The sequence below is a fragment of the Leptodactylus fuscus genome, chromosome 1, assembly GCF_031893055.1.
Source record: "Leptodactylus fuscus isolate aLepFus1 chromosome 1, aLepFus1.hap2, whole genome shotgun sequence".
NCBI lineage: Eukaryota > Metazoa > Chordata > Amphibia > Anura > Leptodactylidae > Leptodactylus > Leptodactylus fuscus.
Window position 1 is genome coordinate 113018958 of NC_134265.1, and position 125155 is coordinate 113144112.

Consider the following 125155-nt stretch of genomic DNA (forward strand, 5'->3'; position numbering starts at 1 on the left):
GTGGTGAACCTAGCCTCTCTGCTGCCTGAGGCGGACGATCAAAAGACGCCCCCCCCCCCCCCAAATATTGAGTAGGGGGGGGGGGGGCTTGTTCATCTTTTGATCGTCCGCCTCAGACAGCGGGAGGATTGGGGGTGCTAGCAGTACCATTACAATGAATTACAACATTACAATAAATACAATGCAATGTGACATTTTGTGCAGTAATACTCACAGGAGACGTCTTCCCACATTTCTCGTCTCTTCCCTTTGGACCGCCGTGACCACTTCTTCCAGCTGTGATTTGACTCTGTAAAGTCTGAAACACAGACATCTTTGACTCCTCACTTCTCCACACATCCAACCCCTATATATATATATATATATATATATATATATATATATATATATACTCACCGGCCACTTTATTAGGTACACCATGCTAGTAACGGGTTGGACCCCCTTTTGCCTTCAGAACTGCCTCAATTCTTCGTGGCATAGATTCAACAAGGTGCTGGAAGCATTCCTCAGAGATTTTGGTCCATATTGACATGATGGCATCACACAGTTGCCGCAGATTTGTCGGCTGCACATCCATGATGCGAATCTCCCGTTCCACCACATCCCAAAGATGCTCTATTGGATTGAGATCTGGTGACTGTGGAGGCCATTGGAGTACAGTGAACTCATTGTCATGTTCAAGAAACCAGTCTGAGATGATTCCAGCTTTGTGACATGGCGCATTATCCTGCTGAAAGTAGCCATCAGATGTTGGGTACATTGTGGTCATAAAGGGATGGACATGGTCAGCAACAATACTCAGGTAGGCTTTGGCGTTGCAACGTTGCTCAATTTGTACCAAGGGGCCCAAAGAGTGCCAAGAAAATATTCCCCACACCATGACACCACCACCACCAGCCTGAACCATTGATACAAGGCAGGATGGATCCATGCTTTCATGTTGTTGACGCCAAATTCTGACCCTACCATCCGAATGTCGCAGCAGAAATCGAGACTCATCAGACCAGGCAACGTTTTTCCAATCTTCAATTGTCCAATTTCGATGAGCTTGTGCAAATTGTAGCCTCAGTTTCCTGTTCTTAGCTGAAAGGAGTGGCACCCGGTGTGGTCTTCTGCTGCTGTAGCCCATCTGCCTCAAAGTTCGACGTACTGTGCGTTCAGAGATGCTCTTCTGGCTACCTTGGTTGTAACAGGTGGCTATTTGAGTCACTGTTGCCTTTCTATCAGCTCGAACCAGTCTGGCCATTCTCCTCTGACCTCTGGCATCAACAACGCATTTCCGCTCACAGAACTGCCACTCACTGGATGTTTTTTCTTTTTCGGACCATTCTCTGTAAATCCTAGAGATGGTTGTGCGTGAAAATCCCAGTAGATCAGCAGTTTCTGAACTACTCAGACCAGCCCTTCTGGCACCAACAACCATGCCACGTTCAAAGGCACTCAAATCACCTTTCTTCTCCATACTGATGCTCAGTTTGAACTGCAGGAGATTGTCTTGGCCATGTCTACATGCCTAAATGCACTGAGTTGCCGCCATGTGATTGGCTGATTAGAAATTAAGTGTTAACGAGCAGTTGGACAGGTGTACCTAATAAAGTGGCCGGTGAGTGTATATATATATATATATATATATATATATATATGTATATATCTCACAGCAGCCCCTGCAGCCTGTATTATGCCCCACAATAGACTGTGGGGCTTAATAGAGGTTGCAGGGGGGCCACTGTGGGGCATAATAGAGGTTACAGGGGCCACAGTGAACCCTTCAAGCTCTATTATGCGCCACAGTTGCACACCCATGAACTATTATTATACTCAGGGACCCTGAGTATAATAATCGTAGCTCCAGGGGAGGTGAGGGAACATAATAAACACTGTTACTCACCTCTCCGGGATCTGATGTTACTCCTAGCAGGCTTCGGGCCTATATGGTAATGTGTCAGACGTCACGTGGTCTGGGATATTACCATATAGGCCCAAAGCCTGTGCTAGCAGTAACATATAGGCCCAAAGCCTGTGGTAGAAGTAACAGTCTGTTACCATACAGGACCAAAGCCTGTGCTAGCAGTAACAGGCTATTACTACTAGCACAGGCTTCGGGCCTATATGGTAGTATCCCAGACCATGTGATGTCTGACACATTACCATATAGCCCCGAAGCCTGCTTGGATTAACACCGGATCCCGGAGAGGTGAGTAACAGTGTTTATTATGTTCTCTCACCTCCCCTGGAGCTCCGATTATTATACTCGGGGGTCTGAAAAGACCCCCGAATATAATAATAGCGGCAGTGGGATCGCGGCCTGGCCCGGGCCTATTCACTACCGCCCGCCGTGGCCTAAAGTACAAGGGGAAGCGGGGGCGGCAGTGAGCAGGTCCGGGTTGGTAAATAGGCCGCTGCCTGCTGGTAGATACTCCAGCAGGCAGCGGCCTATTATAAACCAAAAAAAGAGTTGTTATACTTACCGACCGACCGCGCGCTGCTGCTCCCGCTGCCACATCCTCTTCTCTCACAGGATGTCTGTGTATCAGCGTAGGTGGCGTGATGACGCCGCCTACGCTGATACGTAGATGTCTGAACCAGCTCAAGGAGAGCGGCAGCTCTCCTTGCGCTGGTTGTGAGGGGGGGGGGGGGGGGAAACGCCCGGGCTGCCGCCCCCCCTGGACCGCCGCTTCACATCGCCTCATTAGAGATGCGGCCCTGACCATCAGGCCACAGGATATCGTCCTCCTGAAAATGTTTCTACCCTTCCTATGACAAGAGCCAATACATGAAATGCTGTCACAAGTTTGATAAGTAAATGGTGAAATCTGAAACTTTTTTCATAGTGTTTTGTAGTGCCTGTTGGAGTTTTTCAAGGGGAGCATTTCCTGACCTACTGTATTTATCCCCATTTGAAAAATAAAAGTCCTTGTCCTTGAAAACAACAGCATTCTGCTTTTCAACTGTATTCTGCCTCTCATAGTGCTGGGTTCTGCATACACCTTCACACCACTGCTAATAGCTTTTGTTCATGCGTGTAGGTCAAGGCATCCTACACAGACATGTTGCAACTATGATCTTTGGTAAATGCATTTCTTTGCAGCAGAGGCTCCATTACTAAGGAACACTGCTTTTGGACTATATTTCCCAGAGGGCCCATCAGATGCTTAGCAGGAGCCAATGAATGCCCTCAACTCAATTTATTGGCTTTTGCTGGCAGGTCGTGTGTAAGATGTCAATATATTCTGGCTATGCAGCACTATGGTCCTGATATGGCTACTAACAATGGAGGCTTCTGTGACCTGACCTGTCCTTCAGCAGGCTATATGAAGATTGCAGCTCCGCAGTTTGGGAAATAGTGCTCTAAATAATTTCCAAAAACTCACAAAACTACAATTTCTTATACTTTGATTGTTACTGGTGAAAAAAAATAAATAAAACCTTTAAAGGAGAACTTGGATAACTTGTAAATATATGGTTATTTTTGTATAACTGTCTTATATGCACACACAAATTGTAGTGAATCACTGGCCTTAGTGGTGATCCTTAAAACAGAATAAATACTAAGCGCAAACATATACCAAAAATATAGATACATTTATTAATATTTCACAACAATACAAAAATTAATCAATGCAACAATAAACAAAATTACAACACTGAGGACAAGAGACAGATATAAAATGTATAGTCTCCACTACAATGAATGGAATGGAAAGATGGATAGAGGGGGTAACCACTATATAATTGGTTTCCCTTTGGAACATACAATCAAACCACATAAGGGAAAAATCAATCTAGGTAAGCATATAACATAGAGCAAGTATAAATTATACCATACTAGTGGGACAGCGCATAATAAATAAGCGACAATTTAATTAAAACTCTGCTGTCACACACTATATGTAAAGTGGCAATGCTATAATAACAGTATAAAGCAACTCAAGGTATGAGCTTACCCATAGTCATGATGAAAATAACATGGCTGACCCCCTCACATACATCACAATAAATACCCTGACGTGCGTTTCGTCTTATTAAGAGTTACTGATGAAGTAACCTCCCTGTTTACCCCCTTATATATTGCCCATTATTATTATTATTATTAGTAGTATAATGCCACAGGTGTTTCCTTATTAAAAGGTAAAAAAGGGTAAAATGAAAGGTGGGGTTTTAATACCTGGGATCCCCAGGATCAGCTGTTTGAATGAACAGTGGTACCTGTGTAAGCGCTGTGACCCCTTCTCTGTTTACACCTTGTCATTCATCTTATAGCGGCCATGTAATGTACACAAATTCCAAGTTCAGAACAGCACCAAAAAATAACCTGACTCGGCTGGTGGGTGAAAATCCTAATGATCCAGCATGTGATCCACGGTAAGTAATGCAAAAAATGGACAGCACTCCAAAACTGTTAATAAAATGGGTGAAGATTTATTCCATTGCATGGAGAAAGGAGATTTCTGCGAACCACCAATGGGAACAATAATCAGATGCCCGACACGCATTTTGCCAAAGACAGCTTCGTCAGGAAGCCTGGTCTCTTAGTTTTTTTCTTTTAGTATAGCATGTGATATAAACAGGTGCTCAGTGGGGTTCACTTATCTCTTATTGATGATCTATTGTATCGATGTGTAAAAAGACGCGCGTTATACGAACATGCCATTGAGCTCAATGGCTAACTACATTTTACACGTGTATTTTTACACGTGTAAAATGTACAGAATACACCGAATGAAGGGGTCCTAACTGACATGTTTTTTCCTGCGAGTCACTACATGGGCCTTACTCTTAATAAAGCTCAAGTGTCACCTTAATTAAATTAATTGCCCCTTATATTATGCCCCTGATATAAATAATTCCCCCCTAATAAATGGTCATCCCTTATGTTCAATATGATCCCTTATATAAATGATGCCCCCTAATGAACCCTTATATAAATGATGCCCCCTTATGTAAATAACCTCCTCCTTGTATCCATAATGTCCCTAATACCCCTCATATAAATGACCCCCACTATCATCATAATGCCCCCTAATGAATCCTCCCTTATAGTTATAATTCCCCCTATCAACCCCCTTATACTATTATACCTACATCTGCACTAAAAAAAACTAAACAAAAAAACCCAATTATACTTACTTGTGATCCTTTGGTGAATGGAGTCGCTGACTCCTCTCTGTCCACGCATAAGACATTTGTGTCTTAGCATACAAGTCGTGATACTATGATGTCATTGCACCACCTATGCTGAGATACAGATGTCTTCTGTCTGTGGTCTCGGTGTCTTGTAAACCGCAGGCCTGAAATGGTTTTCAGTTTACAAGACAGTTAAGTTGCAGGATGCGTTTAACTAGATTGGTGTCTGCAAATACTGATCTAGTTAAAAGTAAAGCATGTTTTAATGGCGAACCCGGGTTAGGCCCCACAGGCTCAGTGGGCCCGGGGCAGCTGTCTCCTCTGCTCCCTCGCTGCTCATGGCTCTCACTGTTCCCTCCCATGTGACACAACCTTGCATACAGTGTCCAATCTCTGTGTATGGGAAGACGACCAGTGGATGGGAAGACCACTGCACTTACTCTGAAAAAATAAATAATGTGCGTGTTTCCCAAACTTTTTCAGAGTAAGCAAAGTGTTCTTCCCCTCCTCTGGACATCCTCCTCTGCATTTCCACCCTGTGTGGTTGTTGGGAACCCCTGCCGCTCATAACATCTCCAGTGTACATCACTTCTTGTACTGTCATACACTCCTAAGGACTGTTGGAGTCGACAGAAGTTGGTTGCTCGGTGCATTTTCTGTTGGTCAATCTCTTTGTATGGATACTGGTGCGGCTGTGTGTAAGTAGGTGATAAGTACCTGATAGGAGGATATGGGTAATGTGCGGTCCCTCTAATGCAGCGGTGTGAGTGTGCGGCAGTGGCAGCTACAAGTCACAAAAAAATGGCCATGGGCATTTACAGTCGGCTCTGCCCGATGGCAGAGCCGACTGCGCATGCGTAGAAGTTTGACTCCCAGCGCCTGAAGAAGATGTGGAGAGAGGCGGTTCCAAACGAAGATGGAGGCGGCGCTGGAGATTTCTATTGCAGCATTGGGCACGCCCCCAGTGCTGTTTGAGCACTGAGGACCGCCCCCAGTGCTGTGAGAAAATTAATTTGAATACCAAAGAAAACCGGAATTTCTACTGAATGGCAGCGCAGAGAAGACATCTAAAGGCAGGAGAAGAATAGTCTTTCTTAAGGCTATTCCTACGTGTTAGTGAGAAACAATAGCATTTTAATGATAGAATCCCTTTAAACAAAAAGAGGAACTTACCGTAAATGCTTTTTAGTTTAAAAACAAAACACAGCAACAGGAAATAAAATAATTACTAAAGAATAAAATAGAGAGCCACGCTAGACTAATGTGAATCCACCCCGATGTGATCAGTTGGGTGTCATTTTGCCCACTAATGGAGCCTGAGGACAAGTCCACAATATTGCTTCCCCAGATTTTAAAAAACAGTGACAGTTGGTCTATATGCTAAACTACCACTAGAGGGCACCAAACACTGAAGTGAGGGGAGGGGCTGTGAGGCCGATAAGGCCATCTTGCTTAAGGGAAAACATGGCAGTGCTCCTGACCAGGAGGTATAAGCTGCAGCTGAAGACGTTCTGTGTCCAGGGAGAGGGAGAACTATTATAAGTAGGTGATATTAGAAGTGCACTAACTGGAAGGAAAGCTGTGCGGACAACGGGGAGCTGAAAGCCGGAGCAGGCAGGACCGCCCCGGACGTGACGTCATACGGCTCCTATTTTGTTTGAATTTAATGGCGGTAAGGTGCGGGCTCCGGTGAGTGATTAGTGCGAGTTATTGTGTGAATGACGGCGGCGGGATTTACTATATGTGTATAGGCTTTGTAACACTTAGACGAGGGGGGTACAGTGATGTGTCCGGGACACTGCCCCATGTGGAAGAGGGGGTTACTGCCTGTCAGCTGGAGACTTGTCAGCTGGCTCTTCCGGTCCCTTGTAATAATACCTGTGTGTCTGTCATCTGCTGCAGTACATGCTAGTGGTCTGTATAGTGAGGGATCGCTCTGGATACATGTAGACTGTCGGCTCCCACCTATCTATCTGTATTGTACTTTCTATTAGACAGTGATGGGGAATGCTACTGTATCCAGGCTAGGAGCTCCAGACGGATACATTGTTGCATCTGTACAGCAGTGCATAGCACTAGGGCTCTGTACACATCTGGATTACATTGTTCTGCTCCGTCATAATCGCAGAATGACACAATGATGAGTGTGCCACTTTCATCACATGATGTCACCAGCTTCTGCTGGACTCTACTATAGACAATAGAGTCCACCGGGTGTCTGGAGCCTACAATGCAGACAACGCCACTGATGTGGCATATACAGACCATATTGACTACGCCATTGTAAATGCCGCCTACACAAAGTATGTGTTGTCATACAGTGGTTTTTGCTTGCTGTGATCACATTTTATGCCACAGCATGTCCGATTGGCATATTGCACCAGGTCTTTCCAAATAGAAGGTCAAGATATGGGAAAATATGAATAAATAGAAAAAAACTGATCAAATACTGACATTCTAATGCATCTACATATACATATCAAAGTCTGTTTTCTGCATGTTTACTTAAATTCTCATTGAGGCTAAGGCCACATGTTGCGGAAACTCAGCTGTTTTGTTGTTGTTGTTGCTGCACATTTTTCTGTGTCTTTCTGAGCCAAAACCAGTAGTGGATTGAGCAGGAGGGAGAAGTATAAGAAGTTCCTGTATATTTCTCATTCCTTCTGTAATCATTTTTGGCTTTGGCTCAAAAAAACTGCTGTGAAATCTCCAACCAAAAAAAAGCTGCATTTCCGTCAGGGGACTTGGCTGCTTTTGAGCTGCAAAATCTACAGCAGAGGACAGGCCTGCAGTAACTTCTACTCCTATTCAGGTAATCGGGCACAGCTGCTTGCAGTGCTCAGAGGCAACTGTATCTGCTTATCAGTGTAAGGAGCCCACACTGATCATATATATATATATATATATATATATATATATATATATATATATATATATATATATATATATATATATATATATACACTCACCGGCCACTTTATTAGGTACACCATGCTAGTAACGGGTTGGACCCCCTTTTGCCTTCAGAACTGCCTCAATTCTTCGTGGCATAGATTCAACAAGGTGCTGGAAGCATTCCTCAGAGATTTTGGTCCATATTGACATGATGGCATCACACAGTTGCCGCAGATTTGTCGGCTGCACATCCATGATGCGAATCTCCCGTTCCACCACATCCCAAAGATGCTCTATTGGATTGAGATCTGGTGACTGTGGAGGCCATTGGAGTACAGTGAACTCATTGTCATGTTCAAGAAACCAGTCTGAGATGATTCCAGCTTTATGCCATGGCGCATTATCCTGCTGAAAGTAGCCATCAGATGTTGGGTACATTGTGGTCATAAAGGGATGGACATGGTCAGCAACAATACTCAGGTAGGCTTTGGCGTTGCAACGATGCTCAATTGGTACCAAGGGGCCCAAAGAGTGCCAAGAAAATATTCCCCACACCATGACACCACCACCACCAGCCTGAACCGTTGATACAAGGCAGGATGGATCCATACTTTCATGTTGTTGACGCCAAATTCTGACCCTACCATCCGAATGTCGCAGCAGAAATCGAGACTCATCAGACCAGGCAACGTTTTTCCAATCTTCAATTGTCCAATTTCGATGAGCTTGTGCAAATTGTAGCCTCAGTTTCCTGTTCTTAGCTGAAAGGAGTGGCACCCGGTGTGGTCTTCTGCTGCTGTAGCCCATCTGCCTCAAAGTTCGACGTACTGTGCGTTCAGAGATGCTCTTCTGGCTACCTTGGTTGTAACGGGTGGCTATTTGAGTCACTGTTGCCTTTCTATCAGCTCGAACCAGTCTGGCCATTCTCCTCTGACCTCTGGCATCAACAACGCATTTCCGCCCACAGAACTGCCGCTCACTGGATGTTTTTTCTTTTTCGGACCATTCTCTGTAAACCCTAGAGATGGTTGTGCGTGAAAATCCTAGTAGATCAGCAGTTTCTGAAATACTCAGACCAGCCCTTCTGGCACCAACAACCATGCCACGTTCAAAGGCACTCAAATCACCTTTCTTCCCCATACTGATGCTCGGTTTGAACTTGTAGGAGATTGTCTTGGCCATGTCTACATGCCTAAATGCACTGAGTTGCCGCCATGTGATTGTCTGATTAGAAATTAAGTGTTAACGAGCAGTTGGACAGGTGTACCTAATAAAGTGGCCAGTGAGTGTATATATATATATATATATATATATATATATATATATATATATATATATATGGATAACTCTGGTGTATGTGTGTGTATATATATATATATATATATATATATATATATATATATATATATATATATATATACACTCACCGGCCACTTTATTAGGTACACCTGTCCAACTGCTCGTTAACACTTAATTTCTAATCAGACAATCACATGGCGGCAACTCAGTGCATTTAGGCATGTAGACATGGTCAAGACAATCTCCTGCAGTTCAAACCGAGCATCAGTATGGGGAAGAAAGGTGATTTGAGTGCCTTTGAACGTGGCATGGTTGTTGGTGCCAGAAGGGCTGGTCTGAGTATTTCAGAAACTGCTGATCTACTGGGATTTTCACGCACAACCATCTCTAGGGTTTACAGAGAATGGTCCGAAAAAGAAAAAACATCCAGTGAGCGGCAGTTCTGTGGGCGGAAATGCGTTGTTGATGTCAGAGGTCAGAGGAGAATGGCCAGACTGGTTCGAGCTGATAGAAAGGCAACAGTGACTCAAATAGCCACCCGTTACAACCAAGGTAGCCAGAAGAGCATCTCTGAACGCACAGTACGTCGAACTTTGAGGCAGATGGGCTACAGCAGCAGAAGACCACACCGGGTGCCACTCCTTTCAGCTAAGAACAGGAAACTGAGGCTACAATTTGCACAAGCTCATCGAAATTGTACAATTGAAGATTGGAAAAACGTTGCCTGGTCTGATGAGTCTCGATTTCTGCTGCGACATTCGGATGGTAGGGTCAGAATTTGGCGTCAACAACATGAAAGCATGGATCCATCCTGCCTTGTATCAACGGTTCAGGCTGGTGGTGGTGGTGTCATGGTGTGGGGAATATTTTCTTGGCACTCTTTGGGCCCCTTGGTACCAATTGAGCATCGTTGCAACGCCAAAGCCTACCTGAGTATTGTTGCTGACTATGTCCATCCCTTTATGACCACAATGTACCCAACATCTGATGGCTACTTTCAGCAGGATAATGCGCCATGTCATAAAGCTGGAATCATCTCAGACTGGTTTCTTGAACATGACAATGAGTTCACTGTACTCCAATGGCCTCCACAGTCACCAGATCTCAATCCAATAGAGCATCTTTGGGATGTGGTGGAACGGGAGATTCGCATCATGGATGTGCAGCCGACAAATCTGCGGCAACTGTGTGATGCCATCATGTCAATATGGACCAAAATCTCTGAGGAATGCTTCCAGCACCTTGTTGAATCTATGCCACGAAGAATTGAGGCAGTTCTGAAGGCAAAAGGGGGTCCAACCCGTTACTAGCATGGTGTACCTAATAAAGTGGCCGGTGAGTGTGTATGTATATATATATATATATATATATATATATGGATAACTCTGGTGTATGTGTGTGTGTGTATGTATATATATATATATATATATATATATATATATATATATATGGATAACTCTGGTGTATGTATATATATATATATATATATATATATATATATACACACACACCCGATACATATTACATTTTTGTCTTTTGGCCAACAGTCTGCTATGTCAAATCAAATAGGCATTATTGGCACGTCCAAATAGATATTTGGCATTGCCAAAGCTAGTAAAGTGTGTGGTGGGGGAGTTGGAGTCGAGGGGGAGAGTATGGGGGGTGTGTGTGTGGCTGATTTGGGGTATAAGAGTCAGTGGAGTCTTATCTTCCTCTTGTTTGGTGACAGCTGGACACGTATTGGGCAGTGATCTCCATAGTGGCCTCTTCTTCTCCCAGTGGGATGTATGATGCTGTAAATGGTCATCATCCTCAATATTTTTGGCTTGCTGTTGGATGAAAATACAAGTTGTGCACACTGTGTGTCATCACCCTAAGTGGGGTGATGCACTAAGTACCAAAAACAGTTATAACTGCAGTCAGTCCTTGGGGCTGTTACTTATATGTAAACGAAACATTGATTATGGTAATTCCAGGCTATTTCTCATTACTGGCCTTGTTCGCAACAAACCTTCAGGGCTTATTACTGTCCCTGTCTTCTGGCCCCACAGTCATGCTGAAAAAACCCCCATCACTACCACACCTATGTTACTCGTTCTTTTAATATCACCTTCTTGAGCGATACAACAATAAGTGACACCTGTGTAAAAATTACTAGAACGGAGAGGGAAAACCATTTGAAAATTTTATTTAGTAACACTTTGTGCTGTGAAGAAAACCTAAACAAACATGCAAGATGTGAAAAACAGACACATTTTCCCTTCTTTTTTTGTTTACATGGAAAAATAAAAACTATATAAAAGAAAAGCCCTATGTATCACAAGCACCCCAAAAAACCTTAAAAATTATTAGTGACAACTCCTTTGGCCCAGAACTTTAGTGCAGCTATAATTGTATCCAGGTACATAATGTGTCTTTACCCTGTGAAAATTTGGTCTGCGTGTTGGCTGGATTTACTATTCTGAATAGTATGGATAAGGCTGGTCTTACACAACCGTATTGAATGTACAGTCTGCAACATAGACTCAGCAGACGTCCGTGTCCTGCCGCACTCGCCCATAAAGTTCTATGGGCGAGTCCGTGCAGTGCCGCAATTCATGGCCATTACGGACATATTCTATAAATTGCGGACCACGGTTGCAGCCCGGCCACACCACGGATAAAATATCAGGTGGTGTAAGAGGCCACATTAATATAATGTGTCCGCAATTGAAAACCCTAAATTGCAGACCATTTGCGGACTTACATTACGGCTGTGTAAGACCAGCCTAAGGCTGGTCTTACACGACCGTAGTTTTACACTGCAAATGGTCCGCAATTGCGGGTTTAAAATTGCGAACCATTTACGGTCCCATAGTTTTCTATGAGGCTTCTTACACCACTGTAGTTTTTGTCCGTGGTGTGGCGCGCCTCAACCGTGGTCTGGACAGTATACCGCATGTCCGTAATGGCCGTGTTTTTACGGCACGGAATGTCCCATACAAGTCTATTGGCACGTTCAGTTATGTGGATACACACTGAACATACATCAGTGTATATGCGCAATTGCGGATCCGCATAATACACACGGACCGTTGCAGATGCACTTTGCGGTTGGACACGGACGTCTGTGGAATGAGTTTTTAGAGTGAAATTTGTGTTGCGGATCCACAAATTGCAGACCACAAAAACCACTACGGTCGTGTAGGTCTTACACAACTGTAGTTTAAGACTGCAAATTTTCCGCAATTGCAGGTTTTAAATTGCGGACCATTTGCGGACCCATTGTTTTCTACGCATGTCTGTAATAGCCGTGTTTTTACAGCACGGACTGTCCCATACAAGTTTATGGGCGCGTGCAGTTATGCGGATAGACACGCTCATTATATGGTGTCTCAGTGAGCTGCAGGAACAATCACGAGCACAGCGCGAGGAACGAGTTCAGCGTCAGACCAGCTTGACAGCTGACGAGACGTCAGAGCATGCAGATCATTGACGCCAACAACACGCTCATTATATGGCGTCCCAGCGAGCTGCTGAGATGCTGGAACTAGAGATGAGCGAGTACTGTTCGGATCAGCCGATCTGAACAGCACGCTCGCATAGAAATGAATGGACGTAGCTGGCACGCGGGGGGTTAAGCGGCCGGCCGCCGTCAAAGCGGAAGTACCAGGTGCATCCATTCATTTCTATGGAACATGCTGTTCGGAACGGCTCGCTCATCTCTAGCTGGAACAAGTTCAGCAGCAGGACAGCTTGAGATCTGCCGAAACGCCGGAGCAGGCAAACCATCAATGGCAGCAATTTGAATATAGGCGGTCATTGACAACAACAACACGCAGACAAAGCCTCAGGCATAGGCTAGTTAACTATAAGTTAACTATTTTGCTAGGAGTCCTTGCCACCCTGCGACTTACTGTCCTGTACTGAGTGTGAGAGATAATATTTTCAGTGATTGCCCCAAATAAGCAATAAGAAGATGCTCACTAAGGATAGTGTAAACGCCACACAAAAACCGCTGCATTTTACAGTACTTGCAAAGTCCTATCTCTACATTGCAGAAAAATATCCGCAGCGGAGATGCTATGATTTAAAATCTCATTGTGTTTTTGTAAATCGCAGCGTGTCCATTATATCTACGGAAACACTAGCAAGTAAATCTCTGCCGACCTTTTGTGAAAAGTGCTGGTGGAAAAACCATGATGCGTATCAGCGGTGGTTTTTCCCACAGCACGTTTTGGCTGCAACTCGCTATGTGGCGCCTTAGCCTAAAGGAGTTCATTAAAGCAGAACACATTCAGCGAATTTGCAGTCAGTTAACCCTCTGCGATTTACAGTTGCAACATAGTAGATGTGATTTTAGCAGATCCCCTCCACATGCTGCAGATTTTAAATGTCAATAAAAAGAAATGATTGCCCAATTTTGCCTGTCTGGCCAAGTTGTTAAAAAAGGGGCAAAAAAGAGTCCGAAATCCTAAGTGTTACCTTTTTAATAGGATTTTTTGTTCCAGAAATGTTGAAATTCAAAGTTGGAATCCGCGGTGGAACAGATGGTCTGTCTTCAGAGTCTCTTACCAGCAGAGCTACACGGCTCCATAACTTTTTCCAGGTACTGTCTTCACCTGCAATGTTAGAAAGTAAGGCTACATATATGACTTTTTTTTTTTTTTTTTTTACAGACAGGGCAGCATTAATTTCATATGACCGTTATTTTTGCCGGGCCATTTTCGTGGATCCCTCTATACACTGAATTGTATAGGGGGTTCTGTTAAAATGGGTGCACCTAAGGTGCAAAATGGCCATGAAGATTTTATGTTTTTCATGACCATTTTGGACAACTTTTACGTGTGCATTTAGCCTTATTCTACACTACGATTTACTGTGGATGCTGCATGGCAATTTGACAATAAAAAGGAGTTTAACAAATCTTTTGATATTGTAATAAATGTATGAATACGTACATGTAGAAAATGAAGGGAGGTATTAGTACAAATCACAAGGATATAGGGTGAGAAATTACTGTCAGTACTTGTATTTTATTGAATGATATTCTTTTAGCTTCATTTCTACACATCGGGGCAGATAACCTAATACTAGTTTTGGTAAAATTTTTGGTGTGCAGTGTTTCAGGTTAAGCTCTGCCATTTTTTTTTGCAAACCCCACTCACTTATCAAGCAACACTTGTGGCATAAAGAATGCACACCAGCGTTGTGTTGGATTTTCTTTAGTTTACCTGTCTCATCATTCTTCAGAGGCATCACTCACCATTAGTAGCAGTGATGTGTACTTTTTATAATGTTATTATTATTATTATTATTATTGTTTGTTTATATAGCATCATTAATTCCATGGTGCATTACATTTGGGGTTTACACACAACACACAATATATACAGACAAATATTATACTAACAGTGACCGACTGGCACAGTGGGATAGAGGGCCCTGCCCACAAGGGCTTACATTTTATGAGGGAAGACGGATAGAGACAAAAAGTCATTTTTTTTTCCATACCCTCTTTCTATTTTTTTTTAAAATAATTTTTTGCATTTTTTTTGCCCAAATAGGGCAATTTTTCAATTGATGATATAATACTGTAAAACTGAAAGACAGCCTATCAATTGCTGCCTCTAGGAAAGTTTAATAAACATGTGAGTCTTCTATAGGCCTCTAGCTACCTTGGCATCTCATTGGCACATCACAACCAACCCTGTGGCGTTATAACGGGATCCCTCTGTCCAATCACTTAGATTCCATGCAACCTGCACTCTATTCATACAGTGAATACAGGACTCCTTTTCTCATATCTGGTGGGAGTCCAGCAGTCAAACTCCACGATACTACCAGTTATCCTTTAGCCATTGGATAGGTGATCACTTGTAGTTACAAGTATACTCCTTCAATGGAAACCCCTGAAAGCAGATTTAATCAGTCGTAAAAAGTTGCATTTGTGAACACAGTCTTATAGGATTTGCAGTGAACCTCTTCACAATAAACTTGGAAGCAAGACATGGAACAGAAGGCTAGGTTTGCATGTAGTATGTACATAACTCAGTTTATAATCCTACTGTAATATTGCTCAGTGATGCTGTGGTTCTTTATCAAGTTATATTTCTTTTTAGGGAAAGTCATCATATCTGTCCCCTTTGCAACAACAATTGTCTACTCTAACTAGGGAAGGTCTTCTGGATTCCTTGTTGGTCCTCTTTGAAGAATGCAACAGTCCAGCATTGATGAAGATTAAACATGTCTCTAACTTTGTCAAAAAATGTAAGTTTGGATCTGATTTCTTGGAATCTTCCTTCCTTATTCATCAAAACGAGAAAATCACAAAATTACTAGTTATACGACTATGATAAATAAAGCCTACTGTAAATGGCTTACTATATATATATATATATATATATATATATATATATATATATATATATATATGTAGATTCACACTGAAGGCATCAAAACTATGAAATAACACATGTGGAATTATATACTTAACAAAAAAGTGTGAAACAACTGAAAATATGTCTTATATTCTAGGTTCTTCAAAGTAGCCACCTTTTGCTTTGATTTCCTATAGTCAAAGGAAAGTTGTTTTTTTTTTCTTTTTCTTTTTAAAGTATATTTTCAGTATGCATTACCAAGTAAGCCTTTAAGTTAAAAGAAAATGGCCTCATGAAGTTCCTTCACAGCACTTCTCTGCAAAGTAATTCTTCTGACCAGGAAACTACAGAACCTCATTCATTGGTCTGAGGAATTTCAACTTGCCCATCTTCAATGAGTCCAGAGTTGCAGGGACCTTAGTTCTCAGGTTCCGGAGGTTCCCAAGGTTGAATGCCTCTCCGGTCATAATTCTCACATTGGCATATACCATTAGGGTACTGCAACACTTGGACGATTTACTGCAGATTTTACTTGCCGATTTGAGCAGCTAAAGTCTTTAGTGCAGATTCAATAAGTTTTACCCACATGCTGGAGACATAGTGGAGCATTTACTAATATTTCCTAAGCTTTATTTACACAGTGCAGACTTAGACTATATGATTTTCAAATGTGCCAGATTTATCACAGTGCCTTATTGTGGATGATAAATCTATTGCTTCTTGTAACTGTGTATGAGTTGGCTTACTTTGTACCACAATTTGCATTGGAATTCTATTGCAGTTTTTGTGCATATTGACTCATTATATAGGGCCATTTCCATATATGAATTTATGGATATATCCATATAGACCAAAAATGTCTGTTTAATAAGGGGATCAACCCGTGTTTGATGCTGCAGTGTAGTGATAGATGGCTGTAGATGCGCAGGGCTTTCTATTCACTTGTATGGTAGTAGGTGAATTCCATACTAAATGCACAATTCTTATTTTGCTGTAGATTCCAAGTGTGATCTTATCCTTAAAGTTAAGCTGGCCATGAGTGTTAAAAATTCATGGCTGGACAATGTCTATACAGAGTCGGGAATTCTGATATTTGTTTTAGATGCTTAGCTAAGCCATTACATTCAACAAGATTCTCTACTGTTTCCAATAGCGGCCAGCAGAATTGTGAATGCATTTTTTGATTATAACACCAGATGTAGCTTCGAGGGGTTTTCTGGAATTTAAATATCGACCTATCTTTAGGTTAGGTCAGCAATATCTGATTGGTGGGGTCCAACTCCAAGAACGTTCACAGATCAGCTGATTGAATCGGCAATGGCTTCCACATTACAGGTCAATGACGTTGTGTTTATTAATTACTGTATGTGGCCTATGTCTAGCTCAGTCTTTTTCAAGTGAATAGGTCTAAGCTGCAGCACTAGGCACACTGTACGGTGCTGTGATTGGTGAGCAGTGAAGAGCCCGAATTCAGCAGTTTCTTCAAACAGCTAATCCGTGGGGTGCCAGGTATCAGACCACCTTACCCCATATTGATTTGTCCTAGGGATAGGTTGTTGATATCTCAGTCCTAGAAAGAGAATTTATGACCAGTGCCGGATACCTAATGCTTTGTACTTCTAGAGAAGCCCCCCCTATTTTGTATGTAAATCAGATACAGTGAAACCTCTTTGGGCTGACCCACATTTGTACATAAAAATGGACTTTTATATGGTTGGTCCTCTTAAAGAAAAAAATTTGCAGAATGTACAGTCCTACCAAAACCCCAAATAAGAGTCAAATAATAACAATGTATTTTGTGCTTTGTACAACATCAGCGTATTACATATACAGTAAATGGATTTAGACTAGGACTAATAAAACTGTGGCAAACTCCAACCAGTAAATAGAGTCCCAGTCACATTTGGCCAGTGCAACTAACTAAAGCTAAGTAACTAATACCCTTGAACTACAAAAAGGAGACCCAGTCTTTTGGAGAGCTTTCACTGTAATTACCTAGAGTAAGTAATTGTGTTTATTTTGATACAATTACCAAGCACTGGAGTAAAGCAGAAAGACACAATGGGAAAAATGTACACCTTCATCCACACCATTTTTTAAATGTAAATGTAAATGTGGCACCTCTTTGGTGCATGGCCTTTTTTGTGTCAAAAGTGGTGCCTCCTTGTTAGATCCATGCCCTGCTTGCCACTTTTTTCCCTCAAAAGTGGATGGGGCATGGCGGAGACCAACATATGCACTAAAATTCAATCCAGAAAACCTCAAAATAACATCTCACTCCAGTGGAGAAATTGATAAAGGATGTATTCCCAGACTCCACCGATTTGTTACTTTTTGGGCTCATATGATAAGCTGTTTCCTTTTTACATTTCTTACAATTCCAATGTTAGCATCATAATACAATACATCCTTGTTTTTTTCCCCCAGATTCTGAAACCATTGCTGAATTGCGTGAGCTGCAACCCAGTGTTAAAGATTTTGAAGTTAAAAATGTTATTGGACGGGGGCATTTTGCAGATGTACATGTTGTCAAGGAGAAGCTTACTGGAGATATATTTGCTATGAAAGTAATGAAGAAGAGAGCACTTCTCGCACAAGAACAGGTTTTTCTTTTTATTTATTGGGAAGGCTGTGATTTGGGGGCTTAACTAGTGATGCATTATGGTCTTTGGTATAGTAAATATTACTCACCTCCTGCATGACTTCCATTCAATGACGTTTGCCTGGGATCAAACATCACTATAATTGGTGCACTACTTCCTTTGTACCCTTCCTCTGTTTCCTGCATACATAAGAACTTTAGTTGTTTGGCTGTCATAGAAGACAGTGTGGCCACTCTGAAAGCAGAAGTTGCCAAGCATGTGCAGCTGTCTTGAAATGGGGCTCCTGTGGATATGCCATACATGTCAGCAATGGAAGTACTTTAACTCCTTCCCGACATTTGACTTTTATGTACATCAATGTAATGTTGGGCGAAGGAAAAGTAGGTGGCTCAGGAAATGAGCTTTCTCCATACTGCATATAGTGTATGCTGGCTGTATTATAGAGCTAGTACCTGCTGTTAACAGCCACAAATGGTGCAAAAACATCTGTTAATCACTTAGATGGTGCAGTCAATTGTGACATTGGAGTCATTGAACCAATTCATTTTTATTCCAATTTCATCCTTCCCCAATTCTTCCTAATACATTGAATGGAGCACTAAATGGTGCCATCAGGAAGAACAATTTGTCCTGCTGAAATCAAGCCCTCGTACAGCTGTGTAAACTGAAAAAAAACCCCCAAAAACAAACCCCCCCCCCATATTTTTAAAGATAAGGAAATGAAAAATTGGAAAGGGTTAATAGAAGGGTCATAGGTCTCTAACCATGAGTATGGATTAAGGACAAACTATTAAAATGTGTTTTACTGATTTTTATCTCTCCATTTTGTTTAGGTTTCTTTTTTTGAAGAAGAACGAAATATACTAAGTAATCATAATAGTCCCTGGATACCTGCACTTCAATATGCCTTCCAGGACAGAGATCACCTTTACCTAGTAAGTGATAACTCAAATGATTGCAAAAATAAATGACTACAGATGTCAAATAGAAATAATTTTTAATTGTGCAAATCTGTCAGCTGTAAGGAAGCATATTAATACTTAATGTTAAAGCAATCTGATAACTGATCAGAACTAGGAGCCATACAAAAGGTCTGGGTTATAAAACTTGCTTAACCCTTTTTTCGATCATTACAGCGGGTGCAAGGAAGAACTCAGGAGTTGAGCCCATACAATATTACATGAGTGCTAGTTGTATTGCCCTCAACTATAGGTAACAGTTGTGAATGGTGACAGTACCCTGTAAACCCTTTAGATGCTGTTGTTTGTTGCAAATGTGGCACCTAAAGGGTTGTAAATCGGCCTTCTGGCTGTTCTCTTATTCATTAGCATGACATCTGTGGGCATATTGAAGGACTGTCATTGTATTGATCTATCACAGACTGCCTTAGGCAGCCAGTAATAGTATAATATTATGCCATACAGAAGTACTGCATTACATTGTATTATCCATCATACAACTGATCACTCCTAGGTTGACTAAAAATTAAAAGTAAAAAAAGAATGAACAGAAAAAATTTCAAATTACCCCACTCTTTGCCATTTTAAAGGATCCTATACTGGTAGCTTATGTAAATTGAACACTTTTCCTAAATCTATTGCTTTAGCAATGCTGCTTTGTTTCCTGCTATGTGAAATTATCCCTCCCATTGTTTGCACAGCGTTTCCATAGAGCCAGACCTGTGTGATAGAAAAGTGACACCACTCACTGTTATCTACAGCTCTGTCAGGACAACCAGTTTGCTGAGAAAGCCCTGATAGGGCATGATGCTTTTTTTCCTGCTAGCTGAGAAAAATCGCTAGTGGGAAAAAAAGCAAAGGACTCCCATTGAAATGAATGGGAGACGTTTTTGCAAGTGGATTTTGAGGCAGATTCCACGTCAAAATCTGCCTACAAAATACTCTGTGTAAACATACCCTAATTGGTATAGTTATTTCCAAATATGCCCAAACTAATAAGACCTAAAAGTAAATAACCTATGTAGAATATCACACTCCCTGTCTGTGTGCAAAAGAAGCTCAGTATGCACTATTTCTGTCTAGTTTGCGGACTTCTGCATGTATGAAAAATCATCTGTTTGTTATGGATGCAGCTTAGACAGTTTTTCATGGCTGATGTTAATCAGATATTACAATGTATGAGAAATTTGAGGTGTAAACTATTTTATATCATGCATATTCTTTGATAAAACTGTAAAACTATTAGTACTGTTGTGTGTATGTGATAGAAGAGCAGTACAATAGGCCTGAGGCCAAAGTCACATGAACAGATTGGCTTCATGTAAACAGGTCTTATTAATTTTGCCCTTGTGACCCTATGTTTCTCTTTCTTTAATTATGTTTTTTTAGTAATGCTAAGTTCACACTAGCATTTGGGTTTCCATTCTTTGTGTCCGCTTGGTGACCTGTAAAATGGAAACCCTATTCACTTGAAAAGTGGACCCCATAGACTATAATGGGGTTCATTGACTTTCTTCCCAGTTCCCGCAGATTCTATACTGAAATCGGTGGAGAGAAAAGTCTTCCTTGCAGGCCTTTTCTCTCTGCCTATTTTAAGTGTAATGGGTAACTAAGTCCCCAAACACTAGTATGAACCTAGCGTAAATCTAATTTTTTTTACACAATCCATAACATTAAATAATTTCAGTCTGCCAAATCAAGTCTATAACCTTGTGAAAATTTTGCAGGTCATGCAGTACCAGCCAGGAGGAGACTTGCTGTCTTTATTGAATCGCTATGATGAGCAGTTTGATGAAAGTATGGCTCAGTTTTATCTGGCAGAAATAGTTCTTGCAATTCGCAGTGTTCACCAGCTGGGATTTGTACACAGGTAAGCATATGGGTGTGGTTGGCGAGGAATTTTATCACCATTTTTAATTTATTAAAACCAGGTATAGAAATAAATGACTTTTTTCTAATCTGATTTTATTTATGATTGTAGATTTGTTAGTCTGTCTATTTTTCGTCCATGATTATGGAGCCTGCCATCTCGCCTGAGCTCTTTTTCTGCTTTAAAGGCATTTAGTTGTAGTGAATTTTATAGATGTTATTTATGCAATGAGGGGGAGTAGATAAGCCATGATATCCATCTGTTCTCAGAAGTGGATGCAATGATGGGTCAATTGATTTATCTATAGAGGTGGAGTTTTTTTTTAAATTGTAATTGTGTGTGTTATGTAAATGAGGTGATTGCTGCAAAGCAAATCCCTATATGTCAGTCTACTAGCAGGCTTAATGGTCAGAGTAAAACATTGCGTAATACAGTACTTTTCTAAAAATATAGCTAGTGACATAGAAAATTTATAAAAAAAAAAAAAAAAAAATTGTCAAAAATTCTTTAAAAATATGTTAATATAAAAAAATAGGTAATTCTCTACTAATTTAATGATTTAACGATTTAATGCAAAGATTAACATAGATTTACTAATACTTCCTTAAAGAGGACCGTTCATGTTTTGGGGCACAGGCAGTTCTATATACTGCTGAATTCAGCGCAGTATCGGCTTTCCTGATCTGTGCTCCGGGTAAAGAGCTTTCGTTGCCGGTACCGTAGCTCTTTACAGTCAGAAAGGCGTTCCTGACAGTTTGTCAGGCTTGAATGTTAACCATTAACTGCAATGGATAAGTAGAACCACAAAAAACAGAGACACCATGAAAAGGCACAACATTACAAGGACACAGAAGAAAAGAAAGTTTGGAAATCAGCGGAATAGTAAAAATGGTTCCAAAGGAGCCACATCTGTTGGTGCGCTCTATCATCCTGTGGAAGCTCCGCCACCAAGCTCTCCATAGTGCGCAAGCTAAGGTTCTCCTTCAACCAAGAAAGGAGTGTTGGGGGAGTCGAGGACTTCCAAAGTCTCGGGATGACTTACCTTGCTGCAACCAGCATATTTTAGCACTTTTTTAGGTGAACCATGTCTTAATTCACACCCCTTCATAACTAAGCCATATCCCCTTCTCTCTAACCACTCCCTTTTTTTGGACAAAGAGAGAGTGTCTAAAACAATTAATAAATACGGTACAATTAATTTTGTCATATTTTCACTTTACTATTGCTATATCCTACCCAAGAGAAAGTAGGCTGCTCTAGACATATTGGTCTTACCAGATTAAAGTGTTTTTGTAGGAGTTGTGGTTTTGCATTATATTCAGTGAGTAGGAGTGCAGCAACTCTCTGGAGGAAACCTAGAGGCTTTGCACTAGTAGTTCTCGAACTGGTACTTGTCTTGGTTTCTAGATAACTCAACCAGATTCCTCCAGCTCTCATTCTGGGCTGGTGCTGAGCTGAGGCAGCCTGCTGGCTACCTCATGGTGGCTGAAGTCTTTCCCCCCGGGTAACACGCTAAAGTCTTCATCCCTCCTGAGCTTGGTGGAGATAGTAGTGCCCATGATGGTGACATAAGGAGTCAGGAGACTTATGGTTTTAGTGAAACAGATCATACATAACGTTATTTTAAAAAGAGCAGTAGCGCAGAGCAAACGGAGGTTCACTTCTTTTTGTATTGGACCACTGTGAGTATGGGGTGAGTCGGTAGATAATAGTGCCACAACAGCCTGTACTTTTGTTTCTTCTTTTGTAAATAGGGCAGATGGTCTGTGGCCCTTGCTCATCTTATCTTCATACTCCAGGAAAAGCACTCTTTTTCTTACTTTAGACTTCCAAGTCTCTAGGTAGCCATACCTTCTCTAACTCTACTGTAAGCTGCAGTGTAGCCATAATCTGACTCTAGCTCTCCTCCAGTAATCCTTACAACATTTCTCTGATAGGTGAAGACTCTTGGTATCCTTTCATATTCTAATATTACCTGTGAGGAACGTATCAAGACTCAATCCACTTGCTCACAGATTATGACATAAGACACGGCATATATACATTATGAGCATAATAAAAATATTTTGCAGTGTCCCATGGGATGCTGCAGGCACACACAACAAAGTAGTTACACCGAGACGTCAATTTAATCATACAACTGTAGCACGCCGCACTCATGGGATGATGTGCACTCACAGAGTAGTCATAGCCACTAGGTGAACCGTACATTAGAGATACAGATAGTAGCCAAAGAGCACCCTCTAACTCTCCACAGGAAACTGGTGTCTTTATACAATTCAATACAGAAACATGATAATACGTTTACACAAAGTTTCATCCGAGTAGCATTTATTCTGGATGGCAGAAGTGTAAATGTTAGCGTGGCACAGAACAATATATAAAGTCTCTGAGCAGTAGGTTTTTTACGCTTCTTCACAGCCCCCTTCACATGTACCTCAGGAAAGGTGCCCCTGGTAAAGTTTGTTCTTTAACAAAGTGCATTAGCATTTACATGTGAACAGTTAGAACCAGTCAGGATCACTGGATCGCCAAACAGAGAGGTAGTTACTTGCTTATGTGACTGTGATTCATTGTCTCCACTTCGGAAGACCGCATAGAGTTTGTCAGAAATAACAGCATTGTACCCAAACTGAACTGAGGTAGTGGTGCTCAAGCACTATTACTTATATGGTATTGTCCACTGCCTTAGACCAAGTGTACAGCCATAACTATATGGGCTCATGCCATCTTCAAACTCCATCCATGATACATCTCACAGACATCACAGGGTTCAGCTTCTCCTAAATGTGCCAAATACAAATAACTGGGCAGAGTATGTAACATGACGTGGCAGGGTTAAAGAACTGCTGGTGGAAAAACAAAGTACAGAATCCTCTTAACTATTTCACTACCACATCAGTACCCCACACTGAGGATGTATTACCACACAAATACTCTTCTACAGCAAGATGCTACCACAGATTCCCTTACTCATGTATTCTGTGTAGCAGTCACCTGCTAAATATAATTCTAACAGGTCTCTATGCCCATCTACATAAGGCCAAAACATGAGGGTTGCTTCCACCAGTTTACACAACAGAGGAATAGCAAAATGCCATGCTTTAATAGATGATCCAAAATTGTTATATTATGGGGAATGTACTTGCTAACTAAAACAGACATGTCAGGGGTGTTGACAGTTCCTCTTTAACACTCATTACTTATCACTAAATTGATAGGTTTTTATCTTAATCTGTTTTCCATGGTTACCAATCGTGAATATTTTTTTGCTGTTGCTATCTTTATATTATGTGACTGCATATGTGTTAATAGTTCTTAATTAAATAGCATACGAAAGCGCAGTTATTTGTGCATTGTGCGCTTAGATATGTTGCACAGTCTGCTGAAGATACAAAGGCTTAGCATATGTACCAGTTTCCTTTTGTTTTTTTTAAATCGGATCTGTTAATTGGAAATTGGTCACATGGTTGATTTTCTATACATTAAACATGTTTAATATCTTAAGACCAGTGTTAAAAGGAGTCTAAGTACAGAATTGAGATATAAACTAATCACAGTAGCTTGTAAGGCTTGTCAGCACAGTTTACAATTATGTATTTCTTATTCAGGATCACTGCTTGTCACAAATCGTCCTTTTATTCATATGCAAATGAGTGTGCACCACTTCTGGCCCTTAGATTGGTCCTTGGGAGAGAACATTCACTATTTGTGTCTGCTCTTAGCTTTGGTTTTATGTACAGGACACCAGTTCCATGGTCCAGGTACATTGTAGACTCCTATTTTTAGCATAAAATATGAGGCTCATCCCTCACAGTGACTTCCATCTAAAGATATGTAGAGTATTTGTGGTCCCTCTGACATGGGTGGAAACAACTAACAGACTCCCGAGGTATTTCCAAGTCACACAACCCTTTATATTATCACTTACATTAGAAAGCTTAAAGGGATTCTATCATTTGAAAAATACCTTTTTAAGTAATGCCACGTTGGAATAGGCTTTATAAAGCCTGCCGTGTCTGTGAATAACTTTCATATGCAAATTATGCTCAGGGAGCACAGGGGATGTTCCCCTGTGCTCCGAGCACACCATCGTCATTGCCACTCACCTCCCCTTGTTGCCTGTTCACTCCCTTCTGCATCTTCTCCTTTGCGTAGCATCAGACGCTGTTCTGTTCGAGATTGAAATCCTGAACGTGCGCAGAGCCAACTGCACATGCTCAGTCGGTCATTTTGCAGTGATCATTTGTGTAGTTCTATGGCATACTGAGTTACTGTGACCACCACAAAATGGCCGACGGAGCATGCACAGTATTTCAATTTAAACGTTTTAGCTATGATGCTCGTGATGACAAGATCTTGCAATGTGACGTGAAATGCATCACATGAAGATTTGGTTAGCTATTGTTGCAGTAACTTGTTCACATATACATAAGGACACGTTCACGTTTTTGTTCAGTGTCTCTAGTCTTTTCTTTCAAAATAGGTCCCAAATATGGAGCTAACGTTATACATTGGAACTATTCTCACATCCATAATTTATACAGCTGTATTTCTATGTGTATTATGCATTTTCATTAATGCAGTCTGCCTCATTGTATGGCAGACTTATTGTCCCCATCAGAAGCCAATAAATCTGTAATTGTGAACTGAATTTTACATCCTTTCGAGGTCAGTATTACAGATCAGTATTTGTATCAATCAGTATTACTGACAAGATTGATGGAAATACAGATGAAAAACACTGAAATCATGAGAAAGATTTAAATACAAAATATTGAAGTAAGTACAGCGCTAAATAAAGACAGTTGTAAAAGAAAAAAGTGTCAATGCAACTGAAACCCCTATTTTCTATCTCATTTTTTCAGGGGGATGGGTGCAGGAAAAGAATAAAGTTAGCCATACAGGTAAAGGGGTTATCTGACTTAAACATTACTAGGATATGCCATCAATGTAAGATTGGAGGGGTCTGAGTGTTGTGATCTCCGCCAGTCAGTAGACTAAAGATGCTACAGAAAAAGGCTAGGACCATGTGCCTTTGGCTCCAGTTGACTCCGCTGGGTTTTTTGGGGAGACCACATGGTCACTACTTATTTTGCAACAGGTCGTACATGTTGTAAATATGTTCTAAATGACTGTTGTGTTTTATTCAATAGAGATATTAAACCAGAGAATATTCTCATTGATCGCACTGGGCACATTAAACTAGTAGATTTTGGATCCGCAGCAAGACTGACATCAAATAAAGTGGTAAGTGCATGTGTTAAGAGTTATATCTACCTAATCCACATGTTTTGATGCCTTGTAAAATATATCATGATTTGCATTTCAGATGAATGCACAGCTGCCTATTGGAACACCAGATTATATGGCTCCAGAAGTGCTCATGGTGATGAATGGGGATGGAAAATCTACCTATGGCCTTGAATGTGACTGGTGGTCTCTAGGCATCATTGCTTATGAAATGTTTTATGGAAAATCTCCGTTTACTGAGGGGACAGCCACTAAAACATTCAACAACATCATGAACTTTCAGGTTACTATAATTTTTTTTTTCAGACTTATATATTAGATTCTTTTATCTATTAATTGTGGTTCATTGTTCCTACAGCGTTTCCTGAAGTTTCCAGATGAACCAAAAATCAGCAAAAATTTTCTTGATCTTATCCAAAGTTTACTTTGTGGACAAAGGGAGAGATTGAACTATGAAGACTTGTGCTGTCATCCATTTTTCACTAGCACTGACTGGGACAATATTCGAAATGGTAAGTGGTCAAAGTATTGTTTAATTGAATGCATATTTCCAGGGATGTGGCTAAACAAATCTGTTTGCTTAGGGAGCGTTCACACTACCATCGGCGTCCGACATCTAGTGTTCGATGCTAATGTCCGTGCAAAATCTTGCACGGACATTAGCATCGGACACTAGCTGTGTCCGTTACATTTTGCATTGATTTAAATGGACTTTTACTGTCTGTGGGTGTCCTTAACTGTCCGTTCACAAAGATGTCTGATTTTTCAAGCGGACAGCAAGAATTTTTTTTTTCAATGTTGGGTTGTTCCATCTCAAGGATCCTATTTGAACTGGTAGTTTATGTAAATTGAATACTTGAATACTTCCTAAATATATTGCTTTAGAAATACTGCTTTGTTTTCCCGCTATGTGACCACGGACCTAGAGGATAAGTGATGTCACTTACTCATTGCTCTTGCCATCAGGACAATCCTTCAACTTATTGCAGTTTGCTGATAAAGCCTGGTCTGTTATCTCTCTATGTAAACACACAGATAACACTGAGACCATTCTGTACAAGCATCTGCATATTATCTGATCTGTTTAAGTGTTTTGAGACTTCTCCAGTCATTTAGCAAGAGGGAGGGGATGGGAGGAGAAATACAGGAAGGTAGATGAAAAGAATGCAGCCAGACTGATGAAACACCGAGATGGAAAAACGCCTTTAATGTGCATATAAAACTATATAAATGCAGTTCAATAGCAAAGAAAAAAAGGAATTTTTCACAGCTCACCTAAAATTACAAAATTGTTAAACTGAAATGAAAATGATGCACGGAAATTTGATAACTGGGACTCCAGGGAATATGGTCTAACTGTAGAACTTTGATGTAAAATTCTAGCATTCAAAATATTAAATAAAATTTAAAGGGGTATACCCATCTCAAACATCTTATCTATGCTGGTAGCTTATGTAAATTTAAGACATTTACTACATATATTGCTTAAGAAATGCTGCTTTGTTTTCCTGCTATGTGAACTTATTCCTCCCATTGTTTACACTGCATTTCCATACCCACGGACCTGTGAGATAGGGCAAGTGATGTCACTTACTCACTGCTCTGCCGGCAGGACAAACAGTTCAGCTAGTTACAGTTTGCTGCTAAAGCAGAGTCTGTTATCTCTCTATGTAAACACACAGATAACAGAGTCAGTTCTCTACAAGCACGTATGCATGCATACCCCCTTTAAATGTTGTTAGTAGTGCAAATGAGAATCTCGGGCAAGATGGCAGCCTCCATAATTGTGTACATAAAGTATTATAAAAAAAAACAAAAACAAAAAACTACAGAGAAAATAAAAACAAAGGTGATATATTTCACTATTTGGTTTTTGATAAATAGATTGGCGACACATTCCCTTTAAGCACACTGGTCATTAAGGAGTTACTGTATCAGAAATTTATTTGTTTAGCTTGCATGAGGTTTTATAGAAACCTGAGTCATTGTGCTAGCAATGTCACAAAATGTGCAGTTTCCTAGGTAGCGCTGCTTTGTAAAGATTAAGGAAGTCAAACATGGTTAACAGTAAATATCCTTGTCATTGATGTGGCAAAAGATGCAGACTCACTTTACTGGTGGTTATTAATAGAGTTGAGCAAGTAGTGAAATATTCGATATTCGTTTCGAGTAGCCCCTCAATATTAGACTATTCGACCGAATATCGAATCCCATTATAGTCTATGGGGAAAAATGCTTGTTTCAGGGGAAACCATAATTCGACTAACGAGAGTCACCAAGTCCACAATGACACCCCAAAAAATGATGCCAACACCTCTGGAATGCAGCTGGGACAGCAGGGGAAGCATGCCTGGGGGCATCTAACACGCCCAAGTATTACCCCACTATCACAGCCTATCAACTAGACACTTTCCAAACTCAATAGAACCTCTATGGAAGATGGAAAAATACTTGGAGAACTTCTTTCCTCTACATTAATATGGACAGAAACACAAATTTAAATCTAAAGAAACATTAGCATGTGCTCATCACAATCCCTGACTTGATAGCTGCGTTAAGCAGGGTGCAGGGTACAACGCAGACCAGGCCCGAGCTCCAGGAACAGGTGTTACAAGGGCTAGCAGATGATGCTACTAGCTGCTTCTCCACCAGCCAGTCAGCCACTACCTCCAGTCGTGTTCATACCCAAGAGTCTGCCCCTCCTTCCTACCAACATGCCCAATCTTCCCAGCAGAGTCATCCCACCCTTGCCCCCTCCCAGGAGCTGTTTTTGGGTCCTTTTCCACTCTTCGACTCTATTCTACCACTTCACAAATCCAAGGAGCTAACAGACGAATTTCTCTGTCCTGATGCCCAAACATTGGAGCATCCGCCATCTCCTGCTGATTTTGTGGTTGTGGACCAGCAACAAGCGTTTCTCGGCCTCAGTGAAGATGACGAGACACAGTTGCCATCAGGGCAGGCTGTGGTTATGTGCGGTTTGCAGTAAGAGGAGAGTGAGCAATTGGAAGAGGTGGTGGCGGACGACGAGGCCACCGACCCGACCTGGACAGGGGTGATGTATAGCTTGGAAAGCAGTGTAGATCTGGAGGCAAGCGCAGCACCGAAAAAGGTGACTAGAGGCAGAGGCATGTCCAGAGGCACAGGACAGATGCTTCACAGAAGCCAGGCCAGAGCCAGCAAGACCCAAGATGTTCCCTGTCCTAGCTACTCGAGAACCCCCCCCCCCATCAAGGTCACGTGCCTCGATGGTGTGGAGATTTTTCAACGTATGCGCGGAGGACAAGCTTAGTGCAATTTGCACACTGTGCAACTCAAAACCGTGAGTGCCCATGGATGGCAGACTTATCCTATCCCATCCTTTCCACTGGACACTTTCCAAACTCAATAGAACCTCTATGAAAGTCTAAATACTTTGAAACCTTGTTTCCTCAACATTAGTATGGACAGAAACAAAAATTTAAAGCAAAAGAAACATCAGCATGAACCCCATTTAATCACGTTGCCCATGACAACCACAGATGGCATAGGCAATAAGAAATACAACAGCCCCCACCCTTAACTGTCATTGTGTGTGTGTGTGTGTGTGTGTGTGTGTGTGTGTGTGTGTGTGTGTGTGTGTGAGAGTGTGAGAGAGATGTGGTAAGACCTTAAAAAATTCACTTTTGTGGCCCTTAACGTGAGCCTGTCAAAATTAAGTTAGAGTCCCTTAAGCTGAGCTACCAGCAGAGATTAAGGCCCTTGAGGTGACTTCAGCCTTTCACCAGCACAAAATTGGTATACAGTCCATCAGTTTGTGAAGTCACTCATTCCTGTATACTGTCATACAGAATATAGGACCTAATAGACACTCAATATATCTAGCCTCTGTGTATACCAAAAAAAACCAAAACATTTGTATATATCACAAAATGCGTAAGGCTAGCGCTAAGGGACGTGGACGAGGAAGTGCCCGGGGGCATGGAAATGCAGCTGGGGAGCAAGGTTGCGGTCAAGCTACAGCTAGAGGCAGAGGCATGTCTAGAGGCATCGGACAGCTGCTTCACAGAAGCTAGGCCAGAGCCAGCAAGGCCCAAGATTTTCCCTGTACTAGCCACTCGCCCATGTTGGCCACCTCCCTCCCACAGTTTTCTTGGAGTTGTGAGTTGCCCCAGCAGAGTTTAGAGTGTCAGCCCCATTCTGTGACTTCAGCCCACAAGCAGAGATTTTTTTTGTGCCCCTTTGTGCCAATATAGCCCTGCCCCACCAGTTGTAATTCTTTCACACTTTTCTTGGAGTTGTGACTTGCCCCAGCAGAGTTTAGAGTGTCAGACCCGTTCTGTGACTTCAGCCCACAAGCAGAGATTTTTTTGTGTGCCCCTTTGTGCCAATATAGCCCTGCCACCCCAGGAGTAATTCTTTCACCCCCGTCTTTGAATTGTGACTTGCTCCAGCAGCGTTTACAGTCTCAGCTCCATTCTGTTGCTTCAGCCCAGGTATATACTGTATACCAGTGCTACGGAATTTCAGCCCTAAAAAGTGGTTTTGAGAAATGTCTGCAGGATGAGCCTATAAGCTGATGGTGTTTATAGGCTCATCAAGCAGTGTTGCTATTTTCAGACTATTTCCTGCCTAGGCAGAAGCTAAAATTTCTCTCTGACCCTCAGCATGATGTCTCCCTATCTATCCCAGCCGCAAAAGACACGAACATGGCTGCCACTATTCTTATAGATCCGAGGTCACCTGATTTCACCAGCCAATGACTTTTTCCTTTTTTTTTTTTTTTGATGCCTACGTTTTCCTCTTTCCTGTCCCACCCCCCTGCACAGTTAGTGGTGCAAAAAAAGCCCCAGGGAAGGTGGGAGGGGATACAAATTTTTACTGCGTTTACCGCGTGGTATTCGTTCGATATCGAATAAGTCGAATAGCCTGATATTCGATCGAATACCTACTCGATCTAACGGTATTTGCTCATCTCTAGTTATTAACATTAAAAAAAAAAGCCTTCAATTTGGATAATATGCCATGTTAGACATAGTGGAGAACTTCAGCAAAGAGAATCGGGGGATCTTGTAAATCCATCACAGCCATATATTACATAGTCTACAAATCAGATGTATGATCGTCTTGCATTGAAAGGTGCCTTCAGCAATATCATTGAGATAACAGCTTTAGGCTTCGTTCACATCTGCGTTGTTAATCCCTTCGGGGGAGTCCGCATGGGGACCCCCCCAAACAGAATATCAAACACACTGGCAAGCGGTGTGCCAGTAAAAGCACACAGACACATAGACTATAATGGGGTCCGTGTGTTCTCCCCGCAGTGTCCGCGCGGAACATGCAGACAGAAAAGTAGATCGTGAACTACTTTCATGTCCGCATTTTTCGTGCAGGCAGCGTGCGGAAAGCACATGGACCCCATTATAGTCTATGGGGTCCGTGTGCTTTCACTGCACACCACTTGCCAGTGCGTTCGGTAGTCCATTCGGGGTGTCTCCATGCGGACTTCCTGAATGGATTACCAAACGCAGATGTGAACTAAGGGTAAGAGAAGGATGGTGCTGTATGAACAACCTCCTTCCATGTTTACTATGAACACAAGTCAGCAGTTCAGCAACTGGTTTGAGTGAGGATTTTAGAGCATTTCTAGTGTACTGTTTTTGTTTTGTTTTTTGTATTTTTTACATCGCTGCAATTTTAATAAGTAGTCCGTACAGTCAGAAAAATCTAGTTTCAAGATCTAAGGGGCTGCATCCTTTGGTGTATCACCTACTGTGATTTTCTTAAACTCACTTTTTATCAGTCCAAGCCATGGGTGTTGTCCACAGAATGCTGCACATCTGCAGTGTAGTCCTTGATATTCATTCAACTGCAGTGCTCTGGCACACCCTCAGATGATTGACAGCTTTCTCCCTATGCACAGAATGGGGAGAAAGCTGTCAATCAACATAGGAGAAATTGGGGATGTGCAGCACATGAATAACATATTCTTCAGCCTTGGATCCAGCAGAGGCTGAAAAAGGGTTGTAATAATAATTATGGAGTCTGTGTGAAGAGGGGCATTCTATATGACAGTATTACTGACACTGTGGCAGAAGTTGCACTGACGTAAGGTGTTACTAATTTATTAAGAGGTTCTGATTTACTCACTATGGAGCACATGTCACATCCTGCCAACTTTTATCTTTTCTACTAGAAAATCGGTGTATGGGGCATAATAAATTACCCCTTTGTGTTCTTGGGATTATTGGTGCAGATATCTGGGGCTTAGAGAAGCAAGTATAGGCATGACATGAGGCATACACTTATAATATATAGGCCTAGAAAAGTCTTTTCAATGATGCCTTCAAACTGTAAACTGTTACATCACTTGCTTTGCCATATATCAGTATATTACCTCCAGCGTCATTTTACTTAACCCCAAAAAGTAGACTCTGTCCCCATAAATTATCTGCATGTCTCTCTAACTGATCCTGTATTAGTAGTTATGTCTCAGGGATCTACTGAGAGGATAGGTCACAAAATACACATTCTAGTAAGCGACCATAGCATGTAGTAAAAAAAAAAAATGGTTTAAAAAAAAAATAATCAAATTTTAGGGTTTTTTGCTTGTGGGATGTGGTCTATAGGCCTTGAGTGTGCAAACATGTATGGAAAATGAGCTTAACATAGCTACACGACTGTATTAATAGAAATCTATCTGTGATCTTCCCAGGTTTGTCACATGTTGCTGTTTAATCTGACACCTGAAAATATCAAGGCCTGCTTCAGTGTGTAGGTGGAGATAAATATATAATTGTGTGTCTTCCCATATCCTTATTGGAGGATGAATCTACACACACACACACACACAATGAAGACAACTGTGTGCACTAACACCATTGAGTGTGAGTGTGTGCATATGTAGATCCGTGTGTCAGATGTGTAAGTGAAGGCAACCAGTGGCCTTATTGTGATGTCAATTGACCTGCTCGGCTGCCTGAGCTGCTCCTCATCCTCATTGTTCCTGCTCACTGTGCAGAAATGAGATGCTGCATTCCACGGCCTGTGTGACCCTAGAAAAAAGAATCAGCAAACAAGGCTATTTTTCAGCGGCAATATCCTGAGCCTGTGTGTGAACCAGCAATAAATATCTGCTCTGTAGTATTAAATAATTCACCCCTAATTGCATTATTCAGGCCGATTCTGCAGTCTGTGATATTGCTATCATGCTGACAATTTGCACAGCTGAATAATTGTGTCGCTCATGTGAACAGTGCCCGATAATTGCACATCTTTTTTTTTAACTGCTTGCTGTGGAATACACTGGTAAAAGCTCTATGACAGTCTATGTAGAGTGGGATATTTTTCCTTTCCTATATCCTATTGGCCCAGAGGAGATTTATTCTGGATCCATGGTAACAGTATTAGAACCGGGAGGATCTTCAATATCACAATGCCTCCTAAGGCTGCTGCTGCTATCTCAGTAGCTGCCTGATGGACTGTTGAGAAGGGCAGCACATGTATCAATAATGCCCCTTCAGAAGATGGCTCGAGTTTTCCCTTGCATTTTAAAACAGCTCTAAAATAGAAAGGTTTGAGTGGTCTCCCAGCATCTGTATACTTGCACATCCTCTGAATATTTTAGCTTGTCTCCTGCACAGATATCGTCATCACATCAGCATGATGGTTGAATGTAATGAGAAAGCAGGGCAAACCTCCTTGTAAATCACAATGGGATCAGCTGGAGGGGGGTTGCATTGACAATCGTTGATGGCTACTTGTTCTAGCAGGTGAAATGATCCCGGAACTCTAGTCATCTTGGAGAGGGGATGCTCTTGCTTGGAGGGGATGGAGGGGTTAATATCTTGTTGCTGTAATAGATTTCATAGCAGTGACTCAGTCTGCCAGTTCCTGAGAGAGCACAAGCTGCAGTGCTGGTGCAGCTAATGAAGCAGGTTCCTGGGTTGTAATCCTCATTTCTCTCATTCTGACCAGCTCCTCCTCCATTCGTTCCTACCTTAAAGTCTGACGATGACACCTCAAATTTTGACGAGCCAGAGAAGAATTTACGGGCTTTACCCTCTTCGTGCCACTTGAGCGCTGCAGGTTTCTCGGGCGAAGGGCTGCCGTTTGTGGGGTTTTCATATATCAAGGCTCTTGGCGCATTCACCAAATCTGAGTAAGTAAAACGAATGTGTGACTGTCCTGACTTGGCTGAAGAATGCAGGTTTCTGTGACCTGCAGTGCTGTTTGTATGCTATCTGCATCACACTACTCCTGCTGACATTAATACGTATACATTGAGATGGTTTCTTCCCTTTTCTCATATAACCGTACTGATGTACAGGAGATGGCTGTCCTGAAACAGCTGATAAGTCAGTATTAAACAGCTACCTTACTTGGCGTCAGTGCCAGCCAGATCTATTTCTAATGATACTTGAAAATAAGCTATAAAACCAATATGTCAATATCTGGATAATGAATATATCACATAGCCTCTAAATCAGTTTACGGCTAGTGACCTGCTTGTTCTTTAGTGAGAAGAATGCCACATCACACTGGTTTCTGCAGAGGTTTTCTGGACTAGCTTTAAAGTACTTCATGTCTCCATCTTTATTTCATTAGTAAAATAGGAATGCTGTCGGCAAACTTTATATAGAAAGGGTGGATCCCTTCTTTGAAAGTCTCACCCTGGTAAACATGTCAGGAGGATCTAGTCAGGTGCCACTGGATGTGCTGAAACCTTGTCATTCTATGATGGTAGGAAGCCTTGACTGGTTGTAACACCTCTGAAGATGAAGAAACAACAGGCTTGTCTGAAGAGTGTTTGATATTCAATACAAGCAAATTTATCTGCATAGTTCCTGCAGCAATGGAAGTGTGACACATCTACATTGTATCAAGAGTAGCAGTACTTTAATAACCTGGCGGCTGTTATGCAATCGCTGTTTATGTATTCGTGAGCTTCATTCTAAATTGGCCTTCTATTTTGAGAGGAGTCTTGGAGATGGATGGCACAGATTCTTCTTCCCTGACCCAATATTTCAAGCGTCTGCAAATATACTCGTATAACAGTAGAAAACGATATTTTGTTACAAAATATATTGTACAGTTTCAAGAGCGGACCGATTTGTATCCAGTTCCATCTTTAGGAAATAGCAGGAATGAAGTGGAAGTATTAAGGAAGAAGATAAAATATATCTGCCATGATATTACAGAAATGACTCACAAAGTTAGGTTCATGCTATCCTGATATTGTAGAGTTGCTCTGGCCTACTCTGTCCCAATATTGGCCCAATTATTCACTTTATGCTTTTATACTGTGCTTATTGGCCAGGCTTAGTTACTTACTATATTAAATGTCTCATATTCTGATTATTACGCCACTGGTTTCTGCAATGTATGTTATAAAGTCATAAAATATGACAGATGTCAAGCATGAATTAGAAATGACACATTAGGCAAGGCAAGTCTTTTCCACAACCTAATGTTAGGGATTATTTTATGGTTTTTATGTTTATTATTGTTTTGCATAGATAATAGGTATAATAAGATAAAGATTACTGTATGGCCTCGTCTTGCAGCCTCACAGTTTTAAGGCTTTTCTCTAGTAGGCCATTGCTTCAGCTACCTAGATACCAAGCTAATGGTGTACAGCCCATCTGTCTTTTCTGACTTCAGTTAGTTATTGACATAGGTAATAATTTCCCATCTTTTTAGTGGCTCATTAATCCTTATTCCACAATCCCCTCAGTAGTCTTATAAGAGGAAGCACTTGAAAATCTATGTTAATGTAGTTCCTGGGTATTTGAAATGGCATATTGCTAGATACGGATGATTTATTGTTGACAGCACCAACATGATATTATTCCAGGTAGGAGGAAGGTATTGTAATATTCTTGTTTCATATGGATGTGCTTCTCTGATGTCATGATGACCAAGATTCGTACACCCTTAGAAATGAGTAATTGTTGGAAGATGATGCTAGCAACCATTGCATTTGTCACTTCTATGTGCAGCAGGCGAATACCGGAGGTGTATGAGTGGTAAATTGTTAAGGGATGAGATAGTGCTGATATTAGCAGGAGATCTACGAGAACTGTTATTCAACTGAAATGGGTGTAGATGCCAAGACTGCTGGTTAGAAGGCATTCCTTCCTAGCTGCTTAAATATATTAACAAACATTGGCCTTGCTGATAAAATTGGATACAACACATTTGTTTGTTTTCTTTTTACCATGTTCTATCATTTATTATGCAGGTCCATTGTGTCTGGCTTGGACTCTCCAGCCAAGGCAAGCTCCATGGAGAAGAAGTTATTTCACAAGAGCAAAGAGCTGCAGGAAACACAGGACAAATGCCACAAGGTATTTAACTCAACACTTGGCCTCCCTGTTTGCAGCAGAAATTTACTTCCAGTGCGTTCCTGGGGATCAAGAGAGTGGTTTTATCTTTTGGGTCATAGAGCACTTGAGCATCAAGCTTCCGTCTTAAAGAGGTTCTTACAGCTTAAGAGTCCTTTTAGTCTTACAAGTCTCAACTGACTACACTGGATATCCCACCTTAAGCCAAGTGTAGGAAAGAAACCTTGTGTGGGAGACGAGGACAGCTGACTACATCACCGGATATAACATTCTGATACGTATGAGGTGTTTTCAGAGAGATAGACCTTCCTTCTTTCTGCATATAAATCATTTTATTTTATCCTGTGTATGCAACTTATGGTCTTACGCAAAGAAAATGGCTGGAATGTGATTATTCCCTATATTGGACACTTTCTGAAGGACTCATATGGTTTATGCACAATATATGTGATGATGAGGCAAACCATCTTCCCATCAGAGCTGGATTTGGGATAATACTGAAGGGACACATGCAGGTGAAAATAACTCTCTTACTGGAAAGCTGTGTGCTGTGGGCATTTTCATCGGACTGTGTGTAAATGTGAACAGCCAGCCTGTGGATGACTTTATGAGCCCACCATTAGAAGAAGTGAGCTCGCTGTGACTAATTTGTGCCTTAGTTGTGGCAGTAAATAGATATTTTATACTTATTTTTTTTTTAGACAGAGTTGCCTTCTGTGAACTATATGAATCCTTTGCATTTTATGTATGTTACAGATGGAGCAAGAAATGACTCGACTACATCGTCGGGTGTCTGAGGTGGAGGCTGTACTCAGCCAAAAAGAAGTTGAATTAAAAGCATCTGAAACGCAGAGATCTCTCCTGGAGCAAGACCTGGCAACCTACATCACAGAATGCAGCGTGAGCATCTAATCCTACTTTCCTTTTGGAATAATATCCATTTTGCTGCTTATTTGTTTCCAAATATTGAAAAGGCCTCGGGGTACAATATGTGATGTGCCAACCTATCCTTACTTGTACATGCCTTTAAATGTACTCACCACTTACTGGTATGAATACAAGTCATACAACACTTTTTTTTCTCTAAAATGGATTCAGGTAATAACTGTCCAGTATTCAGTAGATGGTTCTTACTACTAGAAGCTTCTTGGCTCTATAATTCAGTGTACTAGATCGGACACTTGAATAATAGAGTAAGAGTTTGGACCGCTGTGAGTAGGATAAGAACCATGATGGAAGATCAGTGGGCTAATATGCATTTTTTTTTAAAGAAATAAACATAAAATAAGTAGCAAGTGGCAATGCAGTACAGACCTGGAATAACAGAACTCCATGGTGTAGTGACTGTAGCTTGGCTTCTACTCTTTTGATCGGAGCTGTGTTCTAGATTCTGAGTTTATGTTACATCAGGCATTTGCTATAAGTTTGTTATGGAGATGCCAGGATAGATCCTGGAAAAACCCCTTTAAATTGAGTACCTGCAAAGTTTCGTGTACATAGGTAACATCATTTTAGAGATCCTTTGCTGTCCTCTTAAGTTGTATTTGAAGCTTGTGCATGTAATGGCACCATGATAAATACTGATGTCGCCCACTCATGACTTTGTATTGGAATTACTCCTGTATTTGCCAGTTGAAGTATATCTTTTGTCCGCTTTTAGGTTGACAACAGTCTAGTTTTTATGTGATTTGTTCAGTTGGACAAGTATGACAAGAACACGACTGAAAAAAATTACATCTGCATGAATTCTAGGGAATCATATGAACTGGAGAAGATTCAGCTACTTTTATTTTTATTTCTTTTGGCATTTTAATTTAAAGTCATACATTGGGATTTCAGGTGGATATTTTCTTAAATGGTTACTAACTTACTAATTTTGCATAAATCAATAGTACATTATGAAGTAACATATCTTGTCAGAGAACAATGCTTCTTTCTCTACTGCTTGTCTAAACCCCTCTCTCTTAAAGAGGTTGTCCATGCAAATAATTTATTTTTTCATAGGCTGGGGGAAGTGAAAAAATAAATAAATAAAAAAACATATAAACCTTTCCCTGGTGATCCAGTGTCCTCCTAGCGTGGTGTAATCCAGTGTCCTCCTAGCATGGTGTGATCCAGTGTCCTCCCAGTGTGGTGCGATCTTTCTTCTCCAGCGTCTTTTCAAAGTGAAACTGTTCTTTGGCTGTGACACCATGGATCTCCTCTGCTGATTGACCTCAGTGGTCACATGACCCCTGATGTCACAGGTAGTAACATCTCCAGCTCTTCGCTGAGGCCGCTGATTGGCCTCAGTGGTCATGTGTGGCTGGGACTCCCACTACATGTCAACACTGGACTGAGAAGACTGGACCGCGCTGGGAGACACTGGAGAATCGGGGAAAGGTGTGTGAATTTTTTTAATATAAAAATTAAATGGGTTGTCCATTTTTGCCTAGACAACCCATTTAAATTCTAAAATCTCCTCTGAAACCATCTTTGTCTCTTAAAATGGACTTCAAGTTCAGTGAAATATCAAATTACAGCTATATTAGTTATTATTATAATAGTTATTATATAATTCTTTATATAATAATAAGTCTTTAGAGAGTAGAGGGGAATGGAGTGAACATGAGCCCAATGAGAGAGCAGTAAAGACACAGCCACAAATAGAGGCTGCTGCAGGTAATAGCATGTTACTAACTCCAAGTGCTTTATTCACATCAGTACAGCTCACTACTTATTTCTAATGTCCAATATGATTTTACTGCTGCGAGAGAAAGGTAAGCTACATGCACGTGAATGTGTTCATGTGCTGGGTCTGTAGGAAAATGGCATGGATCGCTCATGGAGTCTTAAGCAGCAGATTCTTCTCTATTGTCTTGTATACAGTGTATGGGAGACATCATAGCTATTTTCCACTCACTAATTAATGGAAAACTGAGAATTAGAGCCTATAGAGAGGAATACTTAAAAAAAAAAATAAAAAAAAAAAATTGCAAAATATTAGTCATAAAATTACTAGAAAGTGTGTTATTCCTCATTCACACATGCTGTACTATTGATTTATTGTTGCAAATTTTGTTGAACAATTAAACTTTGATGGTTGGTGTGTAAAAGTGGTTGTTTTGTATGACAATTACATGTGAAAATGACAGAACAACATGCTTACCTACGTTGTGATCCGTGGCACAAACAATTTTTTCAACTACAGCTCATGACAAGAAATTAAAAAATCCAAAATCAGGTCAATGTTTTGACAAGCATGTGCCTTTGGTTGGCATTTAACTTTTTCGTTCAAGTAAGCACTAATGGTTGGCAAAAAAATCAAGGATTCAAAATCTCTGCTGCCTACAGTACGTAGTCAACCAGTAGAAAAGGGTTAAAGGGGTTATGCAGGGTAATAAAAAGCTTATTTGTACAATTCTTGCACTCAATAAGGTTACTTACTGTTATATATGCCTGTGGAAAGTAAAAGTCTTATTTCTCTGCCTCCCCTACTGACGCTCTGACGCATGGTCACGTGGCTGACTCCACTCTACTCTATGTGCAATCAGGAAGAGTAGAGCAGAGTCAGTCATGTGACCAAGAGTCAGGTTGACAGCCTGGTAAGCAGAGGAACAAGATTTCTGGTCACCTGCTGGTCTCTACAAACCTAAGAATAGGGGCGTCAGGGTACCAGATCAGTTTGTGCAGGGACTTCACTGATAAGCTTTTTCTGCTTAACCCCTTTTAAGCTGGCCATGTAGTTTTGAGCATTACTTGTTTTTGATCATTTGTTTGTGAAGGTTGTCAACCTAGATGACAAGGTCATAGATTAGTAGGATAAATTGACAAACTGAGTGTCTCTCTTATTGGTGATCTAGGTTTCTGTTGTTAGGCACAAAGAACTACAAATTTTACCAGCAAAAAAGTCCTACATTTTCAATCAGATTTTGCATCTCGTCTGTCTGTCAAAAATCATGCGTCAAAGCTAAAATATATAGTGCGTTCTGCGACTTTTCTTTCAGCACACTTTTATCATGGTAGATCTTTATTAACATTTGCATTACTACAGCAGACCTCTATCTCACCAAAGCTGCCTGCTTCTAGTGTATGGCCACCTTTATTGAGGCCTAGGGTGAAAAGATATTGGTTTATGGTTATACAGAAAGAAATCTATTGCTTATGATCAGTGGGGAATTTTGAGCAGATTGAACAATGTTTCTTATCATCCAATATTTACATACAGATGAAATTGTAATTTAACTTCTTTACTGTAAACTACAGTCGGCGATCTATGGGCAGCTGTAGAAATGTAAATTCCTGCATGTTCATAACTTTTTATAGATAATTTTGTTTTCTCTTCTGAACATGTATTTCTTGATTGAGATAAAAATTTACAAGCAGATGCACCTTAAAGTGGCTATGAACATTAAATAGTTCACCCTGTCCTTGCCATACATGTGTGTTCACCTTGGCTGAGCATGCATAAAGTTCACAATGGGAACCACTGCTTGACACTGAAATGTTTAGTCTCCAGTCAGAACAAAGGATCAAACACAATTCCAACATACCAGACCCTTTTTTCCCCCCTTGGCTCTTCTGTCAAGAAGTATCAGAGCATGTCCATACACAGACGGCTGGCCAGTCCTGCCAGAGATGAACATTAAACCTAGTAATAAATGATGGTTTGGCAAGGCTTAAACTTTTTATTAGTTGGAATGTTTTTTTTTTCTGTAGTCAATATCTTACAGTCAGACACTGCCAGAGTGGTGCGATATACTAGATGAGCATAAACACTACAGTGCAGCACAACATCTTACCCTAGCAGTGCCAAACAAACACTACCGTGCAGAACAACATATCTGTGCAGAAGCACAAAACACCACAGCAGTACAGTTAGCAGCATTGCCCTTCAGCATTCCCTTCTAATTGTGGCTTCAATCTCCTCCTTTCCAAATCAAGCCCGTTGACCACAGCATTCTCCCCAAATAAAACTTCTGAAACGTGCAGCAAATCATTCCCCTATTCCAACACTGTCAGTAGCATCCCCTCTACAAAAAAAGGAGATAGAAGAAGAGCCTCCTACCTCTAGGACCAGTCTATTAGAGCATTCAGCCTGCAGTCTATTAGAGCATTTAACCCCTCAACAAAAACCAAAACTGTGCCAAAATTTTATATTTTTCTTTAAAGGGGTTGTCCCATGAAAAGCATCCTATCTATACTGTTAGTTTATGTGGATTTAAGACTTTTCCTAAATACATTGCTTTATCAAAACTGCTTTGTTTGGCCGCTATCTTAATTTATTCACTTCATTGATGACACTGTGTTTCTATGGCCACTGGGCTTATCTGCTCATTTCCCAAGTGACTAAGGGCTGAGATAAGGAGTCCGTTAGCTCTGTATGTAATGCAAGCAGACTCAAATCCAGCTCTGCTACATCACTTTCCACATCAGCTTTATCCTGTGGTAATGCATTTACAACCAATTTCTCATTACTGACTGCAAACATAGCAGAGCAAGTGAAACCCCGCCCACCAATGTGCTGAGAAATCCAGGAAGTGAAGAGAGCACAGAGCCTGGAGACTTTTAATAAATCAGTAATGTAGGTGAAGGTAACAAACAATTTACCTTCCCTAAAGAAAATTGCCTGTCTCTAAGTATTTCTCTGATCTTTGCTACTATCTGATTCACTTTGTTTATACTTGTGCTCAAGCAATACCAGTTTAATACTGTCTCTCTAAATTGCTGGTGCCTCTCTGTTGGGCTAATTCTCCTTTTCCTCCCCTCTCTATAGAGTTCCATGGTATTCAGGGAACAAAACCCAGATAATGTTAATTTACTGGGTAAACTAAACAACTTGGCAATATAAGTATATTTACAAAGTTGTACCTTTCCAATGATACTTGAATCCATCCCATTAATTTTTGCTTCCGTGAGTTCTACTGGTCCCGATCAGCTTTTCTGGCTCGGCAAACTGTTCCACTGACAGTGGACAAGCTTTTTACAGTCATAGCTCTGCTATGTACCAGTTGGTAGCACAGGCACATGCTGAGTGATGATGCTAGTAAGCCCGCCCACAGCTGATCAGCAGTTATATTGAATTGGAAAGGTGCATGACTGGTATATGTGATATAAGTAAAAGTTAATGGCATATTTTTGTAAAAGGGGGTCTACCATCCAAATGTGTCACTTCAAGCTTTAAGGCCTGAGTGCTAAATCTGTAAAATTTCATTATGATCCAAAACAGGAATCACATCTCATTGTCTGTAAGCATTCCATCTTTAAGTACCCCTGGGTTAGGTATAGTTCGGCCACATGAGGCAGACACTTATGATGTGTGGTATATGAGTGAAGTCTCTAGCCTGACTGCACAGTTATCCGTTTATTTATAGCGTCAAGCCATACAGTTCAAATTAGGTGACATCATATCCAATTAGAAATGTAATAACATATTAGGCTTGCAGACATTAACCATATAGTGCTTACTTATAGAAACCTCACACTTTGCTATGAACAGCACTAGACAACAGACATAGCTAGCATAGTTTGAGTACAACACATGGGAAGAGAGGTTTCTGTGAGCCATTAGCGAAAGCTATGGCATAACATTCACATGTTTAACCCTTTTATGCTGCCATCCACCATATCATCACTTTGTATCATTTAGAATAGTGGTATATTTTATGTGGCATGGGTCTGCTAGCACCTCTACCAAAAGTACCTCTGCACCTCTTAAAGCTACACCCCACCAAAATCAATTCTAAATCACTTGGATGCTGTTGTAGGGACTGCTAGTGCTATAGCATCTATACCTTTTTAGGCTTAATGTGTAATCTTGCTAGTGAGAGAGTCCGCTTTTATTCCGAATGCAAATGATCTGCTTGGTGCAGTGTCCACGTCTGCCAGAGCACCTTTTTGCCTGTGGTCTCCACCCACTGCCACCCCCAAACATAAGGGATTATTGCAGAACAGATTGTGCTTCTTAGTGGTACCATTTAATATTTCATATGATGTACTCGGAAGCTGCAAGTTGGAGTCATCATATTGTGACACCCGTAACTTTTTTATATTTCAGCATATGGGGCTGTGTAAGCCGTCTTGCATCTTGTTTTGCAGGATCAATTTTTTTTTTTTTTTTAGTTTGTATTATATTGGGGAATGCCTGATATTTGCTGTTTACATTTTTAGGGAGGCGATTACACAGTGGTTTGGCCATTTTGGGGTTTGTTTACGCTACGGCATTCACTGTATGAGAAAAATATTATTATATGTTCGACGCTGCAATGCATAATTTGTTTATGTTTTGTGTTTGTATATATTTTTATTGGGAATCTAGGGAGAAAGGAGGTAATTTGAATATTTTTTTTTTTAACTTTTAAAGTTTTTTTTTTTTTTTTTTTCTTATTTTTTTTTTGCCCATCTAGGGAACTGAAACCTGTGATCATTATATTCCTTGTGCTGTAAAGGAGCTTTACTACCAGGTCTCTGCTGTGTGAAACAGCAGAGACCAAGCAGTTATGGCAACCACTCTGCTTCTGAGCAGATTCCATACTTAAAGACCCAACATCTGCCGTACTATTACAGTGGATGTCGGGAAGAGATTTAAAGGAGTTTGTGGTGATGGTAGACTCCTTTATATACTCCTTTTATATAATTATATTGCTGGGTTGTTTTGTAGGCCCAGTACCTTTATATGAATTGGGTTTTCAGGTCCCAAAATGTTTGGCCTCTTTGAACACAATTGGTTCATAGCTACTGAAAATAGAAGCTAGTTATTTAATATTTCCGTTTTCTTCAGCAGCCCAACAATGTTGGTAAATAGCAGAACAGTAACATAATGTGGTGGCATGTCGCAGACTTGAACCAGTTGTCAGCCTATTTGTGTTTGTCTAGTCGATGCCATTTTTTTTTTTGAGCAGAAAATGTGTCACTGTTCTCTCTGACAGTCATAGTGTACAAACGCCATGATCAGCACCTGCCATTGCTTGTCTTCTCTTGTATTTTTGAGAGGATTTTCCCCTTGACTCATAGAGATACAAGTTTGTATGTATCCAGGCAGCTTACTGGCTGCAGATTGGTACTTCATATCATGCTATAGTGAAGAGTCCAGAACTCTCCAGACAAAAAGGATGCTGTATTGTTACATAGAATATGCCAAGCTTCAGAATTAGTTTTATGTGATTTTTTTTTTCCTGGTATTTTCATGTTGAAAGCTGTTTAAGGAGGACCTATCACCTCTAGTCTCGTGTTTTTTTAAAGAGGACCTTTCATCAGATCGGGCACATGCAGTTTTATATACTGCTGGAAAACTGACAGTGCGCTGAATTCAGCGCACTATCGGCTTTCCCGATCTTTGCCCGGTGTAAAGCGCTATCGGTTCCGGCACCGTAGCGCTTTACAGTCAGAAGGGCGTTTCTGACACTTAGCCAGGGACGCCCTTCTGCCCAGCAGCGCCTATCGCGCTGTACTGTGGATCGGGGAGGAACGCCCCCTCCCCTCCTGATAACACTCGTCTATGGACGAGCTGTGTGAGCAGAGGGAGGGGGCGTTCCTCCCCGCTCACACTGTACAGCGCGATAGATGCTGCTGGGCAGAAGGGCGTCCCTGGCTAACTGTCAGAAACGCCCTTCTGACACTAAAGCGCTACGGTACCGGGACCGATAGCGCTTTACACTGGGCACAGATTGGGAAAGCCGATAGTGCGCTGAATTCAGCGCACTGTCAGCTTTCCAGCAGTATATAAAACTGCATGTGCCCGATCTGATGAAAGGTCCTCTTTAAGTAAATGTAGCTCTATGTTGTACCATTCCTCTCTAACTACTTCTAGAATTGTATTAGTGGCTAGGCTAGTGGGTATTACTAGTTGGTGGTATGTTCCCTGCACAGACTGACATTGTCAGCACAGGTTGGACAGTATCAGACTTGAGTGTAAAACTTGAAGCTCCTGGACCCAAATTCAAAATTTCTATTGGGGTCCCCAATTACCATATGATATCTTTAAAGGGATTGTCTGGGCTAAACTATGAATTATCACTAAACTAACCCCCCCCCTCCACTTAGCTTCTAATTTACTATATAAAAAAATGTAAAATTACCCATATCCCTGGAGCAGTCAGGTGACGTCCCGTTTTGCCGCTTCCGAAACTGAATGTCACCAGTTCTCCATCTCTATTGTGAAAGCCTCACAGGTACTTCCGATCTGTGCGCAGTGACTCTGGCCTGCACACAGTGGAGAAGAAAGGAGGAGCTGTCTCCCAGATTGGAAGCTAGGTAAGTATTATGTGGTGTGGGACTGGGCTTAGTTAGTTACTTGTGAAGCACTAGTAGTGGGTGGGAGAGCTTAGCTAGGGAGACAGGGGAAGGGGTGTAACAGAGTGAGAGAGGAGGGGGGAGCAGTAACAGGGAGGTAGTGTGGAAGGTACAGCAGTAAACTACATACCAGGAAGCTACCACTTTGTAAACAAATTCAGAAGATGCCAGGAGCTCCCGCAGAAACCCAGAAATCACTCAAAACACTGCCAAAAGTATATGAGTGTACTTTTAACCCATTAATGACACTAATAGACCTTTTTAAAAAAATAATAATAATTTGTCCAGAAAATCCCTTTAATACCGGTGTCTTTTTATGTTGTAGAGAGGCCTTTGGGCCCTACCAGACTGATACACCAACTTGGTTAACTCCTCATAAATGTAATAACAATGCATAACATACACTTATAGGCAAATGTGTTTCAATGCTGCAGAATTGCTATTTCATAGAGAATACAAGTATTTACTAAAGGTGCAGCTAGGACTTGTATGCAGTGCATGTGATTTCTGAATTTCCCTGCTCACAGAGCTATTGGCAGCTTTTTGATATATATATATATATATATATATATATATATATATATATATATATATATACTCACACTAGCCTCTGCCCGCGACTTCATCTGCAGGTTGTTGGAGTGGATGATCCGCCTATATTCAGCAAATTGCTGCCGTCGATAGTTTGCCTGCTCCGGCGTTTTGGCAGCTCTCTTAAGCTGTCCTGCTGCTGAACTTGTTCCTTGCAAAATGCCTGTGATTGTTCAGGCATCTCAGCAGCTCGCTGGAACGTCATATAATGAGCATGTTGTTGGTGTTGATGATCTGCCTGCTCCGGCGTTGCCTGTCTCTGAACGTGTTCCTTGCGCTATGCCCGGGATTGTTGCGGCACCTCAGCAGCTCGGTGGGAAGCCATATAATGAGCGTGTTGTTGGCGTTGATGATCCGCATGGTCCGGCGTTTCGGCAACTCTCAACCTGGCCTGCCGCTGAACTCGTTCCTCGCGCTGTGCCTGTGATTGTTGCAGCATCTCAGCAGCTTGCTGGGACGCCATATAATGAGTGTGTTGTTGGCGTTGATGATCTGCCTGCTCTGGTGTTTCAGCAGCTCTCAAGTTGGCCTGGCACTGAAGTTGTTCTTTGCACCATGCCTGTAATTGTTCCGGCATCTCAGCAGCTCGCTGGGACGCCATATAATGAGCGTGTTGTTGGCATCGATGATCTCCCTCAGCTCCACTTGAGGAGAAGTCTGTGACTTCTGGCTACCTTCATAGCTCTCGTTGTTTGCGACAAATTAGATTTCCTTTTTCCAGGCATGTTTAAAATTGACAAACTGCCAATTTGGATTAAAGGTGATTGCCTATGTCAGTTTGTCTGCAGTGCCTGGAGCAGATCAGTTAATATGCAAATGTGTGTACACTGATGGTTAGCGTGTGTTTACACAGATATATAACAGCCCTGGCTTTCTCAGAAGCTAGTTAAGAGCAGTATATATAGTATAGTATATAGTATGTGAACATAAATTCATACCAGTCGTGAAGCCATGTCATTTACCAGGATAAAAAGTAGCCTATATTTTAATCGAGGTTACAAACTATCTATGTGCCAAATTTCTTTCAAATCCGTTCAGCCCTTTTTGGGTTATTGAGGAACAAATATCCAAACTTTCATATTTAGAATATTAGTAGGATATACAGTATATACAGGAATAGTTGACAGTGCCTCTGTGTAGGTATGGAGAAGCAGGACTTACATGTAATATCTGTGAATGCTAGCTGAAGTTAAATATAAATATATATATATATATATATATATATATATATATATATACACATTAAAATATTGATTAAAAAATCAGTTCTATAAACTTGGCCTCAGCATTTCCTTCTCTGTCCTTCCCTAGCCCCTCATATACAGTAGGATGGCATTGGAGACCTGATAGACAAAAGATCATCTGCATTTCCAGTAATGCTGTAATATATACAGTACCTATTAGGTAGGTTGCAGCACTCCACGACATCCATTCTCCTCTTAAATTTAGCAAGATGCAGGAGGCATATGTGACGCCTGTGTTCTGTTAACAGTGCTGGGGAGAACAGCCACAGGGAATCTGATTTTTCCAGCATTACTCCCACTTGTTAAGGAGTGATTCACCTAATAGTTATATATTAGAGAGTTGCTGTAAATAGAGTTTTCTAATCTATAAGTAGAACAGGTGGCATATAGTCTTATATTGGGTTGAATGTTGTAACACAGTACTGCTTTACCTATTATCATAGTCTTAGTGCTGTTCTTATCTCCATTTGTCACTGTATCCCACAGCAATCAATTTTTATAAGGCACAGAACAGAATAATATGTATTTGCTGGTGTCTCGTGTTATGTGTCCAATAAGATTGACATTCACTTTCGTTTTATTATACTGTTTGGCTCAGATCTGTAAACCAGTGCTTTAATGGAGTACTAAACCTCAAGTAGAGGTGAAAATATACCACAAGGGTCATAGCATACAAAATATAAGACGTGATCATCTGCTTACTTAGAACTTTTGTAACTCCCTTAGACCTTCATTGGATAAAGTTGCAAGTGTGAATTTGGGAATATGGGTCACAAGAACCCATGTGGTGATGTTGTCCTTGTAAGCGGCTATTCCTGTGTGGGCTTCTTGGCATCACCCAGAATCTACAGTATACTACAACAATACAGCACATTCTTTTGAAAAGTCGCATGTCTCAAAGGCATGTTAGGAATGTTAGGATATCCTATAAAAATGTGTTGAATGTATATTATAGGAATACTCTGTTAACCATTTTGCTGTTTAGTATATTTTCACTTTTTTTTATTTATTTTTTTTACAAACACAAAAACTAAATTGTAAATAAAAAATTACAGTATATCCCCATCCATGAATATGTTCTAAAAGCAGACATCTGGCAATTCTGAAAATGCCTCCTTACAATAAGGGCTAGTTCACACAGGGACATGGAGGTGTATTTTGACAGCGGAATCCACGTCATAATCCTCCTCCATACAATGTTAGTCTATGGAGACTGCTAGCTTTTTTTTCTTTTCTGCTAGCGGATTTTTCTGCTAGCAGAGAAAAAGAAGCGACGTGACTTTTCTTCAGGCGTTTTCCGCCTGAAGAAAGCGATAGAAGTGAATGGGAAGCGGTTTTTGCTGCGCACTTTTTTTTTTACAAAAAAACGCGCGGTAAAAAACGCAACGCATTTTTTGCGTCCCGTTCTCTTAAAGGATGGGAAAACCGCCTGGAAGCGGTTTATACAAAAAAACACTCCACAAAAAGCATGCCAATGTCAAAAAAACGCTTCCTAATTAGGAAGCGTTTTTTTCCGGTGCCAAAATAAGCCACACATTATTTACGTGTGAACTAAGCCTAAGACTACTTCAGAGTTCATAAAGACCAGTTCTGTCTTTGTCTACATTCCACAAATAGACCAGAAAACCCCCACAATCCGGATTCCAATGGAGTTGGCAGATGTACTGAGTAGGGGGCCATCTAATGCTTATAATAATGGCCATATAATGCTCATGAAGAAAATTAGTAATATATCTTATTAGAGAAATATGTCTCTACTTCCTATTATCAGACTACTTTCCTCCCCTTCCTTCACTCAGTCTGTTATCACTAATAGAACCTGTATTCCAGGCTCAAGTAACACAGACAGAGTGAGTTATTTCTAACATAGTCTATAAGGAATGGAGGGTGTTGGATGAGGAGACCTACACAATAAAGGAAGGGTGAAGGTAAGCAGTCTGATAAGTGGAGAAAGAGGCATTTTTCTCCAATAAGGTATATTACAAAGTTTCTTATATTCATTTACACTGTAAATATTATAAATTGCACATACTCTCTGATCGGTAATGGTGGTGATAACGTGAACAACATTTCTGTAATCCAGCCATCCACCCTGGGGATGTACAGCTGAACAGATGACATTCACTTGCTACATTTCCAACTTCGCTCCCTTACATGTATAAATATAATGGAAGTAAAACTTTTTGTTATGGTCCACTGGGCTTTAACCTGTTTATTGCACCTAAACTTTTGAGCCTATCAGTTGAAAGCTAGAGTACTGGGTATTAATATAATACCAAGATCTAAGCTTTAGCTTTTTATATTTTAAAGGGGGTCTGCTTGGTCCACAGTGCCCACCAAACCAATAATAGTGCTGTGTGGGAGCCTTTAATAGCAGCAGAACCCTTTTGTGTACATGTTTTCATGGATATACAAATCAGCCTCAAGTGCTTCAAGGTGCACCTTGATTTGTAGATTTGTCAACTTACAAGGAGTTGCAAATGCTTGAGCTCTCCTCTGGAATTAGTGTCCAATGTCTACCCTTTAGCCATGAGTGACATTTTTGTGCTATGTCTGCATCACAGTTGCCTGTAGACAAATCTAGTAAATCTGGCCCTGTCTTGGATACACTTGAGGCTGATTCATATATCTATTAAAAGATGACTCTCTGCATTACTGCATCGGTTTGTGGCCCCTACATTGTACTATTATTGGAAAGCATTTTGGATCTGCTCTTGGCACTAGTCAATTCAAAAGGAGTTTGCAGTGGTAAACATGTTTAGGTCATGAAAGAAAATTAGCAAGTTCAGGGTCTCTTTAATGTTGAAATTTGCAAGTTTGATTTGACTGTCCTGTTTAAGGGTGCATTCACACTGAGTAAACGCTAGCTTATTTTGTAGAGTAAAATTACACTTGTAAATTTTGCTATCCCATTGACTTCAATGACATTTTACAGGCGTATTTTTTACAGGCGTATTTTTTACAGGCGTATTTTTTACAGGCGTATTTTTACACTTGTAAAAAAATATCGTTGAAGTCAATGGGATAGCAAAATTTACAAGTGTAATTTTACTCTACAAAATAAGCTAGCGTTTACTCAGTGTGAATGCACCCTAATACAATAAACTTTTAGTTTAGAAGTGTTTTAAGATTTAATATTTCTTGGACTATGTTCACATTGTGTGCAGTATATGGGACAACATTATATGTTGGAAGTATGGTTATTTAGTGGAATATGTTGACCACCATGCAGAATTAAAGTAAACTGCACATTATACCTCCTTATACAGTATATATATTTTTTATAACTTTGCAATATCCCACTGTAATAAAAACAACAGTTATGCCAAAGCATAGTACCCCGACTGAGGCTAAAAGGACATCCTCCTTCAGTTGTTGGGGGGGGGGGGGGAAGCTATAGCTATGTTTTGTATTCCAAACATATTCAGCAGCAACACGGTGTGAATGTGACCTTAGCACCTCTGTCGCCAGGATCTTTAAGTTGATGGCCTAGCCCTGCATCTAACTTCCTGGCAACTGTGACTTCTTAGTGCCATTAGACAGCACTCTGTCCAGAAAAAAACACAAAAAGAAGTGCCCATCATGATGAAAGTGGATGAAGCATAAATGGCTGCTATTATTGCCTTGAAAATATCTCTTACAACGTAGGCCTTGATGGGCTTTGTCGATTAAGCCAGTATCCTGCTCCCACCTGCCAAAAGCTCTCTTCTCCCATTAGTTTTGTAATGTCGGTAAGAGATCTGTTTAACCATTGTTGCTCCTGTATTACTAATTAAATATTTTCTACATTTAAAATGTTCCAGAGTTTAAAACGCAGCCTGGAGCAGGCCCGGATGGAGGTCTCCCAGGAGGATGACAAGGCTCTGCAGCTCCTTCATGATATCCGAGAACAGAGCCGGAAGCTTCAGGATATTAAGGAGCAGGTATGTTCTGTCCTCCTAATTAGTTTGGAAGCCTTCTGGGCAGGAGATCCTAATGCTGCCTTGATGTATGAACCCTTCTTAAACTTATTCATTTCTTTAGTTCAACTTTGCATTTCTTAGATGTTTTCAGTAAGTTCTGCCGTGGATGTGTCTGGCCCATCCTTATCCTGATTTTAACAGTTGCAATTGATAAAAGGACATGTGAAAAGAAGGTTTTGTATGTACTGTTTTATATTATTCCCCTTAGGAGTTTCAAGCCCAACTAGAAGAGATGAAGATGATGATGCAGCAGTTAGAAGATGACCTTTCAGCTGCTCGAAGACGTAGTGACCTGTATGAGGCAGAATTGAGAGAGTCCCGTGTAGCAGCAGAAGAATTTAAACGCAAAGCTACAGAATGTCAGCAGAAACTTCAGAAGGTAATGCAGCTTTTCTATTGCATACCTCAGAATATTGTAGACGTCTTTCTGCTTCAAAGGCTAAAAATAGTGATGGCCTATCCTAAGAATAGGTTATCAATATCACATTGATGGGGGTCCAATACCCAGCACCCTCATCGATCAACTGTTGTCAATATCTGATATTCAATGAATGAAGCAGAAAGCAGACTGCTCTCTTCTCTGTGTAGTGACTGAACCACTCAAGTGAATGAAAGCTGATCTGCAGTAACCTCATGTTCCCACTACACAGATCAGAGCTGTCTTCTTCCTGCTCCAGTCTCTGTGTATCTGTTCCTGAGAACAGCTGATCATGGGGGTGTTGGGTATTGGACCCACACCGATCTGATATTTGTGACCTATTCCTAGGATAGGTAATCAGTATTTTTTAGTCCAGAAACCCAGTTTAAGTGAATCTACTATATTTTTTTAAAATGTTGTGATAGGAGGATATAATAAAATCTATGACTTCATGCTTGTTTTCATGTCTGGTTTGGAAAAGTCATTTTCATGTACCTTATTAAGGGATTAAAGAGGACCTTTCACCATTTGGGGCACATGCGGTTTAATACACTGCTAGAAAGCCGACATCAGCTTTCATGTTCTGTGCCCCCAGTGAAGAGCTATTGGTGCCGCTACCTTAGCTCTTCACTGTCAGAAGGGCGTTTCTGACAGTCAGTCAGGAACGCCTTTCCTCACAGCAACGTCTATGGCGCTGTACTGTGAGAGGGGGGTGTTCCTTACCACCCAGCCATGACGCTGAGCGTTGAGGAAGGCCCCCCTTCCCCAAGTACTCGTCTATGGATGAGTACTGTGAGGTGAGGGAAGGGGCGTTCCTCCCCGCTCTCACAGTACAGCACAATAGACGCTGCTGTGACTTCTGACAATTAAGAGCTACGGTACTGGCACCAATAGCTCTTCACCGGGGACACAGATTGGGAAAGCTGATAGTGCGCTGAATTCAGCACACTGTTGGCTTTCTAAGCGGTGTATTAAACTGCATGTGCTCCAAATGGTGAAAGGTCCTCTTTAATAAAAGGGAGTCCTTTGTTCTGGATCCCCTTCTCTTGGCAAAAATGGGAGCTACAAAGAGCGTCTCTCACACTGGAGGACCTGTTCTGTCCTGCATTAAAAAAACAACCCAATAATTTTAGTTTGTGGCCGGTTAATTCTGTACTTCCCCTTACAGTGGCGGCGCAGGAAAAATCAATGCTTACTACCAATGAAGGTCGTCTCAGAAGCAGGACTGTCTGATCAGTTTATTTTAAAGGGACCTCAAACAACTAGGGAATTTCTAAAGCAGAAAACCCCTTTAACTCTTATGTACATGATATGATGCTGTAAACTTTACAGTGGTTTTCCAGACTTTACCCATTTTAACAGTTTAAAAACTGAATTTATTATGTTTCACACGTTTAACACTTAAGTAACTTATTACCAGACGTAGCGTTACTTTATAAATATTGGTTAGATTGGGCAGTGTGTAAATTATGGGGGATGATCTTGTTTACAGCTTGTTTTCTTAATCTCTGCAGGCTAAAGATCATGGAAAAGCTGAAGTTGGAGAGTTGCATTCTAAACTGGAGAAGGTAAATATTGTATGATATCCTTTTTATCCTTTGGATGCCTTAAAGGGGTGTTTTAGGAATACGAGGCCAGGTTTTTTTTTAGGGGAAATCATTGGGCTAAAGTAAATTGGCCATTGCCATGTTTATACTGCATAAACCTGTTGCATGAGGAAAAAGCAGGAGTGATGTAACTGCTACTTTATATCCAGGCTGACTGCTTGCAGGATGGTGAATACAGCCGGACACTACAGCATTACATGAAAAATGGGTATGTAAATATTTGAGCTGTCATACACAATGTGAGCAGGGATGCAGTAACTTGTAGCCTCACATACCAGTGCTGCGGCTCATCTTTTACTGCAGTCAACATCCCTCACCCCTTCAGATTTTTGTGTGAAGCTCCAACCCAGAGCTGAGTTGCTACCAGTCAACCTAGAGAATGTTACCTCACTCCTGTTTGACGCAACGTTCTAGGACAGGTTTCTGCAGTAGAAACAAGACAGCCTATTTTAATTCTATGATTATCTCATCCAGAAAACATACCTAATTAAAGGCATTAAGATTTTTTTTTATAACATTTTAATTATGTTCATCCCATTCTTGGAAAACCCATTTAATATGTCTATACTATTTTGCAGTTTATGTATACCACTTTTTAATAATAATGATGAATGAGCAGCTAAAATGGGTTATCCAGGGACTTTTTAAAACTTATTCCACAGCATTCTTTATTTTCAGATCTTGTGCTCTGAACCAGCACTCGCCACCCAAGTCACTCCACCTCTTCTACAATGTTCACTGATATTACCTGTACTATGGAGGACTGACTTTACTACTAATCTACTAATCTGTCAGCCCCATAGTACAGATAATACTAGGGAACACAGGAGGGGGTGGAACAACTTGTGTTACAGCTATCAGAACCAGCCCTGGAACCCGAGGTTCTGAAGAAAAAGGCCCACGGAAGAAATGAGTTTTAAAAATATCCTGAATAATTTGTCTTTCTTGATATTTGGCTTTCACATCTTATTGAATTATTTGGTGTGATGTTTGTCTCTGAAGAAATGGTGCAGAAACAATGCACAATTTTTACAATAAAAGAGCAGCATTATATAGTGCTAGTAGGTCATTATGGAAATATGATGTCAAGGGTTAATTGAACTATTAACTTTATTTAAATAAACATTTGTTTTATTTGAAAAAGAAACTGAAAAATAGGTGGTGACTATGGTCATTTAAAATGTATAACATTTTGCTATTGTTTCAAATCTTAATATCTGTTACCTCTTCACTACAACAGTGCAGTGCCTGTGCTGCCTATCAATAGCATTCCTCAGCATATTTCATTTAATATTTTGCTGTTGTCTTTTATATCGCTAGATCAATGCCGAGCAACAGAATAAAATTCAGGAGCTGCAGGAGAAACTTACTAAGGTAAGTGGTGTGCTTAATACCCAGTACTGCTTAATATTGCCACTCGTTTTTGACTCCACAGTTCTCCCCTATTTTTCTTGAACTAGTAGAAAGAGACTAGCTTCTGTTTTCCCCCATACACTGCACACAGAGAGAAGAGGAGATCTTGCTCCTCTTCTAACCAGTGGATTGGAAGAGTTAAAAGTCCAGTTTGCCTATTAATTGGAGAAATGGGCATTTTCTCTTTCTATACTTCTAGCTTATGTAAATTGAAGGCTCTTCCTAAATATATTCCTTTAGCAATGCTGCTTTGTTTGCCCCCGATGTTAACCTATTCTTCCTATTGTTCATACAGCGTTTCCATAACCATGAACTTGTGTGGTAGGACAATGACATCACTGACTGCCCTCACTTTTATCTAGTTCAGCTAATTGCAGTTTGCTGATGTTATCTATCTGTGTAAATACACGGATAACACTAAGTACATTCTTTACAAGCCTGTACATATTATCTGATCTGCATAAGTATTGTGATACTTCATAGTGTCCTGTTCAGCAAGCTGGGTGGGAAGGGAAGAAATACAAGAAGCGAGAAGAAGAGACAGCAGGCAAGCTGTTGAAACAGGGAGAGGGAAAAAAAAACCCTGTAAGGGTACATTCACACATTCAGACACAATCTAAAACAAATCCAAGACAAAATGCACATGTGATCGTCTGCAGGTGTAGCATTTCTCTCCGGTGTGGTTCAGAAAAGCCAGAAGGACACTGATCCCAGAACTGATCCTGTAGTTGTCTATGGAATCCATTCTTGCACCAAATGCCACCACACCTGTCCTGGGGTCAGACAAAAAAAAATGTTATTTGAGGCATTTTTCTGTGCCACCCATTGCAGGTGCAAGCCAGTGCTTGGAACACAGGATTTTCTGTATTATTCCAACAGGAAACCTCAACAAAGGAGGACTTGCATAATTTAAAAAAAGTGCTTGTGTTTAGCTGGACAAGGACTGTTCAGATGGTTTTTAATGTGTATAGGAAAGACATAGGTGTAGTTTGCTATTGCTCTCACCTCCATTCACCAGTTTTGTATCTTTTCCTGCTGTGCAGTGCTGGAGAAAATAGATAGCTGTACACACACAAACTGTTTCCTGGTTATGATAGAAGCCTTGAATTGTTATTAAATTTGATTGATCCAATCTATATTTCCTCTGTCCTCAGGCTGTAAAGGCCAGTTCTGAAGCTACTGAATTACTACAAAACATTCGACAGGCCAAAGAACGAGCAGAGAAGGAGTTGGAGAAACTTAAGAATCGAGAGGATTCAAATGATGGAATAAAGAAAAAATTGGCTGAGGCTGAGGTGGGTCCTTGGCATGAATTTGTTGCCAACGCTACCTCTCGCGTTCCTTAAAACATGATAACTACTCTTTGGTTGATGTAGCTTGATTGGGCGACTAAGTTGGCCATAATAGATGTTCCAGTAGGTTTCAGAACTACATGTTCCTCAGTCCTAGCGCCATGCTATGACCAAGGAACATGTAGTTCTGAAATGTGTAAACAGGTTCACTGCATTCTGTTTTTCTCACTCTGAACTCTTTATAATGAAGGATTAAAACCTAAGCTTTATTTTATCCATTTAAGCTTTCTGATTGCTGGATGTTTCTTCTCTAAAAACTTTTTATCAGAAGTTCTTAGAGTTATATTTTACTTGATTTTGTGGCAAGGCCTTTGTTAAAGCATTTTGCAAATATTCTAATTGTGTTTGGATTTTAGGAGAGACGTCATTCCTTGGAAAATCAGGTTAGGAGACTGGAAAATGTGGAGCGCAGAGAAAATAAGTTAAAGGAAGACATTCAGACCAAATCTCAGCAAATTCAACAGATGGCTGAAAAAATAATGGTATATAAAGAGTTACAGTCTAAAGTGTGTACATGTTTTCCTAGTATTATAGACTTTTTATTGAAGTAATTTTTTCATACATTCTATCCTAGGAACTTGAAGAAAAATACAGAGAGGCACAAATGGGTGCCCAACATTTGGATGTTCACCTAAAGGAGAATGAGCAAGTCTATGAGGAAAAAGTTCGAGTAAATAAATCTTGCTGTGTTTTTCCCTAATCCAGTTTTAACGTTAAAAAATATTTCTTGTGATTGTTTATGTATTTAACGGGGTGTTCCAGTTTATTATTTTACACCTCCAAAGGGATTAAAAAAATAAATAAATAATGCATACTCGGATGTCTGTTCAGCTAGGGATCCAGTGGAAAGTCACTGTTGGGGTTCCCAGTCTTTCTGACTTTTAGCCAGGGCACGAGTGCCTCAGCCAGTCAGTGGCTGTGTATTGATGCTCTGTTCAAGTGCCTTGTGCATAGAAAGTAAACAAAGGCCAAGAACCCAAACAGAGACTGGATCCCCCAACCGGATTTACAGGTGATTATGCACGGTTTACTATTTTAAGCCTCCCTTTTAACTATAACAATTTAGTCAGCGTTGCCGGGCAAACACAAACACAATTTATTGGAAACTCAAGTAATGTTAATAGAAAATGAATAGCTTCTTAAAAACTGAACTCCAAAATTATACACAAGATAAATTCTGTCCTATCCCTTACAAATAATCAAATAATGCTTCAATTCTCTTAATCTGTAAAAGATAATATCTATGGAGAAGGGAGGAGGAAGAAGGAGGCTGCTGGAAAATACAACCAAGTAACTGCTACTGCTGCACTCTACTTCTCTGTGAGCAGGTTGCTCTGTAATTACGTATTCTAGAGATACTACGTTACCAATGCACAGAATGAGGCAGTACATCAAATATCAAACTCCTCATCCCCCTCCACTCTCCATACAGTTCTGTTTGTCATCTGGAAATACTATGGATTTATGTAAACAAACAGGCTAATAAGGCAACATGGAGGAGGAGAGCAGCTTCATTAAGTGCAAAAGAAACTGATTTCCTTAATAAGATATATTACAAAGTTTCATATATTCACATGTACTATTCGTTTATGAAACCTTGTTCCATAATTGGAGGATTTAAATGATAAACTAGACTACCTTTGCTTAGGGACAATCTTTTCAGACTCAGTGCACTGCTCGGAAAAAATTCTTTGTTTTGGACACCCTTGCCAAAGGCACCCCCCCCCCCAAAAAAAAAAAGAAAAAAAGAAAAAAAAAAAGGGGTCATTGATGTCGTTTTTAGCAGGTTTTTTTTTTTTTTTTTTTAATTCACACCTGAAACATGTTCAATATATATGTTTTACTTTTAAAATTAGAAAACCTCGCAAAAAATAATCAAAACTGGATGCATATTTCTGAAGCAGATTTAAGTGCACTGTGTGAGTTCATCCTTAAAGTTAGACTATCCTATGCTTCGCACTCAATCTCCCCCCACACCAAGTACACATAAAATTTGATCTTTTTAACATCATAATGCTCTTTTACTAAACACCATGTAGTATCACACTCCTAGTGACAGTATATAACTCCCCAATGGCCTCATACACACGACCGAGTGAATTGGAAGAGCCTACAGCACCCATGTTGTGAATGGCTGGGATAAGCCATCAGTATCCGATTGGTGGTGATCCAACTCTTGGCCACCCCCACCTGATTGGAGGCTCTGCAATGCTAAGGTGAGTGCAGTGGTCTCTTCATTACCAGGCACTGTTTCATTATAGTTCATGTGTAGAACTGCACATAGCTCAGTCCCAGTCATGAAGTACCAGGCACATATGAAATGGATGGCTTTGTGCCTGGTAAATGATGAAGAGACTGCAGTGCTTGCTGTAGCTCTGCACCCTTTCAATCAGCTGTTCTGCAGGGTGCAGGGAGTTGGATCTGATATGTTATTACGGCCTATCCTAAATAAAAGGCCTTCATTTGTTAGGTCTAGAAACTTTTTTTTTTAAAGGTTTTACAAGTCACTAAATTATACATTTATAGCTTTAATGATAGCTTCATGTTGTTTACTGTGTATTGGAAGTTAGCGTTCTGGTTTTTTTCAAACTCCATAGAGCCTTGAAGCACAAATGAAGAAAGATGTGGAGGAAAATGAAACTCTTCAGCAGCTCCGTGTCAAAAATGAAGAAGATATCTGTGAGAAAAACAGAATACTAAGTGAACAGAAAGCAGTAAGTCTTACAGAAATATTTAGCATTATGAAATGATAAAATATATTAGGGTAATTTACAAAGGGGTGTTAAAACCCCCCAAAACAAAAAACAAAAACAGAGTGGCACCATTGCATTATAATAAGACACATGCATTTCATATTCAATTTGTGCATCTCACTCCGACATACTGTTTCTAAAGACTCTTTCGTACCCACAGCGGTAAATTTGGGAAAAAAATTACATGTATGTAAGGGTGAGTTCACACTGAGTATACGCCAGCTTATTCTGAACGTAAAACACGTTCAGAATCAGCGGTGTATAAAGCAGTTCCCATTCATTTCTATGGGAGCCGGCATACGAGCGCTCCCCATAGAAATGAATGGGCTGCTTTTTTCACTACGAGCACTCCCATTGAAGAGAATGGAAAGTGCTCGTGTGTACGACTCGGCATGAGCAGAGCTAGCCGTATACGCGGGCACTTCCCATTCACTTCAATGGGAGTGCTCGTAGTGAAAAAAGCAGCCCATTCATTTCTATGGGGAGCGCTCATATGCCGGCTCCCATTGAAATGAATGGGAACTGCTTTATACGCCGCTGATTCTGAACGTGTTTTACGTTCAGAATAAGCTGGCGTATACTCAGTGTGAACTCACCCTAAGTGTTAAAGGGCTGTTTCAACCCAACTGTTCAGCTTAAGATAAATTGGTAATTTGTGATTCTTCAAATTTTCCAGATGATCAGTGCTTTGGAGTCAAAGATCAAGTCTTTGGAACAAAGATTAGCAGAACTGTCTGAAGCCAATAAACTAGCAGCAAATAGCAGCTTATTCACTCAGAGGAATATGTGAGTATGAGATGTGAAAGAATGGAACTTAAACTAAAGCATTTGTGTGCTTCAATACTAGATCTGCTTTCTGTTGCAGTTTGTAAACTTGATATACATTTGTGCATCTAGGAAAGCTCAGGAGGAGATGATATCAGAACTGAGGCAGCAAAAATTTTACTTAGAGACTCAGGCTGGTAAAATAGAGGCTCAGAACCAGAAGCTGGAAGAACAACTGGAACGGATTAATAACCAAGAACATACAGATAAGAACCGGCTCCTGGAATTAGAAACAAGATTACGAGAGGTAAACTAAAGAAAAAACAAACATGGAATTTGTGTCTTCTGGTCAAGGTTTACATCTCTAAATCTCTGTTGTTACCAGATTTTGAGTGGATGTTTCTCCCCCTGAGCATTAGAATTGAATACATATCCCTCTACATTTTTATGTTATAACTAGGGTTGAGGGATCGGATCCCGATCGGCGATCGTGTAAATTTCACGATCGCGATCAGAATTCCAATCCCGATCTTTTTAGGTGGGATCGAGGTCGGAGGTTATTTCCCACACTGCTTTGCTACTGGCCAAGCTTTTTGGGAAAAGCTAACAATGTTAGCTAGGTCCCATAGGAATGAATGGACGCAGCCGGCACACAGCCTGTGCCAGCGTCCGGCCGCTTAACCCCCTGCGCGCTGGCTGCATCCATTCATTCTAATGGGAGACTAGCTAACATCTCTAGTAGCTAACTCTTACCTGCACAGAAGCTCTGCTGCTGGTCCGGTCCCCGCTGTTCTCGCTCCTCTTCTCGCCTCTCTACCCCTGCCTCCCAGGTTAGTGTTACAGACCTAGGAAGAAGGCGGGGCTTGTGGCTAACGAGAGTGTGGGCGGGTACTGGCAGGGGAGCACTCACGTCTCCCCGCCCTGTACCCACCCACACTCTCCTAAGCCACAAGCCCCGCCTTCTTCCTAGTTCTGTAACACTAACCTGGGGCAGTGAGGTGAGAAGAGGAGCGAGAACAGCGGGGACCAGACCAGTGGCAGCGCTTGTATGTAGGTAAGTGGACACACTTACACAGTGTGGAGTCTAACAATTATAGCGTTCAATTTTTAGAGTCCATGCTGAGTAGTGAATAGGATCGTTTTTAACATCCGATCTTCGATTATTAAAAAAAATCCCATTGACTTGCATTGGGATCGGGATCGGGTTCGAATGGAAAATGATCGGAAATCGGATTTTAAAAACGATCCTGAAATCTCAAGATCAGCTCAACCCTAGTTATAACCATATTCATTCAAATTTTGCTAGTGCCACGTGTATTGAATATAAAACATTTCCAGTATTCATTTATGGATCTGAGTTGCCATGATCTGATAAAAGCATGTGAAATCTGTAAGGGACAAATACAGTCATGGCCAAAAGTTTTGAGAATGACACAAATCTTATATTTTCACATGATCTGCTGCCCTCTGGTTTTTATGTGTGTTTGTCAGATGTTTTTATCACATACAGAAATAGAATTGCAATCATATTATGAGTAACAAAAGCTTATATTGGCAGTTAGAATGAGTTAATGCAGCAAGTCAATATTTGCAGTGTTGACCCTTCTTCTTCAGGACCTCTGCAATTCTCCCTGGCATGCTCTCAATCGACTTCTAGACCAAATCCTGACTGATAGCAGTCCATTCTTGCACCATCAATGCTTGCATTTTGTCAGAATTTGTAGGTTTTTGTTTGTCCACCCATCTCTTGATGATTTACCACAAGTTCTCAATGGGATTAAGATCTGGGGAGTTTCCAGGCCATGGACCCAAAATCTCTATGTTTTGTTCCCTGAGCCATTTAGTTATCACCTTTGCTTTATGGCAAGGTGCTCCATCATGCTGGAAAAGGAATTGGTGATCGCCAAACTGCTCTTGGATGATTGGGAGAAGTTGATCTTGGAGGACATTCTGGTACCATTCTTTATTCATGGCTGTGTTTTTAGGCAAGACTGTGAGAGAGCCGATTCCCTTGGCTGAGAAGCAACCCCACACATGAATGGTTTCAGGATGCTTTACATTTGGCATGAGACAAGACTGGTGGTAGCGCTCACCTCGTCTTCTCCAAATAAGCTGTTTTCCAGATGTCCCAAACAATCGAAAAGGGGATTCATCAGAGAAAATGACTTTACCCCAGTCCTCAGCAGTCCACTCCCTGTACCTTTTGCAGAATATCAGTCTGTCCCTGATGTTTTTTCTGGAGAGAAGTGGCTTCTTTGCTGCCCTCCTTGAGACCAGGCCTTGCTCCAAGAGTCTCCGCCTCACAGTGCGTGCAGAAGCACTCACACCTGCCTGCTGCCATTCCTCAGCAAGCTCTGCACTGCTGGTAGCCCGATCGCGCAGCTAAAACACTTTTAAGAGACGGTCCTGGAGCTTGCTGGTCTTTCTTGGGCGCCCTGGAGCCTTTTTGCCAACAATGGAACCTCTCTCTTTGAAGTTCTTGATGATTCAATAAATTGTTGACTGAGGTGCAATCTTTCTAGCTGCGATACTCTTCCCTGTTAGGCCATTTTTGTGCAGTGCAATGATGACTGCACGTGTTTCTTTAGAGATAACCATGGTTAACAGAAGAGAAACAATGATGCCAAGCACCAGCCTTTTTTTAAAGTGTCCAGTGGTGTCATTGTTACTTAATCATGACAGACTGATCTCCAGCCCTGTCCTCATCAACACCCACACCTGTGTTAATGGAGCAATCACTGAAACGATGTTAGCTGGTCCTTTTAAGGCAGGGCTGCAATGATGTTGAAATGTGTTTTGGGGGATAAAGTTCATTTTCTAGGCAAATATTGACTTTGCAAGTAATTGCTGTTAAGCTGATCACTCTTTATAACATTCTGGAGTATATGCAAATTGCCATTAGGAAAACTGAAGCAGTAGACTTTGTAACAATTAATATTTGTATCATTCTCAAAACTTTTGGCCATGACTGTAGTGTTACCTTTCTGTCATTTCATAAGAGGACATTGATTCTGTTTTGGACTATCTGTTTCAACATAAGCAGAATACATGATGTTTCATACATATCTATGAGTTGGCTCTATTATTTCCTAGTGGCTGGTATACAAATGGTACGGTGATCTGATATACCATTTCATATCATAGTTGAGGAAGTTTTTTGGTGTTTTTAAAGAACATGATCGCTGCATACTGTGATTGCAGTGAGGATTGCCTCTTTACAATCTATTTACCTGCCATATGGACTTTGTTGTCCTCCTTGAGTCATGTGACGATTGTGTTCTTTACGGTCACGCCCCATGAGCTACTCCCACTATGACGTAACCGACCAGGATTATCTGACGGGCCGGAGCCGTGGGTTGGGCAGTGAGAGGGCGGGGACTAGGACCAGAATAGGATCTATATAAAGACGGCTGAAACAGCACATGGCGTCAGACTCACTACCAGCACTGCAGCCCACCACCAGGGCTGCAGGAATTGTGGTTTTCACCGCAGCTCTTTATTATTTTATGTACTACTCCACTCTGCTATTAAGTATCGCTCTCCTGATGAACCTTTTTGAGGCGAAACGCGTCGAGAGATAGAGAGATAAATGAGAAATATAATGTATTGATAGACAACTGTAGCACTGTTAGACTGGCCAGGAACTAGCTGGGCTGCATGAATATTGGGTTTTTTGTCTAGTCCTGCATATAAACAGGCCACTTGTGTTACTGACCCACAAGAGACACTATGGGTGTTGCCCCCATTGCAGTTAACCCTTAGCAACTAACCCTTTGTTGGCCATACAGTGCTGTTTGTCTGGTTTTACATGGTGTGGTATTAGGAAGGGGTCACATTGAAAGGGGTTTCTTGACAGTTAAAATAATCCAGTGAAACCACCAACTGGATTCTAAACCCTTGAACTGACAGGAACCAACCCCCTCCTAAGTTATTTTCACTTATAGGGACCAGGTGGAATATAGGGTCCTGGGTGTGTATGTGTTTGTGTAGTGGGAATATTTAGAGTGAATTTTAGCAAATTATTTAATAAAAGTTAGGTTTTAGCCATCAAGTAAGGGGTACCCTTTGTGATAACAGTTGTATTTTGGTACCACCAACCCAGTGCATGTTTTAAAGAACAACAAATATTGATATTTCATTTTGTCTATCACAATATACACTGTCCTAAGTCTTCTATTGTCTGCCAGTTGTACATTAAACGTCTTTGTCATCTGTGTGAATAGATCCTTAGTGTCAATACACCATATAGCTAGACTGAATATATATGTCCACCACATTAAGAGATTATGCTAGAGCTATGATATCCAGTCTGGTCATACTGAAGTGGCAAGGACGGTCAGAAAAAGTGAGTCCAAATACCATCTGATAGCAGGATACAGAACAAGTCTATGATCAGAAGATAAATGGAGACCTTTGTCCTAAGCTATTACTGTGATTATGTAGGTTAAACATATAAAACTTAAGTAGACATATTTGGTACCTGTGTGTGTATATGAAAACTAATTCTTTATTTAAGTTTGTGTATGAATTTGCTTTAATGAATTTATTACATTGGGCCATAAAAAACAAGAAAATTTTGAAATTTATATTTTTGCCAATTATATATATATATATATATATATATATATATATATATATATATAAAAAAATATTATTATTATTATTAAAAAATATTATTAATGTTAGTGAAGACTAAAAAAAAATAAATAAAGAAGTCACCTAGACATTTAGTTACTAAGGGGTTAAGAAATATGTTTTATCCTACCGGCTTAAAGATATCTTTCAGAACTCTATTGATGGTACTTATGTTTTTCTAATCTAGATTAGTCTGGAGCATGAGGAGCAGAAGCTTGAGCTGAAGAGGCAGTTAACAGAGCTGCAGCTGACTTTACAGGAAAGGGAATCCCAAATTGCCTCTTTCCAGTCAGCACGTTCTGCTCTAGAAAGCCAGCTGCACCAAGCAAAAACTGAACTGGAGGAAACCACTGCAGAAGCTGAGGAGGAAATACAAGCGCTAAGGGTACAAAAATCATGGGATGTCTTTTAACACATCTTAAGTTTTTATTTTTCTTTGGAAATAACTTTTTTTTTTTTTTCCCCAGTCACACAGAGATGAGATCCAGCGCAAATTTGATACCTTACGGGATAGCTGTACAGTGAGTTCTGATGACTTTAGATGATCCATTATTTTAAACGAGTTTATAGAGACACAAATGTATTTATATATGTTAAGTATTAACACCTCAGTATGATTGTATATGAAAATAAAAGCATACTAGTTTTTTTTCTAATATAATTGCAGACTGTGGTGGACACATTGAACTGTATATACTTGCATATGGTTATTCATAAAGGCCACAGTTTCTCACCTTAAATGGAATGTATCAGGGCAAATTGGGGCATTAAACCACCTACAGATCATTATAGACTAGGGGGTTTAGTGTTCCAAATCGCCCTGTTGTAAAGCCATTTGTGCCTGCAAGAAAACGAAAAAAAGCTTTATACTCACCCCGCTGTTGTACTTCTCATGCCAATGCAGTTCTTCACTGAAGCCAGAGGAGTACACCTCAACTTCAGTGCGCATTCGTTGCACCTCTTTGCACAGTGAAGTCGGGTGTGCGACCTCAGTTTCACTCACGAACTGTACATTCACTGAGTGTCCCAGAGTTCGATGAGACTCTTTTTAAAATGTGGGCACAGGTAGACTTAAAACAGGGGATTGAGGAAACTAAACCCCCAGTCTATAAAAACCTATAGGTGTTTTTTGTCCCAAATGGACCTGACAAGTTCCCTTTGACTTGATCTTAGAATAATTTCTAGGAAGATGCAGTGATTATTGTATTTACATAGATCCCTATGAAGAGCCTGCCTTTACTGGTTTGACCACAGAGTGAATACATTACCAGTCCATGCACCCTGTGCTATTGTAACAGTTTCCTTTGTAAGGCTCCATTCACATCACTTTTTGTGAGCACATTTGGTGCATGCACCACATGTAGCCTTTCCCCTGATGGTGGTCAAAGAAGTGTACTTTTCAACTCTGTCAAGCCTATAAACGCCAATTTTTCTTTTCAGAATTCAACTTAAAATCTGCGCTATATTCTGTTATGTGAACATAGCCTAATGGAAGCTGAATGCTTTATTTATAATTTTTTGGAATAAATGAAATGCATAGATTATTTGTTTTTGTGGTGTCGTTGAAATACAGTCTGCCTACTCTTTGTTTGCAGGTTCTTACAGACCTAGAAGATCAGTTAAACCGAATGAGTGAAGAAAATGCAGAGCTGAACAATCAAAACTTTTATCTAACCAAACAGCTGAATGAGGTCTCAGGAGCTGCAGAAGACATAGTACAACTCCGAAGTGAGGTGGATCACCTAAGAAGAGAAATCACTGAGCGGGAGATGCAGCTTACCAGTCAGAAACAGGTAGACTTTTTTTTTCTCTATGCATTGGAAGTACAGTAGTGTACAGATACGTCACACGGTTTAATAGCAACAGCTGTACTTATGGGCTATTCAGAGTCCATAAATACTGATCTTGCTTTTCACCTAAACTGCAACATACTATACATAACAAACATGAATTTTTGCAGCTTATTTTTGTTTCTTATCTGTAACAAAACTGGAAATATTTTAACAATTTTCTGTTTACAATGGACATGTTGCTGACCACAATTTTCTACTTAAAAATGTGTCTAAAATATTGTTTAATTTTGTATAGAAGACTGTGTCTCTTAGGCCCAGTTCACATCTGTGTATGGGTTTCCATTCAGGGAGTCCGCTTGGGGACCCCCTGAACGGAAACCTATTTCGCATAAAAAGCGGTTACCAATGGGAACCTGCAGACACCATAGGCTATAATGACGTCTGTGTGGTTTCCGCGTGAAAAATGCAGAGAGAAAAGTGCTGTTTGCAGGACTCTTCTCTTCACATTTTTCATCCGGACAGGGGAACGGAATGGACCGAACGCACATGTGAACCTGGGCCTTAGACCTTGGACATCTGTTTAGCAGCATCTATTGCTTCTACAATCTTTTTCTTCTGTGTGCACGGACTTTGGATGTGCTAGAGAAGACCCTGCACAGGATAAGACCTGCCTAGCCTTACTGTATTGGTATGACAATATATTGGCTATACTTGAAATGTTAGTATTCTATTTTGAACAGTTCTTGCTTTTTAGAAAGGTCCCTTAACAGTACTCCTGTTACTATGTGTTTAGGCAATCTGCTGCATACTGTCGACAAAACCTGTGTAAGTGTTCGGTGTCCTGCTTAGCACTACAACGGGGAGCATTATGCAGAGCTCATTGAAATCAGTGGACTGCCTGTGTAATATAGTTCAGGGCTGGTCCTCCAGAGTTATAGACAATCAACAGCAGAATTACTCAGAATTCTTTAATAGGCTATATGAAAATGGATTTTCTAAACTAGACAACCCTTTTAGGCCAAGTTATATTTTGGCATTTCTACACCATATACCAAATCATGAATAGAAAAGGTTGTGAAAGAAGACACTGATATAGGTAAAGCAAGTTTCAGACATCTCTGGGTGTTGTAAAGTTGGATTCAATCTTTTGTTTCCTAAACATGAATTCACTAATTCCAGACCATGGAAGCTCTTAAAACGACATGCACAATGCTGGAGGAGCAGGTGATGGACTTAGAGGCACTGAACGATGAGCTGCTAGAAAAGGAACGCCAGTGGGAGAGCTGGAGAAGTTCACTAGAAGATGAGAAGACACAGTTTGAGTGTAGACTCCGAGAAGTGCAAAGACTTCTGGACACTGAAAAGCAGGGCAGGTAAAGATGTAAACATATCTCTTCTATGTGTTTCTAGGTTTAGTATACATAGATACAAAAGTTTTTTCTGTATATTATTGTGCATTTGACTATATTTCTACTTACATCTTAACACGCTCCCTGAAACCTGCTGGTCTTGTGTGTATCACTGCTGACATGCTATCATCTGTATGCTATCGTCCATACATATTAACATGAACATATGTTATGAAATGTTTATTGGAGTTAGCTTTTATCTAGAGAGGCCGTACCGTATTTTCCAAACTGTACTGTATATGAAGATTTATTTGCTATTTGACCTGTTTTATTCTATTGCTTGGCTGCAGTCTGGAGTTGTAACTGGGGGGTTACACAGGGAAGTGAAACATTTTTCATGCATGCTTCATGCATTCACTGCTTTTATACATCCAAGTAAGTTCATTACGTGGTAGGGATTGTATCATCTGTATACTGTGTCTAGATCAGTGATTCGTGGCCTTTTGGTGAGCTAGAGGAATAGCAGCATTATAAAACTATTAGCTATCAAGGCTCTGGAGGAAGTAAAAGTGATCTGTATTCAGACTGTATTAATAGCAAGGAAGATGATGAATACTGTAAGGTTATTATTGGCTCATAACATTCAGTGTCTCCTGCTCTGTACCGCAGTTGGCGCCAAGCGGAGAGACAACATCTTACAGGCTCTGGGCTGAATAGGTACTTGTCTTTTTTCCTTTTTCTCACACAAAATGGGTACCAGAATTTTCATTACCATACATGCTCCAGTCATAACAGAGCTGGAATCAAGTCTTTTCACACTCCATTAGACTTATATCCATTATACTTTACATTACCACTTTATTTTCTATTAAATATACAAAAGAGCATTTCATAGTTGGGTCAGTTACAGGTAGGTGGTACTAAGGAGACATGCATGCGTCCATATATTTTTTTTTTTTGTACATGTGCTGTTTTTTGTTTTAACAAATAGCACTTCGCTAATTCATTTCTATGGCTCCATGCAGGCAATTGTAGATGGATCCTAGTTCACAAAACAATGTTCACAGAACGTTTGACTTCTGTTTTTAGAAGAAAGCAACTAGACTTTTCTAATTCTGCACAGCCCTTTTGTTCTTTTGTAATCTTAAAGGGAATGTGTTGGCACACCTGATGTGTCTGTTTTAGTAAATCTATATGCATGTTCAGTGCCATAAAAATTGTAGGGCATCTGTTCTCATGCCTTGTGTTGTACCATTCCTCTAGTATCCTGGCTTGAGGTTTATGAGTAAATTTATAACGGTCTGTGTTAGTCTGGCACTGTCAGCTTTGACTGGACAGTGGCAGGGACACTTCACCACTAATTTAATCATAACTTATTAGGAGCAATAGAGGACTGGCACAATACAGAGGTGTAAGAAAAGCTTTGTTATTTCATGACAAATACAATTACTTACTAAAACTAACATGTCAGGAGTGTAAACAGGGCATATATCAAGAAAGGTGCAACAAACAAAGCTGCAAAATGAAAGTATAAAGTATAAATGAACAATCATGGTATTACATTCCATTATAAAACAGACCATACACTTTAGATCGCTGTCAGGCGAATGCTCATTTGGCTGACAACCATCTTGGCGGACTTAAAAGGGCTCTATCAGCAATATCATGCTGATAGAGCCCCACATATGTGTGAATAGCCTTTAAAAAGGCACCGCTAAAGTTATATTAAACTACCCCCCAGTTTTAAAATAATACCCTAAAAAAGAATGTGCTCTACTTACCCATCGTGCTCGGTGGGCGGGCATTCAGGGTGCGCCGTCTTCTTCATCCACGCCTCCTCTTCCTGCGATGTCCGCGGGTCCCGTCTTCCTCCGGCACTCGCAAACTGACATTGCTAAATAAAAATGGCCTGGGCGCATGCGCAGTAGCATGCGGCTTCTACTACGGCTACTGCGCATGCGCCCAGGCTATTTTTATTAAGCAATGTCCGTTCGCGAGCGCCGGAGGAAGACGGGACCCGAGGACATCGCAGGAAGAGGAGGCGTGGATGAAGAAGACGGCGCACCCTGAATGCCCGCCCACCGAGCACGATGGGTAAGTAGATCACATTCTTTTTTAGGGTATTATTTTAAAACTGGGGGGTAGTTTAATATAACTTTAGCGGTGCCTGAATAGGCTTTTTAAAGGCTATTCACGCATATGTGGGGCTCGATCAGCATGATTTTGCTGATAGAGCCCCTTTAATGCATATTTACACTCAGCTCTGCTAGCCTACTGAACTGAGATTGGCTTATTTCCTGAGAGCAAAAGGATCATATAGGTGAAATCTTCCCAACATTTGCCCTTGGAGGAGAGTTGGGAGGATACAATACAAATTAGACTAGAAGAATTAGACTTCTTGAAATCATTGGGTTCAGTCAATACACATCTAATGTGTATGGCCAGCTTAAAGGGAGTCTGTCAGGTCAAAAATTCCTCTCAGATCAATAATGGTGTTATGTAGAGGTCTTTTATAGGAGAAGAAACAAACCTTTGTGGCCAAAAACTGCTGAAATAATGCAGAGATAATCATCTTTTCATAGATAGGCAATTTAACCACCAAATGCATCGGGGTCAGAGTTCCTGCAGAGTAGCTGTGATGCAGCAGAGGCTGAGAATGTTACTCACAGCTACAGGGGCATTGTTAGGCTGGGATGTCATGAGGTAAATCTGCCCCCTATGCACGTGCTGGCTGGTTTGCTTATCTATGAAAATCTGATTATTTCTGCATTGCTTCATTGGTTTATGGCCACAATGGTATGTTTCTGCTCCTAAAACATACTCTGCACAGTCATTTTATTGGAATAGCAGGCATTTTGGACCTGACAGCTGTCACTACTATTCAGCATTAGTAATAGGTAATATGTTTAAAAAAATGAAAATTAAATTTTATTGAACAAATGTCACTGATTTCTTTGGAATCCAATGTGATTCTTTTCTATGCAGTATTCATATACTTGGCATGATGCACTGCATTATTATGCTTGGCATCAGAAGTGTCACTGTTATACTTGGCATCACATGTTGCAGTGTTATACTTGGCAACTAGTCTACTATATAGATTAACTGTCACTAAAGTAGTGTCTAGAAATTTCATAGAAATGAATTCTTTATAAGATTATGGTGGTAGATCACACCTTTTGAACACAAACAAATAATAAAAGGGCAATGACATCTCTAGGATCATATTCAAACTTGCCTGTTAAAGGGAATTATCTCCCCCAATCATATCCGACAATCCCCACCATGTTACAGAGCATCATACCTCTGTTATCCACTATTGTAGATTGGAGAAAAGCAACTTTAAAGTTTTATGCAAATGAAGCAATTGCTGCACTGAGAGCAGGCCTTCAACTCCCTGGAGCACCGCTCTAGCCACTCAGACCCCTACCACTTCCTTCCTGTGTTAACCAGTGCAGTGAGAGTCGATTGTCCCACTTTTATGACACTGTGCCACTTGAGCAGCAACTGCAGTTCTGTAAGGGCTGAAGGCCCCTCCCCTTAGCTGACTCATTTGCATAATACATCAAATGTGTTTTTTGCAAAAATGACATGCATAGCAAAAGTATGATATTTATCACTGTAGCATGCTCTGTAAGACGGTGGTGGCAACTGCATATGCTTGGGCAGATGATAAACTCCCTTTAAACTAACTGAAGGGTTTTATCCAATAGAATGCTGGATCTATCAAACACAGCTGAATGTTTCCTAAGTGTTTACAGCTGGGTGCCTAGGCTACAGACCACATTTCTGGTTGAGCTGATGACTTCGTCCTTGTCCCTAGTCACCTTTTTTCTCTTCTTTTCATCTCTATCTGCTCTTAGTTGCAGAGCCGTGATAAGTGTTAGCCCAGTTCCTCGGTTATCTCTGTATGTAAATTCAAAAATAAGAGCAATTAACATAAACACAGAAAACGCTGCTGGCCTGAGCTGAAAATCAGAAGTGAAGAGGAGACAGCAGGGCAGGTGAAACCCATAGATGGAAAACCCCTTTATGGTCTTTTCACTGCTACCACATAAAAGGAGCTTCCCCAGTCTAAAACATAACAAAAATGTGTGTTTAGATTTTGTTATTATATATTTATTATTGTGCTCACTGGTGTTCTTTTGATTTCCTCCCATGACCTCCACCTTCTATGTCCAGTAGTAGTTGTCATACATGCTCAGTAGTTTAGTTACACAGCCCAGATGTTGTTGTACATGGGCAATGGAGTGATCCATGCTACATTACAGGCTGCCCAAAAGAACCACTGCACGATAAGCTGTTTCTTTTCACCAGTTCTAGATTACATTAGGTTGATGTTCTGAGAATGGTCACCAGGGGGCAACATAAAGTATCACAATAATTTTCAAAACATATACAGTACCATGGAAAAGTTTTAGGCAAGTGTGCAAAATTGCTGCAGAGTAAAAATGCTTTTAAAAATAGAAGTGTTAATAGTTTATCAGTTAAGAAAATGCAAAGTGAATGAACAAAACACAGTCTAAGTCAAATCTGTATTTGGTGTGACTACTTTTTGGAGAAGAAGTCTTGGAAGTGTTGATATGGCCTCCACATGGCCTTGATCTCAACATCGAGTTTGTCTGGGATTATGTGAAGAGACAGAACAATTTGAGTAAGCCTACATCCAATAAAGGTCTATGCTTAGTTCTCCAAGATGTTTGGAACAACCTCCCTGCTGAGTTCCTTCAAAAAATGTGTGCAAGTGTATCTAGAAGAATTGATATTGATTTGATTAATTTCTCTTTTTTATTAACTTTATTTTGTTACTTGATGAAAATTAAGCAATGAAAAACTCTATTTTTAAAAGAATTTTTGCTTTACAGCATTTTTCCATCTGCCTAAAACTTTTGGTATTGTGTGTGTGTGTGTGTGTGTGTGTGTGTGTATATATTGTCAAGGTCTGGGGTTGGTAGGTGGGATGGCATAGACGCAAAAGTCCAGATTCTTTAGTCCAAAACAAAGGTAGAGTTTATTTTCACTCAAAAAGGTAGTGCAGCAACAAAAGGAAATAATACAAAAATAAATACCTGCCCGGCTAGGCTCTAACTAAACTTAGAATAGGTTACCTCACCTAGAGTAACAGAAATCCAAAAGCCAGTAGAATCATTCAGGACACAGCTCCCAAAAATATGACTTCTCTGTTGGCTCTCCAGCCAAGCTCTGCCCAAAGTGTTGCTGCTGGAGCTGGCTTCTTAAGCCTTCCTTGACGAGGAGACTCTCAACAGCTGAGTTGCTGCAAGAACAACCACAAAGTGTGGACTGGAGGGGGGTGGAATGACAGGTCCCACTACCAACCTACCTGCCATTCCTAAAAAATCCAGCCCAATAAACAGAACTTTGAAATAACCCTCAGCAGACAATAGTTATCTGCTGAGAACCATTCTTTCTGGAGTTTTCTCATCTCGCCCACCTGAGTAGTCTGGGTGAGATGTACACCCCCTCCATGATCTGACCAGCCATCGGCTTATATATATATATATATATATATATATATATATATATATATATATATATATATACACAACATAACTATTATTGATGTCTGCAAAAAACAAAAACCCAACCCATTAAGCAGTGTTATTTATCCTGCACAGTGAATACTGTAAATAAAACATAACAGACTTCCATAATTGTTGTTTTCTCTGTCATCTCACCTCCTCCTAAAATAGTTGAATGTACCACAGAATAGTGCTAACCCCCCCCCCCCCCCCACAACTTGCCATGCAGTCAAACGAGCCCTGCATACATATAAGACCACCAAAAAATATAGTTATAGGTTTCAGAATATGGTGCTTTCAAGCAATGTTTTTAAAAAGGATTTTTATTTTAGAAAAGTAACTAAAAATAACAAAAACTACGTAAAATTGGTATCTCCTTAATCTTAATGAAATTCAGGAAAAGTTTATGATGTACTGTATTCTTCAGACTCTAAGATGCATCTTTGATTTAGGCAACAAAGGAATAGGATAAAAATATTTAATACTTTTTAAACTGTCTCTGGTGGTCAGTGGGATAGGGGGCGTCAGTGTCACATAGTCAGCATTCTAGGGTAGATAAAGGGGGTTATTAGCCATCAGTCTACTCTTGCTGCGCACTGGACACACGCATTCACACAACTGTGCTGCACACCTACATAAACAACATTGCTGCCCAAACACTACATATATGCACAACTCTGTTGCGCACACAAGGAGGCTCCCATTTGATGTGGACCTACTAGGTGGTGCTGCCTCTGCTCCAGGTGTGTTAGCTGTGGCAGGCTGGCAGTTGTTGCGGCACAGTCCAAGTCACATGTGGTAAATATGCCTTTCCTACAGGTAATCCTAACCCGCCTGCTTTGACCTGAACACAGGGGTTGGTGCTTAACACTAATAGTCACAGGAGGTCACATAGACACAAGGGCTGATACCTAAACCTAAAAATGCGTAAATTAGGCCACTTTCTTAACAGGTTAACACATGCAGAGTTAGAGGTTGTCCAGGGTAAAATTTTATTTATTAGACAGGCCAGGGGAGATAAAGAAAATACGGGAACAAAAAAAATCATACTCACCTGTCCTGCTCCAATGTGTCCCAGCACAGTGCAGTTGGTCTGTTGTTGTCACGTGACTGCTGAGGCCAAATCAGCATCCTCAGGTAGGGAACTGTGAGGACACTAGAACACCTGGGACAGGTGAGTGCGTTTTTTTTTTTTTTTTTTTTTTTTCACCTCCCCTTTTTAAATTAGAAAATTATGTTTTAGCCTGGGCAACCTCTTTGATGTCTGCTACAAGCAAGTGCTTGGATGTATTGGATGTAGGGAACACTAATCTATTCATTACATGTTACAAAACTATGGCTGAAATATGGCTATCAGTTTACGCTGACCTGTTTCTGTCCAGTTTTTTTGAACAGATGCAAACAAGTAGTAAACCATTTGTGACAGACAGAAACTGATCATATATACAGTGCCTACAAGTAGTATTCAACCCCCTGCAGATTTAGCAGGTTTGATAAGATGCAAATAAGTTAGAGCCTTCAAACTTCAAACAAGAGCAGGATTTATTAACAGATGCATAAATCTTACAAACCAAAAAGTTATGTTGCTCAGTTAAATTTTAATAAATTTTAAACATAAAAGTGTGGGTCAATTATTATTCAACCCCTAGGTTTAATATTTTGTTTAATAATCGTCTTTTATAAGACCTGATCAGGCCGGCACAGGTCTCTGGAGTTATCTTGGCCCACTCCTCCATGCAGATCTTCTCCAAGTTATCTAGGTTCTTTGGGTGTCTCATGTGGACTTTAATCTTGAGCTCCTTCCACAAGTTTTCAATTGGGTTAAGGTCAGGAGACTGACTAGGCCACTGCAACACCTTGATTTTTTCCCTCTTGAACCAGGCCTTGGTTTTCTTGGCTGTGTGCTTTGGGTCGTTGTCTTGTTGGAAGATGAAATGACGACCCATCTTAAGATCCTTGATGGAGGAGCGGAGGTTCTTGGCCAAAATCTCCAGGTAGGCCGTGCTATCCATCTTCCCATGGATGCGGACCAGATGGCCAGGCCCCTTGGCTGAGAAGCAGCCCCACAGCATGATGCTGCCACCACCATGCTTGACTGTAGGGATGGTATTCTTGGGGTCGTATGCAGTGCCATCCAGTCTCCAAACGTCACGTGTGTGGTTGGCACCAAAGATCTCGATCTTGGTCTCATCAGACCAGAGAACCTTGAACCAGTCTGTCTCAGAGTCCTCCAAGTGATCATGAGCAAACTGTAGATGTGCCTTGACATGACGCTTTGAAAGTAAAGGCACCTTACGGGCTCGTCTGGAACGGAGACCATTGCAGTGGAGTACGTTACTTATGGTATTGACCGAAACCAATGTCCCCACTGCCATGAGATCTTCCCGGAGCTGCTTCCTTGTTGTCCTTGGGTTAGCCTTGACTCTTCGGACAAGCCTGGCCTCGGCACGGGAGGAAACTTTCAAAGGCTGTCCAGGCCGTGGAAGGCTAACAGTAGTTCCATAAGCCTTCCACTTCTGGATGATGCTCCCAACAGTGGAGACAGGTAGGCCCAACTCCTTGGAAAGGGTTTTGTACCCCTTGCCAGCCTTGTGACCCTCCACGATCTTGTCTCTGATGGCCTTGGAATGCTCCTTTTGTCTTTCCCATGTTGACCATGTATGAGTGCTGTTCACAAGTTTGGGGAGGATCTTAAATAGTCAGAAAAGGCTGGAAAAAGAGATCATTAATCCAAACATGTGAAGCTCATTGTTCTTTGTGCCTGAACTACTTCTTAATACTTTAGGGGAACCAAACAGAATTCTGGTGGTTTGAGGGGTTGAATAATAAATGACCCTCTGAATAAACTTTTCACAATTTAAAAAAAAATTAAACAAAGAAATAACATTCTTTTTTGCTGCAGTGCATTTCACACTTCCAGGCTGATCTACAGTCCAAATGTCACAATGCCAAGTTACTTCAGAATGTGTAAACCTGCTAAATCTGCAGGGGGTTGAATACTACTTGTAGGCACTGTATATATACACTCACCGGCCACTTTATTAGGTACACCATGCTAGTAACGGGTTGGACCCCCTTTTGCCTTCAGAACTGCCTCAATTCTTCGTGGCATAGATTCAACAAGGTGCTGGAAGCATTCCTCAGAGATTTTGGTCCATATTGACATGATGGCATCACACAGTTGCCGCAGATTTGTCGGCTGCACATCCATGATGCGAATCTCCCGTTCCACCACATCCCAAAGATGCTCTATTGGATTGAGATCTGGTGACTGTGGAGGCCATTGGAGTACAGTGAACTCATTGTCATGTTCAAGAAACCAGTCTGAGATGATTCCAGCTTTATGACATGGCGCATTATCCTGCTGAAAGTAGCCATCAGATGTTGGGTACATTGTGGTCATAAAGGGATGGACATGGTCAGCAACAATACTCAGGTAGGCTTTGGCGTTGCAACAATGCTCAATTGGTACCAAGGGGCCCAAAGAGTGCCAAGAAAATATTCCCCACACCATGACACCACCACCACCAGCCTGAACCGTTGATACAAGGCAGGATGGATCCATGCTTTCATGTTGTTGATGCCAAATTCTGACCCTACCATCCGAATGTCGCAGCAGAAATCGAGACTTATCAGACCAGGCAACGTTTTTCCAATCTTCAATTGTCCAATTTCGATGAGCTTGTGCAAATTGTAGCCTCAGTTTCCTGTTCTTAGCTGAAAGGAGTGGCACCCGGTGTGGTCTTCTGCTGCTGTAGCCCATCTGCCTCAAAGTTCGACGTACTGTGCGTTCAGAGATGCTCTTCTGGCTACCTTGGTTGTAACGGGTGGCTATTTGAGTCACTGTTGCCTTTCTATCAGCTTGAACCAGTCTGGCCATTCTCCTCTGACCTCTGGCATCAACAACGCATTTCCGCCCACAGAACTGCCGCTCACTGGATGTTTTTTCTTTTTCGGACCATTCTCTGTAAACCCTAGAGATGGTTGTGCGTGAAAATCCCAGTAGATCAGCAGTTTCTGAAATACTCAGACCAGCCCTTCTGGCACCAACAACCATGCCACGTTCAAAGGCACTCAAATCACCTTTCTTCCCCATACTGATGCTCGGTTTGAACTGCAGGAGATTGTCTTGACCATGTCTACATGCCTAAATGCACTGAGTTGCCGCCATATGATTGGCTGATTAGAAATTAAGTGTTAACGAGCAGTTGGACAGGTGTACTTAATAAAGTGGCCGGTGAGTGTGTATGTATATATATATATATATATATATATATATATATATATATATATATACACTGTATATATGGATGGCCATCCCTTTGCACCCATTCATTAAATGGATGTAAAAAAAAATAGATCCTTAGTCACGTAATTTGAAATAGTATGCTTTGTTTTCTACCAATTACTTCTTATCTTATGTCTTTTACAGTAGAATGTTTTGAGGAAGACCGATTTGTCAATTTCTTTTTTTACTTACCATAATTCATTATTACTCCTTTTTTGTTTGTTTGCAAATTTTACCCTTTTCTTAATCCATGTTTTCAATCATTTATTCACAAAGTTTTGTGTTTGGTTCTATTAATATTGTGTAAATCCCTAATTATCTTTTGATGATGGGATCTTTCCATTGATGTTCCACAGGCCCGGATGGGTCATCACAAGCCATATCTACGGTGCATGGTGTACTGGTCTTGGCTTTATCTGTGCCAGATGCCACTAAAGATGGTTTGTGATGGTGTATCCTCCCTGCGGGACGCCAGTGAAGCCAAGAGGGGTAATGGCCAGCATGACTTCTATGACACTATATAGGCATGGGAATAGTGTTCAGAGATCTTTCTTTGCATGATGCCAAACCTGTCAAAAAGTCAATGGACATCCTTGGGGTCCTTTCATTGTTTGGAAAAGAAGTTTTTGGCGTTTTGGGTACCTCATTAGAGATTCCCTTCAAATTGGAGGCGATGTCACTCTAGCCTTAGGGCGGGTTCACACCTGTGCCCGATTTCCATTTTCAGTTTCGAGCAGGAAACGGAAACCTGCAAAACGGAGACCGGGGCACAGTTGTGAACCCGCCCTTAGGTGTTTTGTGGGACATGTCGCTGTGTATGGCTGAAATAGACATTTATTTAATGAGACAGGAACTTAACTGTATATTTATGGTAATTGTAGCAGCATGGGCAATAGTCCTGCTACCTAATAATATTTGGCTCAAATTTTAGGTAGTCTCTAAATCATCGGTGTAAAAAAATGCCAAAAGCTGACTAGTATCATCATATCCAGTGAGTTACAGACGTTCTGTCCACACCCGGAGTCAACGCAGTTTTGTTTCTTGTACTGTGATAAAGGCTGTAAAATACAGCATCAAGTGTGGCACAAACAATGCAAATCATGTTTTGTACCGTCACATGAGCTTGGCTATTACACAATACATAAGTCAATAGCTTGAACATTACTAAAAGTGAAGCAATGGATTCAGTTCTAACTTCAAACCGCTCACCATTTCCAGTAATGACTTTGAGTGAGTGACGTAGTGAAATTTTAGTTTATTTGTAGTATGATTTATCTGTATTTCCAGAGCTCGAGCTGATCAACGCAGTACAGAGTCTCGCCAAATGGTGGAACTAGCTGTTAAAGAACATAAGGCAGAGATTTTGGCTCTTCAACAAGCGCTTAAGGATCAAAAACTCAAGACAGAAAGTCTCTCAGATAAGGTTTGTGTTTTGTTGCAAAGGAAATGTCATCAGTAAAAATAGTTTATATCACATTTTTATCTTTAACATGTTTTTAAGAATTTTTTGTGATGTTTTAAATTTTTCATGTCACTATGTACATTTTAAACGAAAACCTGCAATCTTCCGTTTTTATTTATTTATATATTTATTTTAATAATCATGATCACTAAATGCTTTATTAGACGGTCTTATATTTAGTGCTATTATTGGCATTGTAGGAACGCTTGTTTCTGGTAATAGCCCTGTCTAATAGTGAGCGTACTTGAGTGCCTGACATTTGGCTGTGTATACAGTCTAATAATAAGCTTTCTATAGGATAACACTAACAGGTATAATTTATATATAGATAACATAGGGGTCCACCATTCACAATGTGTGATGGACACAGCTTTTCTACCCCCCTTCCTTGCACAGTGACCTCCACACAGTCACAAATCATAACTAGAAAACGCTCCCATAGAAGTCAGTGAAAATCTCCAGACTACAGGTTCCTATCATCCTATGACTGTAAAGCATATCTCAGAATGCTGTAAACTATAACTCAGTCAAGATGGTTGTCCTTATAATCTTATATTTTAGTAGGCTGAACAGGGGTGAACCATGGCTTTCTGCCGCCTGAAGCGGACATCAGAAAGCCGTTCCCCCCGGGGGAAGTGGGGCCAAGTGGAAGGGGGCGGGGCTGCGCGGAGCGATCGTCTTTAGCAGGGAGAGGACCTGCTCTCTGCCTGAGCGTGAGGGGCGGCTGCTGGAGCAGCGCTGCTCCAGCGACCTCCCCAATCCACCGCTCAGTGACGGTGACCCTAAGCCAGTCCAGGACAGCTTGTCCTGGACTGGCTTAGGTCAGCAAAAATGCCGCCCTCCCCGTGGCCCTGGCATAGCGCCGCCTGAAGCGGTCGCTTCAGGTCGCCTCATGGGAGGTACGGCACTGAGGCTGAAGTACCAAATATTCTGTAAGTATTACTGAATTTTCTTGGTCAAAAGGTGCAATTTTATTTGTCAGAATACTACTTGCATTGAATATCAGTTTGGCAGGGGTCCGTCATGGTACTCCCACGAGATGCAGTTTGACTGATGAATGGATGTCATTGGTCTGTGCTCAACCCTGCCAATCTAATATTGGTGACCTATAATAAGGGTGATTAATATTTAAATAGGTTGTCTGAGTTAAATAGAAAATCAGTCCCTAAATTAAACTCCCTCCTCCCACCTAACTTTTAATTGATTTAAATTTTTTTTTTAAAAAAAACCTATATTTATTTACATACCTGAGGCGGTCACGCGACCACTCCAGACACATTTTCTGATGATCCGGTGACATTCCGTTTCTGCATTTCTGGAAATGAAGCATCACCAAAACTTCCCTGCCCTCGTCCCTTACCTACTTAGCCATCTTCATTGTTTTGGCACCAAGCGGCACTTCCTCTGCTTCTTCTGGCGCCTTGCGCAATACAGCTTTATTGTGCAGACGTCAGCAGAAGCGAAGAGCGCATACCACGCATGCGCAAGAAGTCCACAGAAGAAGATGCCAACAGGACTGAAGACGCTGATCTCCAGGACACAGAAGACAGAAAAGTATGATTGTGGGGGGTTTGGGGGCTGAATGAGGTAGCTAAGTAGATAGTCCACGGGCTAGCTAGGGAAACAGGGAGAGGATGTGACAGAGGGGGTTCATGGGAGTTGTAAGCTAGGACAGCATGGAGCTAGGGAAGCATGTAAACAAATGCAGAGGATGTCAGGAGGTCCCAGAGAAAGCCAGAAATCACTCCAAACACTGCTAAATGGTATTTTGGTGCAATTATTAAACCATTAATAGCACTAAAATACCTTTGAAAAAAAAATTTGCCTGAAAACTCCTTTAAGCCCTAGAAAACCTCTTTATACTAGTTTTCTGTTATACAATTGCACTACTATATTAGCCTTATTATATTTATAGCATATACACATCATATCATTCTACTAGAGAATAAATGTCTAATAATAATTATTTCATCAATCTCACAGTTAAATGATCTGGAGAAGAAACATGCAATGCTGGAAATGAATGCACGCAGCTTGCAACAGAAACTTGAGACTGAGCGTGAATTGAAGCAGCGTCTCCTAGAAGAGGTATGAGGACTATAGCAGTATGTTAATGTTTGTTTGTTTGTTTGTTTGTAGCAAATCCAGCGAGTCCTGCTGTTCTAACCACATGCAGCACGAAATAACAACTAACTCGAGAGCATTGTTTTACTCTGAAATGCTACACATTGCTGTACACGGGAACAAGTGCCTGCTGGTGGGCTCATCTACTGTCTGGACTTGAGGTTTGCCTCCTAGCAGACCTTTCCCTCATGCACAACTGATTTTAATACCATGTCTGCTTTGAAATGCCAATGTGTTTCAGGGTAAAATGTAGCCCTTTGTAATAAGGAATGGCAGCATGACATTTGTAATAGTATATTAAGGCTTCATTCAGATCACGTTTTACAACCATTTAGCACATCCATTTTATGGAAACAAACAGATGACCATCCATTTACATCAATGTCCATTTTTTAAATATACCATAATGTGTCTGTCCAAAAAAAACAAACTGACCCATTTTTTTTTCTTTTAAAAATGGCCATATCTATGGCCATCCATTTGCATCTGGTTTTTTCCATCTGTTATCTGAATAGAGCCTTAAACTGTCAAGTAAATATTCCATTCTAGACCTTGTATGTGGTACAACTTGATGTATTTACTTAATTTAATATACTCTACACATATATAGAACACATTAGGGATTTGCTTATTCATCACCATGAAGAGTCTTATGTATTGTGAGGCATTTGCTTTTATTAAAGTAATTACATTTTCAATAAGTTTTCAGCCCCCAAATTTCTGTTTTATTTGAGCAGCAAGCTAAACTTCAGCAGCAAATGGACCTTCAAAAGAATCACATCTTTCGACTGACTCAAGGACTTCAAGAAGCATTAGATCGAGCAGATTTGCTAAAAACAGAGAGAAGTGATTTAGAATATCAGCTGGAGAACATGCAGGTAAGCATTTTGTCATATAACTTGTAGGTGTCAGATTGGTCAGTACACCGGAGGAAGACATTTGGTATTTAATCTCCTAGGCTCTCTACTCGCATGAAAAAGTTAAGATGGAAGGAACGATTTCCCAACAAACCAAACTCATTGACTTCTTGCAAGCAAAAATGGATCAACCATCTAAGAAGAAAAAGGTGAATAAGCCGCAAAATTAGATCTTACTATTATTACGAAACATATATATTTATATCACTTTAAGAATTTAACAAAATGGTTGCATGTGTTGGATCGTGTTGCAGGGCCTGTTTGGCAGGCGTAGGGATGACCCCAATCAGACATCACAAATTCCTTTGCAGTACAATGAATTAAAGGTAGCATTGGAGAAAGAGAAAGCACGGACAGCGGAACTTGAGGAAGCGCTTCAAAAGACAAGGATAGAACTAAGGTCTGCCAGGGAAGAAGGTAAGACCGGATATTCCTAATGGATTATAAAGTTCTGTGAGGGCTTCCAGAGTGACTAGTACAAGCCAATATAGGAGACTGAGTAATACCCAGGAGGTCTGCAGAGGGAAATGGTACAGCAAGAAATTGTGTCTATATAGGACTAAAATAATTGTTTATTTCTGAAAATGGAAAATTCATTTAAAGGAATGCTGAAAGTAAACAAGAAATATTGATAATCTCACGGTTTGCATGCCTGCCAAATTTTCTGCATACTGACAGTCAGTCTTCTGCTGACCTGTTCCAGGTTTGGCTGGAGACCAACTGAGGAGGTAGGGCGTAGGCACGTTGTGCGGTTTAACAGTATTTTTGTCCTCCTGCAGACAGGTTAGAGCTGGAAGGCTTCTGCTAGAGACAGTTTTCTTACAGCCAGATACAAGATTGGGAGGAGTAAGTGGGGGGGGGACAGGGCTGAGTAGATAACACTGTTTCAACAGTAAGTTGAGGCAAAATAGATCCAAAGGAAAAGATGAGATGGAGAGAGGAAAGACTGGTATATTCAGTTTTGTAATTCTTGTATGTTTAGTCTTCCCTTAACGGGGTTGTCCCATCACAAGGATCCTATCTATACTGCTTGTTAATGTCGATTTAAGACTTTTCCTAAATACACTGCTTCAGCAAAACTGCTTTGTTTGTCCACTATCTTAATTTATTCACTTCATTGTTGACACTGCGTTTCTATGGCCCTTGCAATTATCTGCTCAAATGTCAAGTGATGTAGCTGCCTGCTTTCGGGGGGGGGGGGGGGGAGGGAGGAGGGCTCACTGCACGGGAGCGAGCCTGTGTCTGTAGCTGTTCCTGTGTCTGTAGCTGTTCCTGTGTCTGCACCACACATGTGACCTAGCTTCCTGCTCTTCAGTAAAGGAGGGGGGAAATGAGTGCTGCTTTCTTATATAAAACAGTCTAAATCCTAGAGGGCTAAAGGACCTGGTCCCTCTGCTCACTAGGATTTAGCTTTCTTATATAGAGCAGGCTATAAGCTAGTATATATAGCGCCAACATATTCCACAGCGCTGTACAATTTGTAGGGTTCAAATACAGACAGAAAGATACGTTACAAAGAAAGTCATTTCACACAATGGGACTGAGGGCCTTGCTCGCAAGAGCTTACAATCTATGAGGTAGAGGGGGTGACACAAGAGGTAGCAGGGGCGGTATTGCTTATGCAGAGGTCAGACACTTTTGTAATAGAGGTGACTGTCATTACATGAACATAAGACTTTATGAGCCGTTGACAGTCGTGTCCTTTAACATGTGGATGGAGCTTGGACCTATAAAGTTATCCTGAGATGACATCATATCATGTGGGGAAATGTGGGAGCGGGGACAGAGGAGGGTTAAGGGTTTACGATAGACATTGTGATAGGCTTGTCTGAAAAGATGCGTCTTTAGTTTGCGTAGAAATTGGGAGTTAATCTGATTGTCCGGGGTAGAGCATTCCAGAGAAGTGGTGCAGCTCGGGAGAAGTCTTGTATACGAGCGTGGGAGGTTCTGATAATAGAGGATGTAAGTGTTAGGTCATTGAGTGAGCGGAGAGCACGGGTTGGGCGGTAGACAGAGATGAGGGAGGAAATGTATGGAGGTGCGGCATTATGGAGAGCCTTGTGGATGAGCGTGATAACTTTATATTTTATTCTATAATGAATAGGCAGCCAATGTAGCGACTGGCACAGACCGGAGGCATCGCTGTAGCGTCTAGCCTGATAGATGAGCCTGGCCGCTGCATTCAGAATAGATTGTAGAGGGGAGAGTTTAGTGAGGGGAAGACCGATAAGTAAGGCGTTACAGTAGTCAAGGCGAGAATGAATCAGAGAGTCAATAAGTGTCTTTAGTGTATCTCTGGTAAGGAAAGGGCGTATTCTGGAGATGTTTTTGAGGTGGAGGTGACATGAACGTGCGAGTGATTCAATATGAGGGGTGAAGGAAAGGTCTGCGTCAAACAAGACCCCGAGGCAGCGGGCCTGCTGCCTAGGAGTTATAGTAAGGCCTGAGACTACAATGGATATATCAGGGACAGATCTATTAGATGGTGGAAACAGTAGTAGTTCAGTCTTAGAGAGATTTAGTTTCAGATAGAGTGAGGACATGATCTGAATTGTTTTAGCCCTCAAAATTGTATGTACAAAACAACCCCCAAAAATGTGTCTGGTCCTGAACCAGGAAAATGTCCTGATCCTAAAGTGGTTAAAGAGGACCTTTAACAAAGTCCAGCTTTTGGCATTATTTAATAGGCTCTGCGGGAATTTTTTTCTCTAGCTCCCAACACTGTGAGCAATCAGTTCAGTTAGTTTGGGTGCCTCATATGCTGTTTAGCCTTTGTACTGTTAGGTAGGAGCAGACAAGGGGTGTGATTCTGAGCTCTGACACTGGCTACCTCTGATTGGAGTTCTGAATCACCCCCTGCCGGACATTACCCTTCTGACATTACAGAGCTTAGGTTGCACATTGGGAACCAAAACTAACTGTACTTGTTGTTCAGGAATGGTGAGGGCTAGAGAGAAAATTCCAAATGCGCTGAGTGGAGCACCAACTATTAACAGATACTAAGAGTTGGAGTTGGTGGAAATGGTGAAAGATCCTCTTTAAGCTTTGTGAACCCTTCCGAATAACAGTAGAGATTAACCTGTGGGTCACTGTGTCTGTATATATGAAAAGCATATACTTTGATATTTTGTGGTTGTTTTAACATTCATTTTTCTTATTTATCCAGCAGCACACCTGAAAGTGGCTGATCATCCTCTTCCATCTACACCTGGTACAGCGAGACAGCAGATTATAATGTCTGCATTGGTTAGGTCTCCAGAGCATCAACCCAATGCTGTCAGCTTGCTGGCTCCTCAGTCCAGTCGTAGAAAAGAATCCTCTGCTCCTGAAGGTGAGAATATGTGTAATAAATGTGCCAGTAACCTCTCCTGATGACTGTCCATTCTCTTATTTTCCAGCTGGAACGATCTTTGCCTTGGACTGACTGAGAATTTTTTATACCATAAAAGAAAAAAAATAATATATTATTTTGGTTTCTGCAGAGTTTAGTCGTCGCCTTAAAGAACGAATGCATCATAATATTCCTCACAGATTTAACGTTGGTCTTACTATGCGAGCGGCCAAATGTTCTGTATGTCTGGACACTGTGCACTTTGGGCGCCAAGGAGCGAAATGTTTAGGTAAGAACACTTTTTGGATCTCACAAGGCCATAACACCTGAAACATTGGTAAGGGCTTATAGACACACTCATCACTTTCTGTGCAGAATTGTTAACATACATTTCTATTTGTTTTTCTATAAGAATGTCAGGTCATGTGTCACCCAAAGTGTTCCTCCTGCCTCCCAGCTACATGTGGCCTCCCCGCAGAATATGCTACACATTTCACCGAAGCCTTTTGTAGAGAGAAGATGAATTCCCCAGGGATGCAAATGAAGGATGTGACTGGCTCTGTTCGCCTAGAAGGCTGGATGAAGATCCCAAGGTATGTCACTCTTATATGCTGATGGTAATCTCATGGAACACATTCCTATTGTAGAATCTGCAATAGGAAATGTTTGCTGTTAATTTACTATACATTTGTATATCTTTTACAACCACATTTACAGTTTTTATAGTCATATAATTGTTGGTAGAGAACTTCTTTAAAGAGGACCTATCATCAGATTCGGCACAGGCAGTTCTATGTACTGCTGGAAAGCTGACAGTGCGCTGAATTCAGCGCACTATCGGCTTTCACGATCTGTGCCCTGGGTAAAGCGCTATCGGTCCCGGTACCGTAGCGCTTTACAGTCAGAAGGGCGTTCCTGACCCTCTGTCAGGAACGTCCTTCTGCCCAGCAGCGCCTATCGTGCTGTACAGTGTCAGGAACGCCCTTCTGACTATAAAGCGCTACGGTACCGGGACCGATAGCGCTTTACCCAGGGCATAGATCGGGAAAGCCGATAATGCGCTAAATTCAGCGCACTGTCAGCTTTCCAGCAGTATATAGAACTGCCTGTGCCCAAACTGATGAAAGGTCCTCTTTAAGTAATATTGTTACAAACTCTAACATTACCAGGCTTGTATGAGTTTGTAATGAGCTTGGTATACTTAGGGTAAGTTCACATGGGGAAAAAAACGCCTCCCACGGCTAGCCACGACTGTCCGACAGTCGTGTCATTCTGCTCCGGATTAGGCCCAAATTAATGGGCCTAGTTGGGAGGGAGTGTCGCATCGTGGACGCCTGCGGCTGATTCAGCCACAGAATCTGCGGCAAGATAAGGAAGCTCGCTTATTTTTCTTCTGTTTCTTCCCACTTGCAGAAAAAAGAAGTGAACAGCTCCCACTGAAGTCAATGTGAAGCATTTTTTTGGACTGGATTCGGAGGCGGATTCTGTGTCAAAATCCGGTCCAAAAGAACCCGTGTGAACTTACCCTTAGACTAAAGAGCGGTTCCAGAGTGCTGTAAAACATGCTAAAAATTCAGCAAAAGTTATATACCGCATCCACCCAAGTTTGCCCAGGTTCCCTGTTGGTCCCTCCTACCTCATCCTTCTCCAGACACAGGAAATACTGCTTGGCCAGTCAGTGGTTAATAATATCATATAAATTATTATCTGGACAACCCATTAATGATATGCTTTGCCATCTGTCTACTGAGATGAATTTATATACGTATTTGGAAATTCTGATTTTATTTTTTTTTTTAAATCCATTTAATTTAAACATTTTCTTTGTCTACATATATATCCTATTTTTAGAAACAACAAACGTGGGCAACAAGGTTGGGACAGAAAATACATTGTGCTGGAGGGATCTAAGATAATAATCTACGATAATGAAGTGAAAGAAGGTATTCTTAGTTTGACCTTTTTGTTTCCTAAAGACTAAACTTTTCATCTTATACAATGGCATTAATTGCTTTTCATACCAAGTGTCTGTTTCTTTACATTTGGTGCAACCTGTGTAGCTTATTTAGTATTTCTACTAATAATTCAGCTTGACCCTTCTGATTTATTTGGATCATTGTCCACAGGGGGTCAGCGACCTATGGATGAGTTTGAGCTTTGTCTTCCTGACGGTGATGTAACGGTTCATGGAGCTGTGGGATCCACGGAACTTGTAAATACTGCAAAATCAGGTTAGAAACTAAAATCTAACTGCAGAAGATCTGTCCTGTGTTTTCCATATTATGTTGGTTACCGTTATGACTATTTTGATACTTTTAGTGGTAATTCTGTTGCTATGTTCTCATCTGCTTTTTTTTGTTCCCTTGGATTCTGCTGATTACTGTAGAAAAAATAACTTAGTTTATAGCACAGTTCATAGGAAAAAAAAAATACCCAAACTTTGATGGAAATCTGAAGGAGTCTATTGCAAGACATTGGAATCTGTTCTTATCTGTTGATGCTCAAATCTTTTGCTTTTCCATTGCATGGGAGCTTAGTGTTAACACTGCTGAAAGGGATTTGTGTATCTAAGCACATGTATCCACTATCCACAGGATAAGGGAGAATTGTCCGATCGTTAGGGGCCTGACCACCAGATTCCCCAGCGATTAGGATTCTGGAAGTTCCCTTAAAACCTCCTTGTTAAAAGTGCACTAGTGTTCTTGTGTGACCTGCGGGTACTTGTGGAGATTACAGACCTGGCAGCCCCATAGCAGTGGATGGAGAACCAGTTACACATACGGTATAGCGCTCCATTAACAAGGAGACTTTAGGGGGACTTTCGATACCCATTCTCTTGATCACTGGTGGACCCAGCGGTTGGGCCTTCAAAGATCAGACTCTTATCCCCTGTGGATAGGGAATAAGTGTCATTAATGGCATAACTCCTTTAAGACTCATATAGCTAAAGAGGTGTTTCTATATTAGACATTTATGGCATATGTAAAGGATATACCACAAATGTCCAATAGATGCAGGTCCTACCTCTGGAACCTCATCTATTTGCAGATTGAGGTCATCAAGATCTCCTAACATCCCAGTTGGCAGTGGAAGAAAATGTGGCCGTGCATGTGAATGAGTCTCTCCATTCACTTCTGTGAAGCTACAAAACATGGGCAGGGGTCTGGGGTCTCCCTGTATTGGAGATAGGTAAGAGTCTGCATCTATCAGACATTTATGGTATTTCTTCCTTATATATGATTGTCTAATATGGAAACACTCCTTTGAATTGTAGTTTGTCTAATCTGCAGTTCCACTTTCCTGTACTGTGTATAGTGTAGGACAGTAGAGCTGCAGTTAGGTAGGGACTACTGGCATCATAGATCATTATCATGCGGGAAGCCCAGGGGACTGAGACATTCGAGCCCCTAAATCCAGGCAATGTACTGATTAGATGTTCTGGTCCAGATTACGCTGTGTGTATGAGGCCTAAGATACCTACAGCCTTAGGTGAACTAAACTTTTTTTTTTTTTTTTTTTTTTCCATTTTTAAAAAAATAATAATGTTTTTCTATGTAATAACTAGTCATATTCCAGTTTAACAGTTGTTCTATGTTATAATGCTCTGATAGATGTGCCATACGTGATGAAGGTGGAGTCTCACCCACACACCACTTGCTGGCCTGGACGCACGCTTTACTTGTTAGCACCTAGTTTCCCTGATAAGCAGCGCTGGGTCAATGCCATGGAGTCTGTAGTTGCTGGTGGAAGAGTGTCCAGAGAGAAAGCAGAAGCTGATGCTGTAAGTAGGAGAATCAATATAATAATAATAATAATAATATAATATTAATAATAAAAACCTAGAACAAATGACACTGGCTTCCTTAAATTCTAGAGTGTATGATGTTTAGTTTTACTGTCTTGTTTTTAATTTGTTACTTTGTTAATTGTGGACCTTCATGTCATGTTTATATTTCATCATCTAAACTGAAACTTACCAATGGAGATCTGCCCATGACATTTTCCGCCAAGTTGATTCACATTTCAGGCAGGATTTTGCAACATGAATTTAGCAGCCAGACTGCCTTACATTATTTAATGGCTCCCCTCAAGACAGAAATTTACATAATAAATACCAATTCTATAATTGGAACAATATTTTAGTATTTCACTGCATACATGTTCTAAATACTTTGCTTTAGATTTTCTTATTGTTATTGCATCCTGACAAAAATATATGTTACAGCTGTCACTACACTATGACGTACATGTTTACTCTATTGATCATCTGCTTGTGTTTGATAGCTACACTAACTGGCTTCCTTGTGACATGTTTGTGGAACGCCAATGAGTTGCCATGACAGGGGCTTAATGACAATTGCCTGGTTCCTTGTATACCTGTTAGGTCCCCCCAGAGGCAAACAAGCAATGGCAGAATTGCTATTGTTTTCAATTTTCTTCATAAAACCTAATAAAACTCAATCAAAGTCAAATCAATCTAATCAAGTTATATATAACCCGATAATGATGCTCTTAAAATATAACATGATCATGTAATGAACACACAGGTGCACAAGACCGATCACATGACCATGGACTGATTCTATCCAGTAGGGGTAGAAAAAGAATGAGTGTAAGCCCCAGTTGACATTTGCGCTTAGTATTCTGTTTGGGGAATGGAATACGCATTAAAAAGCGGTTAGCTAAGAAACCACCTTCACCTCATAGACTAAAATGGGGTCTGTGTGTTTTCCACATGGTGTCCGCACATATCATGCGGAGAAAAAAGTAGTGCTTGCAGTACTTCTGTCTCCGCATGATTCTTACGCACACCAAGCGGAAAACACATGGACCCATTATTGTCTATAGGGTCCGTGTGGTTTCTTAGTGAACCTCTATTTAATGCGTATAGGTTTCCGTTCGGGGCAGGGTCCCCAAGCAGACTTCCCGAACAGAATCCAAAATGCAGATGTGAACTGTGGGTAAGCAGAGATCAAGCAACTATAGGGTAAAATTTTTAAATTTAGCTAATTTTTCTTTTTTTTTTTTTTTTTCCTCTCAAGTCTATCATAGATCAAATAAATTGACTGTTCATTGCTAATTTTCACCCAATACTTGATTGTTTTGAACAGCTTTAGACTTTAATACAGCTTTAATACTGCAAAATTGCTTTAGTGGCTAAGGCTAAGTTTACATTAGCGCCAGATTCTCCATTGTAGACTCTGCTGCAGAAACCGCCAAAAGTCTGTTTACTCAACATTTTATCAGCTTTTCCATTGAGCCTCTATAGGGAGTTAGTTTCTCTATTGTCTCTATACCCATGAATGTATACTGTCGTTTTCAAGTAGCTCTGTCTTTGTGTGTTGTATGTTAAATGGTCCCATTATTTGGAAAAAGGCACCAGTGGTATTAGTAATGTGCGAGTATGTGTAGCATACTGACTTATGTGTACTATTAATACTACATGGAAGCAGGTTCTGTCCCTTTTATTACCAATTATTGAACCCTTTGGACACGTAAAAATAAATCTTCAGCCCTTTTGGATTAAAAATATTTAAATATTTTAGACAGATTCAGTTTCTTAAGCTATGTTCACACCTCGTGTTATTGTTGTTCTTCTGTTTTATTATAGAAACAGAAAATAAATAAATAAAATTAACTATATCCGGCCCCTTCCACCCAGAAGTGCCAGATTAATCATACAGGGCACATAAACTGTTCCTAATGGACCCATTGACTTTAATGGTGTTAGGTTTCTGCTATGATGTCTGTAATCTTGTTGGACAAAATAGCAGAGCATGCTGCACTATTGTCAGCCTTAAGGAAACTTCTGACACAGATGTGACTTTATACTGTATGTGTCAAGGAAATGATTGATCTCCAATACCAAACCCCTCTGTAGAGCACACATGGCCCAGTTTCTGAAAATCCCTAATCTTTGGCATTTCCTTCCATGTAAGGACTTTTAATTAGAAGCCTTTTTTCTTTACATGCCAGGTCATGCTGTCATCAAACGTACATGTGACACTAACCATCTGAATAAGACTATAATGGCTAATAGAATGGTGGCACAAAGACTGACTTCAGTATATTCTATAGACTCACAATGGTTTCTACTGGGTGCCACTCCTGTATAGCCTATATATCTTATCTATATGGACAGCCTCGATTTCTGTGATTGCTTCTGATTGCTGCCCCTTGTATAAGTTTAGTATATAACTGTATGTTGCTCTTTTCATGACATCAGGATGAGTATATTGGAGGTGACATGTTTTGTAGAAAAGGTAATTATCACACAGATGGTCTTGACACAAGTCTGTTGTGTTTGTTACCTCTTGTTACACTAGCTGCTGCGTTACTCACTCTCCTTCTGTGTCACTGTCACTTGTGTCCTACCCTATTGGTTAAATATCAATGTGGAAGTAGCATGGAAGTTTTTTTTTCTTTAAATCTCATTCCTGAATGATGTTTGCATTACAGAGGCAAAGTATATATGTCAGTTTAGATTGTAGCCTTCTGCTGACTTATTGTTTTTTCTCCACCTTCACAGAAGTTGCTTGGAAATTCCCTTTTAAAACTGGAAGGGGAAGACCGGCTGGACATAAATTGTACTATACCTTTAACAGAGCAGGTAGGCATGGATACAGAGCCATGTATTATCTATTACACTCATACAAATTATCTCATGGCTTTATTAAGTTAGACTACATGGAGATATTTTCTTGTAGCTCAGCCTTAAATGTAAGAAACACCTAAATTATACTCCATTTTTTACTTTTAACCAAAATTTCTTTTGTATGATTTTTGTTTTATATCTTATTTACTTACTGGATGGTTTATATAAATTATCCCAAAACAGAGCTTGTATGAGATATTTATGTGACAGTCATAAAGTATATAACATAGCTATCTTTATTATGTATACTGTGTGTGTGTGTGTATGCGTGTACACATATATGTAGGCATGTATATGTGTGTTTGGAGATGTGTAAATATAATATATATGCTATAAAATATATATCTCTATCTAATATTGATATAGCTCTACCTAGAGAGATACATAAGAGATATACATATCCTTGTGCTTGAGGCAAGTTGGATATTCTGTTATTTTCTATTCATCATGTAGTACTGACTTATTTTCTTTGTGTACAGATTGTTCTGGTCGGTGCAGAGGAAGGCCTCTATGCCCTGAATGTGTTAAAGAATTCTCTCACTCACATTCCCGGGGTCGGGGCGGTGTTTCAAGTTCATATTGTGAAAGAGCTAGAGAAACTCCTACTTATAGCAGGTAACTTGATGAATTTGTTGTATGCACTTAATTTGGGAATGTAGGCAACACTGATACTTATAAACATTGACAAGCCTCGTGATCAAAAATGATGTTTTTATTGGAGTGGTTTTAAAAATTGGAGTTTTTGTGCTACTTAGCATGAGAAGTGCATTAAACACACATAGTGGTTTTAAAGCATTAGGTTTAGTAAAAAATTGTGTAAATGTTCAACATGTTAAGAAAAAGAAGAAAAAATAGAGGGCACTCACCACATAGCTGGATACTAGTCCTTTATTGCGACATATTAAAAGCAGCTCTTAGGAGGGAGTAGAATACACATAGGCATCGAGGCTACAGCCGCTTCACGCTACTACTAGCGCTTTCTCAAGCTTAATCATGCATTATAAAAACATACAATCCGCAGGATTATATACAGATTGTATGTTTTTGTGATGCATGTTTAGGCTTGAGAAAGCGCTAGTAGTAGCGTGAAACGGCTGTTGCCTCGATGCCTATGTGTATTCTACTCCCTCCCAGGAGCTGCTTCTAATATGGCGCAATAAAGGACTAGTATCCAGCTATGTGGTGAGTGCCCTCTATTTTTTCTTCTTTTTTTCTGGCTGCATCTTTATAACATTTATTAGAGTTGAGCACCACGCTTTACACATATGCAGGACTGCTTGTTACTATCTGATGGTGGGATACATGGCCACATGGAAGAAATCGTGATTGATGAATTGATGTGTGGAAGAGGTAGTGCCACCCTTAAACCTGTGAAAAGCTAGAAGAAGCCAAGGTCTACTGATGTTTTCTATTCTGCACTCTGGAAGTTCCTTGTACGCCTAATACATGTAATAGGCCTGAAATAGTGTTACTCCTCATGTATATACACATGACAGCTTATCCTGAAAAAATATCCAAAAGATTAGGTATAATTTAAAGTGTGTCTACACTTTTGGATGATTTTTCTGGATAAGTGTTTTTTTTTCTTTCTCCGCCACTTTTATGCATTGCTTGTTAGTTTAGCTTTCCACGACGCTCCTACAGGCACATGGCTGAACAGACTTTTTTGCGACACCCTAAAAAAGGACTACTCGAGAATTGTTGTGGGTTTTTTTTTTTTTTGTGTAATTGATATTTAGATATTACTCATGATGTGCATTTGTAGGGATACATCCTCTCAATTGCCTTTTTTAGGTTGATAGTTAATTAGATAAAGATTAGGTAAATTTAAGAACCTTATCTACGCTAAACCCTAATGAACTCAGCCATAGCAAAAAGTCCATTCTATTTATGTAGTAAAATAGTCACAAGGAATGAACAACATGAAGCAGGTATATCATAAGACAGATCAAGAACAGCGAGTTACTTCTGCAGCAGCAAAGTTGTCTTTAATGTAAACTCCACATTCCAAAGTAATGTATGAGGCGTGTGATCGAAATGTATTCTTGTGTTATGTATAGTGGCATTTATCCTTTCAAATAGCAGAATGTTATCAACTTGCTTAAATATCTTAGGCATCATAAAGGTCAGTGTCCTCTGGATGCTGTGTGTATTCTTGTGGACATAGGAATATACTGTAGCAACTTATAAGGGGCATACCATAGTCCTGTCAGCTTGAGTCCTAAGAGAAAGACTGGTGCTATAAACAGTATAGAGTGGTTCAGGAGCCATTGCACCAACTCTTCATGGCTCTATAAAGACCAAGCCTCTTGTTAGTTGCATAAGTGATTGTTGTAATGGACAGGAAAGCCTATGTATAGTGAAAAAAATCTGATGGGGTTTGACAACTTCAGATGCTGGTGGCGTGAGTTGATAGAAATGTTCTTTAGTAAGGAGAAACTTATCTATCAATGGTATTGGGTGTTAAACTGTGCTAGGCAGTACTTTACCAGCTAAGTTACAATAAATAGTATTATAGGTGGTGACCAGTGGATGTATAAAATGTAGATAATGTGTTACTATAAATGTGATGTGAGCAACTAGCAGCCCTCTAATGGAAGATAAGTCAGTGCTATAGGTAAAGATTGAGCAGGAGATGATTTCCATGAGGATAAAGTGTTGTATATGTTTGTAGGAGAAGAGCGTGCATTGTGCTTAATTGATGTGAAGAAAGTAAAGCAGTCCCTGGCCCAGGCACATCTGCCAGCACAGCCAGAGGTCGCTCTCACTGTGTTTGAAGCTGTTAAAGGTTGTCATCTATTTGCTGCTGGCAAGGTAAGTGACCATTTTCTAGGACAGCAAATTATTATTTTTTTTATTTTATTTTTACATAAATTGCATTGTACACTTGGCGGTATACCCTAACTATTTGTAGAGTAAAAGATTTATAGACTTGCATCAGGTCCTCTCCTTTGTTACTGAAGGATTGGTGCACTAGCATACAAACATTAGATATTCTAATTTAAAGGGATCTGTTTGGTAAGGCATTCATTTTCTCGGCACAGAAAAAAAAAAAAAAGTTTTCATTACATTTTTCCTTATATTCACACACTTTTTTTTTTTTTTTTTTTTTTTTTTTTTTTACTACTTTTTTACATTTATGGAACTCAGTACCTTGTGTCTACTTTAATGAGTTTAGAAATGTTATTGCAAATGAAGCATTTCCTTTCCAATGATCTATACATGGACATCTGTGCCTGGAGAATGTAAATCTTATTTTGGTGTTGCTGTTAAAGAGGTCCAAACAAACATTCGCCCCCTCTAATATAAAAAATAGGGCATCCTCCATTGAAATACCAGTTACGCTGGGTTCACACCTGCGTTTGGGGTCTCCGTTCTATGGTTTCCGTCTTCTGCATGCCAGAAGACGGAAACCATAGCCCGGGTCCGGCCGTGCGCGGCGGTGAGCGTTTTAGGCTCTCCGCCGCGAAACCGGATTTTTTTATCCGGACACAGAGTACTGCATGTCTGACTCTGTGTCCGGATTATAAAACCCGGTTTCGCGGCGGAGAGCCTAAAACGCTCACCGCCGCGCACGGCCGGACATCTCTCTCACCCATTCAAATGAATGGGTGAGAGAGCCTCCTGCAGGTTTCCGTATCCTGCCTGTGTTTTAGGCAGGAAACTGAAACCTAAGTACGGAGTGCCGGGCCGCAGATGTGAACGAGCCCTTACGCACACCGGATACGTACCGTTCTGCACTACAGGCAATTTTATAAGTCACTTTATGAAAAGTTAGATAACTTATAATACAGCGTATTAATACATTGGGATAATTCATGACACTGTTATGCCACTGTCTGGCATCAAAAACGTCTCTAGAATCTGCGGTTTCCATAACTATCATAGAAGTGAATTTTAGTTACAGAAACCATCTAGCACAGTGAGCTAAACTGCATCAATAACATTTCATATATGGTAGTAGATCACTGTTCTATGCTGTATTCTGTTTCGCAGAGGTGGCTATGCCATATATATCTGAAATGGAAATCTCTTGAAGAGTACTGGCTCATGTACTTAGCTTTGATGCTATTTGGTACAGATCTGCAACACAATGCTCATAGGATTCTAAGGATCTATTTTGTTCTATAAGAATCTATGAGAAACAAAATCTGGGAATTTCCATCACATGTTGTATTTTGGGTGTACTCTAACTTGTAACCATTGCATGGAGTATATGGTGCATACAGAGTGCCCGTGACTTCATGATACGGACCCTCAGGAATTTGATGAGCTGCTCTACCAGGGTGATACGAAGATGATGCATGAAGACTTTTGTATTTTCTTTAGAGAAGGGCAGTAGAAAACGTATTAGTTAGGGTACATTCACATGGGGCAGTATCATGCAGCTGAGAGCAATACAAACTAAAATAAACCCTTAATATATATATATAAAACTATAATAAAACTATATGGTGCAGTTCTCAACCCCCTGGCATTTTTCCTATTTAGATGACCAAGTGATAATTAACCATTTACTAAATGTAATTAACAGTATTATAAATGTAATTAATCTTTTGAGATATTTTTACCTCTCTTATTTTTCTAGATTGAAAATGGATTATGCATTTGTGCTGCCATGCTAAATAAAGTTGTAATATTACGATACAACGAAAGCCTCAGCAAGTTTTGCATTAGAAAGGTATGTATTTACTTGTTGATGATTTCTCCCTAAATTATGTAACAATTCTCTCCGAAAACATCTAATTATGTTTTTATTTAGGAAATTGAGACATCGGAGCCCTGCAGTTGTATCTATTTTACTGGCTACAGCGTCATTATTGGAACCAACAAATTCTATGAGATTGAGATGAAGCAATACACTCTGGAGGGTGAGAAATGACAAAGGGACCAATTTATAGATGCAACCTAATGAAAATCCACAATGCCGATGGGAGACACGTGGATTTTGTTGTAGAATGAGCATGCAATAGATTTCACAATCTGAACTGTGCTTGCTTTTCCATGTACAAATCTTATCCACTGCTTGGTACTTTACTTTAGTCATCTACAGATTTTATCTGTGCAAATCCAACACATCTAAATTCACCCTAAGGCCCCATGCTGTGTAAAAAAACTGCTTTATTTGTTGCAGATTTTCGTGCGTGGTGTGGGTTTTTTTTTTAATGACCCAAAGCTTGGACTGGATTGAGCAGAAGGAAGAAGTATACTTTGCTTCCTAGATAATTCCCATTCTTTTTGTAGTCGCTACTAGCTTGACTCAAAAAAGCACAGCAACATTTGCAACAAAAAAGGCAGGCTTTCCACAATGTGAGGCTTTAGCCTAAAAGTCTCTGGTCTTGCTTCTGTTCTGCTTGAAGGAATCTCTTCTCAAATTTCAAAGACCCTTGTTGACAAATAATAATAATAAATTTTATTATTATTTTTATTATTATTTTATTATTATTCATTATAGAATAAAATATAAAGTTATCACTCTCATCCACAAGGCTCTCCATAATGCCGCACCTCCATACATTTCCTCCCTCATCTCTGTCTACCGCCCAACCCGTGTACTCCGTTCACTCAATGACCTAACACTTACATCCTCTATTATCAGAACCTCCCACGCTCGTATACAAGACTTCTCCCGAGCTGCACCACTTCTCTGGAATGCTCTACCCCGGACAATCAGATTAACTCCCAATTTCTACAGCTTCAAACGCAAACTAAAGACGCATCTTTTCAGACAGGCCTATCACAATTCCTAACGTAAATCCTTAACCCTCCTCTGTCCCCGCTCCCACATTTCCCCACGATATGATGTCATCTCAGGATAACTTTATAGGTCCAAGCTCCATCCACATGTTACAGGACACGACTGTCGACGGCTCATAAAGTCTTATGTTTATGTAATGACAGTAACCTCTATTACAAAAGTGTCTGGCCTCTGCATAAGCAATACCGCCCCTGCTACCTCTTGTGTCACCCCCTCTACCTCATAGATTGTAAGCTCTTGCGAGCAGGGCCCTCAGTCCCATTGTGTGAAATGACTATTTCTTTGTAATGTATCTTTCTGTCTGTACTTGAACCCTACAAATTGTACAGCGCTGCGGAATATGTTGGCGCTATATAAATAAAATTTACTATTATATTATTATATATAGCGCCAACATATTCCGCAGTACTGTACGATTTGTAGGGTTCAAGTACAGACATAAAGATACATTACAAAGAAATAGTCACTTCACACAATGGGACTGAGGGCCCTGCTCGCAAGAGCTTACAATCTATGAGGTAGAGGGGTTGACACAAAAGGTAGCAGGGGCGGCATCGGAGGGAGCATTGCTTATACAGTGGTCAGACAATTTTATAATAGAGGTTACTGTCATTACACAAACATAAAACTGTATGAGCCGTCACCAGTCATGTCCTTTAACATGTGGATGGTGCTTGGACATATAGAGTTAGCCTGAAACAGCATCATATCATGTGGGGTAATGTGGGAACTGGAACAGAGGAGGGTTCATTTTATGGATTCTAATGACGGTACGGAAGGGTTTACATTAGGAATTGTGATAGGCCTGTCTGAAAAGATGTCTTTAGTTTGCACTTGAAATTGTAGAAATTGGGAGTTAATCTGATTGTCCGGGGTAGAGCATTCCAGAGAAGTGGTGCAACTCGAGAGAAGTCTTGTATACGAGCGTGGGAGGTTCTGATAATAGAGGATGTAAGTGTTAGGTCAAATAATGGTCTCAAATGGTTTCAGATGGAGACAGCAGTTATACTAAGAACATGCAACACTTTATTTGGTTTCTCTTTATGTTGTCGTGTATATTAATGAGCATAGTAGAAAATGTAAAAATATTGGCACATTTATAAGTGTTACAAAAAAGTAGCCTGGTTGACCATACTAGTCAGGTTTCTTTTTTGTACTGTGTTTAGTAGATGTCAGGCGCTGATGAAGATTTGGGAACAAGCTGTTATTAAAATGTCAAATGAGAGTGATTCATAAGAACATCTTATTGAAAACCACAGTTCTAGAAACTGTGGCGAGATATTTTAAGATACATATGTAAGATGTTATATTTCAGTCATTGTTGAGCAGTTGGTTAGCTAAATCTATATCAATTTATGTCAAAATCTCAGGCTCGCCTGTTAGATGAACTACAAACCGACTGGCTGAAATACCTTAAAGAACACTAACAATGAAAACAATTTTTTTCCCCTTTTCTAGAATTCCTAGACAAAAATGACCACTCCTTGGCATCTGCTGTGTTCGCCTCCTCATCCAATAGTTTCCCCATTGCTATAATGCAGGTGAACAGCACAGGACAGAGGGAAGAATACCTACTCTGTTTCCATGGTAACTTACTGCTTTTAATATGAATTTCTTTTAGATTTATTATGCAGTTTGTAGTCTAAAGTGGAGTCAGCATTGTTTGTACATCTTCATTTGTAGAATTCGGAGTGTTTGTTGATTCATATGGAAGACGGAGTCGAACGGATGACCTAAAATGGAGCCGGCTGCCTCTGGCTTTTGGTAGGTTTCTTTGTAACATTTTCCCAGCTTTAGGTTGGTAATCTGGCAAAGCACTTCTGTTTCTTTTTTAGAGTTTAGTAGGATTCTTTTTCTAGATTCCCATTATAATAACTCATGTGATACACATGGCCTAGCGTCTGTAAAAAATAAATAAATAAAAAAGGCCATACATAGTACAGCAGAGAAATTTTAAAGCCTCGGGTTTTCCATTTTTTTTTTTTTTTTCTTTTAGCATACCGAGAACCTTACTTGTTTGTGACTCATTTTAACTCCTTGGAAGTTATTGAAATTCAGGGACGTGCTGCTCTTGGGTAAGTCTTTTTCATCAGATTGGTAGACCGTTTTGTGGGTAAAGATTTAGTACTTACCTCTTAAACTTAAAAATCGATAAAACCTCAATTTACTACCCCTAAAAAATCTCACTTTCATCGCTCCATTTGCAGAATTTTATTTCACAGTGTCACATCCACAATGACCTCACTATGCATGTCCGTCCAATGTCTGATTTTTTTCATAGTGGTTTGTAATGAAAAAAAAAAATCCTCCATAAAGTGTTCTTTGTTTTGGTAAGGGAATGGTTAGTGGGCATCCAAGCTGTTAAACCTCACTGATCTCTACCCTATTCTCCCTATTCTATGTATAGGGGATAACTTCCTTTCGTGGGAAAGCCACTATAAATGAATAAAATACAAGTTAGAATTAATCTTTTCCTACCAAAACTATGTACAGTGAAAACTCCCCAGAAGACCATCCATTGGAGAACACCACCAACCCACCCCCCCTTTCCTCAAGTAGCTTTATTTTTAAGCAGACCATTCTCTTATCCAACTAAAGAAAAGGAAAATTTCCAGTGGAATCACCACACATTGGCCAATAGGGAAGCAGCTCTGAGCAGACGCGTATGTCATGTCTAGTGCGCCATTACTGAAATGGTAATACTGACAAGTAAAAATGGTTATAAGTCCGAGTTTTGCTGGGACATTTTTGGAAACTGGGTAACAAAATGGGTCCTCTATAGAGATGAGCAAGTACTATTCCAAACGGCCATTTTGAATAGCACGCACCCATAGGAATGAATGGAGGCAGCCGGCACGCAGGGGGTTAAGTGGCCGGCTGCCGGCAAAGTCTGTGTGCCAGCCGATTCCATTCATTCCTATGGGTGCGTGCTATTCAAAATGGCCGTTTCGAATAGTACTCGCTCATCTCTAGTCCTCTGTTTACGTGTTGTTGGAGCAACTTCTGTGCAGTACTATTGCTGTTTTAATAGCGGTAGTCGAGTTCTGGATTTATATGATATGCTGATGTGATACCAGGTATAATATACGTGATTTTGGGCTCATTTACCAATATTATGGGGGTTTAGAGGGGCTGAACCTACCTGCTGGCTCCATGAAACACTTTAACTTACAGTCTGTGTACTTTTTTTCTTTGAGAGGACCACCCCTATAAAAGAAAATTTGGGTTGCCAACTCAGAGATTTCACTGTATCAATCTTCTCCTGTTCTATTATATGTTGCCTGCAGATTTGACTGGATTTTCAACATGGCATATTCTGTTAAACTTGTATATTATCCCAATAAAATGTTTAATTGTAAACTTGTTTAATTTAACAATGCAGTGCTCCAGCCAGGGCCCATTTGGATATTCCAAATCCACGTTATTTGGGACCAGCCATCTCCTCTGGAGCCATTTATCTGGCATCAGTTTACCAGGACAAGCTTCGAGTGATCTGTTGTAAGGGCAATCTGGTGAAGGACAATGCCAATGATCTCCATCGTGCCCCATCCACTACACGGAGGTGGGTCCTAGTTTACTTACAACATTTTACGTTAAGAAAGCATATTTGCATGTAATTTTTGGCCACACATTGTCATGGGTTATTGAAGTGTATTTACTGCTTTCTCTTTTGTGTTAGTCCCAACAAGAGAGGTCCTCCTTCATACAATGATCATATAACAAAGAGAATAGCAGCCAGTCCAGTACCAGAAGTTCAAGGTCTGGTCCGTGAACCCAGTACACCACATCGCTATCGTGAGGGAAGGACAGAGATGCGCAGGGACAAGTCTCCTGGGAGACCACTGGAAAGAGAAAAGTCTCCTGGAAGGTTATTAAGCACCAGAAGAGAAAGATCACCTGGAAGACTATTTGAAGAAAGCAGTAGAGGTCGTGTACCTGCAGGAGCTGTAAGAACTCCACTTTCTCAAGTCAATAAGGTATAATAACACATATTGTATGAGAGAAGAGACCTGCCTATCCATGAAACATGATGCAGGTCATTGCATTTTCTTTTCTTTTTTTAATGTAGATTGTGAGCCCCATATAGGGATCACAATGTACAATTTTTTCCTATCAGTATGTCTTTGTAGAATGGGAGGAAATCCACGCAAACGGGGAGAACATACAAACTCCTTGCAGATGATGTTCCTGGTGGGATTCGAACCCAGGACTCCAGCGCTGCAAGGTTGCAGTGCTAACCACTGAGCCACCGTGTTGTCCCCGGTTATTGCATTTTCAACTATGCTAGTAAAACCTTTGTATTGTAAGAAACCCATACACAGCCTGTCGCTATTCTGATCCTGTGTTATATGTTAGATTGTTGTATGTGTTGTACATTGCTTAGGCCATTAGTATCATGCACTTGTTTATTCTGCACTGCTACCTGAGAGTAACTTCCATGTAAAAGAACACTAAACATAAGAAATGCTTCTCTCTGTGTGTCTCAGAAGCTCATCCATGTCCCACCTTCTCCTCACTGTCCTGTGCTTGACTGTAAGGAAACTGGTTGGAGCAGTAGCCACTGCAGTCTGCAGAACAAAAACTAAAAAATGACACACCATCACTCTGCCAGTCTCCATACAAAAACTAAGCTTATCAGCAGATCAGAGCTGCTTGTGGAATTGCTATATGACTGTCACTACAGACTGACCAACAGTAAGCACAAGATAATGTCCTGCTTATTGTTATCTTTCATTTCTAGGTTTAGTGTTCCTTTAAAGCACATCACTTCTTAGTACTTTGCCAACTACAGTCCTAGGCTGGTAAAAACACTGTGGTATGGAAATATGGTATATTTCCCAGTCTGAGCCCAGTCAAGAGTCAGCAAACCTTGTATCATAGTGATCTCTGCCTCTTTTGCAACTCCTGTCCCATACTATAGACAGTACGGGTCAGTAGAACTATGAGGAGGCAGGGAATCCTACCATCATAGATGGTATTACATGTTACAAGGAGTCCCGTTCACCAGACCACATTTAATATGGAAAACGCTATAATAGTATTCTTATTATTTAATTATATAGCACCATTAATTCCACACAATACACAATATATACAAAACAAGTACAGTGTGATGGTGGGTCCTGCCTGTAAGCGCTTACAATATAGGGTGCATGTTATCTGCTGTCACTAATATATTAATGTAATACGTTCTACTGTAGCTTGAATCTTGGTCAGAATATTTGAGGGATTTTATACACTTTCAAGGCTCCGTGTGTTTATTAAAATGGGAAGAAGTGGATAAAGCACTGGCAGAGGCGCCATTTTGTGACAGAAAAGACCCCTTAAACATTGTTGGATATTCCCACTAAAATCAGGAATTGAATACAATTTTTATTACATGCCTATAGCCAGATTAACGAATATAGGCCACCCTATTAAAATATCCCTAAAAAGATAACCTAACCCCTAATCTATTTTTCTATCTTTTGTGCTTTAGGTTTGGGACCAGTCTTCAGTATAAATGACCAGGACACTCCAGCAACAAATACATGAGACAACATGGGGGAATGTCTTAATGTCTGGTTTATACAGGCATCTGCTTTTTCTATCTGAATGTTTGTAGCAGACCAGTTCCAGAACTATTTTGTGCTATGTGAAGATCACTAACCAACTGCGGCTCTGCCTCTCCCACTTCTAGCCATGTTTCAGTTTCCTTCCCCCATACTTTTATTTCTGTTACAGTACTAGTTCGATTTCGCCTCTCTAGAACAAACAGCCAACGTAGAGGTTTTGAGAAATGAATGTTGTATATTGGACATTTTAGAATATCTACTTTCTGCTTTCCATGATGCCAAGTATTCTTCATAGAGCTTTGCGCTAATTCTAAGATCATTGGTAACGTTGCAGCAAAGCCAATGCTTTCACACAATGCCACTATACCAACATGTATTTATTCACCTGTTACTATGTGACGTTTCCGTTCCGCTTACTTCCTAATGCTTTTGCTACCTCACTCTTAAGACTTTTGCTTTACAAAACCATCACATCAATGTGCCAGGGGTATTATGTCTGAAAAGGTGCTATATCTTTTATAGGTGTTAATGATCAAGATCTTATATTGGATTCTCATTTTTCAATTGAGAAAGTTTGTAATCTGCCCACTTCTGATAACATGTGTATATGTGGTAAGCTGGACTTTGAATATGTACATATATATATGTAAGTATGGATTTCTGTTTCTCTATTATGCATAACTGCATGAAAGATTTATCACCCCGGAAGCCTCTTGTTTCACGTAAATGTAACAATCGATATGTTTAATTGGGTAATCCTAATTGAATACGCCCGGTCGAAATTTAATGGAGATGTCTGTCCCTTCTGATGCTTCCTTAACTATACATGAGGATTGTACATACTTTACCACAAAGTTTATATTCATAAAATTGAATATGTTTCTACTTTTTTAAGGTAAACTGTGCATTTTTGAATTTTGCCTTTTGTGAAATGTGTGGAGGGCACAAGCAGGCGAGCACACCACTCCGATGTACTGATGTATGAGCGTAAGGGGCGATTGGAAGGTGTGGAATGCTTGATTTTTATTATGCTTTGCTGCTCTTTGCTAAGAAAAAAAAATAACAATAAATGCACTAACTTCAATGAACATTTGGCCTGGGGGAGAAGTATTCAAGGATGCTGAAAGATTTCCTGCTTGGGTTTCATAGTCAAAAAATTAAGAACGTGTCAAAACTGGAGAGGTAGTTCGCATGTTTCAAAGACACAGTAATGAATGATGTTTATTTGTTATGGGCACTGATCAGTTATAAACATTAAAACCCCTGCCTAACATGATCTAGGTCCCTACACAACTTTCATCTATTGAGACATAGACTTTGCAAGACTTCTAAATATGCCCTATAGTATCTGCCGGCCAGATGTTAGATTCTAAATCCTGTAAGCTGTAATATGGGATTTGCCTGGATCAAATGTTTTCAAAACATTCTTTAGCTACTTGATTGGATTGAGATTCAAGGAATTTGGAGACCAAGTTACCCAACTCTTTTCATGTTCCTCAACAATCTGGAGCAGGGTGCTACTAAAAAATGGTAGACCATTGCTAAGACTGGGTGTAACTGATCCTCAACAAGGTTAAGGTAGATAATGTATCAAAGTAATGTCCACATTAGAGATGAGCGAGTACTGTTCAGATCAGCCGATCCGAACAGCACGCTTGCATAGAAATGAATGGATGCACCTGGTACTTCCGCTTTGACGGCGGCCGGCCGCTTAACCCCCTGCGTGTCGGCTACGTCCATTCATTTCTATGCGAGCGTGCTGTTCGGATCGGCTGATCCGAACAGTACTCGCTCATCTCTAGTCCACATGAATGCCAAGACCCAAGATTTCCCAGCTGTATCTTGGTAAAGCATCAAGCTGCCTCCATCAGCTTGTCTTCCTCCCACAATAAATCCTGATGCAATCTCTTCCACAGACACCTACTTGTCTATGTGATGTAAAAGAACACGATTTGGCAGCCCAGACTACCTTCTTCCATTGCTCTGTTCTCCAGTTTCATTGCTCACACCATATTGTGTGAATATAGGCACTTTGGGCAGAGGAGAGGGTTCAGAATAGGAACACTTATGGGTCTGTACTTTTTTCTGGAGAAATATTTCTGTCATAGCCAGCCTTAACCTTTTCAGTAATTTGTGCTACAGTAGTTATTCTGTGACACTGCGGTAGATGATCTAGCCTTCACTTTCTACATGCACAAAGGATTTTTGGGTACCCAACACCCCGTCACTGGTTCACCAGGTGTCCTTCAGACTAGTTTTGGCAGGCACCTATGCATCCTAGAAATACTGAATACAATAGCTAATATTTTAGGGCTGTTTTGACCCAGTTATCTATCCATCAAAATTTCGACCTTGCCGTTGTACCTGCTTCCGGCACATTGACTTCAAGAATTGACTTTTCGCATCCAGACTGGTGGCACTGTAAGAAGACTGATGCTGCCCATACACAATGCAGCTGGGGAACCAGTAGAGTGGTACATGGTTCTTGATGGTGTACACTGCTACAACATATACAAGCACCCTAAATGCTATATCTGATCAGTGTACATCGCTTCTTTTCAGAAATGCTAGTGTGGTGCATAGGACCAAGGTAGTAAGCCAAAAAAAGGTTATAAACCTTGCAAGCAATATCTCCAATATTATACAGTTGTCAAAAATTTGAATGGCTATACGATACCTATGCACTTGTCACTCTGCTAACAATCAGGGAGAGGAAACCACCTATTTTGTGGAAAAAAAAAAATCATATTTGATTTATCACTAAAGAAGGGTTCGGTGAATGTGCATATGAAACTGGTGGGTTCAGTACCTCAAACAAGGTTAAGAACCACTGACCTAAACCTATGACAGTTCATCGCATACTTCCAACAATCAACTAAAGTTGGTCAGAACCAAAAACTCCACCCACCGCTGTATGTGGGCTAGACCTGTGGGAGACTTTTATATTGTAATAAGGTGTTTGTACTAACACACCCATAAGTGGCCATTGTTTTTTGCATTCATTAGCACTGAACAACGTTCATCTGTTAGTTTTCCAAGTGTCTGCAACAGCCTCATTGAAATTCTGTGGTTATTCATGTGTATCGGACAAAGGGCAATATGACCCATCAACCACAGTTCATTTCAAACCAGTGATGTGAATCTAAAATCTAATATGTATGGCCAACTTTTGGATGTAAAAAGAACTCCTTAAGGCCGGGGCCCCACGGACCGGAAATGCCACAATTTGCCTGCAGCGGAGATGCTGCGGGAAAAATTGCGGTGTTGTACAGTGCAGTCAAAGTGGATGGGATTCATGCAAATACCATCCCCACTTTGCGGAAAAGATCGCAGCGCGAACACGCCGTTGCAAATCAGCCCCTTACAAAATCAGCCCCTTACAATGGAGGCCAAGGTATTTGGGTATTAATAGCACTAACATACTTTAGTTATGTTAATTTTTTTTTTCTTTTAGTTAAAAAAAAAAAAAAAAAAAAATAGAAGGAAGAGGATAAGACCCTAAGTTGCATAAGTGTTGTTTTTTTTTTTTTTTTTTTTGGTCAAAGCTAAGAGGGGCTTGAAAAGGAATAGGAGATATAAAGAAAGCCCTTATACTTTTTTCCTTCTGCTAAATTCACTCCTGTCTTTGGCTCAAAAAAACAATAACAATAATACAACTCTTCCACAAAGTGGGGCCTTAGCCCAAGACTGGTGTTTAGGTATGATCTTTCCTTGCCTCAAGGGAGTAGCACACAAAAGAAAATGTAATCCCTCTCAGAATTCACCTTTAATATTTTCCATTAAACATGTAACCATGAATCACACAAAACATACTTTAATTTCACACAGAACTACTTGTCAACACTCCGCACTTTAAGTTTTACATCTCCTCCCTTATACATCCTTCAGATTTGTGAGCTACTGGAGACATACTAATACAGGCTGATCTTCGCACTGGTACTTGAGAGTTTGTGAAACCAGCAGAACTTTGTATGGTTGCAAAACTTAAACCTAAAACTCTCTGAAATTTTCACATTTGAGGTAAAAGTAGATCGGTTTGTTTCTCTATACTACATATCTGTGAGTGGAAAAAGTATATTAATCTTTAGGATTAGGAGACAACTGAAGGTAAAATTAGTTGCATGTTTCCAAGCGATGGAAGTGGGCGACCTGTTATTTATTGGCTGTCTACCAGCTTGCCCAGGTATATTTTACACACATTACACGGATCCCTTTGTTATGTATGTCCCTATTGTAGAAAAATGACTTTGAAAGTCTTAGGCAAATAGTGTACATTTGATGCACTTGTTGGCAAGCGTCAAGGCCTGGAAGCTCTGTGCTTGCTGGTCACTAGGATGGGGGTGAGGTCATAGCATTTGGTGGCACAGGCTGGAGATGGTAGGGGTCTGAGTAATAAAAGCAGTAGGTCTTCCCCCAGTATACCAACTGCACAAGGGCATCACAGCATATACTGAAAGTAAAGGTTCACAGATGTTGGATCACTTTCTTATTTTTCCCTAAATAAATGACCAAACCTAATATTTTAGATTGGCTGCTATTGTGATCCTTCAGATTGAACAGATGGACCTGGGCAACAGTCTTGTGCATGAAGCCTATGGCATGTTCATATGGTATAGCCATCTATAGGATACAAGTAACATCTTAATGAACCCGCAAATGAAATAAGTACATAAGTTACAGTATGTCCAAGAAAAGGCCTAAGGTTCATATCCCATTGCTATAATAACATTTTTAAAAGGATTCCATCATTAGAACACCCTTTTTTTTTTTTTTTAAACTAAATACACAAAGGAATAACCTTAAGAAAGGCTATTCGTCTCTTACCGTTATTATTCTGATCTGCGCCACCATTCCTGAGAAATATCTTCCTTATGTAAATGAGTTTTCAGACAACTCTAGGGGTGTCCCCTGTACTGTCTGTAAACTCTCCAGCGACGCCTCTGTCTTCTTCTCCGGACCGCCTCTTCTCTCGCACTCCTATCAGGTCTTTATCCAAAAGCACTGACTGTGCATGTCTGTTGGCCATTTTCCTGCGGCTGACCACGAAAGGTCACAGGAAAATGGCCGACGGACAAGCACAGTTGGTGCTTTTCTAAGAACAGTGCAGTCCGTTGAAGAAAACAAAGGTGTCGCTGGAGAGTTTTCAGACCGTACAGAGGACACCCCACGTGCTGTTTGAGCGCAGGGAAATACCCCTGTGCTGTGTGAAAACTCATTTATATAAGGAAGAAGAAATTTCTCAGGAACGGGGCACAGATCAGAATTAGGTAAGAGAAGAATAGCCTTTCTTAAGGCTACCCCTACATGTATTTAGTTATAAAAAGGTATTCTAACGATAGAAGCCCTTTAAGGTCCTGGTACAATTAATGTATCATCTATTAAAAGGAACAAAGCTTACAGATGTAACAGGACAAAACACATGTTAAAGTCAGACACCGGTCAGTTTCCTGCCCCCCTCCCCCATCTATATTATATATTAAGTACTGGCTCACAGAGCATCTGATGTACTTCAACCAAACCCACCAGTTTTGCAGCTACATATACATATGGAGTAGCTATCTAAGGTATTTGATCACACGGCTGTGTGAAATCTGTATATTTTATGAAAGGAAAAAAAACCCATGGCTGATTGTCAAAGAGAGGGGTCAGTTCCATTTTTTGGTATAAAATATACATCATTCACAAGTGACAATGAGAAGAACACCTACAACTTAGCCGTTGTAGTATCTGTTCTGAATCTGCGTACGGTACATGCCATATTAAGATACAAACATTTAAGTGTGTTTTATAGGTTTATACACATTATAAAAGAAAAACCTAAATATTGTTAAATACACTGTACATTAACACAACTATGAAAAAGAATAAGGATCACAGTCCTATCCAGTGCACTAAGTCTGGGCCACACAGTCATAATCATGCATGGGTTCATGTCGTTCAGTGTATCCTAAGTGAAGGTTCTTTATTATGCAATATGTGTGTCCTGATAACTATCGAAAATAATCCAAAGACTGTGGCAATGTGTCGGGATACTAAAGTAAGTAAAATTCCTACATGCCAGTCTTTAAATATTTCCTATTTCAGAGAGGAAAATGGCAAGTCTGTCTACAAGTATTGGTTTCCAAGTATTTCCAATGTAATACATTATAGTGACATGGGGAAGCTGCAGGACTCATCCCATGCACAACCCAACTGGGTGCACATGAAGGCTTGTATGTGCTGAGAAGTATAAAGCATTAATAATCCTACAATAAAGTGCTTGCCGCAGCAACTGCTGCACGGTCAATAGTAGATCTAAACTGTGGACCATTACAGTGCTCAATACAATACTGACAGCTAAATCTGAGGTCGTAAATATTTAATGCATTTCATATGTAAAAAAAAATTTTGAAAAGGCGCAAATAGAAGTGAGAACAGTCTATGGATGCAGCTCATATGGGCTTGTACAGCAATGTGGTGACATATTTCTTCTTGTAACGGTGAGTAGCACTTAATACCATCACGCCATCCTAAAAGAAGAACATAAAGATGTAAATATTGTCCATTTTTATGGATTTTTAGCACACACTAAGTTTATTTACCTTGATGGAAAGGGCATATAGATGATTTAACATAACATGGTTTGGTTCTGGGAGCAAAGCTGGATCACACTGGAAAACAGCAGAAAAAGCAGAGTTACATTCACCACTGTAAACTTCTAAACCTACTGACACTTAAAGACGACCTTTCACCTCCTGGGGCCCATGCAGTTTTATATACCACTAGAAAGCCGACAGTGCGCTGAATTCAGGACACTATCGGCTTTCACGTTCTGTGCCCCGATGAAGATCTATCGGTGCCGGTACCGTAGCTCTTCACTGTCAGAAGGGCATTTCTGCCAGTCTGTCAGGAATTCCCTTCCGCACAGCAGCACCTACTATGAGAGTGGTGAAGAATGCCCCCTCCTAATAATACTCATCCATAGACGAGTACTGGGGGGGAATGCGTTCCTCACTGCTCTCACAGTACAGAGCTATAGACGCTGCTGTGAGGAAAGGCGTTCCTGACTGACTGTCAGAAATGCCCTTCTGACCGTGAAGAGCTACGGTACCGGCACCAATAGCTCTTCACCCGGGGCATAGATCGGGAAATCCGATAGTGCCCTGAATTCAGTGCACTGTCAGCTTTCTAGCAGTGTATTTCACCGCATGTGCCTCAGCGGTGAAAGGTCCTCTTTAACTGTATAAACCCACTCGCCCACTTACATGCTGACCGTAAAACAGAACCATCAGTTTAGCATTAGAACAGAACCTTAAAGGGTCATTCCCACAGACATAACTATATTTAAATCTGTAGACAACTAAAAGTGAAAACATTTTTGTAATTGTAAATTTTACATTTTGCTAAATATTAAACATTTTCTCCACCAGTCTCAGTAGAGACAGTCTGTTGGCAATGATATGACCAAGAAAGTCTTATTGTGGCTGGATTATCTTCTCATGCATGTAATGTATGACCATGAATGCAGGAACTTTCATTGCTCAAACTCAGCCAACATTTCCTTGTTGTGGTTGAATTAGCTTCTCGTGTAAGGCCGGGGCCATATGGAACAGAAACACCGCGTTTTATAGTAGCTGCAAAGTGGATCGGATTCTTGCGAATCCCATGCCCACTTTGCGGTAAACACTGCAGCGCAGACACGCTGCGATTTCCAAAACCGGCACCATGTCAATTATATCTATGGAAACGCCGGCGGTTTCCCCCTAGATATAACTGTAACAAAGTCCGAGAAGAAAAACTCTGCAAACTTTCTGTTTAAAGCGCTGTGGGAAGAACCGCAATGTATTCCTGCTAGGTTTTTTTTTTCCAGCAGCGCTTTATAGCTGTCTTGTGGGGCCTTAGCCTAAAGCACAGTCACTGGCTGATAACCTGACCACCATAAGGAAATCAGCAGGGTTTCTGACAAGTCCCAGCATTCATGTTCATATCTACTGCCAACTGGTCAAGACAAAAGACTGTCGTCACAAAGATATTTAGAGATAATCATTTAAAAAACAAATTATGAAAAAAAAGGTTTTGCATAAGGGGTTGTACAGGAATTAGACAGAGGAGGTGTCCGTTTGATCCTGGCAGAAGTCCTGCTCCCCACATCACCACTGATCAGTGGCCTCAGAGGTTGCTTGAATGGAACCGGTGATGCAAATCACTTCACTGGTTCCTCTCCAACGAATGTGGAGGCCACTGATTGGTCTCAGCAGTCATGTGAGGTGGAGGACAGTGGTTTCCAGGAATTGGACAAACCTAAAAATTTTAACTGTCTATAAATCTAGATTTGGTTATGTTTCTAGAAATAAACCTTTAAAGGTTCTGTTCAAATATCTTCACATTTACTTCCTGCATTTACTAAGCGATGCTCTGTTGGCAAATGCTGCTTTTATGGAAGATTTTGGTCCAATGTGCCATATATACTGCAGTACCACAATATAAATATATACTTACAGAAATGCCAGTGTCTTTGTTAAGGATAACTTGCAATAAATGGGGCGGTAGGATGGGAGGAGACTTGTAACGTTCTTCTAGCTTACAGTTATATGGATCTTGCTGGTATGGACCAGGTGGTGAGCTGGACAACTCTAAGAAATAGAACTTATGTTATGTTGCTGTCTGGATGTGATCACACACACACACTGATATATATATATATATATATATATATATATATATATATATATATATATATATATATACACACACACACACTAGACTTCATATATACATGATACATTGAAAATGACATACCTGACACATCAGAGCCTTTCTGAGAATCCACCATTAAGGCATCAAATACTTCAAAATCTGTTTTCTTCACAGTAATGACATTGTTTATAGTGCCAAGCTGGCTAGTTACTACAGGCTAGACAACAAGAAAGAAAGACTACTTAACATGGCTTACACCATTTCCTAAAGTTCTGGAGTGACATCATACATATACACACAATATATCACGGGATTAAAAATCTGGAGAAACAACCTATCCTGATTAGATCATAAGTGTTATCAATATAAGAGAACTCCCACCATTCACAAAAATAAGGCATCCTATTCTGCAGTGCTCAGCTTACGCATAGCCAGAGCTGCTCCTTTATTTAGCTATAGGACTGATGGAGACAGTTGACCATTTTGCTGAATCATGTCTATAGGACAGCCCAAATGGATTTACGCCATGCAGCCCTGGTTTTCCACCAGATAAGTAGAAGCCGTGCACCTCCGCCATCTCTTAAAATAACATGTCTAGGAGAAGATGACTGTAGGCCAATAGTTCTACAACAGCTTATGTCTTTGACCAACTTATCTCTCCTCGTCTGTTGGCAAGCTAGTATCACAGGATGAAGAAAAGATCAGTAGCCTACACTGTAACATGGCAGTATATTTGGTGAAACACTATGCAACATAGAAAATGCTTCGGCTAGATAAAAAGTAGTGTGGCTATTTACCTCAGCAGGGTCATGTGTCCACTGGCCGTCTACAAAGAACTTGTACTGGTGATCTCCTTCTGGCAGGTCTAAGATAGCAACAAAGTTGTTGTGGCTGTGGGACAATAGAAAGTGAATTCTGAGTAACATGTTTCTATATCAGCCAGTTCACAAAGCAATGACAGAGATCCTACATATTGTACAAGTTTATCAATATAATCCATGTAAGTGAGCTCAGCCCAACACTAATAACCCTGCAATACAAGGATTGCCATAAACCTCTGATTAATAGAGAAGAAAAAAAAGCTTTGGATCTAATACATGTTCATGGCTGTCCAAGGAAAAGAGATATCCAGAGCCAATCTCCACACAGAGGATGTCCAGCAAATGCAGACCTTTCAGAATAACCAATAGAAAATAATTTCCAATAGTGTTTATTGTACCTTCTGATGAGAGGAATCTTCCCCCAGTTATTAAAAGACCCGGATAGGTAGATTTCTTTCCCGCCACCAGTCCAGCGAAATACTGTTGGCCGAGCCTGTGTGGGAGCTTTATCATTCACTTCTAAGTCATGTTGCCACGCTAAAAATTCATCCTTTTCCAATGGTGCCTGCAAGAACAACGAGAGTTATAAGCTGGTGCCTGTGTCTGTGGGTTCTACCTACACCTGGACATGCACGGAGCTATATTACCCATAACTAAACACATAAATGTGCTCCATATGTAAGCAGCTCACCCAGAAACTTAAGGGTTATAGTGAAAAAATGAACATGGGGTACCTAATATTGTTTGGCCCCTGCACGCTGCACTTGTAATAAGAGACATGAGGAACACGTCAAAATGATGTTATGATAGCCAAAGCAACAATGAGTAATAGTGAGCACGCCATCGCTATGGATGACAAGTCACTTGTACAGATCAGAGGTCAGAAGTTTATTTATTGGTGCAGTTCATGTCCACATCTATAGTTCAGCGCCTCATTGCAAATGTTGCAGATCGCTATTGGAAAGTGTCGACATACTTGTTGTCAGACGTTAGCCGGATTCCTATACTGCAGTGGGACAATTAGATTTAACTATATGCAACAAAATGTACAAAGGAAACAATTGCTAGATGAATCGCTTTATACAACAAGGCATGCTGGGATATTTCCTTACTGAAGCCTGCAGAATTGTAAATGATCAATACAAGTAATAAGACCTAATGACATGGTTAATCCTTTTCCCTAGATCATTTCTATATGTAATCTGTGACTCCTGGTCAAAGGTGAGCATACACTTTCATTCTGTTCTTAAACCATTATTGATATAACCGGGTTCTGTGAGGTTTTATAGTATTAGCAGCCCTGCCTATAAGGCACCATTACCCCAGAAAGTACTATGTTAACGTCTCCTAACAAGGAAGCAGAAAGCTTCAGGATTTTCTCATATCAAAGTAAAGGAAGTTCAATGGCATCCGCACAGGGCTAGCCAGCAGGTTACAGATATCATCATCACTATATTACCAAACTGAAATAAATTCTGATAATGTCAGATTTAAGAGCTTTCAAACATTGTTTCCCAGATAAACTAAAGTAGAGGAAAGGTTAGGTCAGAAAGTTGTTTTGTAAGCAGAAAGTCATTGCCTCCTGCACAGACTAGTACTAACGTTTGTGTGCAGTGTATTCGCTGCTTTAGGGTGCATTCACACTGAGTAAACGCTAGCTTATTTTGTAGAGTAAAATTACACTTGTAAATTTTGCTATCCCATTGACTTCAATGACATTTTACAGGCGTATTTTTACAGGCGTATTTTTTACAGGCGTATTTTTTACAGGCGTATTTTTACACTTGTAAAAAAATATCATTGAAGTCAATGGGATAGCAAAATTTACAAGTGTAATTTTACTCTACAAAATAAGCTAGCGTTTACTCAGTGTGAATGCACCCTTACAAGACAACATTAGGCAGATTTACTATTATGGTCATGACTCAATCCTGGTTTTAAGATGCTCCAGAATGTGCTGTATTGGAGAGGAAACTTATTGACGGAAAAGGGTTTGGCTTCATGTAGGACAGGGCATGGCCTAAATGTGCCAAAGTAAACTAACAGGTGGTAAATTTGGAGCAAGTAGTAAGGCTGTGCAGGTAACCACAAAGTAACCAAAAGTCAGCTCAACTGCTTGTCAACATCCATTATCTCAATTACTCTGCACCCAGACCATCCGGTCTCACACTGCCATTGGCTAAAGGACGTTTCACTAACAGAATATTTTTTTCATGTAGATTGTGTGCCCCATATAGGGCTCACAATGTAGATTTTTCCTATCAGTATTTGTTTGGAATATGGGAGGAAATCCACACAAACATGGGGAGAACAAACAAACTCCTTGCAGATGTTGTCCTTGGCAGGATTCAAACCCAGGACTCTAGTGCTGCAAGGCTGCAGTGCTAACTAGAGATGAGCGAGTACTGTTCGGATCAGCCGATCCGAACAGCACGCTCGCATAGAAATGAATGGATGTAGCCGGCACGCGGGGGGTTAAGCGGCTGGCCGCCGTCAAAGCGGAAGTACCAGGTGCATCCATTCATTTCTATGGAGCGTGCTGTTCGGATCGGCTGATCCGAACAGTACTCGCTCATCTCTAGTGCTAACCACTGAGCCACCGTGTTGCCCCATGATTGCTTATACAGTATATGAATAACCAAACCAGAATGCAATGGCATAAATATTGTTGTAAGATGTAAAAAGGGGAGAGTCCTAAAATAATCCTTCATTAATCATAATTGATATAAAATGTATAATACTGAATACTGCTTTAGGTCATAGTCATCCAGACCTACAAAATAATACACCACATTTATCAGTCGGTATCAACCACTGGATAAAGGTGGGCTTTATTAGACTGCCCATCTAAAGTTACACCGTTCTGGATCACATCTGCATTCGGCAAATCTGTTTGAAATCAATATTTGAAATCTTCAAAAACTGATTTCGAACCGTCCAGATTGATTTCATGTCCGACTTTGTGTCCGTGCAAAAAAACCAAACAGATAAAAAACAAACCCCCCCGATTTCACGGTAAAGAAGCTGCATACAGACACCAGTGGTTTGTTTTAAAAACCTATTGAAACAAACACAAACAAGAGCTGCGTAGCCACAAAGGAGCATCTTGGCTTTAGAGTGGGGTAAGGTGGGGTTTTTTTGTGAAAAACCCAAGCCCAGCACTGTACATTGCTAACATACATTTGATTGGGGCTGAAATGCAGCCAGGCCATGTGAGCGAAGAATATGACATCATATAGTCTCTGAAGCAGCGCTCAAGGTGTGGGACCTTTCCTGATCTTCAACTGATGACCAATAGGTCATCACTTTTGGAAAACCCATTTAAAGAGGACCTTTCATGTCCTCGGCCACAAGCGGTTTTATATACCACTAGAAAGCCAACAGTGCGCTTTCCTGTTGTGCAACCCTGGGCTGGAGATAACTGTGCCATTATAATGGCAACAATCTCAGCCCACTGTCAGACGGGCACTCCTGACAGTCTAGCTGGGCTGTGAGGAACGTCCCGCCTGACATTAATGTCCATAGCTCTGTACTGTGAGAGGGGACATTCCTTACCGCCCAGCGATGATACTAAGCTGAGAGGAAGACCCCCCCCCCCCCCTCCTGTACTTGTCCAGCTTAGCTTCATCGCTGGGCGGTAATGAATGCCCCCTCTGACAGTACAGAGCTATGGACAAGTACTGTCAGGAGGGGTGTTCCTCACAGCCCAGTTAGGAATGCCCTTCTGACAATATCTCCAGCCCTGGGGCACATAACTGCTTTGTAGCGGTATATAGAACTGCATATGCCAGAGGACATGAGCAGTCGTCTTTAACTGTCACTTGGAAAACCCTTTAAAGGGGTTGTCAAATTACAGACAGTTCAGAAGCCTCCTTGTGAATGGAGCATTGGTCACACAAGTGCTTCATTCAGAGTGAGGCTTTAGGGGGTCTTTCAGGCCCCCCTGTCCCAGCAGTCAGACCCCAGGTAATCTGACACATGTCCCCTAATCTGTGGTTAAGTAACTTCAATTACACACCCAATCCTGGTATCCAGTGTGCTAGATGCTTTATGGCTGTTCTCTGGTAATAGTTTCTAGGTCCCCGCGGTCTGGTTGGGGTCCCCTACGTCCCCCTGTCGGCCAGTTACTGCCATTACTGTGACACCAGCCCAGGAGGGAGAAGCTTAGAAGCCACAGTCTAGTTCTCCTGTACACCTTGTCCCGAGAGCCTCTGGCAGGGACACCAGCCCATGTCCCGTCACTGCCAGCCAGGTGTCCGCAGCCGTCACTGTCACACAGGCCCTGCACCCTCCCAGCCGTCACCTTGTTCTCTTCAGTCGGGTACATGTCCGCGTCCTCCGGGCTGTCCATCAGTATCTTGGCCCTGTCATCTCCCTTGCTGGCGCTCCCCCCACTATCCCTTCGCCCCTTTAGGGGTCCAGGCCGTTCGCTGCTGGTGTTCCCCATGTTCACTGCAGGACAAACTACGAAGCGCCGAGGACTTTGTTTATGGTCCTCCCAGCTTCCGCCTCCTGTTTCCGGTAACGACGCTGGAACGCAATGCGGTTCACGCCTCTCTGCCGCCGAATAAGTAGCTGCGATGGTGCGGTACCAGTCCTGGCGGGCTGTGTGTGGATGGCGGCTTTCTGGGCACGGTTTAGAAAGTGACGTCAGTGTTTACTTGTCTGACTACACGACATTGCTGGGCTTGTGTATACAGCGGCCATGGCCTGTATCTGCCAGCAGGGTGGACATTGTAAAGTGTCTACAGAGAAAAGTACTGGCGGAATCGCACATTATGTACCGCAGTCCCTAGGGATCAGTTCACACTGCGCTCCGCTCCAGTGCTAGCACATAAACATGCAGAAGTGATGGGATCTTCTTATAATATATTGTCTGTAGGTTCATTTTACCTACAGATTTGGGACTTACTGATCAGGTAACTATTAGCCATTTTCTATTTGTCCTAGTTAAAGAGGTACACATTTGTTTTTTTTTCTTTGCACTATTTTATTATGATTTAGGGGGGTTTTCATGACAGATAAGACAGTTTAATATTTTATCCAAATAGTATTTGGGGAAAAAGTTTTTTAAAATTATTATTGGTCTTTTAACAAGTAATGGTTTTTTGGGTGGGGCTCCACATTGCAGAAACGCAGCAGAGAAAAGCAAAGTCCAAGCAAAGTGAATGAGATTCTGTTTAATCCCAACCACAAAAAAAAAAAAAACACTGTGGAAAAGTGTTTTTATACTGGTCTGTGCCAGTCGCTACATTGGCTGCCTATTCATTATAGAATAAAATATAAAGTTATCACGTTCATCCACAAGGCTCTCCATAATGCCGCCCCTCCCTACATTTCCTCCCTCAACTCTGTCTACCGCCCAACCCGTGTTCTCCATTCACTCAATGACCTAACACTTACATCCTCTATTATCAGAACCTCCCACGCTCGTATACAAGACTTCTCTCGAGCTGCACCACTTCTCTGGAATACTCTACCCCAGACAATCAGATTAACTCCCAATTTCTACAGTTTCATACGCAAACTAAAGACGCATCTTTTCAGACAGGCCTATCACAATTTCTAACGTAAACCCTAATTAGAATCCACAAAATGTAACCCTCCTCTGTTCCAGCTCCCACATTACCCCACGGTATGATGCCATTTCAGGCTAACTCTATATGTCCAAGCACCATCCACATGTTAAAGGACACGACTGGTGATGGCTCATACAGTTTTATGTTTGTGTAATGACAGTTACCTCTATTACAAAATTGTCTGACTCCTGTATAAGCAATGCCGCCCCTGCTACCTCTTGTGTCACCCCCTCTACCTCATAGATTGTAAGCTCTTGCGAGCAGGGCCCTCAGTCCCATTGTGTGAAATGACTTTTCTTGTAATGTATCTTTCTGTCTGTATTTGAACCCTACAACTTGTACAGCGCTGCGGAATATGTTGGTGCTATATAAATAGAATTTATTATATGCAGACCCACAAATCCGCTGCTCCAAGACAGTGTAGCGGCAGCTTTAGGTACTGTATTGCTGTCTCATAGACTTGAAAGGATCAGTGCTACAGTACCTGAAGCCGTGCTACAGTTTGTTAGGCAAGTGAGCTGTGACTCTTGGCATGTAACATTTACTAGGAGCCTTATTATCCTGGAGCAGCTGTTCTGTGGACATCTGGGATGTTTGACAGATCTGATATCGAAGATCTAAGGATTATCCATCAATATAAGAAAGTGGATAACCCCTTTAACCTGCCGATTGCAGAGCGGCTGCGCATGCGTGAATTTTAAATCCAGAAGAAGCTGATGGAAGAAGATATCGCGGAGAGATGTGCCAGGCAAAGGCCGGTGCTGGAGAGTTTTCTCGCAGCACTGGGGACGCCCCCAGTGCTGTGCGAAAACTTATTTACATACCAAAGAAAACCGGGATATTTACGGAACGGTGGGGCGGAGAAGATTTCTAAAGGTAGGAGGAGAATAGCTTTTGTTAAGGCTATTCCTACGTGTTAGGGAGAAAAAATGGGATCCAAATGATTGAATCCCATAACTTGTTCCTTAGTAAGGCAGAATAGTCCTTTAGATACATTACAGCTTTATTTAATTTTACACTGCGTATTGCTCCTGTAGCTGCAGCTCATAGCAGCCAATCACATCACAACTTTTTCTATGAGAAATAAAAGCTGCACTGTGAACGGTTGTTATGGGCAGCAATGAACAATTAAAGGGGTTGTCCAGGCAAAATTGGACAACCCTTTTAAAGTTTAAATAATCTGGGATCAGTGAAAAAAATTAAAAAAATGCATACTCGTGTTTCCCCGTTGCTCCAGTGTCCTCCTGCGCCTCCCGGTTCATCTGCTCCTGCAGCGTCTTCCGGCATTGTGCTGTAACTGCTGATTGGCCTCAGCAGTCACATGATTCCAATAAAATCTAGTTTTAGATATCCTCACTAGTGAGTGACAGTTTCACTACATTTTTGAAAAAATATTCCTATAATTAGGTATAATACATTTAATAATACATTTTATTTATATAGCGCCAACATATTCCGCAGCGCTGTACAATTTATAGGGTTCAGATACAGACATACATAACAAAGAACGTCATTTCACACAATGGGACTGAGGGCCCTGCTCAAAAGAGCTTACAATCTATGAGGTAGAGGGGGTGACACAAGAGGTAGCAGGGGCGGCATTGCTTATACAGTGTTCAGACAATTTTGTGCATTAGGAATTGTGATCGGCCGGTCTGAAAAGATGCGTCTTTAGTTTGCGTTTGAAACTATCAGTTTGTCACATATATAGTTTTTGCTTATTAAAGGTTAGAGCCACAACTGCGATGACACGATACAGAATAAAAATTGCCGTAACAGAGAGGACAAACTGTTTTGTAAAGTTTTCTAGTATCACTTTGTGTTATTAAATAAAATAAATGAAGAGAAAACCAGACACAATTTCCCTCCTATTTTGTTTATTTTTTCCCCAGATATAAAAAGAAAATAAAACACATGCAAAAATAAAAACAACATAAAAATAAAGCCCTATTTGTCACCGTCAAAAGACGCAGAAATTCGTTGAATTTAAGATAAAATTAAGATAAAAATTAAGATAAAAATATTACAGCCCTCAAAACTGCACATACAAGAAACCTGAAAGTGTCTGGTCTTGGACCTCAAATTGAGCCGGTACTGAAGTGGTTAAACAATAGGTAATTTTCTGTTGACATAATCCCTATAAATTCATCTAGCCTATGAATGCAGTTATTCTTCTTCCCCTTTAAAGGGAACTTGACTCCATGAAAATGTTATGTGATCCACAGACATCATGTTTGAGAGCTGGAGGAACTGAGCAGATTGAAGTAAAGATTTCATATAACTGGTCATTAGGGTTGAGCGATCGTGTTCGGAAAAGATCGGATTCCGATCGGCGATCGTGAAAATATCGTGATCGGAATTCTGAACACGATCTTTTTATGTGGGATTGAGATCGGTGATCTTTTCCCACAATGCTTTGCTTAGCCTTCACACTGAGTATACGCTGTATATCACATGATAATGGACTATATATCATATGACCATGGACTGTATATCACATAACCATGACTGAATTTTATGCACTGCAAGTAAGCAGAATGAATGTAACAAGAAGCGATCTATAAAACCATGAGGAATTGATACAGAAAGGATATTTATAAATTGTATAACTTTTCATTATGTAAACAATATTTCTTTTTTTCTATCTGTTCGGAAACAAAATCTTTATACTTTAGTAATTTTCCATCAGGGTCAATGCTATCCAATTTTTTTGCAATGTTTTGTTGGTTATTCATTAACTGTATTGAGTTCACTTGAGTTCATGTAAAATAACATACTCCATCAGATTATAGCGTTCTTTGTGGCACAGGTTGCTGAAATATTATATTTCCAACAGAGAAGCTTTACTTTTATCTCTTATTCATTAAACAAGAAAACTAGATGCATTAACCCCTTATGCAAAAAGGGAAGTAAATACCGGATCTCACAGATTTCCTATAGAATGACATTTCAGATTGCTTTGTACTGAAGCTCTGGGCTCTATCTATCTATCTATCTATCTATCTATCTATCTATCTATCTATCTATCTGTCTGTCTGTCTGTCTGTCTGTCTGTCTGTCTGTCTGTCTATCTATCTATCTGTCGGCTTTCACGTTCTGTGCCCCCAGTGAAGAGCTATCGGTTGCGGTACCGTAGCTGAATTCAGCACACTGTAGGTTCTCTAGCGATGTATTATACCGCATGTGCCCCAAGAGGTGAAAGGTCCTCTTTAAAGGGAGTCTACGACCTCTCCCCAGCATACGGTATACAACTGACACCATTGTGTAACAGAGCACTTTACCATGATGACTATAATACCTTTGCTATATAGGTCACTTTGTAGAAGTTGAGAATAATAACTTACCCCCAATTCACATCTGCGTTTGGGATTCTATTTGGGGTCCGTGTGGTTTCTGCTGGGTTTCCACAAGAAACATTCGGAAAGAAAAGTCCTGCAAGCTGCACTTTTTTCTCTGCATGTTTTATGCAGAAACCGAACGGAAACCACATAAACACCATTATAGTCTATGTGGTCCGTGTGTTTTCCCAGGTAACCACTTTTCTATGCGTATAGGTTTCCGTTTGAGGGGGTCCCCAAGCACAGATGTGAACCGGGCCTTAGAAGTCTTATGCAAATGAGACAGTTTGTGCACTGGGAATGGGCCTGCTATTGCCACTCAGACCCCTACCATCTCCTGCCTGCCCCACTCTATGTGCAGGGAGTTGATCCTCCCACTGCTATGACATCAGCCATCCTACTTGAGCACAAGAGCATGGCTATGTGTGCTGAAGGTCCATCCATTGCTTAATTTGCATAGAATTTAAAAGTTGTTGTTCTCCTAATTTACAGAAGTGACATACGTAACTAAAAGGTGTGTTGTTTATCACTGTAATGTGCTTGCTAACAGGGTGGTGACAGTGGGATTTGCTGGAGGGAGGTGGTAGAATCAGACCGGGTGGCATATACAGCTGTCAGTGCCGCACCTCCCATGAGGCGACCTGAAGCGAGCGCTTCAGGCAGCACTATGCCAGGGCCTCAGGGAGGGCGGCAGTTTTGCTAACCTAAGCCAGTCCAGGACAAGCTGTCCTGGACTGGCTTAGCACCCGAGCGGTGGCTTGGGGAGGCCACTGGAGCAGCGCTGCTCCAGCAGCCTCCCCTCACGCTCAGGCAGAGCGCAGGCAGTCTCCAGGCCTGCTCTCTGCCGGCGAACGGCGCTAAGCCCCGCCCCCTTCGTGAAGCCACGCCTCCTCCACTAAGCCATGCCCCACTCCGCCCCCTCTCCCGGCGGGAGGGGGGGGGGCGGCTTTCTGTAGTTCGCCTCGGGTGGCGAACGAGGAAGGATCACCCCTGGCTGTCTAACAAAAAGTCACAAACATCACAGCTTTATTTTTGTGGCATAAAGAAATGATCAGGTGTACACTTAGCCTTCAATATAGATACTAATAAGCTGTTTACTATATCATACTTATACGTTTCAGTTCACAGAAATTTTATTTCATCACACAGTTTAAGTTAATCTTAAATAGCAATTATTTTAACAAAACAGCATAAGATTTCAATATCGCACATTCATATGTGGGGGGGCTAATAATATCTTATGAAAAATTATGTATAGAGTTAGAGGCAGCGATTATTCTATCTGTCCATCTCTCTCTCCCAGAGAGATGCAGTTTGGATCTTGCCAGACTGGTTATGCAAGACACTATGCACTGTGCTATCTTACAAAGAAACTAATTAAAATGGAGACAGTTCGGCAGGAACCACGGGCATTGTTAGGAAAGGATCAAAGACCAAAGACCCTTTTTAAGATAAAGGGACAAGAGAAGGGTAATTAAGCTAATTGTCTCCAACAGGATGCCTATTGTCTTTAGAATACCATGAGATAGACATCTAGGGTGTGTATTTGAGACATGTGCTGATGGCTGCCATTTTGTGTGACCATGCGGTCACCAGACCATGTGCTCACAAGACTCCATTTTAGAGTCCTCAGGGGGGTGTGACCTCTCTCCAGTTTCTTATCCAATAGATATGCATCAGGGCTATTGTTACAAACTTCTCCACCAATGGATGTATGCTAATTATACTAGCCAATCCTGTTCTGTCTATGCCATGTGATATATACTTTGTTCTAGCCACCATTAAAGCAGAATCCATTTTGATACACGACCACCATGTGTCTTGTGGTTCTCCAGGTCAAAGATGGCGGAGGCCGATCTTGGCCTGTTAATTAATTTTCCTTTACAGACAGCATATCTCTGGGGTATTATGATTCCCCCGACACATACAAGGAATAAAATCTTATTAATGTGCACCCTTGAGTCAATACAAGAATTATCATTTTAGAAGCAGAGCTCTGCCTTGAGCTAAACAGCTAAGAAGATTAATACTTGATAAACAATATGGCAATATAAAGAGTATTTGGCCTCTCAGACGAGATTACACAACAGATTGCCAAATATGCTTGCTCTGCATATTGTTAGCCAATAATAATGAATAGCTTGCACCTCAGTTTACCTGGCATACGGCGCCGCAGTTTATAAGACTTCATCATTTACAGGCAAGTACATGTACTGGATTCATTGCTAAATAGAGACACAATTGAGGAAGAAAAGCTACAAGGACTCCAAATTCCTTATGTGGAAACACTAGTGATTGCAGCAATGACACATAAACCATATACAATGTAATGCCCGCAGGGTCTGGCCTGTATTTACATGGGTTACAGCTACACGCAGAAGTAGACATGGTTGGGACTTTTCTTTTTTTTCCCTATTAATATGTCTTTGGAGTTTGGGAGGAAACCCACACCCCTGACTATAATGATCGGAGGCCAGGGATAGGTAAGAAACATAAAAATAACTGTTACTTACCTCTCCACGATCCGGGCAGTCTTCAGGCCTAGTCTCTGATGTCTCTGGCGTCACATGACCCTGGCCTGCGTCCCGGTTCATGTGACGTCTGACGTCATAGAAGATGGACTACAGCTGAGGACTGCAGCAGTGCCGGGAGATAACAGTAACAGTGTTTTTTTCATTTTTTTTTATCCCCCCCCACCCGGGTGTCCGATTATTATACTCTGGGGTCTGAAAAGACCCCAGAGTATAATAATTGTTTATGGGTGTCCACAGTGGGGCATAACACTGTGTGCAGGGGCCACTATGGGGCATAATACTGTGTGTAGGGGCCACTGAGGGACATAATACTGTGTGGAGGGGTCACTGAGGGACATAATACTGTGTGCAGGAGCCACTATGGGGCATAATACTGTGTGTAGGGGCCACTAAGGGACATAATACTGTGTGCAGGGGCCACTGAGGGACATAATACTGTGTGGAGGGGGTCACTGAGGGACATAATACTGTGTGCAGGGGCCACTATGGGGCATAATACTGTGTGTAGGGGCCACAGGGGACATAATACTGTGTGCAGGGGCCACTGAGGGACATAATACTGTGTGCAAGGGCCACTGAGGGACATAATACTGTGTGCAGAGGCCACCATGGGGCATAATACTGTGTGCAGGGGGCCACTATGGGGCATAATACAATGTGCAGGGGCTACTATGGGGCATAATACTGTGTTCAGGGGCCACTACGGGGGATAATATTGTGTGTAGGGGCCACTTAGAG

The 125155-nt window shown here is 40.8% G+C and overlaps 2 protein-coding genes across 2 annotated transcripts; one reads left to right on the top strand and one right to left on the bottom strand.

The window, feature by feature from the left end:
• Window positions 1–6790: 6790 nt before the first annotated feature.
• CIT (citron rho-interacting serine/threonine kinase) lies at window positions 6791–104384 on the top strand. The gene is made up of 48 exons (XM_075276527.1): window positions 6791–6813; window positions 13809–13906; window positions 15420–15567; window positions 18105–18280; window positions 19114–19215; window positions 20967–21109; window positions 26266–26359; window positions 26442–26645; window positions 26721–26874; window positions 34319–34502; window positions 36585–36690; window positions 37444–37587; window positions 51596–51715; window positions 51963–52133; window positions 53687–53740; window positions 55100–55153; window positions 56347–56487; window positions 56901–57026; window positions 57119–57214; window positions 59142–59258; window positions 59974–60083; window positions 60195–60369; window positions 64885–65082; window positions 65165–65218; window positions 66293–66490; window positions 67670–67863; window positions 78955–79090; window positions 81113–81217; window positions 81991–82131; window positions 82212–82319; window positions 82425–82587; window positions 85337–85501; window positions 85653–85790; window positions 85914–86094; window positions 87353–87444; window positions 87628–87732; window positions 89113–89282; window positions 92031–92111; window positions 92636–92771; window positions 94831–94970; window positions 96745–96837; window positions 96919–97027; window positions 99373–99501; window positions 99598–99678; window positions 99911–99989; window positions 101297–101476; window positions 101594–101891; window positions 103394–104384. The coding sequence occupies exons 2-48, from the start codon at window positions 13811–13813 to the stop codon at window positions 103415–103417; spliced, it is 6213 nt and encodes a 2070-aa protein (XP_075132628.1). The 5' UTR covers window positions 6791–6813; window positions 13809–13810; the 3' UTR covers window positions 103418–104384.
• A 5428-nt stretch (window positions 104385–109812) lies between these two features.
• Window positions 109813–117527, bottom strand: PRKAB1 (protein kinase AMP-activated non-catalytic subunit beta 1). The gene is made up of 7 exons (XM_075276186.1): window positions 117270–117527; window positions 113365–113531; window positions 112943–113036; window positions 112248–112362; window positions 111948–112081; window positions 110051–110119; window positions 109813–109978 (listed from the first exon to the last, which is right to left on the bottom strand). The coding sequence occupies exons 1-7, from the start codon at window positions 117411–117413 to the stop codon at window positions 109901–109903; spliced, it is 801 nt and encodes a 266-aa protein (XP_075132287.1). The 5' UTR covers window positions 117414–117527; the 3' UTR covers window positions 109813–109900.
• Between the last annotated feature and the right edge of the window lie 7628 nt (window positions 117528–125155).

Bases quoted from the DNA above. Each gene is read 5' to 3' on its own strand.
- CIT (XM_075276527.1), top strand. From the start codon at position 13,811: ATGTTGAAATTCAAAGTTGGAATCCGCGGTGGAACAGATGGTCTGTCT. The intron at 26,360-26,441 runs GTAAGTGCATGT...TTTGCATTTCAG, and splicing joins GACTGACATCAAATAAAGTG to ATGAATGCACAGCTGCCTAT. The intron at 101,892-103,393 runs GTATAATAACAC...TTTGTGCTTTAG, and splicing joins CACTTTCTCAAGTCAATAAG to GTTTGGGACCAGTCTTCAGT.
- PRKAB1 (XM_075276186.1), bottom strand. From the start codon at position 117,413: ATGGGGAACACCAGCAGCGAACGGCCTGGACCCCTAAAGGGGCGAAGG. The intron at 110,120-111,947 runs GTAAGTATATAT...GCTGTTTTCCAG, and splicing joins ACAAAGACACTGGCATTTCT to TGTGATCCAGCTTTGCTCCC. The intron at 109,979-110,050 runs GTAAATAAACTT...TTCTTCTTTTAG, and splicing joins TATATGCCCTTTCCATCAAG to GATGGCGTGATGGTATTAAG.